The sequence below is a fragment of the Phascolarctos cinereus genome, unplaced genomic scaffold, assembly GCF_003287225.1.
Source record: "Phascolarctos cinereus isolate Bilbo 61053 unplaced genomic scaffold, phaCin_HiC Scaffold_726;HRSCAF=1367, whole genome shotgun sequence".
NCBI lineage: Eukaryota > Metazoa > Chordata > Mammalia > Diprotodontia > Phascolarctidae > Phascolarctos > Phascolarctos cinereus.
Window position 1 is genome coordinate 95,894,551 of NW_027556098.1, and position 144,179 is coordinate 96,038,729.

The 144,179-nt window shown below is 38.4% G+C and overlaps 1 long non-coding RNA gene across 1 annotated transcript; it reads left to right on the plus strand.

The window, feature by feature from the left end:
- The first annotated feature begins 11,096 nt into the window (after positions 1-11,096).
- On the plus strand, positions 11,097-77,035 carry LOC144454500 (uncharacterized). The gene is made up of 3 exons (XR_013482936.1): positions 11,097-11,180; positions 70,605-70,933; positions 76,806-77,035. It is a non-coding gene; the product is annotated as an uncharacterized LOC144454500 (long non-coding RNA).
- The last annotated feature ends 67,144 nt before the right edge of the window (positions 77,036-144,179 follow it).

Consider the following 144,179-nt stretch of genomic DNA (forward strand, 5'->3'; position numbering starts at 1 on the left):
AATATAGTTTGAAGGAATAAGACAAGTACACATCAAACTATAACATAATTTAGGATATCTTTCAACTCAAAGTAGTTGTTAACAGAGTAGCAGAGAGAATCAAGCACAGTGAGATTGCTTCTATGTGGAAAGCCAAGGAAGGCTTTATGAAGGTTAAACTTGTTTTGAGCCTTGAAGGAAGAGAAGGTCTTTGAATGTCAGGCAAAAGGAACGCACTGAAGGTTAAAAAGGTGAAGTAATATAGTGGTATTTATACAACAGAAAGATTATTTTGGAAATATGTAAATGATGAATTGGATAGAGAAGAATCTAAAGACTGGCATAATCACTCAGAGGCTTCTATGATAGTCTAGGGAAGAGATGTTGAGGCTCAAATTAGAACAATAGGAATGAAACTGGAAAGAATCTAAGATACACTGTGAAGGTATTCACACTAGATAAAATTACAAAATACAGTACAAAAAGGCTCATGGTATAGCAGAAAGAGTATTGGATTTGAAGTAAGAAGACAGTATTCAAATTTCATTTCTTGTTATTTCCTACTGGCTATGTGATCTTGGGCAAATCATTACAATATCATAACCATGGCTTCCTTGTCTGTAAAGTGAGGAACAGAGGGGCTAGACAAGATGATCTCTAAGTCCCCTTTCAGCTCTAAATCTAAGATCTTATAATTATTTTTATCATTATTAGTTATATCCTGTACAGACAATGATATGAAGTTAGGTCAGTTCATATACTTGGCCTATTAGTAATATATCTTAGACAGATCACAGAGATGAACAATGAAGTGGGCATAGCACTGAATAGAAGATTGCATTTAGGAGGATACACAGTGCTTTTTAATGACCCTACACTTCTTCCTGATGCAAAAATCCATCTTTTTAACACTAGTATTCATTCAGTGATGCTCTAAGGCTATGAATCATAGACTACCACAATTATTGAAAATTACAGTCACAGGTCACCCAAAGGGCAATGGAGAAGTACACAGTAGAAATGAATAGGTTGTAAGATATTACTAATGAAGAACTGGGCAGGAAAAGCAGTAGAAAGGGTATTATCAAAGAAATATATGATCAGAAAAAGAAGTGGGATGATCGTGTAAAGAGCACAGCATGTAGACTGAACATGATGTCCAGAGCCATAAAGGAGGGCTTCCAGGACACTGAATAGACACCCCTTGGAGAACATACATAAAGATGTGAATAAGAGGACACAGAATCAGAAGGTGTGCATGGGTTGTGAGATGCTTCATCAATGGGAATATCCCCATTGATGAGAACACCAGTCAACTAAAATTAAATTATTATTTAAATGGAATGGATCTATCAGCATTTCTGCGATTATTAGTAAAAGGAACAAAGAGAAGGGATACAGTGGAGGAAATGAAACCTCAGAGTAGAGGGGATCAGGATGAAAACAATGAGAGAATAGCAGAAATGCTTATCCCTAAAAATAAAAACGCCTACATTGTCTTAGCCATGATTAGGCAATCAGGGACAGAAATGAGAGGGAAGGTGCAATACGCTTCCATAGTTGCCTGCTCCGAGCAGTGATGGACAACAACTGCATAACTGTCACATTTAAAGTTCATCAAATTAGTGCTACACACTTTTCCTTTAAAAAAAAAAAAGCAAGAATAAAGTCATGAGAACATCATTCTGTGGATTCTGGAAAATGAAGTTTGGGATCCTGCAATTTATTTGCTTTGCACCTGGGTGGCTTTGCCACATGGCTTTTCCATAACCCCCAGAGGCATCACAATTAAAGTATACCAGAAAGGACTGGAGCTAAGATCAGCAATGGAAATTAGGTTAAGGAGGAAGAACATGGAGTACAATTCCATTGACCTCCTGGCCCTACAGATAGATATGCAAGTCATTAAATTGTGTAATGTTAGCAGACTCAGTGTTCACAATGTAAAATAATAATAATAATCTCTCCTCCCCCAAAAAAGACACTTTGCACCACTAAATATCTTTTTATTACTGCATTGAAATGATTCTGAGATTAGTGTTGAATACAACAGACCTATTTAATATCAGAGAATGTGTCAGTTTTCATCTTTTTGTTTCTCAAATTAAAATTTTTGTCCAATGAACAAATAAAGACAATACAGGAGGAACTGAACTACACCCAGAGAGTCATTCTTTCGATGTATAAAACTGAAGGACGAAGGATAAAGAAGGTTCAGGAACAGTTCACAGCTTCTCCAACTCCAATGGGTTGGTCTCATTAGACACCCACAGACATTATTTCAACTTGCAGTGCTCACCATGAACCAAAAAAGGCAACCACAAAAGTAACTGTGGCTTATGGACCAATGTCTATCATCTCAGTGGATGAAGAAGTAGAGAAATTCTACAAAGAACTACAAAGCAATCCTATAAAGTAAGTCAACCCGTATGTTGATATCCAGTAGACTTCACTGTGAAGTCAAGTAAAACAATGGTGAAAATCACAGTGAAATGTCAAGGAATGAAACAGGCTCAAAGCCTAATGCCCATGTATTACTACAAATACTTTCTTCAAGAAGAGGTTCAAAAAGCATTGAACCTGGAGTTGACTCTACCTTCTCTCTATACTCCCTTGATGACATCACCATAAGTCCTTTATCACAGGTCAGCAAACTGTGGCCTGACCCAAAGACACATATATATCTCTAGATAAATATATATAGGTGTATCAATACATAAGTGTGTAGGTGTATAATTATATTTTATATATATTTTTTCATGCATATATATTGTATATTTATAGATATAAAAAAATAAATTACCTGATGTTTGGGATTTTTTTTTGTTTTTGACTAGACCCCTGTGATTTCACTGATATAAGGAACTCCTGATGAGCAAATTCCTTCCACTAATGCAAATTAGCACATGCTTTGATACATGGCTCACCATTTCCATGTCTGTATCTCTACATAGGCATACTTTCATGCAGAGATAATGGCCACCAGGAGGTCTGAGACTTGTTAGTTTTTTGCTTGAAACCTATGTAAATTATATGTTTCAAAGCACATGCTGATCGTCATTGGAAGGAAGAATTTAATCACATACAGTTCCCTAGACCAGTGAAATTGGAGGAAGAGTATACTAAAGAATAAAGAAGCAAACTATATGTGTGTCTGTCTGTCTGTCTGTGTGAGATAATATATAAAGCCAATGGCTGAGAAGGAGCCAATATACTTGTCTGATGGTCTGGGACTGACTATGTTACATATATTTTTGTCTTTCTTTGTAGTATTGTCGAGTGGTTTTGTCATCCATTTTAAACTGGGTGGATTTCAAAGAAAATTATAATGTTATATAGAATTTTGTTTAATCAAAAAAACTACTAATTATATGTTAAAATAGCATATAACTACCTATGTATAAACTGTGCACATCCAGATTGCCTAACATTGGGGCCTTTTTGTCCCCTACCAGGTGGGTGGGGGTAGTCTCTTTTTATTGTCTGCCTGTCTTTAAAACTGGTGAGACTGAGCTGGTCACTCTTTGTCTTTTGGGCCTGTGTTCTTTCTCTACTGTTCTTTCTGCAACTCCCTTTTTCTCCCAGTTCACCCACAGTAACGATGTTATGTGACAGGGTAAGGTCTTTCCTTCCTCTCCTCCTTTCATTTACCCCAGTTCCAAGATTGTCTTCTGTGCTGTTTGTCCTCCTCACTTCCAGGTGTCAGAGCTGATCCTCATGAGCCTTGGGAGTCCATGACATGGAGGCCTTGGAGCCAGGATTGCACATAGGATGATGCAGCTAGCCAGCCCAGTATGGAAGTCCTGAGGAGCCAAGGTGTCAGGGCCTCAAACCTGAGTGGGGTTTTAGATTTGTAACTATGACTATGCTTCATGTAAACTTAAGTTAAGCTATGAACCTAATATCCCTCTCCTCCTCCTCGGAGACAAAGGTTATACAACAAGGGAGGAGAAGGAAGAGGCTTCCATGTTAGGCAATCTGGACATGTCCAGGTTACATTCCATATGAATGTTTTACATATATACATACATACACACATATACATATATACATATATTAATATATTATTATATTGATATATTAATATATTTTACTAATTATATATTAATATATTAATTAGATGGTTATAATATTGTACATTTATATATTTATATATATATAAATTGATCGATGCCATTATAATTCTGAATAACAGCTTGTGAATCTATGCCATGAATCAAGCACTTATGAGTATTTGAGAGTCTGTGCAAACATTCACTTATATGTACTTTGACAATATGACAATAGAGTTTCAATTTTTATGCAGCTGACACTTTTTTTAACTGATTATCTTAAAACATAATTTCTTATGAATAAAGTTACAGTTTGGGAATTTGAGGTACAATTTTATTTTGAAACTCTAAATGAGGTCATGAAGAGTGCAGCATGACTGAAATGAATGAACAATAACAACAAAAACATATTAAACATTTAAAATTATTATTCTTTCATTATAAAACTTTAGGGGCTAAATATATTTTACAAAAAAATTCAATGTATTCACATAGCCTACATAATATCTGATGTCCAAATTATTTAAAAGTTTTTAAAATAATATTTTGTGGGATAAAAAAATCTATCTTGTGAGAGGTTAATTTTACATCTGTGAATTATACTAGTGTTACAATTCGCAAAAAGTTGCCATTTGTAAGGTTGCATTTTGCAATATGAATTATTATGATGTGATACATGTGATTTGGGTTTGCTTTACGTGTTCCTTAAATTTTTACTCTTGTGTGTCTTTTAAGAATAAAGACTTTCTTTTCCTATTTCATGTTTTAGTTGTAAATCAAGCCAGAAACATTTGTTGTTGGGTGTTTTCTCCACATCAGTACAAATCTCTTACAAAAATTTCCCCCTCTCCATGTTCCTCCTCTTACCTCACTCTCCTTTTCCTCCTCTCCTATATCCTTTTCCTTGTGCTTCCCTCCCCTTTTCTTATTTCTCCTATTTCGCACCTTGCTGGGAAACATTTTCTACCAGAGCCTAAATCTATTTTCAGTAGTTATATATACATATACGCACATGTGTGCATATACACTCATTCATACACACAAACATATACGTGTATATATATATATATATGTATGTATGTATGTATGTGTGTGTGTGTGTGTATCTTGGGCAGTCACTGTTGATATATCTATGGCTTTATTGATATATATGTATATATGCGTGTGTGTATCTGAGGTGCCATCTATGACAGAGCGTGGAGGAAGAGAAAGGAAGAGAAAAGATAGAAAGTAATCTAAATATATATGTGCATATAATATGATCTGTGTGTATACAAAGATATACATATACATAAATGCCCATATTAAATGGATATATACACACATATGGGTAAACAGATCATACTACATATATGTGTGTGTGCATGTGTATACATACACATAATATAAAGGAAATGCTATGTGTATAAATATACATGGCATTCTGTGTGTATGTATCATATATATGTATGTATGTGTATACACCTTTCATGACAGTACATAGAGAGGTAGAGAGTTATTTATATATTATATTTATGTATATATATTATTATCTACCTATCCATGTGTACATATATGCACAATGTACATATCTGGATAGATTGGCATATATGCATGCAACATATAGATAATGATGTGTATATGTGTGCATATATGCATATATATACACATACACATGGCATTCTCTGTGTATATGTGCATGTATACTCTGACTTTACTAATTTAATTAATAGCAACATGCTCATAGCTATATCTGTAGTGCTAAGATTTTGAGATAGATACATAAACATGTTAGATAGATATACAGGTAAATATATAGATAAACATGACTGAAGTTGTATGTGATCCAAAGAGCAATGGAAAAACACATGGTGGTTGGAAGGGTTCTGCACTATAACTTTTACACAAGAAGTGGCCAAAAAAAAAAATTACCCTCATGGACATGTATAAACAAAAAAAAAAAGTAGTGAGCAGGTCAAGTAGTAAAGATGAGAGACAAGTAATCTAAGTACACTCAAGATATTATATGAACCTAAGGGAGATCTCTGGTGTGCTAAATGAGTCTTCTTTGGGATTTATAGAAACAATACATAAAAAGGATATAAATCCAGAATTGTATGAGAGAAAAAGAACAGGAAATTGCAATGCTCTGATGACCCAAAGATTCTCCATGAAGCAAAATTCCATCCTTTTAATACCTGAAATGCTCCAGTTATGTTACATGGTCGTTAATCAGGGAAGAATAAAATTTGCAACGTAACAAAATTTCAGGTCACCCAACGAGCAGTAGAAAGAAGCATGATGAGCATGAATAGGCAACCACAAGATACTGAAGATGCATTATGTACAGAGTACCGTAAGGAGAGTATCAAGATACATATAACTGGAAAAGGATGTGAGTTACTCTTAAAGTGGGAGTAAGGATGAACATTTCCATGGCCCACATGCTGCTCTTGTCTACACATAAATTCGAGGCCTTTAGGAAATGTCCAAACGTGTTCCCCTCCTCCCCGTGTCACATCCCCAACCCCCACCCCCAGAAATGCCATGATGTAAGGTGGGAGGTTAAACAGAATAAACATGTTAGGTTAGAATAAAAAGAATACCATATTTCACCGCATAATTGACACAGATTTTATGCCAAACATAAAAATCATTTATTACTAAATTGTCTTTGTTGCAAGATTAGGATGTACAGAATACTTGTGAATATACATTAAAATTGAATACTAACAATGCATGTGTGCTGAGAATTCTAGGCTTTCTGCTCACAATCTGCGAGAGATAAATGCGTATCCATATGCCACTGGTGAATATTTTGCTACTCTGTTTACCTTTTAAGCAATATGATGAACAGAATTATACCATTCAACAATTATTCAATAAAAGGTTATAAACCAATTTTTGGACTGAAAAAACAGGGTGAGATGATTATACGGTGGCAACAATTACGTGGTGAAATACCGTATACTATATAGAATAAAAAGGTATGGATGAGCTGCTGCCTGCACCAGTGGAGGGAATGCCCACAAAAGTGACATCACAGACTGATTGAAGCATTAAACTTTTTAAATTATTTTAACTGTTGATTTAAAATTTTTTCATGGTTTTTCCCTTTTGTTCTGATTCTTCTTTCACAACATGACTAATGTGGAAATATGTTTAACATGATTGTACTTGTATAGTCTATGTAAGATTTCTCCAGTGGGTTGGGGTGATAGGGAGTTTAAGAGGGATAGAAAATTAATGCTTAAAAAACTAATTTTTTAAAATAAGTTATTTTTAAGAGCCCTCAGAAACCATTTTGAACTAGTTATTCTCCTGTATTTCTTCCTTATCCTCTTTCTCCCATCTCCTTTGTTGCCCATGTTTTTCAGGGTTTCTTCAAAAATCTCCTGTATCTCTGCCCCTAAACGACTAACAATTGAAAAATATTGAACTGCTCCTCAATTCAATTCAATGAGGATTTATTAAGCACCTGCTATGTGTCAGGCACTGGGTTTAGGACCTGAAGTTGAAAAGACAAAAAGGGCCCAGCCTCTGACCTCAAGGAGCTTACAATCTACCAGGGAGAAACAATATTTACATGGATAAGTACATCAAATACCAAACACATACAAGCCATATGGTGGGGAAGGGTTCTGACAGCTGAGAATCAAAAAAGACCTCCTGAGGAAGGTGGCATTCACACTGAGCCTTTGAAGGGAGCTCAGAGCTCCAAGAGGTTAAGATGAGGAGTGAGCACATTTCAGACATGAAATGGTCAGTCTGACTGGAATGTGGAGTGTGTGAGGAGAAGGGATGACATGTGATCAGTCTAGAAAGAGATTGGAGCCAGACTGTGAAGGGTTTTACATGCTAAACAGAGTCCCAACTTCATTCTAAAGACAACGGGGAGCTTTTGAAAAAACGGCAAGGTCAGTCTAGTATTCTAAAAGTAGCAGTCTGAGGGGCAGCTAGGTGGTGCAGCGGATAGAACTGGAGTCAGGAGGACCTAAGTTCAAATCTGCCCACAGACACTTCCTAGCTGTGTGACCCTGGACAAGTCACTTAACCCTGACTGCCTAAAAAAATAAAATACAATAAGCAGTTTGGAAGCTGCTTAGAGGATGGACTGGAGAGAGATTAAGTGGTGATGATGTGATTGTCAAAAAGGGATTAAGTGTAAGAGATGTTGTGGAAGAAGAATTGACAAAATTTCTTTTGTCTGAAACAGGACATATCTGTCAACAGGCAATAATAACATCATGAGATGTATGTGAAAACCAGGTTTCTTACAAGAGAAATGAACATACATGTGGAACCCAAATGGTTCACTGTCCTTACAGAAGTTTGCATATTTATGACTGTACAACAAAAGGAGAAGAGAACAGGAAGAGGTGTGACATGGGAGGGGGAAAGGTGCAGTAACCCCTCCCAAAGCTGAGGAGACAGGTGATGGTAAAAGCCACATTCTTCCCCCCTCAGCAACTGACTATGAAGATAGGATGGTGCGCTTATCTGCAAAGGACCCTACTGCACAAGCATTTTTCCCAGCCAAGCATGAACTGGCGGTGCCTGTCTTGCCTCCCAAGCACACACAGGGAATCCAGCTTGGTATGCAAAAAACAAATTATGGCAGTGGGGGGGGGGGGGCTTAGTCCTTGACACAGGCCCTGGGTCCAGTGTTTCTGGAAAATACAGCAACTCAAAAAGAAAAGTTCAGGGGATCCCTTAACAGCCCTTAACATATCCCATCAATTTATTATTACCTATCTGCTATAATGGAAGCTTTTCTGAAATTTCAAAGGTTACACCTTCAGAAGAATGTCTTCATTTGTGGACTATCTTGGTACAGTGGATAGAGCACTGGGCTTGGAATCAGGAAGACTCATGTTCATCAGTTCAAATCACACCTCAGACACTTACTAGCTGTGACCGTGGACAAAGTCACTTCACACTACCCAATTTTGTCATCTGTAAAATGAGCTGGAGAAGGAAATGACAAACTATTCCAGCATCTTTGCCAAGAAAACCCCAAACAGGGTCACAAGGAGTCAGACACAAGTGATACAACCACACCACAACATTTATCATTATTAAAAAATATTCATTGAGTACATGAGACTACACTAGGTAACAATGAAGTTAAGGGAATATATTAAATACTCTAAAAGTCTAAGACAACAAATGCTTTCTAATATGAGTATGTAAGTAAATGTTTTCACCCACGACATGAGGGTATAATCTCTCAGCTATCAACCCCATTGGTACTTTTATGATTTTATACCAATGCATCTATGGGTGGAGGCATGGGTGTGTCTGTGTATGAATATGTATGTATTACACACTATATATATATATAATACAGATTCAATTATGTATTAAGTTACCTACTACCACCAAACTCTATGCTTGAGTGGGTGCTAAGGATAGAGAGACAAAAGTAAACAGCACTTCTCCAGAAGGAGCTTCTGCAACACAGAAGGGCAGTATAGTTACAGGGGTGGGGAACTTGAGGCCTAGAGATCACATGTGGCCTTGCAGGTCACTGGGTGTGGCCTTTTGACTGTGTCCAAGTTTTACATAACAAATCTTTTTATTAAGGGGACTTAGACTTGAGAACCTAGAGGGTCGGCCTTGAGACCTCAGGTTCTCCACCCCAGGACAAAGATGTCAAACCACCAGGCCCCAGGGAGAGTGGCACCAGATTAAAATTAATTAGGAAATATTTAACAAAACAAACAAGAATACAATAGAACACTGATAGTGTTAATATGTGGTTTTCTAAGCCAATATGTAGCCTCAGTTATCCTTATGTAAGATTTGGTGACCCTCATTTCCACTTGAGGTTGACACTGCTGGTCTAAGAGGCATTGACCTAGAGCCAGCAATTTTGGAGTCAAATGTCACCTCTTATACTTACTAGCTGTGTGACCATAGACAAGTCACTCAATCTCTCTGAATCTGTTTATCATCCATAAAATGAGGGTGTTGGCATCGATCCCATGAAACTTGAAAAGGGGAGATGGGTAATAAACATATGTGAGTGTGCATGTATGTATATTTGTGTGTGTGTATGTACATGAGTATGTATATGTGTGTATTTTAACTTTCTTTCTTTTTTTTCAGCGCTTAGAGTACTTGATCTGGCCTGAACTCAGGAAAACCCGAGTTCAAAGTTGGCCTTAGACACTTACTAGCTATGTGACCCTGGGCAAGCCACTCAACATACCTGTTCTTCAGTTTCCTCAATTGTAAAATGGGGACAATAACCTGCCTCCCAGGATTATTGTGAGGATCAAATGAGATATTTGGAAAGTGTTTTGCAAACTTTAAAGCACTATATAAATAAATGCTACCTATACAACCACTGTCCCAAACGTCTTAGAGCATTATAAAGCTTTAAGAACTTAAAACTTAGTTTTTAAAACTACTTAATGGCTTTAAAAGCTCTTAAGCTTAAAACTGCACTAAGACTGTGGGAACATATAAATGCTGGCTAAATCGTTACATGATTATTGATACAGATTTTATATATACATATATATCTACACAAAATAGATACAAGGTAACTGGGGAAAGGAAGCACTAACAGCTAGGTGAATCAAGAAAGGTTTTAACAGAGTATGTATGTGTGTACATACACGTTATAATTCATGCTTTTATACAAAACACAAATGCAGATTTAAGTTCACATAATACATGTATATACGGAAAACAATTATTCCTCTGCATGATCTCTCAAATTTGAGGGAGGGAGATAAAATCAAGCAATGACTCTGCAGACTCTAGCTGAGGTGGTCACAGATATGTCACTTAAACACTCTCAGCCTCAGCTCATCTCTACAATGGGAACAATAATAGCTCCCGACTTCACAGAGTTGTTATGAAAATCAAATGAGATATTTGTAAAGTGCTTTGGGAAACCTTAGAGAGCAATATAATCTTAGCAAGTTTTCTTGTGGTTTAGCCACAGAAAAGACATCTCACCTGAGTGGACCGAGGGCTAGGCTCTCAGGTGCCCGGAGGCGGCCCTCCCTCTCATGCCCGCCCATCCCGAAGGCAATGTCGCTGCTGGGGTTGTGGCTTCCTCCGCTCCGCTCCCGGGAAGCTTGCGCAGAGCCTGCAGCTGCCAGGTGTGGTCGGAAGCTCCAGCGCCCTCCATTTTCAGGGCTAGTAATGCAGCAGGTGAGTTGCTACACACCATTTAGCCCATTCAGGTTCCATGGCCAAGGTCCTCCATCTGTATGCACAGACCGACCCCCCCTTCAGGGGTCCGATGAGGGCGGACCCCGCAGCACTGGGTCCACCCAGCGCTGGGTTCGCCTTGCAATGGCTTCGCTAGCTCTGCTCAAAGGCGGCCCACTGGACACTCGCCTTCCGAGCCTGTAAGCTGGCTTCGTTCAAAGTTTGAGAATCAGTTGAAATCCTTTTGGGCCCAAGACGTCTAACAATTTGCTTTACACCATAAAACTGCTTAGCAGCGAGTGGGCCCCAGAGGAGAATGGGGCGCCAAGGGGGAGCGGGAGGCTGCAAGGGCAGTAAGGGAAAAGGAATTTACATTGCTGCCTGGGAACCAGGGACTGGCCTGGGAAGAGGGGGAGAAGCACTTGCGGGGGTTACATACCCCCGCGCGCCCCTCCCCCCCGCAATACCCAGCTCACCCCCTCACCCAGTAGTCCTTGGAACCATAGGCTGGCTGCGGACTGAACTGGGGCATCCGGGAACCGCCTGGAGCCCCTCCTCCTCCTCCTCCCTTCACTTAGCAGTAGCAGCAGCTAGCCTGAGGGAAACTTCAGAGGCAACCCTCTATTACGCGCTCTCAGTCTCTCTCCCATATACCCAGCTGGGACAACTATATGCAAGTCAGAACTACTTGAAAACTCCGCCAAGAATTGCCTAGGGCTTTGTTCAGCTCAGGCTTGGAGGCCTTGTAGTGTGGTGTGGTGAATAAGCACCAGAGTCTGGAACATCTGCGTTCAAATCCTTCCCCAGATATTCACTAGCTGTATGTGTGATGCTGGGCAAGTCCCTTAACCCTTTTTCAGCCTCCGTTTTCTGGGGCGGGGGGGAAATGGACTCAAAGATCATAGCCCAGATCTATGATTTGTTTAGTGCTTTGCATTTTCAGGTGCACTATTTTATTCCACCCTTATAAAAGCCCTATGACATAGTACAGGTATTATCACCATACTCTTTATATAAAGGAAAAACGTTTGTTAAGAAACTATTCATTAAAACATGCCTATAGAACATAGACTTTCAGGATGAAAGTGACCTTAGAGATAACTAAGTCCAACCCCTGCCCTCATTTTACAAGAGCCTCATTTTACAGGCCCAGATATGCAAAAGGATGTGCCAAGGTCATACAAGTGGTAGAAGTAGGTCCAAGATTTAAACCCAGGACCACTGATTCCAAATGCTACATGTTATCCACTGTGCCAGTTTTGCTTTCATCTGAGTTCTATTTGGCAAAGTGCTTCATCCACTTCATTTTATTAATTACTTTTCTCAAAACAGTATTTGTTCCCATTCAGATACATTCAGTATGTGTGTATGTGTGTGCCAGAACAAATAAAACAGACTAGCTAAATAGCTAAAGTCTTTTATTAGAAAGGATAAATGATAAATTAACCCAGAAGCACAGAATCCTAGTGTTGTCTGTATAGGATTCAAAGAAACTTAAGCATTTCTGGAGTTTACATGCGTTTCTGGAGTTTATATAATGTGAAGTTATTTTTATATAACTCTCCTAGATATAGTTCTTAAAATATGACAATAACAGTGCATGTTCATAAATAGATATTTGCATTAATCAAGAATATTCTGAAACAGAACAAGCCTGTCAGCATAAAAAAACCCTAAGCACAAGTCAAATTTTTGAGCCAAGGGGTGATAGTTTTCAGGTGAATTGTAGAAAATAATTTTCACTGTTAGATTAATTTTTGAAGTAGTGGATGTATTTTATTTGTTTGTGTGACCAGCACAAGGATTTTGTATTTCTTGGTATATTTTTTTCATTTATCCTTCCCACTTAATTATGTCAACATATACTCACATCTGTATGCATACATATATACATACATGTATTGTACATATGGATATATGTAACAGAGATCAACCAATTAAGTCAGTCCCTATGAGCATGGACAGAGTGTCACTGATTCAATACAGAGAAGAAGCTGGGGAGCCTGCTTCTGGGAGAGCTGTGATAAGCATCTAATAGTAATGTGTATGGGAGCCTTTTGGAGCACATGCAGGCATTCTGTACATGCTATGGTATGCTAATCATGTGGTAGACAGCAGCCTCGATGATTGTTCATAGTTGTGAAATCAGAAGGGGTGCCTTCAAAAGGCATAAGTTGTCAACCCTTTTCCCTGTTGGCTGGACTGCTTCCCTGGATGACATCTGGTCAGGGACAATGCTGTCCTCCCCACCAAGGCCAATTTGGGCCCCCAAATACAGGCCTTGGCTGGCTGACTTGATGTTTGTCATTTTGTTTTACATGAAGTTGGAGGCTACTAACTTGTTTCATTTTTTATTAAGTTTATTATTTTTATTTTTCAGGTAACAAGAATTTTTATTAATTTGTTCTTCCCACTACTAACTCCCCGCTGAGCAAATTGTAAAAATGAAAACAAAACAAAAAAAACCCAAATCCCTCAATACATACCTATTTTGCCTGGCAAAACAAATCCCCAATTAGCTATGTCTGAAAATGTATATCTCTTTCTTCATTTTAAGTTCATTACCCCTGTCAGGAGGTGGATGGTATGTTTCATTTCCATTCTTTTGGCCACATAATTTATATTACTGCTATTGATCAAACTTCTAATGTCTTTCAATGTTGTTATTATTATATAAATTGTTCCCCAAGGTCTGCTCATTTTTCATTCTGCATTAATTCATAAAAGTATTCCTAGTTTCCTCTGAAATTATCCCTGAATTCTTGGAGTAAACCTAACTTGGTCATAGCAAATAAACTTTCTAAAATATTGTTGTAGTCTGCTTGCTAATATTTCTTTCAAAATTTTTTCAATAGTGTTCCCTGGGGATATTGGTCTGTGGTTTTCTTTCTCTGCTTTTGACTCTCCTTGGTTAAAATTTCAAGACTGTATTTGTACCATAGAATTAATTTGTCTTTGGATTTTTGATAGTTAACTAGAGAATCCATCTGGTCTTGGAATTTTGTTTTGTAGCTTCTTTTAACTTGGGAGTTCATTTATGGATTGTTCGATTTCTTTTTCTGTTATTTTGTTACTTAGATATTCATTCTCTTGTTGATCTAGGTATTTTACATTTCACAAATAGTCATCTATTTCCTCTAAGTTATCATTTTGTTAGCATATAATTGGGCAATATAGTTTCTAATAATTTTTCTTTAATTTCCTCTGCAATTAATATAAGTTTTCCTTTTTTCACTTCTAATACAATTTGGTTTTACACTCTTTTTTTAATCTGATTATCTGTTTATCGAATTTATTAGGTTTTTTTCTTCTTGAAAAACCAGTTCCAGTTATTTATCAATTCAATGGTCTTCTTTATTTAAATTTCATGAATCTCATCGTTTTTAAGGCTTCTATTTTGTTATTTAGTTGGGGGTTTTATTTGTTGTTGATAAAGTTTTTTTCATATACACCCAATTCTTTGATTTGTTCTTTCTCCCTTTTGTTGATAAAAGCATTTAAAGATATACACTCCCCAGAAATGCTTTAGCTACAGTCAATAAATTTTGGTATATTGTCTCATTATTGTTATTATCTTTGATGAAATGTTCTATTGTTTCTATAATTTGTTTTTTGACCCACCAGTACTTTAGAATTATGATATTTGGTCTCCAGTTACTTTGATTCTTACTTTAAGAGCCCTTTATTGAAAATAATTTATTGCATTTAATCAATAAATGATATATTTAAAATATCTGCTTTTATATATTTTTCATTAGGTTTTTATACCGCAGTACATGGTCAGTTTTCACCAGTGCCATACATAGCTAAAAGTATGTAAAGTATTTTCTATTCCCATTCAATAATTGCCAAAGAACTATTATCATCTTTAATTTTTTCTAAAGTTCTAATCAGATTCTTAACTCATTTCTTATTGTCTTTGGATTAAATGTGTTTAGGTCTGAAATGGTTACATTTCCTTTTGGGGAAAGAAAGTACCACAATTCCTTCAGCTCCCCAACGCCTCCCTTCACTGCCTTTAAGGCTCACAATGAGGCCAAAACCCTAGGGAAGTTGATAATCAATCTGAACTCATTCCTCAATGATCAGCAGACTCCCACCTGGTTACACTTTCCCCATCCCAGTGATTTTGAACTCCTAGCTGCTATCATTCAAACCCCATTCTCTATCCCCACTATCTGTGGGGAACTTTCCACGTTAAACCTTCCTACCCCTTCCACTATTCTTTCTAGAATGTCTGCTCCTTAGGTAACAAAAGCACTTATCTTAAATCCTTTCCTTTCCCACTCCTTCCATTTTCAGGCTCTCACTGAGACCTGGCTTAGTTTTGATGACACAACCTACCTAGCCTCCTTTTCCAGCATTGCTTATACTTTGACTCATTCCTCCCTACTCTCTAGTGAAGGTAGGGGACATGAAATATTCATTGCTTCCCACTGCCACTTCCTGGCTCTCTTTCTATTAGTAACACTCAATAACCTTTCCTCCTTTGAGGTTCATGCAAACCATGTCTGCTACACAATCAATTCTGGGAGCTTCTATCTACCAACCTCTAGAACACTTCTCTGCCCAGTGCCACTTCCCAGTGCCCAGTTCACAGTCTTTCTTCCCCAACTCCTGCCCCCTTCATCCTAGAGGACTTCAACATACATATTGAAATTTTCTTAAATACCCTAATCTCACAATTCTTTAACTTACTCATTCACACATGACTCCTCCATCCCATCTTAGCTACACACAAAATGGTCATATCATTGATCTTGACATCATTCACAGATGGTCCTGAACTCTGAAATTCCCTTATCTTATCATAATCTGTTGTCATTCCACTTCTCCCTCTGCCTTACAAACCCTAACCCATTTTTCATCTTCACCATGACTTCCAGTCCTTCCACTCCTCACTTCTTTCCATTGTCATCACCCCTACGTTAGCCACACTCTCCTCTCTTCCTCATCTTGACCCTTTGTGAACCAGTTCAACTCTATACTGTCCTCTTCTCTCAAACCTGGCCTTCTTATCTTGTCCCTGATCTTCTAATGCCAAGACTGAGATCACTCCCACCTTCTGTCACCTTTGCTCCTACTTATGTGGTACTGAGTGAAGCTTCACAAAACTGTGCTGACTGGGTCCACTACAGATTTATATTAAATAATCTCAACAAATCTCTCATTGTGTTAAAGCATCTTTTTAACTTCTCCATAACTAACTCACTGTCTTACCACAAAGGTCCTATCTTTTCATCCCTGCTCAAACCTCCCACAGCTCCTCCTTCCCCCAACCTCTCCTTGCAGCTGAGATCCCTGCTTCATATTTCACTTTTTTAAAAAAGCCATTCATCAAGAACACTCTCTTCTTTACTCTTCCTCACCTCACATCATTAAGCTGTCTTCTGCCACTTTCTGCTCCTTCACCCCTATCTCACATGAAGAGGCGGGCCTTCTCCTTACTTGAGCAATCCCTTCTACATGCACAGCTTATCTATTTTGAGCTCTGTGCATGACTGACAGTGTTAGGAAAAAACGTTCTTGACAGCCATACTTAGCCACTTAGTGAGTGCATCATTATGAATAGAATGTTGGACTTGGACTCAATAAAATTTGGGTTTCAATACTACCTCAGACACTTCCTATTTGTGTGACCTTGGACAAATCACTTATTTTCTCTGGGCCTCAGCTTCTTCATCTGTAATATTCTCCTTCCTAAATGATGGCTGAATCACTTAGTTTCCTCATCAAGTCAACAAGCATTTATTAAGCTCCTTCTATGTGCCAGGAATTATGCTAAACACTAGGAATACACAAAAGGGGAGAACAGTCCCTGGCTTTAAGGGACTACAACAGTAGGTATCTCCAGTTCCTTTCTTCCCATGCCCTTCTTAATTCTGGAGTCTAGCTTCTGTCCTCATCATTCAACTGAAGCCATTCTCTCCAAAGGTACCCTTGGTAACTGCCAAAGCCAATGGCCATTTTTCAGTCCTCATCCTTTATGACCTCTCTGCAGGCTTTGGCACCGTTAATCACCTTCTCCTTGATACTATCCTCTTTCTAGGTTTCTGGACACTATTCTCTCTCCTCTCCTGCTACCTGTCTGATTGCCCCTTCTGGGACTCCTTTTCAGGGTCTTCCTCCAGACCCCTCTTAGTAAAGGTGGTTATTCTCTAGGGCTCTGTCCTGGGCCTTCTGCTCTTTTCTCTCTGCGCTATTAGTACATGTGCTATCATGTACAACATGTTTCCATATTAGTCATAGTTGTAAAAGAAGTAATAGATCACAAGGAAAGAAACCATGAAAAAGAATGAAATGAAAAAAGTATCCTTTGATCTGCATTCAGAGTCCATCAGTTCTTTATCTGTATAGGGATAGCATTTTCCTTCATGAGTGCTTGTCTTGGATCATTGTGTTGCTGAGAAGAGCTAAGTCATTCACAATTGATCATCACACAATGTTGCTGATACTGTGTATATTATTTTCTTTGTTCTACTCATTTCATTTTGCATTAGTTCATACAAATCTTTCTAAGTGTTTCTGAAATCTGCCTGTTCATTGTTTCTTATTGCACAATAGTATTCCATTACATTCATATACCACAGTTTGTTCAGCCATTCCCCAATTGATGGGCATCTTCCTAATTTCCAATATTTTGCCACCATGAAAGGGCTACTATCAATATTTTTGAAAATGTAGGTCCTTTCCCCTTTTTTATGACCTCTTTGGGATACAGACCTAGTAGTGGTATTGCTGGATCCAAGGGTATGCACAGTTTGGTTGCCCTTTGGACATACAGTTATAATGTTCCTTGGAATTTTTATTTTGGGATCTCTTTCCTGAAGTTATCAATGGATTCTTTTTTTGTTTTGTTTTGTTTTTGTGAGGCAATCAGGGTTAAGTGACTTGCCCAGGGTCACACAGCTAGTGTCTGAGGCCAGACTTGAACTCAAGTCCTCCTGACTCCAGGATCAGTATTCTATCCAATGTGCCACCTAACTGCCCCAAAATAATTTCAGTGGATTCTTTCATTGCCTATTTTGCCCCCTAGGTCCAGGATATCAGGGCAGTTTTCCTTGATAATTTCTTGAAAGATGCTGTAGGTCTTCCTTTTGATTATGGCTTTCAGGTAGTCCAGTGATTCTGATATTGTCTGTCCTGAATCTATTTTCCAGGTCAGTTGTTTTTCCCATGAGGTATTTTACATTTTCCTCTACTTTTTCATTCTTTGGAATTTGTTTGATTGATTTTTGTTGTCTTATAGAGTCATTAGCTTCCACTTGCCCAATTCTAACTTTTAAGGAATTGTTTTCTTCAGTTAGCTTTTATACTCGCTTTTATATTTTGCCAATTATACTTTTTAAGGAGTTGTTTTCTTCAGTGGATTTTTGTACCTCCTTTTTCATGTGGTCAAGTTTACTTTTTAAGCAATTGCTTTCTTTTTCCCAGCTGTTGACTTTTTTCATAATTCTCTTTATCACTATCATTTCTTTTCCCAATTTTTCTTCTCCCTCTCTTATATGATTTTAAGCTTCTTTTTAATCTGTTCCATGAGTTCTTTCTGGGCTTGAGACCACTTCCCATTTTTATTTGGGGCTTTCCCCATAGCTGTTTTGACATTGTTGTCCTCTTCTGAGTTTGTGTCTTGATCTTACCTGTCACCATAATAACTTTCTGTGGTCAGATTCTTTTTTTGTTGCTGTTTTCTACTTATCTTTTTTGCCTTTTTTCCTTTCTTTTAAATTTGAACCCTCCTCCCAGAGTAGAAGGGGCACTGTCTCAGGCTTCTTGTGCCAGGGCCCTGGCTGTTTACCTGGTGCTGCACTGATGTTGCCTTGAGGCCCATGGGGGATCTTTGTGTCTAGTGCCGCACTGAGGGAGTGCAGTGGGAAGTGGCTGGAATTGCTGGAGGCCATAGGGGTCTGACAGCATACCTAGTGCTAAGCCAGGGTCCTAGTGCTGGTGTCTGGTGTGTGCTGAGGAAGGTGGGGTATTTCTGCATTTCCTCAGGGCTACACTGAAGCATGTGGAGATCTGGCTGCTAAAGGCTGCCTGTTTGCCCAGGGCAATGCTGAAGCATAGAGGTTCTCAGGAGCTTGAGTCTGCCCATTCCCCTGGCTATGCTGAGGCACATGGCGGGTCCTGGTGTTGGCATTTGCCTGCTCCATTGCACTTGGGCTCAGAATCTCCCAATGGTTTGCTGAGGTGGGGTTTCCTAGGACGATTCTTGTCCTGGACTGTGCTCTGCTTTTACCCAAGTGAGAAAGACCTTTCTTGCTGATCTTCAAAGTTTCTTGGACCGAAAGATTGTTTTACCCCATTTTTGTTGCTGGTTCTTCTCTTCCAGGATTTGTTTTGGGGTGCTAGTTTGTGGTTGTTTGGAGGTGAATATGGGAGAGTTACAGCAATTTACTGCTTACTCTGCCAACTTGGCTCCTGAAAGTCTCAAGTCCTACCAATTTTACTTTACCAACAATTCTCATATATGCCTCTTTTTTTTCCTCTGAAACTGCCATCACCCTGGTGCAGGCCCCCGTCACCTTATGCCTCGACTACTGTAACAGCCTTTTGGTTGTTCATTGTGCCTCAAGTCTCTTCAAACTCCAGGCCATCTTCCACTCAGCTACCAAAATAATCTTCCAAAAGCACAGGTCTGACCATGTCACCCACACCTCCCCTCAACAAATTCTATTACCTACCAACAAATCCCTATTACCTTCAGAATCAAATATAAAATTCTCTGTTTTGTTTTCAAAGCCCTTAATAATCTGTTCCCTTTACTTTTCCAGTCTTCTAACACCTTATATATATAAAAACCCTTTCCACCCCCAGATATTCTGTGATCCTGTGACTCCATCCTTCTTTCTGTTCCTCATGACTTAGGGTATTTTCACTGGCTGTCCCTCATGCCTGAAATGCCTTCCCTCCTTATCTTTACCTACTGCCTTCCTTCAAGTTCCAACTAAAATTCATCTTCTATAGAAAGTATTTCTCTATCCACCTTAATTCTAGTGCTTTCCCTCTATTCACTATCTTCCAACTTATATTATATGAAGCTTGTTTGTATATAGTTTGTTTTCATATCATGTTCTCCATTAGACCATGAGGTCGCTGAAAACAGGGGTAATTTTTTTTTTGCTTTTCTTTTTATTCCTAGTGCTTAGCACAGTGATTGGCACATAGCAAGCACTTAATAAATGCTTATTGATTGATTGATTGATCCATTTTTCCCTCCAGTTAATTAACTTTTCCTTTTAGTATTTAGATATCGTGTTATTAGGTATTATCTTGTTTTTATCATGTATTGATATTGATTCATTAACTATAGTGCCTTTGAACATAGTGTAATTTCCCTATTTATCTTTTTTTTATTTAGGTATAGTCACTGTGGCCTTATCTGAAATTATGATTAGTATCACTGATTTTTTTTTAATTGAGTGGAAGCATAACATAGTTCCTCATTTCAACTTTTTGCAAACTTTTTGTTTCACATTTGTTTCTCTTAAATAACATAATCCAATTCTGCTTTCTAATGGGTGAGTTCATCCCATTAATATTTACATTTATGGTTATTAATTGTGTATTCTTCTACATCATGACCTCTTATACTTTTTCCTTCCTTGAAAATAGAAGAAAGGAAATTTGCCTGACTGCTTCCTCTCTGTTAAAGCTGTTTTATTCTCCTAATCCTTTTCCCCCTTTTCACAGGTTTTTAGTCTTTCTTCCTTTTCTTTTAATCATCCTTTCATATTCTTCCTTTTAACGTTTGAGTTTGCTTTATTTATGACTATTTCTTTACCTATTTTGACATCTTAGTTAGGCCCTCTCTATTTCTTTTTCCTGGTTTCCTCTTATTTTCCTTTTGAGTTTAATGTATTTCTATACCGAAATCAGTGTGTGTGTATGTGTGTGTGTGTGTGTGTGTGATTGTATTCGATCTTACTTTATCCAATTCAGATGAGAGGGAGATTCATGGTATGGCCCTTACCCCTCTCTCCATGGCTATATTCTCTTCATCTGTTATGCAATAGTGATTTCCCTCCCTTTTTTCCTCCTTTCCTGTCCAGGATAATTTCTTGTCTCTCCTACATTTATTTCCTCCTAAGACAATTAAAAAGGAACAAAACCACCCACAGATCTTTTGTTGTTTTAACATTTTTCTATGATCCTTAAAATTGTATTGGATTTGATCTAAGTAAAGTAAATCAATATTTAACAAAATATAAATTTCCCAAATTAACAGAAGAGGGAATAGAATATTTAAATAATCATATCTCAGAAAAAGAAATAGAAGAAGCTGTAAATGAGCTCCCTAAGAAAAAAAAATCCTCAAATGGGTTTACAAGTGAGCTCTACCAAACATTTAAGAAACAATTCCAATACTATATAAACTATTTGGAAAATAGGTAAAGAAGGAGTCCTAACAAATTCCTTCTATACACAAATATGGTTTTGATACTTAAACCAGGGAGAGAAAAGCAGAGAAAGAAAACTGTAAACCAATTTCCCTAATGAATATTAATGTAAAAATTTTAAATGAAATACTGGCAAGGAGACTACAGGAACATATCAGAAAGATCATACACTACAACCAGGCTGGATTTATATCAGGAATGTAGGCCTGGTTTATTATTAGGAAAACTGAAAGTATAATTGACCATATCAATAACAAAAACAACAAAAATTAAATAATTATATCAATAGATTCAGAAAAAGCTTTTGACAAAATACAGCTCCCATTCCTATTAAAAACACCAGAAGGCATAAGAATAAATGGAGCTTTTCTTAAAATGAAAAGTAGTATATATCTAAAACCAAGAGAAAACATTATCACTCTGGGGATAAATTAGAAATCTTCTCAATAAGATTAAGGTGAAGCATGGATATCCATTATTACCACTATTATTCAATATTTTATTAGAAACACTTGCTATACAGAACCAAGAGAACCTTGTACGCAATAACAGCCACGTTGTGAGATGACTAATATTGATAAACTTAACCCTTCTCAGCAATACAAGGATCTAAGACATCCCCAGAGGCCTCGTGATGGAAAATGCTATCCACATCCAAAGAAAGAACTATGGAAGTTGAATCGCTATCAATTTTTTTTCCTCTTCTGTTGAGTTTTATTTCCTCTTTGAATGCTTCCTCCTATTGGTTTTAATTTTTACTTACAACTTTACTAATGTGAAAATATGTTTAATAGGAATGTAAATGTATAGCCTATATGAGATTGTGTGCTGTCTTGGGGAGGGTGGGGGGGAGGAAGAGGGAGAAAAAATTTAAACTCAAAAGCATATGGAAGTGATTGTTGATAAATCAAAATTTAAAAAATACAAAAAAAAGAAACACTTACTAAAGCAGTAAGACAAGAAAAAGGAAATCGAAGGAATAAGAATAGGTAACAAAGGAATAAAACTATCACTTCTTTTTCAAATAATGTGATGGTATAATTAGAGAATCCTAGAGAATCAACTAAAAAATTAGTTGAAACAATTAACAACTTTAACAGAATTGCAGGATATAAAATAAACCCAAATGAATCTTCATCATTTCTCTATGTTACCCACAAAACCCAGCAGGAAGAAATAGAAAGAGAAATTTCCTTTAAAATAACTAGAGAAAGCATAAAATGCTTGGGAGTCTACCTGCCAAGACAGACCCAAGAACTATATGAATACAATTATAAAACACTACACAAATTAGGACAGATTTAAACAATAGGAGAAATATTAATTGCTTGTGGGTAGGCTCAGCCAATATAATAAAAATGACAATTCTATCTATATTAATTTACATATTTAGCACCGTACTAATCAAACTACCAAAGAATTATCTTATAGAGCTTGAAAAATTAATAACAAAATTCATCTGGAAGAACAAAGTCAAGGATATCATGGAAATCAGTGTAAAAAAAGTATGCAGGAAGGTGGTTTAGCAGTACCAGATTTCAAAATATATTATGAAGTAGTAATTATCAAAACAGTCTAGTACTAGCTAAAAAATAAGGGTGGTAAATCAATGGAATAGATTAGGTACACAATATAAGCAGTAAATGTCCATAATATTGTAGTGTTTGATAAACCTGAAAATCCAAGCTTTGGAGGCAAGAACTCACTATTTGACAAAAAATGCTGGGAAAACTAGAAAACATTTTTCCCAATTCAGATGAGAAGGAGATTCATTGCATGGCCCTTACCCCTCTCTCTGTGGCTATATTCTCTGTCTGAAGCTAGGTATAAACCAACATCTCAAACCATATACCAAGATAAGGTCAAAATGGATACATAAGTTAGACATAAAAGGTATTATCATAAGCCAATTGGGAGAGCGTGGAAACATTTACCTATCAGAACTGTAGGTAATAGAAGAGTTTATGACCAAACAAAAGATAGAGAAAATCACAGGAGGTAAAGTGGATAATTTTGATTATATGAAATTAAAAATATTTTTTGCACAAACAAAACCAATGCAGCCAAAATTAGAAGGCAAGCTGGAAACTTGAAAAAAAATTATGAAAGTTTTTCTTATAAAGGCCTCACTTCTCAAATGTGCAGGGAACTGAATCAGATTTATAAAAATAAGAGCCATTCCCCAATTGATAGTCAAAGAATATGAACAGAAAGTTTTCAGAAGAAGAAATCAAAACTACCAATGGTTATATGAAAAATATTCCAAATAAATAGTAATTAGACAAATGAAAATTTAACAAATTCTGAGGTACCACCTCTTACCTATCTGATTGGCTAACATGACAGAAAAGGAAAATGACAAGTGCTGGAGAGGATGTGGAAAAATAGGGACACTATGTGTTGAAACTATGCCCAAAAGGCTATAAAACTGTGCATACCCTTTGACCCAGCAATAGCGCTATTAAGTCTGTATCCCAAAGAGATCAAAGGAAAGGGTGAAGACCCTATATATACAAAATTATTTTTAAAAGTATCACTTTTTGTGATGTCAGTGAATTGGAAATTAAGGGAATGCCCATCAAGTACACAATGGCTGAACAAGTTGTGGTATGTGATTGTGATAGAATACTATTATGCTATAATAAATGATAAGGGAGATGGTTTCTGAAAAACCTGGGAATGCTTATATAAACTGAACTGATGCAAAGTGAAAATTTCAGGGTGAAAAATGCTGTTCACTTCCAGAGAGAAAACTGATTAACTCTAAGTGCAGATTAAACCATATTGTTTCCATTTTCTTACTTTTTTTTGCAACATAGTTAATATAGAAATATGTTTTGCATGATTTTACATGTGTAATTGATATCCTATTGCTTGCCTTCTCAATGGGTAGGGGAGGACCTAAAAGAAGAGAGAATTTGGAACTCAAAATTTTTAAATATGAATGTTAAAAATAAATAAATAAAATTAAAATTATTAGGGTTCTGAGGAGACATTTGTTTTTTATTTTATTAACACAAAAGTAACTTATTCATATGTATTCCCTTTTAATTATGCAACCATATGTACATTTCCATTTTTCTCTTGATGCCCTCTTTTTTATTTCCAAGTGTCTACCTATTGCTGGTATTTTCACAGGAATGCTTGCAAATCCACTTCCATTAAAGATTCCTTTTGTTTTTCTCCCATGGGATTATACTTACATTTTGCCAGATAGGTTATCATGTAATATCATATTCCAATTTCCTCTCTGTTTTAGTAGCAGCTGCTAAGTTTTGTGCAATCCTTAGTGTGTCTTCTTGATATCTGAACTCTTTCTTAGCTATTCGGAGTATTTTTTCTTTGACCTGAAAGCTCTGGATTTTGACTATGATATTCCTGAGTCTCCATTTGGGGGTCTTTCTAGAGGTGACCAGTGTATTCTATTTTCACTTTGCCTCGTGGTTCTGAGAGTTCTGGGCAGTTTAAGTTTATAAATCACTGAAATACGATATCTAGACTTTTTTCTAATCATAATTTTCAGATATGCTGATAATTCTTAAATTATCTCTCCTTGATCTGTTTCCACATCAGTTATTTATGATACCACATTTCCTAAATTTTCTTCTGTTTATATTTGGCTCTTTGATACTTCTTTAATATTTGGATTTGATATTTTGATGAATCTGGTTGTGATATTGTCATTTTTCTTTGTGGTCTATTCTAATTTCCAGGGCCTTTAGTTCTTGAGTGAGGTTTTCCATTGTCTGTCTGAAGGTGTCAATTTTCCCTGCAATTATTTCCTCCCTAACTTTCCCATTCATTCTCTCTCAATACTATTGAAGTTTCTACAGCTAAGGAACTTTTTTTCTCTGAGGCTTTACCTGGACTTGTTATATGATTACTATCTTCTTCAGAGTTTATCTTTTGAGTATCTCTCAAACCACAGTAGCTCCTCAAAACCTTCAAAGTTTCTTTGGTTTCCTTATGGAGGCAGAAGGATGGAGGGATAGTACCCTTGCTTGAATAATATTATCAGGGCTTGTCTGGTTCTGACTGTAGTGGTTCAGACCAAGTCCCTCCTTTAAGGGACTTTGTGGTGACTCTAGCTCTGTCATTTGCTTCGTAGATTCCTCTTGCTATAGGACTCTGGGGCCTCTCCCAGCTATAGGCTCTGCCTGGGGTCATTCCTCCTCTCCCTCTGGTCTTAGGGGTTATTCCTGTGCTGGGCTGCCACCATAGGCTTCAGGAAGTGCTCAGGCTTGGTTTTTCCCTAGGGTTTTTCTCCCATAGTATGACTCAGGCCATGGATGGCACCCTGGAACCTGTTTGGAATGCCTAGAGGCCCATGATGTAGCTAGGTTATGCAGTGGATAGGCCTAGACCTAAAGTCAGGAAGGCCTGAGTTCAAATATAGCCCCAGACACTTACTAGCTAAGAGGCAAATCACTTAAAATTCTGTCTTCCTCAGTTTCCTTGTCTATAATAGAGATAAATAATATTTACCTCATTGGATTATTTTTGAGGACCAAATGAGACATTTATAAATTGCTGTGCTAAGCACCTGGCACGGAGTAGGTGCTTAATAACTGTTTATTCCCTTATCTCTTTGCTAAACTAGGGCTAAATTCAGGCTTTAGGGATTGGGCCAGCCTCAGGTTCACTTTGCAGGCCTACTTTCCTGAACCTACTGGGATTGCCCTGAGGCTGCTCTCTCTAGTTTAAGCAGTCGAACAGCTGTTTGGAAAGACTCAGACCAGGCTCTGGCACTGCCTGGTTTGGACAGGGAATGCCAAATGCTGGACACACTCAGAACTCCACAAATCGCTGTCCTGCCACTCCAGCCTCAGGGAAGACTCAGGCTGGGCTTGGCATGGGCACTGTGGAGCTCAGGATGTCTTAGAACTGCCCTGAAGGCTTTGCGCATGCACGCACATGCACTCACACGCGCACACACACAACCTGTCCTGGTGGCCTACCTATGCCAGCATGTTCTACAGGACTTCAGGGGCCCCTCTGGGCATTCCTGGGCTGGGTGGGAGAGTTTTCTTTTGCTAAATAAAGTGCTACATCTGTAAGCCTTGATGGAGTGTTTTGGGGGAAACCCAGATCCTCTGGGCCCTAGCATGCTACCTTCTTTCCACCAACCATGTGAGTTTCAAAAGGTCAGGAAAATGAGCCATCTGGAAGTCCAGGAATGAAGTCCCTGTCAGATGTTGCAGCCAACCTAACGTCAATGCCTCCCCCTCACCCAGCCTAGTCCCAGACACTCCTCTAGCATCTGTTCTGCCTTTGAACGTGAACTTGATGAAACCAATGCTATATAGAGACTGTGACGAGTACTGGGTCTAAGCCTGCCCTCAGACCCAGGTGGTAGAGTGAAAAATGTGTCCACAAGGCAGGGAGGGAGGGATGTTTGTACTTTTATTCCTGCTGTACTTTTGAAGTAAATTTTCCTTTGTAAAACCCAATTTATGTTAAATGTTAAAATAGAACTAGGGCACTAATCAACCGCCTCTGACAAAAGGAGGGGCTGAAAGCAATGGCATAGAGAAGAGACAACTCAACTCCTCAGGGATAATCCTAAAACCTTGAGAGGACAGTAAACCAATTTAACTGTGGGCTAGTAAGCCCAGTGAATGTTCACTAAATGTGTGTGCCTGGGTCTGTGTGTCTGTCTTCTGAGACTGAACCTTTGATTTCATTTTTATAGCGAAATACCAAGTGAGGAAACCCTTCCTACTCCTTCCAGGTCTAACCATGTTATGTGCGTGATGTGTTTATGCATGAGTGCATGTGCAGTGTATATATTTATGTGTATATATGTACATATACGTATGTGTATTAGTCCTCGTGTTTGGTTCTTCCAGGTACTCCTGCTGTCTAGGACATGTGTGTATGTGGTGTGTATATGTGTATATAAACCCACATACATATATTGTTTATATATATGTATATGTTGTATGTGTGTATATACATACATATAAATGTGAATAAATAGATGTTGCAGTGAAGGCATCAACCTGGATTGATAGAAGGAGTTTCATCACCTGGGATTTCCTTATACTAATGAAATCAAAGGCCCAATGTCTATCTGTCTGTCTGTCTATCTATCTATCTATCTATCTATCTATCTATCTATCTGTCTGTCTGTCTGTCTCTATATACATATGTGTATGTATGCATATACATGTGTGTTGTGTTTATATATACACACACACATAATACACATCCATAGACATATATATATATATATATATATATATATATATATATATATGTATATTAGGGAACTTTTTGAATAGTAATGGATTCACTTCATTTCTTAAATCTAATAAAAAATAAATCTCCCAGTATACCTGAATCAATTGCTGATATATTACTCTTATAAAAGGACTGTTATATAAAAGTACACAAACCCAAGTGGTATTTTCTTTGATCCTGAAAAAGTCTACCCTGTGACTAAATTAATAACTAAATGTGAAACATTTATTTGCAATTTCTCAAGAGGGGATAGATGGGTAAAATATGTCACTAGACTGAAAAAAGTCCATTAATCTCTCACAGTGAAATTTGATCCCTCCCATTAGTGGAATTTAATGGTAAAGAAGGAAATATTTGTTGCGCTTCTCTGTACCAGTCAAGAAAATATGTCTCAGAACCTTCTCTTTATAATTACTAGAAAGCGGGGCGGGAAGGTGGAGGGGAAGGGTAGAGAGAAAAAAAACAGCAAGAAGACCAGATGAAACTTAGCCTAAGAACAGAAATATGATAAAACTCATTTAAAGGTTGTGTTTTAAGATATTTAAGGAAAATAACACGCTATTCATGTGTGATCCTTAAGCAGAATAGCATCAGCTGGAACTCTTGAGTTGCTTCTTTCTGTGGGATTTGCTTCTAGCTGTGCAGCTAATTTTTGGACTTGTTGTTTGAGAAGCATGCAGCTACCAATCCTACAATTCTTTGTGCCTGAACAGGGGGGTAGTCAGAGTACAAGATGACTAAGGACCTTCCAGAAGAGACTTTGGAAACTGCAGGGTGTTTCTACAGGAGGATTTATAATATAATGCATTAGTCATAGGGGGGGAAAAGGCTGTAACACAACAGGAAAAAGGTTAGAGGGAACTAAGTAGTGCTGTAGAATTCAGGGCTTCTTAAACTTTTTCCACTTGATCCCTTTCTGATGGGGTGCTTGGGTGCTTGTGTTTGGGTGCTTGTGCTTGGACCCCAATTTCTCCCTAGCCTCAGAAACGCTATCCCTGACAGTTTCTCCTCAGCCCGAGGACACTGTGCCTAGCAATTACTCATGAGTGGGCCCCCAAAAGACCCTTATCTCTTTCCTTGGTGCAGTTCCAAACAGCACCTGAAGGAATTATTAGTTTGAGCTGGCTTTGCACTGGGTCATAAAGACATACTACTACCCTACCTCATTATCTACATCCTGGGCTCCTCATTAACTGTATTCTAGACTTAAGACATATGTATACTCCCTACATCTATCTTGTCAAACAAGACATTGATTAGTGGCAGACTGGACAACTCTCAGTTACCCTGAACTCTAGTTAACTTAGTGACATAGCAGGCCTAAAACCACACCTCCACATGGCCCCCCTTGTGCGCTTTGGGCTTTTCCCAGTGAACTCTGGGTAAAACGCCTGAGCAGTAGGTACAAGAAGTGCATGTTCTTTTAAGAACTGACCACTCCTTAACCACTCCTTAATCCCACCCTGAATCACCTTATTAGCATATTTGGCACATGTTTTATTGTATTTTATCCTATATAAACTTTAACTATACCACTCTAAGATTGCAGGAATCCTTAACAATCCTTGCCCTCTGAAAAGCGTAACAATAAACTTTGCCACCTTGACTTCAAGAATGCTTGAGTCTGTGAATTCATTCCAGACAACCCATCCTGTACTTCAGTCTTTGAGGGGTCACAACCTCTCAACCTCTCATACCACAACATTTCCACATTTCAACAGCATTGGTTGGCGATGCATGGCCTGAGGGCATGAGCAGTGCAAAGTACGCATGCTTTGTGTTCTGAATGGAACAGTGAAGTTGAGTGATGCAACATGGGCCAGTGCTGCCAGAAACACCTCGGATTCCTTATGCATTTGATTTTTAATTAACTTTCAGTCGTTGCACAGTCAGAAACCTTTTACTGTTGCCAAATTTTTCACGACCCCATATGTGGTCTCAACCCACAGTCTAAGAAGTGCTGTGTGTATATCTCTGGGCCTGGAATCAGGAAGAACTGAGTTCAAATTCAGCCTTATATGTTTAATAGCCGTGTGACCCTGGTAAGTCAGTTAATGTCTATCTGCCTTGGATTCCTCATCTGTAAAATGGGTATATTACTAGCACATACATCCCCAGGGTTGTTGTGAGGACAAAAAGATAATATTTGTAAAATGTTTTGCATAGTGCCTGGCATGTAGCAAGCACTTAATAAATGCTTATTTCTTTAAGAAAGGGACTAATTGATGTGTGACATCCATACACACATATCATTTTTTTTGTCTGGCTATAAATAAAAATAATATAGAGTCATTGTGACATAATGAATAGAAAATTGGCCACAGAGTTAGGAAATCTTGAGGTTAAGTCTCACTTTTGATATATGCTGACTTTGTGACCTTGGGCAAGTCATTTATCCTCTCAGTGCCCTAGGCCACTCTTTAAGATTATAAATATCTGGAGAAGAAAAGGGTAGGAGGGTTGAGGGGGGAGGGGTAGAACTAGGCTTCCAAAAATTGTAAAGGAGTAATCAATTGGCAATAAAAGAAGCAAAAATAACAACAACAACAACAGGTAGAATAAATAGACGCAAAGAGTAGTCATTAATAGCTTGATGCCAATATGGAGGGTGGTCTCTAGGCAACTACGTGAGGAATCTGTCCCTCCCTAATGCTGTGGTGGTTAACATGTCAATCAATGATTTAGAAAGCATACAAAACCATACACTGATGAATCGTATCTGGAAGGGCTAACTAATCCATTGGATCATAGAGTTAGAATCCCAAAGTATCTCAGCTGGTACCATGGGCAATAATAACAAGTCAATAATAATAAGTAATAAAAGAGCATTTAATGTGGATGTCTTTGAGAAATAGGAACCACAATCATTTTGAGACAACTTGATGAACTAACAATGTAGAAATCCCTAAACATCTGGTGGCCTAATGGGGTCAAGTCCCCAAACCCCCCAAGGAATAATAAAATATAACAAGCCATGCAAGGATTTGGTGAAAGGAGATGGTCCCAGGCGCTGTTGTAAGAGCTATTTGTTGTCCTTGAACAAGAGACACAGGCAGCATTTTCTAAATGAACTCCTGTGAAGTACTTTGTCACCTTCTGTTTTCTCTTGCCTTTGAATGGGATGTTTCTCATTCTAATAACAAACCCCTTAAGCTGATTCTCCCTTCTACCCTTTCCTTTCCTGTAAAACACTTTACTTCTCTGTCCTAGTTACTGCAGAATGGTGCTGATTGGTTGACTGGTCTGAAAAGGTATAAAAAAAACCAAGATCTTTACCCCAGGTAGCTAAAGCAACCGTCAGTGAGCAGTCTTCCTTAGCCTGCTGCCAAATTTCTCTTCTTTCAGTTTGTCCTCCTATCTTTGACCCACAGTCATCATCAGATGCCCTCTGGCTGGGGGTCTACTTTGATTAAGAGATCCTTTTCCTCTCTGATTGAGTGATTTTCCCAACATCCTACATTTGGGTTAAAAAAAATTAATTAATGAGTACAGAATGGGGGAAGTATGGCTCAACATTAATTCATGTGTGAAAAAGATCTGAGGTTTTTTGTGGGTTGTGAGCTCAGTATGAATCAAGAGTATGGCAAAGATGCCCCCCATCCAAATAAATTTTATCTTTTTTCTTTTTTAAACAATATCTGTGTTTAAGGGGCAACCAGTAAGGAATTTCCTCTGCCAATTCAGATGAGGATCTGTCCTATTAGTTTTCTAAATCATAGAGAGTTGGCTAAGGGCACTAAAAGGTTAAGTGAGTTGTCCAGAGTCACACGGCCAGAAGCTACACACATTTGAAGGCAATTGTCTATTCACTTTGCTGTGCCTTCCAACGTGATATTAGGTAAGCATTAATAGAGACATAGAGGTCTGAAATACAGAAGTGATAATCCCACTGAACTTTGCCCCGGCCATCCTATTCTAGGTGCCATATTTTAGGAAAGGATTTGCCAAACCAAAAAACATGCAGAGAAGGGCAACTAGAATGGTAAGGAGACTGTAGTCCTTGTCCTGTAAAGATCAGTTGAAGGAACTGGAGTCAGTTAATCCAAATTGAAGAAAAAAAAAGAAGGCAGGGTAGTGGAAAGAGGAATCAGCCACAGGAAAAAGGGAAAGAGGATTCAGGGAAAATATTTGCTATGTGGGGTAGAATTTGTTATAGGAATTAGAAAACATTCCTTTCTTCCTTTCTTTTTTTCAAAGAGAGAACTTTAAGTTACTTCTACAAAAAATATTTTTCAGTAGATACACTGTACAGAAACAAAAGATAGATTCACAAACTTTTGGAGTTTTTTAAGAACTGTTTTTTAATGATAATGCTGTATATCACAAACTTTCATTAGTGGAATCACTTCTCCAGTCTCCAGAATTTTGTCATCTGGAAGGTGATTCCTAGAAGAAGCCTTAGGGCAAGTATTCATGAGCTTGTTTTTTAATATTACAATAGCCATATTTCAATATAATTGGTTTCCTTTGTAATCCTATTATTTTAGCTTGTGCATTTCAAAACATTATTCCCAGGAGTCTACAGGCTTCACCAGACTGTGAAAAGAGTCCATGACATACACAAAAATCAAAGTACCCTCACTAGGGAGTACATGATAGCTGTATTGAAGGACCCCTGACTTTGGGAGTGCATGAAACTATAGTTGAAGTACAGTCAAGTGGAAGAAAGCCTGGCCTGTCTGCGTGGCCACAGAGGGCAGAACTAGCAGCAATGGATAGAAGTTATAAATGAGGCAGGTTTAGCGTTGATGTGAAGAAAATCTTTCTAGCAATTAGAGTTGTCCAAAAATGGAGTGGTCCGCCTCAATGAGTCATGGCTTCCCCCTCACCAGAGGTTTTTGCTGTTGAGGAGATTCTTGGTCAGGTATAAATATGGCCCAATGGCCTCTGAGGTCACTTCCAACTCTGGGATTCTGAGATCAGTCAAGCCTCTAGTTTCTGAGGTCATACAAGGCCCTGGCAACTGATGATGAAAAAAGCTGCTTGCAGATTCATGGTGTGCTGCCAAAGTCAATGATCTAAGACACCATTAGCAAAAGAATGCTTAAAAATCAAGAGATTCCTGCTAGTACTGCAGTAGCTGATTCAAGCTTTTGTAATGACCCTAGATTGTCACCTGAACTAAATGGGGCCAAGTCATCAAAAAATTGTTCTACCTGGTGTTCTCACTTTTGAAGAAATGGAGAAGCTTGCATCATTGTTAAACTACAAATGTCTTCATGATGGCTAATACTTAAAACTAGTTGTCTTTCCTCCTAAATGCACCAAACTTTCCAGAACTTGACCTATGATCTTCAGCCTCTATGCTTCTGCACAGGCTATTTATTCCTCATTCCTGAAATTCACTTTTTTTTTGGCTCTACCTTTCAAAATCTTTCTCTTCCTTTCATACTACCTCCTCAAATAGCTCAAAGTATTCTCTCTCTCTCTTCTCTCTCTCTCTCTCTCTCTCTCTCTCTCTCTCTCTCTCCCCCCCCATCTTTCTCCCTCCCCCATCTCCCACCCCAGGTTATGTTACCTGATGTCTTCTTTGTCCCAATCACACATTACTTTACATTATGCTGCATGTAACATTTTCTCACCCACTTTACCTTCACTCATATTGTAAAATGTGACCTTTTTGGGGGGAGGCAGACTGTATCATTATTTTTGTAGCAATGTCTAGTACAGTGCTTTGCTTTGCACATAGTGATTTGTTCCCACACTAGTCCCTGCAAAGTAGGCAGTATTACTCCCCTTTTACAGATTGGGAAACTGAGACTCAGAAGTGAACCCCAAAGTCTTACAGCTTGTGTGTGAGCCATGCTTTGGCCCCAGTCCAGCTTGCTTTCTCCTGTACTACTATACCTCTCACTGTTCCTCTCTGTCTAGATGCAGAGAAGGAAGTACCATAGAGGTAGAGGGATAATCAGGAGAAGGATATGCCAATCAAATTAGCATGTCTCTCAAAAATATTCTACAAATAATTAATCTTCTCTTCTTTTCTCCATTCAGCCAATAACCCTGTGACAAAATGAGAGCCACAGGCAGGCCCCTACAGAAGACTTCCTAGGATTCAATTCTCTCTTCCTCAGTTGGCTCATTAAAGCTAGGTCCCAATTAGTGTAAATAATGAACTCATAAAAGTGGTCAAATGTATTTGAATTCTATTTGAAAGTAAAATATGGTATAATTATGTATAATGTGGTCATTAATTCCAGCCCAATAGAAATATGCCTTTGAATTGACCATGGTATTCATTGTTTGTACTAATCAGAAACTAGCTATTTTCTGCCACTAAACAGGAAATTGAGGGGTTTTTTTTATTGTGCTCCCAATACCATGCTTTAGGAATTTATGATCCTTCTCCATAAGTGTCCACCAAAGTTATCTCTTTATAACGCCCAAACTATTTCACTCCTGTAGAAGCTATGGCACTAAAGTCTCCATTAGATTATGAAAATTAAGAATTCATAAGTGTCCTTGGTCCAAACTTCTAAGTGTTGCTAGAATCAAAGACCTAATCAGTCTCTCTGGAATAGAAGGCTTAATCAATTTAGAGTGATCTTAATTCTCCAGAGATGGATAGATAACTAGATCAAAGGACAGTGTTTTCCATGAACATGTTTCTTCATTTGCCATTAGCTGCTCTGTTTAATTTCAACACCAAGATCATGCTCCCAGGATAAGCTCATCATCACATGATATCTCATCATCTTGGAGATTAAGCTCAATACATCTCGGCACCCTGAGGTGCCTCTCTTCTGATTGGAGAGCTGGACAGTGGGGCAATGGACATCTCCCAACAGCTTCAGTTTAGAGAGGGCTGGAACTTTTCCAGCTAACTAAATTTACCATTGTTTGCTTTGGGTGCCCTCCCTCTAGTTGCCCTCCTTTCCCCTCACCTCCCTTTTCAGATTCCTTTTGGTTCTTGTCTTCCCCCATTAGATTGTAAGCTCCTTGAGGTCAGAGATTGTCTTTCTCCCTCCCTATTTGTATCCCCAAGGGATATAGGCACAGTGCCTGCCACATAGTAGGTGCTTAATAAATTTTTACTGACTTTTACCAGGGTGTGGCCATTACACATGTTACAGCTTCTTGGAGCTGCAGGTGAGAGTTGGGTGAAGGTGGATACCAAAAATGGATAGGCAGCCCCACAAAAAGTTCAGTAAGCCCTCATACCAGAGGCAACAGGCCTCAAACCTATCAGTGAGTTAAGGGCATGTTTACCCCAAGCATGTGAAGACCTCTCCCAGCAGAATGGGTGGATGGGAGCATTTGTTCCAACAGCCATTAAGGCAGCTGAAGCAGGTGTTGACTTGGAGCTTGATCAGATACAGAAGATGGTCCCACTGCACCTGGGGCCATTGCAAGTCATCTTGACCTTTGTGTTGCCACTAGACTTTGATGAATATAAACGAGAGAGTGAGGCTGATGACTTTGTGCAACTGTACCTCACTTCAATTCAATTCATGTGCAAGTCAAGACATCACCCATGATGTCATTGGTCCTCTTTGAAAAGGAAGGACAAGCAACAATTGACCATTTACTTTTCCATGAATAAGTCAAGAAGGGGAATGTCCTTTTGTTAAGCAAATCAAGAGGAGAAGTGTACCTTGGTTTACTAGGAAGAGGTGTCCATACTGTTGTTGTTTTATTTGAAATCATAAACCCTAATCTTAAAATTATATATCTTTATTTTATGTTGCTGTTAAATTTCAGCTTTTCATTCCTAATTGCTATAACATGTGATTTGGAAACTGGTGGGAAGGCTTTTCTCACTTAGCAGAAGAAATAAAGTCAGATAGCTTTCCAAGTAGAATTCCTGCATGGTAATAAAAAATGTGTCTCCAGTAGATTTGGCTAAAATTGGGGTGAATTCAACAAAGAATTATTAAATTCCTACATCATTCTGGGTGCTAAGAACACATTGACAATAACATAACAACTCATGCTGTCACAAAGCTGATATTTTACTCAGTTACCCAAACCCTGAAACATAAATGAACCCTATGTACAAAATTTCCTTCTCTGTTCTAGAAACTCAGTCTTTTCTCTACTTCCCTTACTCGCCTATTCTTTTGAAGCCTCTTAATATCTTTTTCAACTAATTATCCATAATTTTCTACAACCTGCTTTTGTCATCCCAAATTTCCATTTTCTGAAGGACCAGGTTTTTTTACAAGCTTTGAGTTTCTTCTTCTCTCCTCCTCCTCCTCTTCCTCCTCCTCCTTCTTCTTCCTCTTCCTCTTCCCTGTCCTCCTCCTCCTCCTTCTTCTTCTTCATCATCACCATCCTGGAAGTTTACCATCTAGAGTTCCTACCAGGGGTAAGGAATTTGCAGTCTCAAAACCACATGTGGCCCCCTAGGCCCTCAAGTGCAGCCGTCTGACTGAATCCAAACTTCACAGAACAAATCCCCTTAATAAAAGGATTTGTTCTGTAAAACCTGGACTCAGTCAAAAGGCCATACCTGAGGACTTAGAAGGCCACAGATTCCCTGCCTCTGCCACTAACCATCCCTTCTTTCTGGATCTCATACTTCCCTTCAGAGAGTCAGTCACTAATCAGAGTACATATTATTTTTAAAGGCTTCATTTAGTTCCTGTGAATGTCCTGGTGTTATTCTCTTGTTGATAACATTAGGCTATCCAAACACTTATATGTACAGCCCTAGGTAGTCTGAAAACTCCACATATATGTGGAAAATGGTGCTTTGTTTTTGCTTTCTGTTGTAAGCCTCAAGGTATACATTATTATAATCATTATGTCTTTTACAGATGGGAAAAGTGATGGGGAAAACTCAGAGGAAGCAGAGACCTTAAGTGGATAAATTACTCAACTAGTTGTAAAAGGAGTGAGGATTATCACAGAGGTGCTTATACTCACCACTCATTGCTCTAACCAATTGACTATATTACCTCCTGTTCTTAATAGACTTATGCACAAAAAAGTATATTATATTACCCATGATCATTCAATAAAACCCTGAGCCTAAAAGGCTTAGAACCAATGTGGAAAAAACATCTTAGCTTTTGCCTACTTTCCTCAATTACAATTGTTAACAGTGTCTGGGAAAATAGAAATTTCTCCAAGATAGAAATTGCATTTAAAGGAGTCAACCCTCCTCTCAGAATGCAAGCACACAAACTTAGAGACAGAAAGAAAATTAGAGAGTTATCTACCTCCATACAAGTCAGAATTTGATGGTAGAAAAAAAGAACGAGGAACGTAGTCAACTGGGATAAAGCAAAGCATAACAATTACATAGGGAGCTACTCTGGACTTTATAAGTATGTTTTCATCCCATCTCAGGGTAGAATAAAGGGTGATCCTTCCTTCCCCCAGCGTCTTTTTTCCTTTTTTTTTTTTGGAAGTAGTAAGTAAATTGCTCAAACCAAAGTTTAGCATCAAACTGTCCCTTTAGAAAGATGAAGATGATATTGAAGAAATATCAACAGGAATTACATACACTGAGGAATATATTTATATACACTTTAACCAACAAAGTAATCAATAACAAGGATTACTAGGAGTTGTTGTCCTAACACTTGTACCAAACCATCTATATCCCTTAAATCATGTCTTACCCACAGGGAACACACAGTCTTGTGACCATTGTCACTTTAAAAGAGTAATCGATAAGCCATCTACTATCCTGACAATGTCAACCCACACAGACAAAATCACCCTAAATCACAGATCCTTGAAGTATTGAGGTCTTCATTCTATAGAGAATAAATCCTTTATCTAGGTCAAATAGACAAGCAAAGATCTCTCCTCTTCCTCACATCACATTCTCAGTTCCTGTGGTCAAGGTTTGAGATTCAAATTCCCAAATTCTCTCCAAGCCACCTCTACACAGCCAAAATTAATTAATTTAATTTCACTCAGGAGGAGTGAGAGGTAAGAGAGAGACCAAATCCATTCCCAGGGGAGGGAAGCGAAAATGAGAAGACACGTGAATCACTTAATGTATGTGCAGTGTGCACTTTATTTCCTCAATTCACTTCCCAAAAAAGAGATTATTTATCTGAAGAGCCACAAGAGGGAGTGCTATGACTTCTGTACTATTGTTCATCTTTGCCACTGAACAGAAACTGCAGCTGAGCTTCCCCGGAGACAGAAAGCCAGGTTCTCAAACATAATGAGAGGTCCTTTCCATGAATTCAACAGCTTACCTGTGCGTCTTTCACTGAATTACAGCAAGAAGTGTGACATTTGTGCTTTTCATGTCAGGATTTTATTTAGTTATGATTAATTAGAGAGAACACCGTATTTACAAGGTTGGCTGCCCTGGCTAGTTATTGGTATTGTGCTCATTACTTGGATTTTTGAGAAAGGGCTTGCTTTTTCCAGTTACGTTTAGCTCATTCAGGGATTAACACTGGTTCTAGAATGAGAACACCTGGGTTCAAATCCTGCCTTGGACAAGTCACTTGACCTACATGGGCCTAAGTTCTCTCATTTGTACAGAGAAGATGCTAAATTAGATCAGAGGTTCTTAACTGTTTTTGCGTCATGGACCCCTCTGACAGTCTGGCAAAGCATATGGATCCCTTCTCAGAATATTGTGCTTTTTCCCCCCTTAAATCACATTCGAAGGAAATGCTACATTTCAGTTTGAGATTAGAAAATGTACAGATGTATTTTTTTCCCATTCAGGTTCACAGACAGCAGGCCCAAAACCATTCACAAACCCACTGTCGAATCCAAGTTAGGAACCTGTAAACTAGATGAACTCAAATCCCTTGATGTGTCTATATTGCAGTAACTAAAAGCATATGCTAGGGCAGACACATATAAGGGGAAATGATGCGATCCCACTCCCAGCCCAGTTGATATAGTCACAGGAAGCCCAAAATATATTCACAATGTATGAGGTGTAAAACTAACTCTAAAGTTGGGTCTATTTTGTTTCCTTTATGAATTGCGAATACTTCTCTGAGTCAAGAAGGGAGCAACACCATTGGCTAAATAAACAAATTATCCACACTTGTAGGGGTTTTAGATAGCTGTTGTTTATCCTTCATTTTTGAAGAGAATGGATGACATCACAGGGGATATCTTGACTTGTGGGTGAGTTGGACTTAAGTGAGACAAAGTTGCACAACATCAGTCTCACTCTCTCTGCCAGTCATGGAAGTCCAGTGTCAAGATAAAAGTCAAGACAACTGGGGATGGCCCAGGATCAGTGGATGACCTTGGCATCTTCAATGTCTGACCATACTCTAAGTGCTCTACAGCACCTGCTTCAGCCGCCTTCATGGCTGTTGGAAGAGTTGTTCTCATCCCCCCATTCTGCCAGAGAAAGTCTTCACATGCTTGAGCTAGACATTCCCCTTTTTGGATAGCTAAGCCACAGATGAATTTCAGAGTTTGAGACTGGGAAAGTGTTCCATAAGAATGGGAACTTCATGAAGACTCTATGAAGGAAGGAAAGGTTTCTAAGCACCTCAGTCCCAGGAGCTGTGAGTTACCTTTGCCACATATTTGTGACTTATCACCATTGTACTCCAAGTTTGATCTCACTCTTCTCATGGATACTGTGTGTGTTTGTGGAGAAGTGCACCCCAAGTTTATGGGGAAAATGTCTTATAACCTCTGTTCTTGCTGTGCCATCTAAGTAAATACCTAAGAATTAATTGATCCACTGGCTGATTGATCCCACATTGGTGGGATGCTCATAACAACAACAACAATAATAGTTAATATTTATATAGCCTTACTATGAGCAAGCACTTTGCTAAGGTTTAAAATTATCTCATTTGAACCTCAAGACAGCCCTAAAAGGTAGGTGCTATCATTATTATTATTATTATTTACCAATGAGGAAACTGAAGCATACAGATTAATTGACTTGCCCAGGGTTACTCAGCTAGTAAACATCTGAGGCTGGATTTTAACTCAGGTTTTCAAGACTCCAGACTTGTCACTCTACCCACTGTGCTCCCTAGCTATCTCTATGAATTAGAGTAGTAGCAGTGGGTACCAACAAAGTTATCCCTACTGTGAGGTAGTAGCCATCCAATGGGGACCCAATTTTCTTATGTGTGTACAAGTTTCAAGAATAACCCAGACTAACAGACAATAAATAATGCCCTGCATTATAAAAGAGTAAAATAGAAGCAACAAGATGATTTGACTCTTATCTAAGGTCACACAAAGATGCAAAATATAATCTCAGCTCCCCAATGATTCTTAAACAATATAGTAAAAATGTCATTATTACTATTGAGACAACATGGCATACTGGATGGAGAGTTGGTCTCAATTCAAAAAGACATGGGTTATAGACACATCAATCAATAAGCTTTCATTACTGACAGTGCTTTTTAATGAATATATTATGTATATGTGTGTGTGTGTGTGTGTGTGTGTGTATGTGTGTATAATATTTAGTACATATGGTGTAAGGCACCAAGGACACAAAGATGAAAATCAAACACTCCTTGACCTCAAGGGACTTGTATTATATTAAGATGATATATACTTAAGTACATAAAAATTAAATACAAGTTAAATTTTTGTGGGGAGTGAGGAGAGGGAATCAGGAAAGACTTCATGTAGAAAATGAACTGAATTGGAAAGAAAGGGTTCTAAGAGTCAGAGGAGATGAGGAAGGGCATTCCAGGGAGGAAGCACAGCCACTGCAAAGGTAGGGAGATGAGAGATGGAGGGTTAAGTGGGAGGAGCAGCAAGAAGGTTAATTTGGTTGGATTGTAGGGTGTGGGAATACAGAATGAGGTTGAGACCACGTTATAAAGAACTTTAAAAGCCGCCAAATAAAGGAGCTTATGTTTGATGCCAGGGGCCATAAGGAGTCACTGAATTTCATTGGGTAGAGGAGTAACATGTTCAGACCTTTAAGAAACATGTTCAGGGCTTTAGGAAAATCACTTTGGCAGCTCTGGAAAGGATCAATCAAAGTAGTCAGATTCAAAGCAGGAGACCGATTAAAAGGCTATTGCAATATGAGAGATAATTGGGCATAAATTAAGATGGTGGGCATGCAATTAGTTAGAAAGGGATGGATGCAAAGAAAAGAATAAGCATTTATTAATCATTCCCTATATGCCAGACACTGCATTAAGTACTGATGATACAAAAAGAAAGACAGTCCTGGCCCTCCAAGGGCATACCTTCTAAAGGAGGAAGGTGACAGACAAAAGGTAGCTGAAAACCAGTGGTCAAGAGGGGAGGAAGGGGAATAGAGGTACCAGGGCAAGTTTGATTTTGAAGTCCAGAAAGTCAGGAACAGGGCCAGGAGGAGAATGAAGACAGGCTGGCTTGGGCCCCTTCACAACATGGAGGCTAGAGGAGGAATTCACCAGTGGGAGAAAAGGAGAATGATCTTACAGATGAATATTCCACCTTGAGCAGGTCACAGGGGTAGTGAAATGTTCTAGGTCCCTGGCATTAAGGGAAGTTGCAGGATGAGATAGAAGAAGAGGCATGATTTTGAAGTCTAGAAGATCATGGACAGGGCCAGCAGGGCAAAAATATAGAGATAAAAATGGCAAATTTTAGCAACCAATTTAATTTGATGTCAAGGAGATTGAGGTGTCAAGGCTTCTTTGTAGTTAAGGCAAAATGCAGTTTGTTGGAAACATTTGGGCAACGAAACAAAAACAGCAGATTATATTATTATGTCTATGGAGAGACAAGCATTGGGAAGGGAAGTTGGAGAAAAATCTGATCTTTTCAAACTTTTTGTAGGACTTCCATCAGCTGGGATGCTTCTTTCCAAGATGCCACAGAGCCAAGAATTCTCCTTGTGTCTCACCTCTCTGCCATAGCTCATTCTTCTCTTTGCTCCAGGCTTGCTCCAACCTCTCTCAACTTCATAGGCTCAGAAACTCTTCCTGGTTCTGAGTTAGACTCCTCTCTTTTATACAAGTTACTTAGAGCATGACCAAAGTCTCTCACAAAATAGCATTCATTAATTGATTCAAGGAGGTGTAAAGAAAGGTTCACATTAGTTCACATGAATACATATATACCTGTGTCTACATACACATGTGTATATGTGTACATACCTATATACATACATACATGTGTATGTATGTGTATATGTGTGTGTATACACACACACACACACACTCATATATGTATGTGTATATATATATATATATATATAAAACATCATTTCTTCCAGCACAAGTGAACAGTGAATAGGAGTTGTAGACTTATACGCTCTGGGTATATGATGGAGGGGGAGTGGTTGGGAACGGGAAGGACATCCCTTAAGTCCCACAGAAAATGCTTACAGTCACCATTGCTGGTTCTGGTCAATAACTTGGAAGCTTTGAAGGGCCTGGTGCCAGCCGCATGTAACTCATCATTTCTGGGTTTGCACTGAGAGATGGTACAGAGTTCTCTAACTGGCTGCAGAACCAGAAGAGCTAATGACTAAAAAGATGTCCCAAAGGTTGTGCACCTCACCTATCTCTTCCTTTCCAGCTATGATGGACTATTTTAAGCTGCTTCCTAAGAGCTGGGTAGGAGAGCAGCCCCTGCCCCCATAACCTCACCCTGGCCAACATGGAGTTGTGAATATAGATTATCTGGAGTACATGTCCTGCACTGAGGCAAAACTAAATCTGGGTTTGGGTTGTGTCCTTTTGTTTCTCATCTTTCCTGATTGTAAGCAAATGAGTATCCTATGGGGCATATCTCCATACTCCAGGTAATGTTTTGAGTTTCAGAGGAGAGGGAAGGGAATAAGCATTTATATAGCATCTACTATGTGATAGGCACTAGTTTAATGTGATATTTGTAATGTTTTTATAATTATTATTCTCATTTAATCCTTACAACAACTCTTTGAGGTGGCTACTATTATCATCCTCACTTTACAGTTGAGAAAACTGAGGCAAATAGAGGTTAAGTGACTTGTCCAAGGTCACACAGCTAGTGAGTATCTGAATCCAGGTTTTAATTCAGGTCCTCCTGACTCCATACCCCATGCTTTATCAACTATATCACCTGTTACCAGAGGTTAGGTTGGACAGGTTCAGTGAAAAGAGCAGTTAGTTGTGGAAGCCCTAGGGGTGTGAGGGAAGCAAGGAAAACTTCTGCATCAGAGAAGATGAGAAAATGGCCACTAACAAGAGGATGGGCCCACACCTGGTGATTTTAAGAACAGATGTGCTCTGGGAGTTGTTTGGACTGTGCCAAGCCAAAGTGAAATGTAAAATGCCTGATCAGAAGTCCTGCAAACTACTTTATATTCTGATGCAGCTAGGATCTGATGTGGATCCCAGCAGCTCATGAGAGCTGCTGTAAGTTGTTACTGAAGTCTGTTTTAAGGTTATCTGAGGGTTTTGCCTGTTTGGGGCTCTGTGGGGAGTTTTTGTTGTTATTTGTCGTCAAATAGGTGCTTTTGAGTATCCTTTGTCACATTCCTTTTGTGTGTAGGAATAAATTACCTGCCCCATATGTGACTCATACTGAATATTGAGTACTTTTTTTGTTTTCTTTTGTGGGAAACTCTAAAAGCTAAGACATATGCTCACTATGACTAAATTTGTCTTCTGGGCAATGGGGTGGGGTGCTTAATTAACTGAAGAGTGTGAGAACAGAAAAACTAACCCCTTTCACTTGAATGGGGGGGAGGGGGTAATAGATCTTAACTTGGAGTCCACAGACTCTCAAGGGATCCATTATTAGACTTCAGGGGGTACATAAGCCTGGATTAGAAAAATATAATATATATACATGTTTTTCACTTTATTTTCACTAACCACCAACTGAAATTTATTATTCCCTTCAAGTATTTTAAAACATTATTCTGAAAAGTTATCCACAGGGTCTACCAAACTACCAAAGGAATTCATAATACAAAAAAAGTTGAGAACCTTTGCATTAGACACAAACTGAACCTATTCCAAACCACATTTGTGGGTAAGGAACAGGAAGTGGACACAGTAACCCAAACCCCACTGGTGACCCAGTGGCATTTCCTCAAGATTAAAGGAGTGATTTAAGGTTTCATCTGGCAAGGTGTAAACATGGATAGGCTAGCAGAGACAAGGAATTTGAGAGTAGAGGACAGTGTAGAGTTGAACTAGATATCTTGACCTCATGGTCAAGAAGTTAAAGCAAGGATGATGGCCTGTGAGAGTATTGAGGGATAGAGGAATTAGAAGTCCTGATGAGGACAAAGAATAAATTTAGGAAGGAAAAAAACATAGGGGAAGGTAGAATGAAAGGAAATTATGATCTGAATCAATCTTTGAAATGGAGCACTTTGAGTGATGGAGACATCCAGGATGAGATCCATTACTATATATGATGGAATTGCTTTTCCTACATGTGGCAAAGGTAGCTGGGTGGTACAGTGGACAAAGCATTGGACCTGGAGTCAGGAAGACCTGAGTTCAAATGTACTTCAGATACTAATTGTATGACACTGAGCAAGTCACTTAGCCTCTCTTTGCCTCACTTTGCTTGTCTGTAAAATGGGGATAAAAATAACGCCTACCTTCTAGGGTTGTTGTGAAGGTAAAATGAGATATTTGTAAAGTACCTTATATAAATGTACTCTTAAGTCACTATATAAATGTTAACTATTATTTTTTACTATGATTATTATTAATTGAGGTGAAGGGGTAGGTCATGGGAGTTGAGTAGTAAGGAATTGAGAGGGTAGAGTGTTTGAGGGGGCATCAACATATATCGACATCCCCTAATATAAGGGCAGGAGTTGAAGTAGAGAGGAAGACAGTGAGCCAGGTACTGAGCTCTTTGAGAAAAGTGGAATAATGACCTGAGGACCAGTAGATAATAGGACACCAAGATCTGTATTTGGTGATAAATCTGGATGGAATGAACTTTATACACATCACGTGACACTGGAGCTTACATTCTAATATAGAAAGAGTATATTTAGAGGAGTGGTGGCTGGGGGAGGGGGGGTTGGGAAGTCACAGGGATTGAGTAGAGCCACTGAGAAATTGCCTAACATGTCCTTTCTGTTCATTAGAGTGTTGATTTGATTTGTGTACTCAGAGCTAGAGGTGGAAACTGGGAGTGAGAAAAGGAAACTTTTTGGGATCTGGATAGGACTAGATTTGGAAAATTCTCACTAAATGAATGAGCGTTAATAAGAATCAGCTATATTCAAAGCTCTGGATTACGTGCTGTAGTTATAAAAGTGAACTGGTTCCTATGATTGAGAGGCTTCCTTTTTAATGTGAGGAGACACTAATATAAAAGAATAACGACTTGGGGGGGGTAGCTTTTGCATAGGTATAGGGATGGTGAATAAAACCATAGAGCAGAAGACTGTCACCTCCTTTTCAGTAGTAATGGCAGTATTGATTGGATAACATTGGAAAGGAGTGGCGGGGGGGGATTGGCAGAGGCTACCCATAGGAAAGCAGATGGCTGGGATGTAAAGGAAAGCATGGCTAAATCTGAATAGATCAGGGGTGGGGAACCTGCAGACTCGAGGCCACATGTAGCCCTCTAGGTCCTCAAGTGCAGCCCTTTGACGGAATCCAAATTTCTCAGAAAAAAAAAATTCCCTTAATAAAAGGATTTGTTCTGTAAAGAACTCAGTCAAAAGGCTGCACCCCAGGATTGAGAAGGCCACATATGGCCTCAAGGCGGTTGGTTCCCCACCCCTGGACTAGATGGAATGAGATGTGAACTGCACCTACCAATCAGAATAGCCCAGAATGGGAATTCCAGAGCTAAAAGGCATAAACCTCTCAGGGCATGGCCTCTGATCCAGAGAGTATGGTGGCAAATTAGGTGGATGGTGAGAAGGCAGCTGGCTGATTTAGGAGCTCCAAAAAAGCACTAGGAATTAGGATTTGAGCCAAATGTCACAGAACTGGCTAGTGACTTAGTCACGGTGACCAGTGAAACAGAAATTTAAACAATTTGAAGGTTAGGGTTAGAGATGGGGACTGATTCCTGGTTTTTCTCCAAACGCTAATGATCTGCCCTTTAAGCTGTTCTGTATCTAACATTCACAGAATTTTATAAACATAAAATGGTAGAACTGAAAAGGGCTTTAGAGATCATTTAGTCCAACTACCTTCAAATAAAGGAATTGAGACTCATCTGTAAAAGGAGGTGATGGGCTTATGCTGATTTTTGTATACAGCAAGTACATGGTTAGTAAATGTCAACTGAGGCATTTCCACTTCTAGTCAATTGACACTTTGCTAAACTAGGCAGAGAATTTTCTTACTGGAACATCTAATGAAAACATATACTCTTCCATTTAATTTTTTAACTGAATGATTAAAATAAGACAAAGCTCTGAGATGGTGGTGTTTGAAACAGGTGGCTAAGCATTTAATTATCACCCTTATTGAAACTGAGAGAGAGGAAAACACTTTGGCTGAGCCCTAACTTTCTGGATATAATCATAGCTAACATTCACATAGTGCTTTAAAACAGTAGAGCACTTTCCACATATTATTTCATCTGACCTTCAGAATACCCCTGCAAAGGGCACCCATTCTGATTATCCCCATTTTACAGATGAAGAAACTGAAGCAGGCAGAGATTAAGTCATTTTTTCCAGGGTCACACAACTAGTAAATATCTGAGTAAGCATTATAACTCAGGCCTTCTTGATTCCAAATTCAGTATTCTAGCTGTTCTATCATCTAGCTGTCTCTACACTCCCATTTATCCTGAAAAAAATCAAATAATTGAAAAGTTCTACTATATTTTTATGGTAAAGCAACAGATGGCAAGTAAACAAGCTGACACCACCAAGGATTTTTCTTTAAAGCAAATTCTAGAATATGATGGAAAGGTCAGTACAAATTCAGTCCAATCTGTTCCAACTTCTACATGTAGAGTACTGTCCAATTCAATAAGGATTGATTAAGCAACTGCTGTATTGCACTTTCAGGTTGATATGGTACTTTCCTCAGAACAATTCATACTATTGATATCCTGAAGATCTTCAAATTCCTCCTGAATCATCTAAGAAAGTTTTAAATTGTAATATATTGAATCCTCTGAAATATGGTGGTCCAAATGGCAATGCTCAATTAAGTAGAATATTTGGTTACCCAGAATACTTCATTTCCCTTAGCAATTTTACATAAATAATAGTTTACAGTATTTGTTTTTAAAGTAAAAAAAAAAGGATGGTAAATGAAATCATAGGATAATAAAGATTATTTCTTTTTTTATTCTTTATTCCTGATTATCAAGATTAATCAAGGTACAACCACATCTTTCCATCCATCAGCTAGGTACAATGGATACAGTGCTGGTCCTGGATAGAGTCAAGAAGACCTGAGTTCAACCCCAGACAGCTGTATGACCTTGGGCAAATCACTTAGCCTATGTCTGACTCAGTTTCCTCATGTTAAATAGGAATATCAATAGGACCTACATCCCAGGGTTGTTGCAAGGATCAAATGAAATAATGTTTGTAAATCCCGTAGCACAGTACCTGGCACATTAGTAGTTACTATATAAATGCCAGCTATTTATGATTATTATTATTATTGCTGTTGTTGTTGTTATCTCTACTGCGCCCTCGTATACGCCAGAGTTTCTCTTCTAACCTAGAGCTTTCAGAGTATAATTTACAATATTTTGCCCCACTCCTGTGTGCCAGTGTAGAAGCTTCTTTGCCTGACTCTGATCACCAAATATCCCAAATCTGAGATCCTGTGAGAGTCTGGTCAGTTTAAATACTACCCATATTACCTTTCTATCCAAGCCCCATTAAGCCCTCAGCCATACCAGGGCAAATCAAAGCCATCCCAAAGACCCATGAGATCTTTAAGAAACTGGTTTGCAAAAACACATATAAATCAAATCAATACAACTGTATCCTCAAGCTCTAGATTAATATTTAATACTTGGCTCTTAATTGATGGGGGTGGAATGAGGAATTAAAGTTATGTCCAGAGAAAGCTGGGCTTCCTGGAAAAATCAGAAGCACAAATTAAATTGACACTAATTCTTGAAAAGTATGAGTTCATTTCTTTGCTATCATAGAACTCTTTATTCAGCCTAAGAGTTTTTCATCTTTATCATCGAACCTGGACCTTGGTTGCCACAAATGTGTGGATCCCTCCCTCCTCAAAGTTTGACCAGTACACAGAGAAATCAGCTAATTTTTGGCATGGCTGAATTTCTACTTTAAAGGGTCCATGAACTTGAACCAGAACAAAACTCTCTCTGCCGTAATAAGGGAAAATGTCATATATAGGAGGCTCTGTGCTAAGCACTCTACAAACATCATCTCACTAGACTCACCCAACAACCCTTTGATGTAGGTGCTAATATTATCCCAATTTTATAATTCTGAGGCAAGAGGAGAGTAAGTGACTTGCCGAAGGTCACGTGGCTAGTAAGTAGCTGAGATAATATTTGAACTTGAGTCTTCCTGACTTAAGGCCTAGAGTCCTATCCACTGTGCCACCCACTTCTTAGTAAGGAATCTCAACATGAGCCACTGTAATGGAATGTGACCTGATAAATCAAGATTTAGCCAAATGGAAGATAAAACTCTTGTAGGTGCTCTGAGAGTTTCCTATCCTTTGGGAATAGAAGTAGGTGTAACAACTGTATTCACAGGATCATACTCTCTTACAGCGAAAAGAGAACTAAACTCAATTAGATCATAGAGCATTTAGCCCAACCCTGTCTTCCTTTTATGGATAAAGATGAGGTTCCCAGCAGAGTATAAGCTACTTGAGGACAAGGACTGTTTGGGGTTTTGTCTTTATATCTCCAATACCTAGCACAGTACCTAGCATGTAATAGGCAGTTAATAATTTATAATTATATTTAATTAATATAATTCATTAATTATTAATAATTTAATGAATTAATGAAGAAGCCCAAGGGGGAAGTGATTTACCCAAAGTCATGCAGAAAGTTAAGGGCAGAGCTGTGATAATGACCTTGGCCTCTTAACTCCTAGTCTTCTAGCAAAATGCCTAATATACAGTGGGAGCTTCATAAATGCTTATGGATTGATGATTGATAGACCCTCCGTGGGCTTAACAACCTTTATGTTGTATTGACCTATATTTTTGACATCTTATCCCTTACTCACTGAAGAAAGTCTCAGGAATTGAGACTGAATGATCCTGTCATCTCTTGATGGTGATGGAAGAGAATGATGTGAGTGAAGCATATGCTGGCACTACCAGGGTTACTTATAATTGGTGGCCTAATCAGAAACATTAGTCTTTAACATCGTCAATCTAGTATCTTCCACAAGCACTAGAAATTGGGGAAATTCAAAAGGCCAGGAATAAGTCACACATGCTTTGTTCAGCTGCTGTTAAGGATTTTTTAAAGGTTGTTATTGCCATTTAAAAACAAAGTACCTAATGTTTTAAAAAATTATTCTGGATGATTTGGAAAAGGTAATGCTCATCTTATATTATGTGCTACCCACGTGTACTTCTTAGGCTGTGATTCATTTGAACAGCATTTTATAGTGAAAGAACATTTTATTCTAGAATGGAAAAAAAAATGCTGAGAATGCCCTCCGGCACTGTGGGTTTGCCATTGCTAGGGAATGACAGACAGCTTAATCGAAACCAAAATAAACTCTGTCATAATCTTACAGTATATCAAGGCTGCTGAGTGAATTCTCATGTACAGTATTTTGGTTTTCATGACCATCATTTCCAGTGAAGTCACATGATCATGAGTCATGTTGCTGGGGCTCTCTGGTAACCAAGATGTGTGTGTATATGTGTGTGTGAAAAGACATTAGAGTTGGCTTTACTATTCTCTTGGAAGGAAGCCCTACTTACTGTCTTCGTGCTCACAGCCTGTTGCCAGAAACTGTACCCTTTGGTATGTTACTTAGCTTCCAAAATTATAAGAGGAAGGTTTGAAACTTTGGGGAAGGAGAGTTAGGAAGGTCCAGATCTGTGATTTCATTGTTGTGGAGAATTCTTGGTGTGGTAATTCCATCCTCCAAAACATATCAGCAGTTTGTTTGTAACAGGGATTCTTCACCTAGGTTCTACAAACAAAACTTTTTAGTTTTTAATATTTTGGTAGCTCTTAATTTCAATGCAATTGACTTCCTTAGTAGTCTTATTTTTTTTTAAATTTTATGAGTTTAAAAACATTATTCTGAGAAGGGGTCCATGGGCTTTTCCCTACAGCCTAAGGGGTCCATGACACAAAGAAAGGTGAAAAATCTCTGATCTATGATTTAATCCAGAGAATTGCCTGGGGGTCAGTGAGAGGTAAAGTAACTCGCCCAGCCAGTATGTGTCAGAAGTGGGACTTGAACCAAGGTCTATCTTACTCCAAGTCTGGGTCTTTATCCTTCATCATAGGTTGCCTCTCAAACACAAATTAGAGTGTTAAATGTAAAATCACTTAACAAATAATTGATTAAAAAGCAAGATGAATCTAAAAGAAAGACTTCTTAGCAGTAGCAGCAATGCATTTGTGTCTTCCTTATCCTGGGGAGACACAGCATCAAATAATATTTATTCCTTGTCCTTGATAGTAGCTCCTGCCTTGCACATAGAAAGTAATAGGAATAGCTTCATCCCTTCCCAAGTTGTCTACCTCAATCAGCCAGGGGGGACAGATCTAGCTAAAAAGAATTATAGCCATAGTTGGGCAGAGAACATGAAATCTTAGAAATTTAGTGTTAGAAGGGGAGTTAGAATTTATCTAATCCACAGGTTCTTAGCTGGGGATTCATAGATAGATTGCAGAGGGTGTATGAATTTGGAAGGGGAAAAAAAGTCACATTTTTATCTTATTATCATTGGTTTCCTTTGTCATTTCCTGTTTTATGCATTGAAGAACAAATTACTCTATCCACAGGCTTCAGCAGACTGCCAAAGAGGTCTATGACTCAGAAAAGTTGAAGAATTTCAGCCTAATTTGATCCTTTCATCTCACAGTTAAGTAAACTGGCTCAGAGATGTTTAAGGTGACACAATGAGTTAGTGGTAGAATTAGGACAGTTTTCCTTCTCATACATCAACATGCTCTCTATTACATGCATGTTAATAATTTGTCTTTTTTCTTTCTTTTTTTTTTTGGGGGGGGGTTAGGCAATAGGGTTAAGTGACTTGCCAGGGTCACACAGCTAGTAAGTGTGATGTGTCTGAGGCCGGATTTGCACTCAGCTCCTCGAATCTAGAGCCGGTGCTCTATCCACTGCGCCACCTAGCTGCCCCTATGTTAATAATTTGAAAGAGAGTGAGTCTGTACCCTAATACAGTTTATATTCTGAGAAAAGATAATGTGGAGAAGCACAGCAGATGGTATTAACCTCATCGTAGTACCTATGAGATGGAAGGGGACTTAAAGATAGTGTAGTCCAAAGTCTTACCCAAAGCAGATATCCCTCTCTATAACGTACAGGATAAAACCACCCCATTCCCCCTTGAGAATGGTACTCCACCACTGAAGCTCCCTGGGCTTTGACAGGCTACCTTGGGCCATATATTGTTCCATTCCAGACCTCTGCCCATACTTCCTGAATGTCATACCTTCAATTCTGCATTTGGATCAGAACTTGGTGGGACCAATGCTATGCAGGAATTAAGCTAAATCTGAGCTCATCTTCCCCAGAGACAAAGGTGTGATAGGGAAGAACATAACTCGAGGTGCTGGAGAGAAATGTTTGCACTTTTACTCTTCTGTATCTTCAAAGTAAACATGCCTTTAAAAATATTTTTTTGTTGATGTTTTCTGTTTCTTACATCTCCATCATAGCCCATGTATCGCTCCTTCCCCCTCCGAAAGAGCTATCCCATATGATACACGTACCTTCCTTTCCTTTCCACCTCCCTTTTCAGACTTAGATGAGTTGTCTTCTTCCATTAGAATGTATGTGAACTCTGCTATGAATTGATCTGAACATTCTGGAACTATGCCCACCCCCCAAAGCAGTAAACTGTGCATACTCTTTGATGGAAGGATACCGCTACAAGTCATGTACCCCAAAGAGATTAAAGAGGAAAAGGTCCCATGTGTACAAAAATATTTATAGCCTCTCTTTCCATAGTATCCTCAAACTAGAAACTAAGAGGATACCTACCTGTTGGAGAATGACTAGCAAATTATGGTATAAATATAATGGAATATTATTGTACCATAAGAAATGATCAAATGGACAGTTTCCAAGGAAACTGGGAGGCCCTCAGTTACAGGCTTGTGCAGAGTACATCAGTGAGCTCAGCTGGTGCAAATTTCCTATGTAGAAGAGCCTGGTAAGCCTGCTTCCAGGAGAATTGTAATGACTTAAAGAGATGTAAATATTCTGTGGTTCTGGTTGGCTAACTGTGGTGAATAGGAGGCTGATGGGCTTCCAAGAGATTCAGAAAGGACTAGCTGACCTAAAGCCTTGTTCATTTTGCTCTTTGGCTTCTCACTTTTGGTTTGGCTCCTTCCCTAATGGCATCCAGTGAGAGACAGTGCTGTAAGGGAAGAGGTGCTGGGCTGAGACTGGCATGTGGCCCCATAGAAACAGGGTCCATTCCTTTTGCCTTCCTTCCCATTTGTTCTTTTCATTCTGGATAAAGGAGATTGAAAACTAAGACCTTGTGATTTTTGAAAGGTCAGGAGTGTGGGAGTCCTGGTGTCTGGTCATTCCTGTGTCATGCCATCCTAATGTCCTTGCACCCACGTTTTGTAGCCAGCCCAGCATTGATGCCCCAAGGATTAAGAAGTCACCTTCAAGAACAACCTTAGGACTCATCCCAGCAATAGCTGAAATGAGGACTCATAACCCTTAATTTCTGCATTTGGATATGAACTTGGTGGGACCATTGAGCTAAATCTGAGCCCATTTTCCCCAGTGACAAAGGTGGAAAAGGGAAGAACATGACCCAAGGTTCTGGGGGGAAATGTTTGTACTTTTATTCTTTTATATCTTCAAAATAAATATGCCTTTTAAAATGTTTTGTTGATATTTTCTATTTCTTACATCTCCATAGTATCCCTTCCCCCTCACACAGAGCCATCCCATATGACAAATAGTATTTTTTTGTAGAGGGAAAAGTGGGGAGGGAGGTCAGCACAACAGAGCAATACCTTGAAAAAGTTCAAAAATGTGTGAAATGTGTACAACTTACAGACCTCCCACCACCATGAAGGGTAAGTTGGGGGTGTCTTCTATCTTTTCATTTGAGTCCCACTTATCTTTATAATTTTCATATGTTTACTTTTGATTTTTTGTTGTGTCACTGTAGTTACTGTGTATGTTTTTTCTTGTCTCTGCTATGTCATTCTACATTTGTTCGTAAAGACCTTCTCATGCTTCTCTGTATTCATCACACTCATTATGATAATATCCCATTACATTCATGTACCACAATTTGTTTAGCCATTTCCCCAGCTGTCAGACATCTACTTTGTTTCCAATTTTTAGCTATCACAAAAAGTGCTGCTATAAATGTTTTAGAGTACATAGAGATTTTTTTTTCTAATCGATGGATTCTTTGAGGTATAAACTCAGTAATGAGTCCCTAGTTCAAAGATTATGGGCATTTTAGTCACTCTATATGCATAATTCCAAATTGCTTTCCAAAATGGGTTGTACCATTTCACAGTTCCACCAACAATGTACCAGTGTGCCTATCCTTCCACAACCCCATCACTACTGAGCGGTGCCATTTTTTGGTCATCTTTGCCAATTTGCTGGGTGTGAAGTGAAGACTCCAGGTTGTTTTGGGGAATGCCTATTGGTTAAATATATAAAGTAAAGCAACTGAAGGAGCTCTATAGACACACACACAGAGTCCCTACAGTTAAGTGTAGCTATTGATATATATGTGGAGATATAGGTAACTACATCTATCTAGACACACACACATGTATATGTCTTTGATACCAATAGAAATTTGATGCAGATTTTTTTACTGTTTGACCACTTCCCTTCTTTTCTTAGATGCATTAATATTGTTTGTGAAGAAACTTTTCAGTTTCAAGTTCCCTCTTCTATTATAAACACAGTATTATATTCCTTCAGTTGCTTTACTGTCTTCGTGTTTTAAGGTGGCCCTGTTCCCACTGGCTTTCCTCCCCTCTCCCCTGATCCCTTCTTGCTTGATAATCCCTTTTCCTCTCTTCCCCAGTCCTGTTTCCCAGTTTTTAAATTTCAGGGTTTGAGGGGGTTTTTTGCTCTTTCCAAAAAGGATTTTCTTCACTGTCTTCATGATACCTCTTCTTTCTGTGAATCAGTCTCTGATTCGTGACTCCTACAATCATCTGATCCTTCTCTTTTCTCTGTATTCTTCATGCTATCAAAGCTTCCAAGGTACCCACTCTAGGATCTCTTCTCTAGGTGCTTTCCGCCAGTGCCCTATAAGCTCACTCACCCCAAGGATTTACCTTTTTCATTATGCCTTATTTACAGAACAATGCCAAATAATAATAATAATAACAACAACAGCTAGTATTTATATAGTGCTTACTATGTGTGTTAAGCACGTTACTGCATTAAGCACTTCACAATTATTATCTCACTAAATCCTTATAACAACCTTAAGAGATAGGTGCTATTTTTATCTCCATTCTACAGACAAGGAAACTGAAGCAAACAGGTACATTGAGCTAGCTAGGCTCTCACAGCTAGTAAGTGTGTGAGCCTGGATTTGACCTGTGGGCTTCTTGACTCCAGGCCTGGCACTCTGTTCACTGTACCACCTAGAGCTGCCCTATAGTAGGATTCCCTCCCCCACTAAATCCCTGATTATGCAGCCCACAACTGATCTATACCCTCTCTTACTGACCTTTTTTCCCCCCTACATTTGCTAAAAATGTCTTTCCTGTGACCATGCTTTCCCACTTCTCTAGGTGCCAGTTGGTGCCAGAGTCTCCAACCTTCTTCCCCCAGGACAAGTAGACTTTTCAAGCACACAGTCCTCCAGAACTCATCTGGTTTAAGGTCCTCATCTCCCTTCACTTCTCACCTCTGTTCACTCTTAGGAACATTCATCAGTGGAACCCCCTCCCACCTCCAAAGTAAGGCCTCATTCCTTTCCTCCTCCTTTTCAGTCTTTCCCCTCTCCTCATTCACTCCCCTGTAGGCTCTTCTCTTTCTGAGCCCACAAAGGTCACCTTCCCTTCATTGCTAGCCCTTGATCTGACCCTGGTACATCACTCCTCTGTATTCCCCTACTCCTGTCTCCCCTTTTTATGTAACTTTCCATATTGTAATGTAGTCCCACAAAAGATGCATTCACTTGTAGGTAGGGTATTGCCAGGTTCTGTCCATACTACTTCCTGTCTGTCTCTTCGCTGTTAGCTCTACTAGATTCTTACTCCTGCCTCTGTGTATACATTTAAAAAGAAATCTCTTACTGTTCTCTATTGTCACTGTCCTTGCCTACTACATTTATTATCTCCTCCTGAGTTTCTGTTGTTTGGAGTGTTCAAGAGATAAATAATCTCTTCTTTCTAAAATATTTCACATTCTTTATTACTGAATATCCATCTTTTGTCCTGTATGGTTAAGCTTAGATTTGCAGGATAGGTTACCCTGGGCTGCAGCCTGAGCTCCAGTATTCTTTGGAACATATTATTCCATTCCTGTCTCTTTTTCTCATAAGTACAGAATAGTCTTACATTATTATTCAACTGTCCTTTCCTTTGTATTTGAAGGTCTTTCTCCTGATGACTTTTAAAACTTATTGTTTCTGAATTTAATTGGTCAATTTAACCACTGTGTGTCTTGGAGTTTGCAGCCTTGGGTTTTTTCTGGAAGTGATCTGTGAATTCTTTCTGCTGGAATTTCATTTTCTATCTTCAGAAATTCTGGACAGATCTCTTCTATTATTTCCTTCATTGTGGCTTTAAGATTTTTTTGTCCTGATACATTCTGAGAGAATTAGATCAGCAAGTGGAAGTGAGAACTGAGTGAACCACACTGACTCTGTCTTGTGACTGAATTCTAAATCTAGCTCAGTTCCCTTTCTATTCAATTATGGGTCTGGTCCAATTTCTGTCTTGTGAGAAAATTTTATTCAGTTGTGGGAATTGTGAGAAAACTTTATTGCATTGTTTGAACCTAACCCTGTGTGGCTAGAAAACTGGACCATCTCCACCTGCTGCTTAGAGACCACCTCTCAAGTTAGGACCTAGTCCTAAAACTTAGGACTTACCCAAGAGCCTAGGTTTTGTGGACCAGAAACTCAGTCCAAGCCAAAGACTGATGCACTGAGTTTTCTTATATTTCTACATCTTAAGCAACTCATATGTCTTATCTGAAAACTGTCCCTGTATTGATCAATCAGTTATTATTTCCATAGTCCTTTAATCGAATACAGGCACTTGGAAGGAATGGGAAACCTCTTTGTTTATTTCAGGGACTTCCACATGTTTGCTCTCCCCCTCCCAACTTGGAAAGTCCCTAATCTTTCCTCCAATTAAAAATCAGATAACCTAATTTTGTATCCTGGTTAATTGTTTTCTTTTAATTAACTGGTCTTATTTGATTGTTTTTAATGTGTAAAAATCTGTCTGCCCCTTTATTCAGAGTCCAGTGCTAAAGCTATTTGTTAGGCAACCGGAATGCATTGCTTAATAAATTGATAATACTTAGAAACTTGAACCTTTGCTTCCTCAGTCATTTCATCTTTTGCCAGCAACAATTCTTTTGGGAGACCTATGATCCTTAGATTGTCTCTGTGCACCATGTCCTTGAGATTTATGTGTTTTGCTTGCATAGTGCATGTATTTTCTTTTAATGTTATTGTTTTTTGCTTCTCTTCTCGGTTGTCTTTCACTTCTGTGTATTTGCACTCCCAATTTATTGTTGTCTCTTTTGTTTCTTTGGTGAGGTTTGCCATTGCAGATTCAAGTTTTTCTATTATGCTCATTATTTTTGACGTTCAGGACATAAACTCTACGCTCAAATTCTCATTTCTCTTTAAATCACTCAGGGACAGCATGTTGTATTTCCATGTTTTCCTCAAATTCCACAGAGTCCTTTGTCTCATTAAGTGTTGAATCATTTTTCTTTATTTTAAAGGATTCAGTCATAGACACCTGAACTCATTTACTAGATCTAGACACTATATTTCCTTCTGTTGTTACTGTTTTTCTTGTTTATCTGTTTATGTTCAAAGTTTTTGAGTTTTCTTCTTCCTGAAATCTTTGGTACTTTCCACCTCCCCCTTCCCTTATTTTCCTTATCACTTACTTCTCCCTTCTGATTGTACTTTTCTTGGGGGTTGGATCTCAAAGTGTACCAGCTTCCTCCCACACTGGACAATTCACAGATTATCAGCCTAGGTTTCTGCCTCAGACCACTCAGACTTTTGAGTGGTCAGAACTAGTCCCAGCTAGATGCTGTGCTTTTTTCCCTAAGGCTTGGTAGAGTGCTACACAGCATCCCACGTGCCTGGTGTCCTGTTCTGGTGACTTGTCCCACTCCCTATATTCCTCAGACCTCTGTCCCAGCACTAGCACTTCAGAGCCTGCTTTACCTAGCACCAACAAAGCCAGCATTGGTGCTTCCGGGCTGCAGCACTCACAAGTTTTTGTTCACAAAGGGCTGTGGCCAAGCTGACTGTCAAGGCCCAAGAAAATTAAAAACCTGGAGCCCAGGGATAGCTCTGGAAAAATAAGGGAGTCTGAAAGCAGGTTTTGATGTAACCTTATATTGTGTCCTTGAACCTGCTAGTTTTACTTCCCTGCCAATACAGTGGGTGGGGTGTTGAGTAAGTTCAGAGTCAGTGAGCATCATTCTAGGATTTGAGGGGATTGTTGTTAATCTTCTTTTGGATTCTGAAAGTCCTAGACCTCAGAGATGGCAGAAGTTGCTTTATCTTTGGTGCAAACTTTCTGTTTTGGAAAGGTTTAAGAGGTTGTAGTGATAGAGGAAAGATCTCTAGTCTGCCATCATGTTGCTCACATGACTCAGAAGTCGCCCCTGCATCATAAATATGCCTTTTTAAAAGACAGTTGATTTTAAGCACGCAAATATGAAGTCTAGTGTCAGCCACTGGCTTCTAATATTAAGAGGAGCACTTCACCTAATGGTGGGAGCTTTGGCAAGACACAGTAGAAACCTTTTAGAACCCTGAGCAGGGAAATCTATAATATAATCTATAATAAACCAGAGCATTACTTGCTGCACCTCTATAAAATGATGTAAAATAAAGCAAGAAGAACTGGGAAAGTCATTTACTACAATGACAACTTCATAAGCAAAATTAGTTTTGAAAGACCTGATCAACACAATGACAAACCACAGTTCCAGAGACCAAAGATGAAGTAAACTACCTACCTCCAATGAGAGAAGTAATGGACTTAAGATACAGAATAAGATAATCATTTTTTGATATGGCCAGGGTAGAAATTTGTTTTGCTTCACTACGTATATTTGTTATGAGGGTTTTTCTTTTTTCTTTTTTTTTTGTATTTGCCTATTAGTAAAAGAAAGTAAATGCTTTCTAATTGGGAAAAACAAAAGTTTAAAACAAAACAAAAAGAATGAAAATTTCTTTTTTAAGAAATCAGCTTTATTTTACCTTCAGGTCCACATTGTGTCCTTCCTACTCCCCTCAACGTTGAATTCCTGATAAGGGCTAGCTCTCAGCAGACTTGTGAAATATGCAGCGCACCATGGTTGAAAGGGTATTTGTCCTTGATTCAGGAAACCTGGAATGGAATATGGTCTCAAATGGCCACAACCTCAATTTCTTTATTCATAAAATGTAAAAATACTCACAGTACTTACCTCATGGGTCATTGTGAAGAATGTATCCTTGGATCACTATTATAAATGTGAATTAGTATTTATTATTCCTAGGAATCCCTAATCTGCACCATTTCCTATTCCCAGGAGTAATCTTCCCCACCTTCACCCAGTGTCCTTAAAATTGTGCTTTCAGAAATTATTGATAGTAATTCATTTACATACAGTTTATCTCCCAAGGATAATTGTGCTATAGGGCTTCCTTGTAATTATGAAATGAAAGACTTTGTCCTCTGTTTAAAGACATTTCCAATATAGTTGCTCAGGTTTGGGGTAATTTGAGATGAGGTCAAATGACAGTCTTTCTCTGGACACCTGAGGTCAGGTCATGGAGACAAGCCCTTATATGTGTTTAAAATGGGGCCTGCTATTTATCCCTAACTTTTTTAAACATATATAACATTATCCCTTTACTTATAAACCTCTTGTGTTGGGTAATATGAAAAGACTGTTTTACGTTTTAAAGATTTCACAATTTTATTGGTTAGAACCCCACCCAAAGTTGGGGGAAATATTTCCACAGGACAGTCTCAAACTAACTCCCTTACTCACAAGCACTCTGGCCAAAAAATCATTTTCATAATCACAAAATGGTAGAGCTGGAGAAACCATACAGATCTGGTCACCAAGAAGAAACACATATTCTTATAAAGTTTTATTGATGCATATTGTTTTTATACTAGTCATTTCCAGGTGAATCCCTCCTCAGTAAACTCTGACCCAGTGAAAACCCTTGCAACAAAGAAAAACAGGCAATCCAAACCAAATAATCCATGATGATTTCTGCCTGTGAAGAGACATTTATTAAGTGCCTTTCTATGTGTCAGGCACTATGCTAAGTGTTGAAGATACAAATATGAAAAATAAAGACAATCTTTGCCCTCAAGAAGCTTACAGTCTATAATAGAGAAAGACAACACATAAAAGTTAGATGAAAAGGGGTATAGTGAAATATTTGTCTTTCCTCATTAGCCATTTCCATTTTTGTCTTCTTTGCTACTTTGTTAAGCATTAGGTGAAAATTCAATTGTTTTAATTTGTATTTCTCTCACTATTAATGATTTGGAACAATGGTTCATTTGGTTGTTAATAGTTTACAATTATTTTGAAAACTGCACATTGTATTTGATCATTATCTACTAAGTAATGACTCTTAGTCATATATTTTTCTTACTGTAATTCTTTATATATCCTGGATTTCAGACTTGTATAAAAAAATAAAAAGAAATAATTATTTTAGAAAAGAAAACCAAGAACTATTACATGAAATTCAGCCAGCAATTCACAGTAGTTCAAAACTCCAAAATGCCTTCCCTTTCCCGTGCCTCCATGAGTATTCTTTAGTGTTATCAAGTTTGGGTCAGGACTCATCCCCAGGGGAGTGCCTTCCTAGTTGTTTAGAGACAGGCCCTCCTCACTTTTCTCCAATTAACTCACACTAGGCAGTAGGCCAATAAACACAGATTACCCCCAGATTTTCAGAGAAAATAAAAGGGAGAGATCCAGCATCCTCCTTCTTTCTCAGGCACAGTTCAATCTTAAGCACATCCCCACATCTCAAAGCCCTAAAAAGCTTGCACTAAACCTGTGGGTATTTCATATATCTAAGCTCAGAATTCTGCTCCGGCTAAAGAAGGATTGATTACCCTTGATTATATAATGAACACAAGTTAGTATATAGCATTTTGCTAACTATGCTAATATATAAGTTGATATGAACATTATAGGGAAGTATATATTAAAGATAATTTTTAAACGTATTTTTAAAATTATGGTGATGACAAAAATAATGACAATGATGAATGTGATATTCTAGATGAAATAAAAACAAAACAGTTTGATGAAGAGGATGGTGTTACAAAACAAATGGTGGTGATATCATGTTTTTAATTAAGGGAAGGGGCAGCATGGCATAGTGGACAGGGCTCTCAATTTGGAGTTGAGACTTGGACTTACATCCTACCTAAAACATTAGCATAGCCGTGGGTTAGTTGCTTAATCTCACTCACTTTCAATTTTCTCATATGTAAAATGGGAATTATGATAACTGTAGCATTATACTAGTTTCTCAGGACTTCACTGTTGTCTTACTTTAAGGAATCAAGGTAGGTCAGTAAGGCTAAGACAAATTAATCCAAATTTAATTCACACGAGGGAACATTTATGGACTAAAATGAACACTAGGTGCAGACTCAGGGGAACAGGGATAACAAGGGAAGGGGTGCCGCAGCTAGGTGGTGCAGTGGATAGAGCTCTGGCCTTGGAGTCAAGAGGACCTGAGTTCAAATCTGGCCTCAGACACTTGACACTTACTAGCTGTGTGACCCTGGGCAAGTCACTTAACCCCAACTGCCTCACCAAAAAGCAAAAACAAAAAAAGAAAAACAAGAACAAAAACAAGCAAACAAGGGAAGAGGGGAGACCGGTGAATAGTTCTCAGTCATCAAGGGAAGGTAAAACTTGGTGTCACTCATTGGTCAAAAGAAGATGCATCAAGGTGCTAGTCTTTAGGCCACAAAAGAAGACAGAAATTGGGAGTGGGATGGATGGTGATGGTATGGAAAAGCCCCTTTGGACATGGTACATCTACTTTCACCAAGCCCTCCATTACTCCTTTTAATCAATGTCATCAGCCTCCACTACAGGGGAATTCATTGCTCTATACTTGCAATCGTTTTTATAGAGTTGGGGAAGCATTTCCTAGCTCCTGTTTCAGATGCCACAAAAAGGGAGGAACTAACGAGAGGCCAAAAGATATCCAGTCCCTTTCTTCCATTCATGAACAAAGAACATTTTCTAATTGGGATGATCCAAATTGCTAAATGGGAAGCTGTCAAAAGATTATGGCTTATAAGTCACTTACATAAGGTTGAGGAACTGAATTGGGAAAGGAGAATTCTTTTCAAAAGGGTACTCATTCCCTTGCAATATTCTGTCACCAAAGAACCAGTGTCTAACTTGTAAGGCTGTTGTGAGGAACTCACTTTGCAAACCTTCAAGCCCTATATAAATGTGATCATTTGACTTTACAATTTAAACAACATTGATTTGTAGTCAAGCTCAATGACAGTTTTAGATATCTGAAGGTGACTCATACTGGAACCATTTCAACTTCTGACTTCAATTCTAGACAGTGCAATTGTCTTTATTAAATATGGGGTAACACGTAATGAAAAAACTACTTTCAACCACAGAAATAATAACTTCTGCTTATAATCTACACTAGGATGATTGGGGAAAAAAACCTGAATATTAGCAAACAGCAAAAAATGTTGTTTGCCTTTATGTATTTTGCATAGTTGACAGATATCTGGAGCACAGATTCGTAGATGGGATTAGTTTGTTTCATTTTGAATTGGCATGTGTTCCTTATGTTCAATATAGCAATATGCTTTTTATTGTATAGCTGTATTCCCATGTAACCAATGTTTAAATCAGATAAAGTAAATATTTTCTTGGTGTTGAGATTTTGGACTTTGTGCAATTGTGGGAACATTTAAGAAATGGAAGGGGTGGCATTTCAGTTTCCTTTTTCATCAGTTGCCTTTTTTTCAGTCCATATGTAATGCTGAAATCCACGGTACGAAGTGTTGAGAAAAAATTGTCTCAGACTCGTGCATATGTTTATGGTGTCTTAAGTGTGTTTTACAAACCTGTGGTTGAAATCAGAAACAGGCATCTGTCGGCTGAGAGACAGATGAAACTTAGTATTAATGAGAACTAGGTGCAAAACCGGAAAATTTATGCTGTGTCTATCCATACACTGTGTATGAATCCCTTCATTACATAACCATGCCAATCATTTCAGCCATTTTGGCAATCAAAACTTCCAAATACGGATAAATTGATCATTCAACAATCCACAACAGTGACTGTGATAGCTAAATGAATACAATATCAATGTCACAGGTCATTCATTTCATGTGTTAGAAGTTGTCTCAACTTCAGCAGGTTAAAAAAAAAAGGCTTTGGGATTTGAAATGCCTTTGGGTGCCTTCTTTCCTGAACTTGCCTGCAATGATCCATTAATAATGTTCACTATGATGTGTCAGTTATTCAGTCAATAAGCATTTATTAAGGGCTTTCTATGTGTTAGGCACTATGCTAAGAGATGGGGATACAAGGAAAGGCAAAAACAGTCCCTGCCCTCAAGAAGCTCACATTCTAATGAGAGGGACAGCATGTAAACAGACAGGTACATACGAGATCTATGCAGGGTAGAGGGAAGGTATTCTCAGAGGAAAGGTACTAGCAGCTGGCAGGATGCGGATGGGAAGGGGGAAGGCCTCCACTAGAAGATGGGATTTCAGAAAATAGAAGAATGGGTCTTGAAAGAAGCTGGAGAAGCTAAGAGGCAGAGGTGAAAAGGGAGAGCATCCGAGGTATGAGAGATAGGCAATGAAAAGGAAGAGCTGGGAGATGGAGCGTAGTGTTCTAGGAACAGCAAACAGACCAGTAGAGTTGGATTGTAAGGGTTGTAGAAGACAGTAAAAGGTAAAAAGACTGGAAAGGTAGCAGAGGGCCAGGTTGTGAAGGGCTTCAAATGACTAATATAAACATTATATTTGATCCTAGAGGTATTGGGAATCCCTAGAGTTTACTGAATAGGGTGACATGACCCGATCTACAACTTAGGAATCCTCATTGAGAAACAATTGGAGTGGAGAGTGATTAAGTCTGGGAGATCAGTCAGATGATTGATGATTATTGCAATAGTCTAGAAAAGATATGATCTGAACCTATACTAGGATGATGGCTATGGGGCTGGAAAGGTGAGATATATGAGATGTTGTGAAGGAAGAAATAACAATATTTCACAAAAGATTGGATATGTTGAGTGAGTCTGAGTAAAGAGTTAAGGATGATACCCATGATTATGGGTCTGGGTGCCTGAGAGGAATATGGTGACTTCTGTAGTAATAACAAAGTTGGGAAGAGGGGAAAGTTCGCAGTATGGATCACGGGAGACGCAATATAGTTTATAAATATGATTTATGTGTACTCTGAATCCCTAGATTATTTATGCTTATAAACATAAGTGTATACACAAATGTATAACCTTTCAATGCATCCTACAGACTGCTCTCAGATTCACCTTTCTAAAATGCTGCTTTGGTCATGCCACTGCCATTTCAAAGGTTGCCCATTGCCTACCATAGGCTTATAAGAGCGTAGATTTTGATCTGCAAACAAATGGGGAGAGGACCCACATGTACAAAAATATTCACAGCAGCTCTTTTTGTGGTGGCAAAGAATTGGAAATTGAGAGGATGCCCATCAATTGGGGAATGGCTGAGCAAGTTGTGGTATATGAACGTAATGGAATACTATTGTGCTGTAAGAAATGATGAACAGGCTGACTCCAGAAAAGCCTGGAAAGACTTATATGGTCTGATGCTGAGTGAAGTAAGCAGAACCAAGAGAACTTTGTACACAATAACAGCCACATTATACAATGACTAATATTGTTAAACTGAACCCTTCTCAGCATTACAAGGATCTAAGACACCTCCAGAGGCCTCGGGATGGAAAATGCTGTCCACATCCAAAGAAAGAACTATGGAAGTCGAATCGTTATCACTTATTTTTACCTTTTGTTGAGTTTTGTTTCATCTTTGGAATGGTTCCTTCTATTGGTTTTAATTTTTACTTACAACTTCACTAATGTGAAAATATGTTTAATGGGTATGTAAATGTAAAGCCTATATCAGATTGTGCTCCATCTTGGGGGGGGGGAAGGGGGAGAAAAATTTTCAACTCAAAAGCATATGGAAGTGATTGTTAATAAATAAAAATAAAATTATATGGCATCTAAAAAAATAAAAATAAAAAAAATAAAGATCGTAGATTTTGATCTGGAAGGGACCTTGGAGATCATTCTACAGAGGAAGAAAGTGATGCTAAGAGAGGTTAAACTGTACAGGGTCACAGAGGCAAGATTTTAACTCAGGTCCTCTGATTTTATCTAGTCACATGCTAGATAAAATATCATTTTTCCTGATGTTCAAAGCCCTTATTAGTCTGTCCCCAACCTGCCATTCCTGTCTTACGTGCTACTACTCTTCTATACAAGCTTCTCACTATAGTCACGGTGGTCTCATCTTCACAACAGACTTAGAAATTTCATATCTCCACACTTTTGCTCACCCATTTTCTCCTATCTGAAATACTTTCCCTTAATAATTCTCCTTCCAAGTCTCATACATTCTTCATGTCCCAGCTTAAAGCTCACTTCTTTATCTCTAAAGCCTTCTCTGACCACCCCCACATGGAATAAACTCTTAACTCCTGTGGCAAGTATTTGCTATATATTTAATTCACTAATTAAACACCATCTGGTGGTGTATCTTCTATTTTTTTTAACTGTTATTTAAATATTTGGCTGTCAATTAACATTTCATATGTCTATGCCTTATCTCCTTAAGATCAGGGACCATATCTTCTGTTTTCTGCAGGACATGAAAATTCACAGTACACAATCGATGCTAGATAAGTGTTTCTTAAACTGAATTCCTACATGTCTCTTGTACTGATTGTACTGATTGTAGTCAGTTTCATTTCAATGATAATAGCTTTCCACTCCATGACTTGTACATTCCTGATTCTGTCTTCTTGTTTTATGAATTCATCATCATCATAAATGAAATTCCTTGACAAACAGGATTCATGTAGATAAGGGTGTCTGGGAAATTTTTTTTAATTTGATCTCAAAAAAATGGCACACTAACTTTAAAGGAACCCTAAAATGGTCTAGTGTTAAGGGGTAATCAGCTAGGGAAAGGAAGTTAGTGTGATAATGGATAGAGGGCTGGACTCAAAATCAGCCCAACTTGAGTCAAGTCCCACATATAATGACTCTGTGTGATCTAGTATTCAGTCTTTCAGTGAGTGCCCTCAGAATTCTCTAAGATCCTAAGTTGATGATGTCCCTTAATAGAGGGATTTTCCTCATTGAAATTCTCAATATCAATTAAATCAAATGTCTAGATGAAATCAGAGATCATTTATTAAGATATGTAAGACACTAAACTGAATACTTTTTGAGCACCCCCAAGTTTACTGAATGCATGTGACATGGTATCCTTCAACATTCATGTTACCTTCCTTATCTGTTGTCTCAAATCTGTGCCTCACTCTTCTCATCTGTCAAATAGGAACAATGACATTTGTACCACCAACCCCAAAAGTTTGTTTTGAGGATAGCACTTCATAAAACTTAAATGCTACATAAAAATGGGCTTGCTTTCATCAATAATAATGCATAACAAGTATAGCAATATTAATAATAACATTGATTTCTAAAACAAATGTAGGGGAAGAAGGACTTGGAAGTTTAGCAAGAGACAAGTGACCCTTGAAAGCGGTCCAAAAATGAGCATTCTTCATTATGAAAAGCAAAATGGATAATTTTGATTACATTAAATTGAAAAGGTTTTGCACAAACAAAGCCAATGCAACTAAGATTAGAAGGAAGGTAGAAAATTGGGAAAGAATTTTTACAACCAGTCTCTCTGATAAAGGCCTCATTTCTAAAATATATAGAGAATTAAGGCAAATTTATAAGAACGCAAGCCATTCCCCAAAACTGAGCGTTCTTTATGTTGAAGAGCATCGTGTTCTGTCCAGTCTTGAGGCAGGTGAGTCATGAGACCTAGAGTGGCAAGTAATCAGAAATCTAGATGTGAACAGTATCTATATTAATAATCCTCCATTAAACTTCGTCTTCTGGGAGCTTCCTCCACCAACTTGTCCCCAGAGTGCAACTGCCATGGATTCAAAAGTACTCTGTGAGTCTACACTCCTAATGTCATAGTTCACCAGTCTCCACTGATCAGCTGAGGAGTACGGGGTGCTCAGGAGGATTGGCACCTCTAGACTAGCCCTTTCCAGGGCTGCTCATCCACCTTTGGTGTCCACCTGATTCACCCAACTCTTACCTGTGGCTCAAAGAAGCTGTAGCATGCACAGCCACACTGTGGTAAAAATGTCTCAGCAGATGAGCTGAACCAAGTTGATGGTGAATGACAGGCCTCAAACCTGTAGGTGAGTTAGAGCGATTTCTACTCCAATCATGTGAAGACTTCCCCCAGCAGAATAGGGGGATGGGAACAATTTGTTCCAAAGGCCACGCAGGTGGCTAACTCAGGCACTGTGGGACACTTAGAGCTTGGTCAGACATCAAAGACCCCAAAGACTGCATCATCGCCAGTTGTCTTGACTTTTGTTCTGCCGCTGAACTTCGATGACTCTAGAAGAGAGAGTGAGGCTGACAACTTAGTGTAACTCTGCCTCAATTGAATCCAATTCACACACAAGTCAAGATATCAGCCTGTGATGTCATTTGTCCTCTTCAAAAACCAACAAGAAACAACAACTAATCAGCCAGTAGAAAAAATTAACTTAAGGCAAATTAGCTCGTGGCATCATACGAGCAATGTAATAAAACATGCCCTCCATAAACTTAGGGTACACTCTCTTTCAACTATACATAGTGTCAGTGACAAGAGCAGGCATACACTGAAAGAACATTATTAGTGAAGCATGTGTGTAGGGAACACATGTGGCCATGACAATTCATGCCTCTAGCATTATAGAGACCCAAGATCCTTCCTCTTCTCCTGGTTTGCTCACTGATCCTCCTTGGGCATGGTGTCTCTCACTGCTAAGACTAATCTCCTGAATCCATACTTGTGGTCTCTTCTCTGCTGCCAGAGGTCACCCTCTTTGGAGTCACCTCCACTGACTCTCTCTGCCTCTCCTTGCTGGGTGCAGTATAAGTAGCTTCACTGACAGATGCCTTGGCTAATGGAAGAAAGAAGGAAAATCACCACCACCTCCAGGTGAGAAATGATTCCTTCTCAAGAGCTGAGTTCTTCTTCCATAACTAGTTTTCCTCCTGTCTATGAAGGGTCACCTTCATGTAACCCTCCTACCTTGGCTGTGTCCAAGAGCTGGCCAGTTTGCTTTTGACTGGCCACTAAGGGCTTCACATCTTGCCAATGGCAGGTATCCTCAAATTCCATCACAGAAAACTTCTTGCATTTCTCTTATTTTCTATTTAGTATTTTATTTTTCCCCAGTTACATGTAAAAACAATTTTTAATATTTGTTTTTAAAACTTTGAGTTCCAAATTCTCTCCCCTCCCAATCTGATATAGGTTACACATGTGTAGTCCTGCAAAACATACCCATAATAGCAATGTTAAAGAAAACATACTTCTTGCATTTCTTAAAGGGGTAACAGGCTCTAACAACCTTGGCACTATTACTTCTATGATTTAATCAACTCCACCCATTTGTATGCTGTTAAATGCTTAACAACCTTAATTAAGCCATGCTTTTTGGTTTAATCTGCATAAGTAACATTCTCTCCCATCACTTTCTTAAATCTAGACAATCAATACCAAATAAGACCTGATTTTTAACATTTGCCATTGCCAGCTGAAATGCTCAGACCGAAATTTTAGCCATCTGCTGGGATCTCTGAGCCCCCTGACTCCACACCATTTCACCTGCATTCCACAAATGAAACATTTATTAGGCACCAACTACCCTAGTCACTGCACTAGCTGCTGTACATACAAAGACAAAAAATTAAAACAGCCCCTGTCATCAAGGAGCTGACATTTTAGAGAGGCCTCATTACATTTATGTATTGCTTTCTTAGATTATTATTTCATTCATATCCATATTTAACCATGTAGTCTTTCTATCATTCAGTTTGCCAAGTATAGTGTTTTTAATAAATGTGTGTGGGTTACTTAAAGGATTAACAAGATGCTGAGGGGATGGGTTTTGTTTTTGTTTTGGTAGCCTGCTGATGTTCCCATACCAAGAGCAAAGGAGGAACCAACATTTATGGAGCAGCAAACTAATTATTTGTACATTTAAGACAATGCCACACATGGAAATAGTTTAAATACAGACACTTATATCCTTTTAATCTACTGACTTTGGGAGCAAAAGAAGGAGAAAAAATGAAAGAAAATATTGGTCAAATTAACATTGTAAAGACCTCACAGATGCCAAAAATTATTTACCAATATGGCTTAAATCATCTTAAAGGAAAACATCCATTTGGGGTTGTTGTTTTCAAAGAAAAGAAATAAGGAGATTATTTCACAACTCCACCAACAATGCATTAGTGTTCCAATTTTCCCACATCTTCTCCAACATTTATCATTGTCCTGTTTTGTTTTATTTCTTCATTCTTGTGGTTCCTCCCATTAGTTCTAATTGTTCTTTACATCATGACTAATAGGAATGTATAAGTATAGCCTATATCAGATTGCACGCTGCCTTGGACGGAGGAGAGGAGGGGAGAAAATTGAAAACCCAAAATCTTATGGAAGTGAATGTTGAAAACTAAAAATAAATAAATTAGTTATCAAGAAAAAAAAGAAATAAGGAGAAAAAAATTCAGCATCTCAAAGAAAACCACAGCCACACACACACACACACACACACACACACACATACATACACACAAAATAGAGATTTTGTTTTGTTATTCTTATTAACTTAGGTCATTTGTATAAATGTTTATTCAATAATTTTCCCTTCTTCCTCATCATAAATATATTTCTGCTACCTGTCAAAGAATAAAATGCTATTTTTATTATGACTATCATCATTTGGGATTGCATAAGAAAACTACTGGTAAAATTAGGGACTCCATATGCCTTCAAAAGGAAAATGGGATATGAAGGTTGGGCTAGATCTTAAGAAAATGCATTTGGCAGGATATTAAAATTAACAATGTAATAGTAATAAGTTAATAATAATATATTCTTTCAATATCACCTTTCCTCTAGGGATCTCAAAGCATCTAAGGACACATTCTTAGGCCATACTGATTCTGTGTCAAAAGTACTCTACTTTTATGATTAATCCATCTTGCATTCTTTCTTATCTTTCTCACGATTCAGTGGTTCACTTGGAATTTTCATAAGACTTTTCTATGTTTTAATCTTGGGACACTATATAAACTCTGCTTCTTGCTTCTACAAAGGGAACACACTTGAGTTTCGCCCTCACAACTGTGTTGTGCAGGTGCCTGCCTAGAAGCCAGAGCCAGAAGCAGGAAGTGGTGGGGGAGCATTAGTGATGGCTCAATGGATGTATAGGGAGAGAACTCGGCTTTTAGCATTCATATTTCTCTGCCTTTCTACATTTACTTGTCCCAAATAATATCATGTAAGCCCAGCTGCAGTACATAAAAGTTGGAGCCAGGAGCAGGAGTCAGGGATAGTTACATGATGGATTAAAAGTGGGATGTTTTTATTCACTGGGGCCTGTGTCTTTCTAAAGCATAATGCTGATGATCAGAAGGTTGGGTTGGAAGGTCACCCAGGATGCTCCAATACCAGAACACAGCAGTCTAAAAAGTTCGGGCTGAAAGAGCTTTGCCACTAGCTAGCCATGCAATCTTCATTCAGTTCAGTTCGACAAAAATTATTATCCACCTACACTATGCAAGGAGATGTGTGACCCTGGCTGGGTAAAGCACTTAACCCCTCAGTGCTCGGGGAAACTCTTCAAGACTATTAGTTGCAGAAAATGTGTTAAGCTGCACTGGTTGAGGGAATTCCCTTATTAAGGAGCTCCCTACACCTATGACATCACAGGTCCAGTCCCCATCCCTATTCCAACATGCAAGGCAGCTTTGTATAGTGGATGGAGACCAGTGCATCACGCAGGGCAAGAAGAAAGGAAGGAAACAAGCATTTATTAAGCACCTACTTTGTGCCAGGCACTGTGCTAAGTGGTTTAAAATCATTATCTCATTTGATCGTCACAACAAGGCTAGGAGGTAGGTATTATTATCTCCATTTTACAGGTAAGGAAATTGAAACAAACTGGTTAAGTGACTTGCCCAGGGTCATATACCTAGGTACTTATCTCCTAAGTAGCTAAGTCTAGATCTAAACTCAAGTCTTAGGGATTTCAGGCCCAGCAATCTATCCATTGCCCCACTTAGCTGCCTCAGACAAAGTCTGAAGACCTGCCTTCAAATCTAGCCTTTGGCACTTTAGGATATAGAGAGCAAAGATTTAGAGTTGGAAAGAACCTTAAAAATGAGCTGATCCATTTCCCTTTATTTTACAGATGAGGAAGCCGAAGCCCTGAGAAATTGTTGTTTGTGTTTTGTTTTCAAAGAGAACCAACGACATCGTGAGTGGGATGTCATGAGTCCTGCGTGAATTAGATTTAAGTGAGGCAGAGCTGTGCAAAGTCATCAGCCTCACTCTCTCCTCCAGAGTCACTGAAGTCCAGCGGCAAGACAAAAGCGAGAGCAACTGCTCATGGCCAGGGATGCAGTGGATGACCTTGGTGTCTTCAGTGTCTGACCAAGCTCTAAGCTCTTCACATTGCCTGCTTCAGCTACCTTCTTAGCCTTTGGAACAAATTGTTCTCATCTGCCCATTCTTCTGGGGGTAAGTCTTCTCATGCTTGGGGTAGACACCTCCCTAACTCACCTGAGTTGAGACCTGTTGGTTGCCCTCAACCTGAAAAGGTTAAGTGACTTGCCCTACCACAAAAGTAGCAAGTGGCAAGGCTGGGATTCAATCCAGGGCTGAGATTTGAACGAAGGGCTTCCAAGCCTTCATTCATTCCCCTGTATTGTACTAGCTGCATGACCTTTGAGCCTTGATCAGTCACTTAAATCTCTCTTGCACATAGGGAGCTAGTTAAAGCTTATCTATAAGCCATAGACTTTGGAGCTCTGCATCTGCATAGGTAAATGGAGTCTCTACACCTGGAGTTCCCTACAATGACAAAATCACATATCCTTCCCCTATTCAAGTATGTTCAAGGTACCAATAACTTTCCCTCTCTGGGCTGCTGTTTCTTCATCCCTCAAACAGCATTTGGCCAAGAAAATTTTAAACGTGTTCCAGTTCTTATGTTGTATTAGATGAGGCTGTTTCGTTTCCCACTTTCCACCTGTTAGAACACTTTGCTCAGACTACAAAGTAATGAAGTGTCATTTGCATGACTCCAATTTGATCTTATTCCTCAGAGCAGGTGGAGCTTTCCTTCCTGGCAAAGCTCTGAAGGTGATTGCTTCTGACATGCATTTCGTTGAAGGCTGCATTTTAACTGAGCCTTCCATTCTTTCCTCTCTCATACCCACTTAAGGACCAGTATTTACACACAGCTATGTAATTACCTTCTAAGCAAGAGAAAAAAAGCACAGCAACTCAAGTGTTGTGGAAAAGACAGTGAGTGTACAGTAGTTTGATGAAAGTATTCTTGATGTTGACAGGTGAGGAAGGCCTACACATAAGAATGGGCCTCGAAAGACATTGGGAGGCCTGAGCTTTTCTGCTAAAGCCCTTTCAGGGAGGCACCCCAGCTTAAAAGCCTTAGCCCTGGTGACCTTAAAGCCTCCTAACTGCTTAACAATCATCCTTCAAAATTATAAATTCTGTGTCATTCTGGGAAGGGAGTTTGTGTTCAGTATGGAAATGTTGATATGTTAGGCAGCTAGGCAGTGCAGTGAGTAGAGCGCTGGGCCTGGAGTCAGACAGAATCATCTTCCAGAATTCAACTCTGGCCTCAGACACTTACTAGCTGTGTGATCCTGGACAAATCACTTAACCCTGTTTGTCTCAGTTTCCTCATTTGTAAAATGAGTTGGAGAAGGAAATGGCAAACCACTCCACTATCTTTGCCCAAAAAAAAACCCCAAATGGGGTCACAGAGAGTTGGACATGACTCAACAATCACCGCATGGAGATGTGTTAGTTTGATTCATCGGTGACCCACGATTTGAGCTCTTTCCTGTTTGTTTTACATTGAGGTGTTTAGAAAATTTAAGGTGGGAAATGTCAGCACTTAGGATGGAATAGATTCAGCTTCTGTTTAAACAAATAATTATAGCTGGTAAGACTTTCCATGACACTTGTTATCTTTGGGGGGGGAATTATTTGGTGAACTCTTTCAAAACAAAATTAAAGGCTCCACAACTCCAAGAAACGTCCACTAAAAAAATCACAGTTGGCCGTGCTGTTTATAGATACTGCTCTGTGAGTTTGTGCTGAGAATGAATTGAGCCCTTTAATTCTGTTTGATTAAACAAACACTTTGTAAGTGTCCCTGGGACAGCCTGATTCTAATCTTGGTTTAGTGACAGGAAGATCTAGAATCAAATCCTGCCTTAGATAGTTACTGTAAGATTATGGGCAAGTCGCGGAACCTCTCTGAAACGCCAGTAATTCTTTTAGAACTTTAAATTCGAATGGGTTTACAATCTTTCCAGCCACCCAGAAGGAAACCAGAGTTTAACGGGGCATCTCGGCATCTGTCCTATGACTGCTTCTCCTCACTTGGAACACCTGCTCTCTGGTTCTGCCCTTCAGAGGCCACTCCCTCTTCCACCTCCTGCCCTCACCTTCCCTTCAGTTTATGGACTCCACAGCAGATATCTGCCCTAGAACTGAGATGCCCTGAGTAGTGGCTGAGTACAAACCCACCTAATCTAAATCCTATCTAGCCACCCCAGACCATGCCTGAGTGCAGTCATCTACCAGGAAATCTGGGCCTATCTGGGCCTCATGCCATCTGCCCTGATACCACGCCATACAAATTTATCCCCATCCTCCCTTTTTTACTTCTCATTCTGAAAACTGTCATCAATTGTTACTGCCGTTATTACTAGAAAAGACATAACAATCCACATTATCCAATGACTCCACTCACAATCCCTGTGATTCCTCAGATCAAAACTTCCTTCCCTGGCCACAACTCTATGTGTTTTCTCCCCCTATTAGAAGATAAGCTCTTTGAAGGTATGAATTCTTTTCACTTTTGTATTTCTCTACCCAGTGGCTACCATAGTACCTGGCACTTAGTAACTACTTGATAAATGTTTATCCATTCAGTTATTCATTCATTTATGTATTCATTGCTTGTCCGAAGTAGTTCTCACATGGAGAGTTTCCATACAAAAGAAACTGTAAGTGCCTGATTTATTAATGCAAAGTTTCTACTATGTGCAAGGCATTGTGCTCAGCTGCTTTTAAAGATGAAAATGTGGCACTTTCTGTTCTCAAAGAACTTGTGAGAAACTGGCCAATATAATACAAGGTGGAGTGTGATGGAGAAAAAGAACTCCAGACAATGCATTCTAGAAAACCAGAAGAATAGCATATACAATGACTACAATAATATAAATAAATATAACTGAAAGTCAATTAATTCATGTTAAACAAAATGGTGGATGCTGCTTCCAGACAACTAACACTAAAATACACATTCCCTTTTTTGAAATTATAAATTTGAAAGCTTTTTTTTTTACTGTCCTAAGAATATCTGAGGACAGAGAGAACACTTAGAAGGGGAGGGCATCAGGGAAGGCTTAACAAAGGAGATTGCATCTGAGTTGAGACCTGGAGAATGAGAACACAAATGCAAGGAGGTAGGAAAAGGTATGCCATATTTGGGAAATACCTAGTGATCCACATTTGCTGAAATTAAGAGTATATTAAAGGAGCTGATGGGAAACGAAACGGCAAAGTAGGTTGGATTCAGATTGTGGAGAAATTTAAAATCCAGGCTAAATGATTTGTACTTTATTGTTTTTAAAAATTTTTTTAATTTTATTTCCAATTTATGGGATAAATAAGCATTTCCATAACATAGCATAATAAAAAAAATTGCACATGAAATTGCAAATCTATTATGTACGGCTTGCTATTCCTTTTAAATGTATATAAAGTTATCGTGTAAATTTTTTTCTTTATTTCTTCCCTCCCTCCCACCCTACAGATGGCCACCATTAGATACAAATATGTATGTGTGTATATATATATGTATATGTATATGTATATATATATGTATATATATATGTAAAATCATTCTATACATACTTCTATTTATCAGTTCAGTTCTTTCTCTGGGTGCAGATAGCTTCTTCCTTCATATGTCCTTTGTAGTTAATTTGAATATAATAGTTAAAATGATTTATTCACTCGAAGTTGTTCTTAAAACAATATTGCTGTTTCTATATACAGTGCTCTCTTGGTTCTGCTCATTTCATTCATTATTTTGTGCAAGTCTTTCCATATTTTTCTAAAATTATTGAGCTCATCATTTCTTGTAGCATAGTAGTATTCCATCATAATCATATACCACAATTTTTTCAGTCATTCCCTAATTGATGGGCATCCCTGCAATTTCCAGTTCTTTGCCACCACAAAGAGCTGCTATAAACATTTTAGAACATATAGGGTTTTTTTTTCCCCCCTAATCATCTTTGGAAACAGACCAAGTAGTGGTATTGCTGGGTTAAAGGGTATTTTATACTGCAGACAATGAGTCATTGAGTAGGGCAGAGTGCACTAGAAAATTAACTGGGCAGCTGTGTGAAGTATTGGAAAGGAGGAGAGACTGGAGTCATATCTAACTAAAATTTTCACTTGGTAAATTATTGACAAGTAGATACATTCATATCCCTTGCCACCCTGGAGGGTTCTGGAGGATTAAAGTGAGGCTGGTGACTTTGCACAGTCCTCCTCACTCAAATCAAAGTCAACTGCAAGTTATGTCATCATCTTCCAGATGTCTTGGTCCTCTTCGAGGACAAAGGACAAACAGAACCTGTGAGTAGCCCCAGGTGCATGAATGCCTCTCCCTCTCCCTTCCCCTCCCTCCCCCCTTCGGTGTTCTGCCTAAAGGAAGGTAAATTTTCATGGCCAAAACCTACCTAGTTAAGTTGGGGTTTACTGGCTGGATTTCTCTCTCAAACACCAAGCCTTAAACCCAATTCACTCCGGATCTCATTGATTGGACAGCAATAGGTCCTCGTCCAAGCACCGCTTGATGGTTATTTTTTGGGCGCTCCGGGCTCAGAGTGAAGGTAAATAGTAACTGTTTCTCTTTTGGCCAGCAATCCTGAGGGTCTTCTCCTCCCGGTTTGATTTTTTTTTTTTTTAAAGAGGCCGTCCCTTGACTGACTTCTTAAAGAGGCCTACTCACTGAGTGGGAGTTGCCTCACTCAATGTGAGAACTTGAAAGGACTTTAGCTTAAAAGAGCCAAGGTTTCCCACTATATCCTGGGCCATCTCCAGTCTTCCGGATGAATATCTGGCCACTGAACCCAGATGGCTTTGGAGGAGAAAGTCAGGCTCGAGATCTTGCACAGCCCTCCCTCACTCAAATCAAAGTCAATTGTAAGTCATGTCATCATCTCCCTGATGACCTAGTAAGGACAAACATAATAACAAAAAGCCACCCAGGAGAAGCCCCTGTGCTAATTGGTAACTTTCTCCCTGGGAACACTATTTAAGGAAGGACCCCAGCCATATTTCACCCCACCCCACCCACATCTGGATTCACTCTCTGAATGCCTTTGCTCTGTCCCCACGGTGCCCTTCCCTCCCTCCCCACTCCTTTTGGGGTGTCCTATGTGTATCATCTTACCCTAATTAGGATGTAAGCTCTTTGAGCATAGGGAATGTTTCGGGGGTTTTTTGTATTTCTATCTCCAGGGCTTAGCACAGTACCTGGCAAATAATGAGAGATCAATAAGTGTTCTTTCATCTGTCCTCTGTCTGTCTACCTAAAAAAGTCAATACAACATCATTTGGTGTATTATGTCCAACTTTCTCATTTCAGAGTAACCTCATTGGCAGAGCTTGTTCAACTGTTAACCATATATATAATTTAGTAATAAAATAAATCAACATTTGTTCCAAGTTGAATTCTTTTTATCTTTTGTAATAGGGGTTTTTTTTTTAATTTCAAAATGCTGTTACAGTCAAGTTTCTAGGCATCTGCTTCAGTTGACATAACTGAAAATGAGTTTGGCCTATTTTGGGTCATTTGGCTGTTTAATTCATCCTGTATTATCTAACTTAGAAAGAGAATATTGGCCTGAAGCCTTAGGAATAGGAAGTATTAGATCAGTGTTTTTTAAACATCCATCAATTTCACTGGCCAAAAGGGACTTGTCTTGTAGGTTAAATTACTAAACACAATAGAGTTTTAATGTAAAAATCTGTAGGCTATTGAAGATTGTTAGGACAACTGTGGTTGTGTTACTTTGGGCAAATTCCATAATGCTCTGTATGCAGTAGGCATAAAATAAATGTTTGCCAAGTTTGTTGGGTAGTAAGGGAGACTCAATTTTTGCTACAAAAAGTACACTCTCTTTTCATGTCATCAATCTATTTTCTTAACTCACACTTTTCACTTATTTTTAAAAGGTTTATACATATTTTAAATTGAGCATTTCTTTTGAAAATTTGTAAAGATTGATCTTGTAGGAATCCTAATGCTGGTTTCTGTGTTCTTTTTTTTAAGGAAAGGGACTGGATCTATTATTTCATTGATTAAAGAGAACTCCCAGATAAGAAAACTTTTGCTACCGATACAGATCAGCTTCTTCTCTTCAATTTAATAGAGTTGTCTCAGCCCAAGAATTGTTCATCTTTTTTTTCTTCCTATAGACAATCAAGTGAAGCCTATGGACCCCCTTCTCAGAATAATGTTTTTAAATGTATTAAATAAAATACATAGAATTGCAAAAGAAACCAATTATGTTGAAATGAAATTGTATATATAAACATATACACACATATATCTGTACATATATACATACACACACATTTAAAAGCAAGCTTACAGACCACAGGTTAAGAGTCCCTGCCTTAGAGAGTTGGGTCTAGAGCAATGAGAGATTAAATGATTTGTCCAGGATTATAGAGCCAATATGCAAAAGAGCATGACATGAGCCCAGGTTTTCTTGACACTGAGGCCAGCACACTACCCACTACACCATGCTGACTCTCATATTCTCTTAACTGGTTAAAAATTATTGAACCCATGGATATGAACCTTCTGGGCACTTTGGGCATGTTTTATCTATTTTACTAGAACAATAAGTACCACTAAAACAAAAGACATTTAAATCATTTCGCTTTTACAAAATCAAGCATTTGTTGCTTAAAATTTGGCTTTTGGAATACTTAAATTTTGAAAATTAAAAAAATACCTTTAAAAACTTTTTCATCCAGGTAAGCATGAAAAATATTAAAATATCAGAGCTCCTTCATAATATTTTTTTTAACTGAATTGAGCTCACTCTTCACTTTTTCTCTTCCAATTTCTTAGTAAGCCAGAGGGGGAAAAAGATGGATTTTCCTGATTTTTCAGATCTCAAAGGACTTTTAAATTCATAATGAATAATTGAAGAAAAAAAGATATATTATTTCTAGATGCTCTTAAAAGAGATACACATTTTGGCACCCTTTTTTTTGTTTGTTTTTGTCAATGGGGTTAAGTGACTTGTCCAGGGTCCCGTAGCTAGTAAGCGTTATGTGTATGAGGTCGGATTTGAACTCAGGTCCTCCTTAATGCAGGGCACTCTATCCACTGCACCACCTAGCTGCCCCAAGAGATACACATTTTAATAAGGCATGGAATTTTATCAATTAGTAGGATGGATGTGGACCAATAGGGATATGGATGCATACGTATGTAGTGTATGTATATTTGTATGTATATATACTCATATGTATGCATGTATTATGTGCGTGTGCATGTGCGTTATATATGTATGTATATGACATACCCAGATAACTATATCACAAACTAAGGAGATTATACCTACACTCTCTCAGGGTTCTTGGGAGAAATGTGTTTTGTGAACACTTAAACATTTTGTGTAAATGTGAACTATTATTATTAGAGAAGTGCAAAGCAAAATGTCACATGAGGTCTCCAAAAAGGAACTCATTATCTTTCCCCCTAAGTCTCCCTCCCCTAATAAGTCCCCCATCCCCCTACCTTACCCCCACTCTTACCTTCCCTATTTCTATAGAGGACAACACCATCCTCCTAGTCCCTCAGGCTTATAATCTAGGTGTCATCCTGGATTCCTCACTATCTTTCACCCAGCATATCCAAGCTATTGCCAAGGCTTGGTGATTTCATTGTTGCACCATCTCTCCTATAGGTCCCCCTTGTCTTCTCTGACACTGATATCACTCTAATACAGGCCCTCATCACCTTAGATATGGACTATTACAATAACCTGGTGAGTCAGCCTGCCTCAAGTCTCTCTCCACTCCTTTCAGCCACCAAGGTGATTTTCCTAAAGCTTAGGTCTGACCATGTCACCTCCCCCACAGCCCATTTAAATAACTCCAGAGGCTTCCTATTGCATCCAGAATCAAATGCAAATTTCTCTGTTTGATGCTTAAAGCTCTTCAAAACCTAGTCCCCTCCTACCTTTCCAGTCTTTACACCTTACTCCCTATGGCCAACTCTTGTATCCAGTGACTGCCAGCCTCTTCATTTCCACCTACTGGCACCCTGGTTTCCTTTTAATCACAACTAAAATCCCATTTTATTCAGGAAGTCTTCCCTCTTAATTCTAGTGCCTTCCTCACTAATGCATTGTTGATGGAGCTGTGAAATGATCCAACCATTTTGGAGAGCAATTTGGAACTATGCCCAAAGGGCTATAAAAATGTGCATACCCTTTGACCCAGCAATAGCACTTCTAGGGCTGTATCCCAAAGAGATTCTACAAATGGGAAAAGGACCCACATGTACAAAAATATTCATAGCAGCTCTTTTTTGTGGTGGCAAAGAATTGGAAATTGAGAGGATGCCCATCAGTTGGGGAATGGCCGAGCAAGTGGTGGTATAAAAATGTAATGGAATATTATTGTGCTGCAAGAAATGATGAACAGGCTGACTTCAGAAAAACCTGGAAAGACTTGTATGGTCTGATGCTGAGTGAAGTGAGCAGAACCAAGAGAACGTTGTACACAATGACAGCCACGTTGTGCGATGACTAATATTGATAAACTTAACCCTTCCCAGCAATACAAAGCTCTGAAACATCTCCAAAGGCCTCATGATGGAAAATGCTATCCACATCCAAAGAAAGAACTATGGAATTTGAATGCAGATCGAAGCATACTGTTTGCTTTTTTTCTCTCTCATCTGTTGAGTTTTGTTTGCTCTTTCTGGTGGTTCCTCCTGTTGGTTCTAATTTTTACTTACAACATCATTAATGTGAAAATATGTTTAATAGGAATGTATATGTAAAGCCTGTATCAGATTGTGAGCTGTCTTGGGGAGGGTTGTGGGGAGGAAGGGAGAGAAAAATTTTAAACTCAAAAGCATATGGAAGTGATTGTTGATAAATCAAAATAAATTAATTAAAAAAAATAAAATGAAATGAAGCTTACTACTGAAAAAAATTTCTAGTGCCTTCCTTCTCTTACTGATTTCCTATTTATTGTGTATTAAGCTTGTTTGTGCATATGTGTTTGTTTGCATAGTGTCTCCCTCATTAAATCGTAAGCTCCTTGAGGGCAGGGACTGTCTTTTGCCTCTTCTTGTATCCGCAGCACTTAGCACAGTGCCTGGCACTTAGTAGGCATTTAATAAATATTTATTGATTGACTGATTCCAAGTTGGAGCAGAGGAGGATCATTATTACTGTTGAAGGGATCAGGGAAGGCTTCCTGGAGGAAGTGACATTTGCATTGGGCTTTAAATAATGGGTAAGAAATGTAATGGAAAAGAGAGGGAGGAAAGCTATCTTGGCAGAAGGAACAGTATAAGCGATAGCATAGAAGTGAGAAAGTACATAGTGTTTTCAGGGGAATGGGAGAAGGGAGTTGGCCAGAGCACAGAGAACGTGCTGGAGAGTTACGTGATGTCATTTTGGATCGGTAGGGTTCTACCAGATTGTGGGGGGCCTTGAGTGCTTCCATGAAGCTTTATTGTTCAGTCATTTCAGTTGTGTCTGACTCTTTATGACCCCATTTGGGATTTCCTTGGCAGAGATACTGGAGTGGTTTGCCATTTCCTTCTGTAGCTCATTTTACAGATGAGGAAACTGAGGCAAACAGGGTTAAATGTCTTGCCCAGGGTTGCACAGCTAGTAAGAGTCTGAGGCCAGATTTGAACTCAGTAGAATGAGCTTTCCTGACTCCAGGCTCAGTACTCTGTGCACTATGGCGCCACCTAGCTGCCTGTCTGTTTTCTATTCATTTCCAGAATAAGAGGACTTGTCAGAGTTTGTGCTTTGCTGGCATAGCTTTAAAAAAAAAACCCAAGGTCAAATCCATGCCCACAAAAATGAAGCAGTGGAGTAAGAGTTTAATGTGCAGATTCCACATTTAAAAAAAAAAGGTAAAGAAAAAAACAAACAAGGCCCATTAGCTCTTCTCAGTTTACTCATCTGGGAAATGGATAGAATGATATTATTTCTACATCTCCTATGCATGATGTGAAGCTAGTCCACTGACGTAAGTAAAATACATTGTGCACTTTTTACACAAACACCAGTGGCACGTATGGCAATACTCTCAGCTTTTGGCAATGAGACTGACATGTTTCAGTCAAAAATGTATGCATGTGCAAATGTTATTTTCAAATACAACAAGTCCAGAAAAGATCATTGCTACAATCCAGTACTGTGTTACTCATGGTGACCAACTGCTGTGCCTGAGAAACCGTTGCCTTTTTAATTGATGATTCAATATGAAGTTATACATAGGAACATCGAAGGAAGGGAATAAAGGTGTTGTAGCATTGTCTGACAAAATCTGCAAGTGGTGCCCAGGTGTAGAAACAGGTTTCTGCATGTTTCAGGGGTTGAATTATTTCACTGTTTATTATATTTGTTAAAGTTAGAACCCAATTAGATTTTTGACAAAGTATGACAATGTTATTTTTCTCAACAGCAACCCAATAAGCAAATAATTAAATTAATTTTTATGGCATGTTTCTTTCATAGGGCTCAGTGCCTTCATGTACAGGCATGCCTTGTTTTATTGCCCTTCATTTTAGTGTACTTTGCAGATATTGCATTTTTTCACAAATTGAAGATTTGTGGCAACACTGTGTTAAGCAAGCGTATCGGCACCATTTTTCTAACAGCATGTGCTCATATCATTTCTCTGTATCACATTTTGGTAATTTTCACAATACTTCAAACTTTTTCATTATTATTATATCTGTTATAGTGATCTATGATCAGTGATCTGTGATGTTACAATTGTAATTGTTTTGGGGCACCGTGAATCACACCCATAGAAGATGGTGAACTTAATCGATAAATGTAGTGTGTGTTCTGACTGCTCCTCCTACCAGCTGTTCCCCCTCTTTCTTCCTCTCCTTGGGCCTCCCTATTCCCTGAGATAAAACAATATTGAAGAATATTACATAAACTTTGTTGATAAAACAGGAGCAGGGTTTGAAAAGACTGACTCCGATTCTGAAAGACGTTCTATTGTGGGTAAAATGCTATCAAACAACATCCCACACTACAGAGAAATATTTCATGAAAGGAAGAGTCAATCAATATGGCAGACTTCACTGTTGTCTTATTTTAAGAAATCTCCAGTCACCCCGGCCTTCAGCAACCACCACCCTGATCAGTCAGCAGCCATCAACATCAAGGCAAGACCCTCCACCAGCAAAAAGAATATGACTTGCTGAGGGGCAGCTAGGTGGGCGAAGTAGGGGCAGCTAGGTGGCGAAGTGGATAGAGCGCCTGCCCCGAAGTCAGGAGTACCTGAGTTCCAATCTGGCTTCAGACCAAACACTTGACACTTACTACCTGTGTGACCCTGGGCAAGTCACTTAACCCCAATTGCCCCCCAAAAAAAAAGACTTGCTGAAGGCTCAGATGATGGTTAGCAGTTTTTAGCAATAAAGTATTTTTAATTAAGGTATATTATTTTTAGACATAATACTAATGCACACTTAATAGATACAGAAAAGTGTAAATGTAACTTTTATATTCACTGGGAAACCGAAACATTTGTGTGACTATTGCAATGTTCTCTTTAATGTGGTGGTCCGGAATCAAACTCACTCACAGCATCTCCAAAGTATGCCTATATATATATATATTTGCTGATTCTCTCATAATAAAGATGAGGAGGATGGAGCAGGGAGGGAAAGAATGTGAAAGCAGAGAGGATGTTGCATGTTCTTTTATCTAGACAAATAAACACCTATGGCACATAGGAAGAGCTACATCTGAGTCTGGATTCTGACAACTCTACTAGCTGTGTGACTTTGGTCAAGTCACCTCGTCTCCTCTGGCCTCATTTTCCTTATCTATAAAATTAGAAGTTTTCACTAGATAATCTCTGTGGTCCCTTCTAGCTTTAGTTATCTTACATGCTTTATCTTGATTGTCCAAGAACTAGCATTGCTAAGTTTGGAGAGATATAGCACCAGGAGGCTGACCATGAGGTAATGAATTACTTTGTCCACAGAAACTCATGAAACTATCTACTACGCGTGGACTGGGTTGCAGCCTGTATCAATGCGGGGAATACCCACAGAGGTGATATTATAGGTCTTTGAATACTGGAGATTTGGATGAAATAATAAAACTACACCCAAAGGGTGTTGCAAAGGCTTACATTTAATATAAGTGGGCTACAAGATATTGTTAACAACTGCTTGTAAACTATAATTTGTATTAGGGACATCATTGAGAGCACAGAAGACACAGAAAAGGGGATGGATTCAACACCAAGCAAGAATGAGAAACGATAGATAGCAGAAATGTTAGATTGGTATAATAGACATATAAAAAGAAAATGAGGAAGGCACCAAGTGCGTTGGACATATCCTCTATGAAGAATTCATGGAAATAAATGGACAAAAATGGCACAGATCTATAGAAGTGGAAAGAGTACGATGCCAACAAAATCACAGGTCCTTCAAAGCACTAAATTATGTTTTTCTGAATTAGTAAATTTTAGCCATTGAGGACACAAGAGCTATTATTCGTGACCCCCATCTCTGATTTAAAAACATTCTATTCCTAGTATGCCCGTATTAGGTATGACTTTGGGTAAGCCTCTACTTCTCTGTGCCTCAATTTCCCCATCTTTAAATTAAAAAAAAGATTAACCAGACCTCCGCTGCTGTCTTATAATGGAACCTTCCTCAAAGTCTAGGGCCTTTTCCCCCTAGAACATCCAACCACTTCCATGCAGCCTTCTAAAACTGGAATATCCCACCCACGTGACCCGCTCCCCTACCTCTCCCATGGGTGAGTTCTCCTGAGTCTCTATTTTTTGGTGGACCCAACCCAGCCTCAGTTCCCATCCCTGCCCTGTTCCTAACTTCTGGAACTCAAAATTATGCCCTGCTCCAGGTGTCTGCATCCCTGTTGCCATCTCCTTTATAGATCCTTTTTGTGTGTTATCTATCTTCATTAGAATTTAAGCTCATGCAGGGCAGGGACTTTTTGCTTATCCTCAGCACATAGCACAGAGCCTGGCACATAGTAAGTCTTTAATAAATGCCATTTCCTTCCCTCCTTCCTTCCTCCCTTCCTTCCTCCCTTCCTTCTCCCTTCCTTCTTTCCTCCCTTCCTCCCTTCCTCCCTTCCTTCCTTCCTTCCTTCCCTCCTTCCTTCCTCCCTCCTCCTTCCTTCCTTCCTTCCTTCCTTCCTTCCTTCCTTCCTTCCCTCCTTCCTTCCTTCCTTCTTTCCTTCCTTAAGGTACTATGCAGATACATGAGATAATACTCTCATGGAAACATTTTAAATCTCTCTTTTAAAACTTTATTAACATTTCTTTTTAATATTTTGTTTGAGAAACTTACTATTAGGGACATAAGCTCTTATTGACATTAGTTCTGAGGAACTCTCTGAAATTTTAGCACTGAAGAGTAAATTAATTCTTAACAATGGACTCCTTACCAACCCTCTAAATTGTCCAACCTAGAATGTGCACCCATCTAGGAAGCTGAGCAGTCTGAATCAGACTTAACACTGAAGTGACAATGGACTTCCTAGGGCCCTCTGTAAGAATTCAGTACCTCTGGCTCAACTCACATAAGAATAAACTTCCTTAATGTTCACAGGTAAGAAAAGCAAGTCACTGACATTCACCTTCCAGATGAAAAGCTCCATTTTGGATGTTCCATTATCGCCCATCAACTTAATAAAGAAATATAATACATATTTCAAAAAAACTGAAGCAATGCTTGCCAGCTTTCTTTTTATAACTACATTTTAATTTTTTTTTTGGTTTTATGTCACCTAAACTTCTCCCTTTATCTCTTCCCATCCTCTCCCTTCCACGACAGCTATCCTTATGACAAAAATGAAAAAGAGAAAAAATTAGAGAAAACTATTAATGTACAAAAATCTAACATTATATTCACTGTTCCACATGCATGGACTCCCTACCCCTGCAAAGGGGTAGGGACAAATATCTTCTCCTATCCTTCTTTGGACCAAGCTTGTTCTTTGTAATTTTGCAGCATTCTTTTTTTATTGTTTTGTGGCTGTTCTTTTCATTTACATTGTTGTAGTCACTGTGAATACTGTTTTCTTGAATCTGCTTGCTTCATTCTGCATCAGTTCATGTAAGCCTGTGTTCCCCTGTGTTTATCATAGTCATCAGATTTTTCTTTAACAACTGACATAATTAATTATTGGAATCGTCTGCCTTGGATAAAGAAAAAGTGTTTTTATCCCATTTCATTTTAAAGACATTGAACCTCAGAAAGCTGGATATGTACACTAAATGAAAAGCAGAAATGAGGGTGGAATTGTCTTCATGTCTCATCTAACAAACAGAGTTCATCTAAGTTCATTGTGTGTGGTTTTAAGAAGTTAGAAGTACATGATTAGAGTAATTATTGTGCTTTGTTTCTTCAGAGACCTGATTTTGGGGAAAGCCAAACTTTCCTTAGCTGGACTTTTAAAACTTGTAGACTGAATAAACAAATTCTTGTTTAAGTATAAATACATATGTATTTGTGTATGTATGTATGCATACACACATATACATACATAAATTATGTACAATGTGTGTTTGTATGTGTATAATACTGACATCTCATGGCTGGTTCTTCGGCTCCCATGGCAAGTCTACAAGCTGCTTGAAAAGGATTGTCTTTACAGTGTCTTCTTTTATAGAGGCCAAAAACTGGACTCAGCTCATTCCACTCTGCACCTGCTGCCCTGTCTGGTGTCAGCTCCACAGAGCAAGAAGTCCCTCCCAGGATAAGCTCATCACTTCTAAACTCACTACCAGGCTGCTAACTCAGGCCTTGATTGACACCTCCTCCCTCAGCTTCTTCTCCCCTCTGATTGGGGGGAATGGAAGACGGAGTACCAATTCCTCCCAATGCCTTTGTAGAGGGCAGAAACTGGACTCAGCTCTCACCATTTTGCATCCACTGTTTTGCCTGGTTTTAACTCCACAGAACAAGGTGCCTCCGTGGGCATCCACCCTCTGGTGTTCCTTCTCCCCACCTCCCCACCTCCCCAGCCTTCTTATCTCGTTTGATGTGTTGAATTCCCTTTTAGATTATAAGCTCCTTAAGGGCAGGAATAGTCATTCTTTTATTAATTGTATCCCCAGCCCTTAGTATGATAATAGGCACTTAATAAATATTTGTTGGATTGGATTGGATTTTGCCTTTCTGTGTATCCCTAGTGCTTACTTAGCACAGTGTATAACACAAGTTAGGCACTTCAGAAATGCTATTTGACTGACTGATTTCTAAAGTGTTAGACCTCCTAGTCTGGACTGAAGTTCTTGGATCAGTCAGGAATGCACTGGAGATTTTCTGTCTGTCTGTCTATCTATCTATCTTTCTGAGGAGCTAACAAATCTCTCTCTCTCAATTCTTACATAGAATTTCTTAATGTAAGGAACTCCATTTGTAGAAATTCCCTCCACCTGAACAGATAGGTGGCAACTCGTCTGTAATTTAGGGACTTAAAGTGCTGTCTGAGGAGCTGAGAGGTTAAGTGACCTGTCCATAGTCAAACCACTGTCTGTGTTACAAGTAGGATGTGGACCAAGGTCTTCCTGACTCCAAGGCCAGGCTATTCACTAGACCCCACTGTTTGTTTTTCTTTTTGCCTCTTTCTCTGACTTTCTGACTCTGACCCTTTCTCTGACTCAGGCTCTCTATCTCTGTCTGCCCCTGCTCTCTCTCTCTCTCTCTCTCTCTCTCTCTCTCTCTCTCTCTCTCTCTCTCTCTCTCTCTCTCTCTCTCTCTCACACACACACACACACACACACACACACACACACGTACATCCCTGTATTGGGTTAATGAGATATATTAAAAACATATCCAATATTATAGAAAATAGCAGCATTAAACTGTTACTTTAGATACCTCTTACTCTTGACCATGATCTTCTTTCAGCCGTCCTCTACAGAGAATAGGGAAATATTTAATCTTTATTTCTAGGTTACTATCACTATCATCTAGTAACTATTTTAGTTCTCAATTGAGTTTATCATTATTCCAGATATATTTGTCCCAAAGGTGACATTATCATTTAAAACTCATCTTAAGGACTTAATTTAGTGTGATTAAGAGCTCTGACTCTTCTTTCAAAGTTTCTGCTAGACTAATATTTGAAAACTTCATGATTTTGCTCTTCTACTGCAATTAGTGTTCAATACCATTAAAACACCTCTCAACTGATTTTTTTTATTCAACTATTTCACTTATACTAATCAACCAAGATAGTCTTAAGGTAGTGAGATTATTATTGTTGTTGATATCAATAATAACAATAACAGATGTTACAGTTTTCAAAGTCCCTTTATATGCATAATTTTAAATATAAATAGTCTCATTTACTCTCATTCAAGAAAGTAAATGTTTAAGTTTGGGGCACTCACCCCAAAGTGGAAGAGTAAAGTTGTTGGGTTTTTTGTTTTTAATGGCTTTAAAGTTCTTACAAACTCTATGAAGTTCATTTTTTTAGAATAGAGAAGGAATATGAAAAACAGGCGCAGAAGGCAAGGCCTTCTCAGTGCTACTTTAGGGTTTAGAAAATTAGATCAAGTTAAGTGGATTATGAAACTTCAAGTTTTTAAAACTATTAAGGAATAATATTGGATAAACTTGTCTCACTTAATTGGGCACAGCCCATGGTGAAACCATATTTCAGGCAGAGGTTTTGACCTGATGTAATTATAGGCTGTCACATAATCTTAGCTCAAAAAGTAGTAAAAAAGGCTTAATTATATACACTTGAGCTTTTGAATAGAATAATCTTGCCTGCCTGGACCAAGCCTCATACAGATATGCCTCTTCCTAACACAAATCAGCATAACAGTGGAATTTTGGTTCATTTGGAGAATATGCAGATTTGACCCAAGAATTGCTAAAGCCAAGTAATTAAACTGCAGTCTCCCAGGGCAGGTGGAAGACAAGGGTGCAGGCTGTGCAATACCATAAGGGAAATTGGGATCAGTGCTTTATTCTCTCTCTGTACGTGTTGAGATGCTCTTACAATGCATCGTGATTACAAAGTGTACTTATCTTTTTACATACTCAAGATCTGTGGTTTTATTTTATTTATTCTAACACTAAATTAAGCACACAATATCTTAAATTTTTCAGTCTTCATGATACAATTGAAAGAACACTGGATTTGAAGTCAGAGAACTGGGCTTTGAATAATAACTCTGTCTCACTCACTACTCCATGACCTTGGCTAAGTCACAACCTCTTTTGGCCTCAGTTTCCTCATTTAGGCAGCTAGGTGGCACAATGGATAGAGTGCCAAGACTGGAGTAAGGAAAACTTGAGTTCAAATACTAACTCTGTGACTGAGCAAATCACTTAACCTCTGTTTTCCTCAGTTTCCTCAACTGTTAAATGGGTTAATAATAGCACCTACCTCCCAGGGTTGTTGTGAAGATCAAATGAAATAATGACTATGAAGTGCATAGCACAGTGCCTGACACATAGTTGGTATTACATAAATGTTAGCTATTGTTATAATTATTATGATCATGAAGGGGGTGGATCTTTTAGTTCCACGTTTTAGTTGTTTCTAGAAATAATTCTATGATACTATAATGCCTTCAGTCTCCCATTAATATTCTTTATTTGCCCAATGAATCACATTCATTTTTCCTCTTGTATGGTTTCAGGATGTACTCTTTTCTTCTGGTTCTGCTTTTTTCCCTTTGCATTTTTTTCTAAAGGTCTTTCCAGATTTTTGTGTATTACTCATACAAGTAGATTTTAATGGCATTATTATATTCTATTGCATTAATGCAACACAGTTCATTTAACCATTGATCTATTTGGGGGGCATCTATGTTGCTTCAAATATTTTTATAGATGGAAAATACATGATAGATAGATAGATAGGAAGGAAGATGATAGACAGATAGAAGGATAAATAGATTATAGATTTATTGTTGTCCTTGGTTCTCGAAGAAGACTAAAATGACGTCACTATGTTGGAGTCAAAGTACAATGTGCCCAACTGTGACTGATCAAACTAATACAAGCTTGGAATGCTCTAGCACATGTTGGGCACAAATAGTCCATATGAACTTTTGGAGTGGAGATTTCTCTAAATTTATGCATCTCACATTTCCTTTTTGCTCCTGTAATTCTGTTTCACTCATAAAGCACACTGCCTTCTTGGATTCAGGCCTGCCATGCTGGGTAGTCCTTTGCCAGCATCTTCCATGTCATATAATCAGTTCCACAGAAACCCTGAGCATGTCCTTGTATTGCTTCTTCTGATCACCATGTGTGCATCTTCCTTGCTTGAGTTCTCTGTATAATACTCTTTTAGGCAAATATACATTTGGCATCTGAACAACGTGGCCAGCCCATCAGAGTTACACTCTCTGCAGTAGCGTTTGAATGCCTGGTAGGTCAGTTCAAGAGAGGACCTCAGCGTCTGGTACCTTATCTTGCCAGATGATCTTCAGAATCTTTCTAAGACAATTCAAATGTAAGTAATTCAGTTTGCTGACAAGGTTCTGGTATACTGTCCAGGTTTCACAGGCATACAGCAATGAGATGAGCACAACAGCTCTGTAGACTTTCAATTTGGTAGGTAACCTAATACCTTTTCTCTCCCACACTCTCCTTAGGAGCCTCCCAAACACTGAGCTAGCTCTGGCAATGTGTCTGTCAACCTCTTTGTCAATGTGTACGTCCCTAGAAAGTATACAGCCAAAGTAAGTGAACTTATCTACAGTATTCAAAATTTCTCCATTTGCCATAGCCAAGGTAATAGGCAGACAGAATATATAGGGAGTATTTACAATGTAAAAAATTTTTTGATTCTCATATAATGATAGAAGAATATTTGAGTAGCTCTTTTTGTTTGTTTTTTATAATACCTCCAGGGTATAGTCCCACAATGAATTATCAGGTCAAAGAGCATTATTATTTATAATGCTTACTGTATACTGGCAGATTGGTGTCCAAAAAGAGTCAATAAGTTTGCAATCCCACCACAAATTGTTATTTTATTTCATGAAGGAACAAGACATGATCAAATTCATGGGTAGCTAGGGTGCCTGTTAAGGATGGGTTTGATGCCATACCAGGTTCAATATTGGGAAGAAATGAGGCATTTTTAGGTCATTGCACAGTTACAAAGTGAGGTTTGTTTACTTAAAGCATAGAAAGGTTATCAGTAAGAATATGGTAGCACTTAGTTCTGGTAGATGTGTCCCACCTTGACTCTTTATAGAAGCCCATCTGGTCAGCAGAATAGAGTATCTCCAGTGATCTAGAAGCATCCACCAAGTTTATGTGGGACAAACCCACATGGGTGGACCATTTTATGCCTTCAGGTGACAAGGAAGCCAAGGCTACTAGAAGGTTGAGTCAAGGGAGGCACAGCTTGAGCCTTGCCCCATCCCAAGGCCCATGAAGTGTGGGCTTTGTTTCCTTCTATGGAAAATCTATCCTGACTCATGGGGTTGGGATATTTGATAAATATTGGCCTTATCACAGGGCTGCCGCATAAAGGTGGGTAGCTGATCCAAAATGCTTCTGATTCTCATGAAGCAGGTAAATTTTCATGGTCAATACGATTCCTTCTTATTGTTTTTTCAACTTGTCTTACATTCTTCTAAGTGTTGAGTGAGAGCAATTACTCTCAATTACTACTTTATCTTAGACTAATTTGGAATTCTCTGTCACATATCTACATATGTAAACATGTCTTTAAGTCAGTACTGTTTCAATCTCAAAGATTAAAAAATTTCAGAATGAAAGATTTGCTTCAGGAAGGATTGAAAATGGGAAATTAGAATACAGAACTGAGTCAAATTTATAGAATACAAGCCAGTCCCCAAATGATAAATGGTCAAAGGATATGAACAGGCAGTTTTTAGATGAAGAAATCAAAGCTATCTATAGATACATGAAGAAATGCTCTAAATCACTTTTGATTAGAGAAATGCAAATTAAAATAATTCTGAAGCACCACCTCACATCTACCAGATTGGCTAATATGACAAAAAAAGGAAAACAATCTTAGAGAGGATGTGGGAAAATTGGGACACTAATGCACTGTTGGTGGAGCTGTAAACTCATCCAACCATTCTGGAGAGCACTTTGGAACTATGCCCAAAGGGCAACCAAACTGTGAATACTCTTTGATCCAGCAATAAATACCACCACTAGGTCAATATCCCAAAGAGATCATACAAATGGGAAAAGGACCCACATGTGCAAAAATATTCATAGCAACTCTTTTTGTTGGTGGCAAAGAATTTGAAATTGAGGGGATGCCCATCAATTGAGGAATGGCATATGAATGTAATGGAATACTATGTGCAATAAAAAATGATGAACAGGAACATTTCAGAAAAACCTGGAAAGACTTGTATGAACTGATGCAAAGTGAAATGAGCAGAACCAGGAAAACATTGTACACAGTATCAGCAATATTGTGTGATGACTCAGCTCTTCTCAGCAACACAATGATCCAAGACAAGTACAAAGGACTCACTAAGGAAAATGCTATCCATATCCAGATAAAGAACTGATGGACTCCGGATGCAGACTGAAGCATGGTTTTCTCACCTACTTTATTCTTGTGTGTGTGTGTGTGTGTGTGTGTGTGTGTGTGTGTGTGTGTGTTTCCTTTTGATCTGCTTCTTCTTTTATAACTGTGGAAATATGGAAATATGTTTTAGATGATAGCACATGTATAACCTATATCAAATTGCCTACCATTTTAGAAAGAGGGGAGGAGAGAGAGGGAGGGGAAAAAAATTTGTAACTCAAAAGCTTGTAAAAATGAATGCTAAAAACTGTCTTGACATGTAATTGGGAAAGAAATGCTATTTTTAAAAAAGAAAATGGGAAATTAGACATTGGGAGGTGACAAGGTACAGGAATGTTCAAAACAGGATAAAACAGACATATCTATGATTTGCCATTATATTTATTATCTATAGTACACATTTTGACACTCGCTGAATTGCTGTCTTGTATTGTTAACTGATACACAGACTCAATGAATTATCAACAGGAATTGGAAGCTGAATATGTCCTTTTTCAGAGAAACAGCATGGAGTGGTGGAAAGAATGCTAGACTTGGAGTTGGGTGACCAGATTTGAATCCCACATGTACTTTGTGTCCATATGTGAATCACTTAGACTCTGAAGTCATTCTCCTCATCTGCAAAATGGGAATAAAAACACTTCTACTATTTATGTCTTGGAGTTGTAAAAAAAAGAAAGGTACTTTGTAACCTGTAAAGTATTATAGAAATATGATCTCATTTTTGAAACCTGTAATCTGAAATTGTCTCCCTGAGAGCCCACAAGTTTAAGGTCAAAGAGAATGTCTTATACTGCTTCTACTATAATTCTCTCTCTCTCTCTCTCTCTCTCTCTCTCTCTCTCTCTCTCTCTCTCTCTCTCTGGCTCTCTGTCTCTCTCTCTCTCTCTCACATACACACACACATGCACGATAGGCATATAGGAAATAATAAATATTTGTAGAAATGAATATGAAATTCAGGCCATATCTAAGGTAACTCAGTTACTGAAACAATTAGGAAGAACAGTGTTATAATATGGACTCATTATAACATAGCTATTCTGTGTAAAAGAGCTTAGAGTTAACAATACACACATATGATATGATATGATATATTATTATATGATATGATATTATATCATATCATATCATATTATATGATATGTGTGTGGATATATATAATTATACATACACGTACTCACATGCACAAAATGTCTAAGCATCTCAGACTTGGTGGATTTCTGAAGCCCACAGGCCTTCACCTTACTCTGTCCTGCCATCTAGAGGCTTTGTATATAGAGGCGATGGGGTCTGTATGCAGAGAAGCTAAGAGTCACTGAATCCCTGGTGCACAGTCTTACTGTGTTAAGACAAAGTAAACCTCCATATGCTAAATATTCAATGATTTTTCTAGTGTTTTATTTCATCCCAAAATTGAACCTGAACTTAAAGGGTGCTAGCATTAGAGCAGCATCCCTGACATGTATACACTCTTATGCACATACTATACATAAAATCCATATACACATACTAACAAATATAGATATAAATATAAATATACCATGAGAGCTTTGGAGCGTGCCTAGATCACCTAACATGGAGGCACTCTACATCCTTATGTTCCCTAACATGTGAGTGAATGTAGTCTGCTTTTATTGGCTGTATTGCCAGAAAAGGCTACATCTTTAAAACTAGTCCCACTGAAACCATCTCTCTCTTCCCACCGTGTGCATAGGTTGAAGATGATACAAAGTGGACACATGGACATCATGAACTAAACTAGCATTTTCCTAGCAGGGAGGATACTTCCCATCCCATCCTCCCCGTCCCCCTTTCTTGTATTCCAACTCTAAAAAATTCTTCTGGAGGCGTTTGTTTCTGTTTTGTTTGTCCTCGTTTTCAGGCGCCCAGCACAGACCCATCCACCCACTAGACTACGTAGAATTCAATCATGACAACCTCAGAGCCAGGATTCTAGAAGGGGGATATCGTAGCCAACTCAGCAGGAAAGCCCAAAGAAGCCAGGGTGCCTGACACTCAAGGCCAAGGCAAGTTTAGGACTTGGAAATAGGGTTGCATTTTATAGAAACTGAGCTAACCTTTGAACCTAATCCCCTTTGCCTTCCCAGAGGCTGGGGCGGGGGGCAGGGGGTGGAGGGTAGCATTATAATTCTCACATGTTGGAAGGATAATTTTGTATGTTTGTGATTAACCTTTTGAAGTAAATATTCTTTTGTAAAAACTACTTTGATTGTGAAATGATTAAATAAAACTAGGATGCAAAGGACCTACCCCTACAACTGATGGAATACCATCGGAATGAGCTAGAGCGAATAGCTGAGAGCCTGACACCTCCAAACCCCTTTAAGGGTTTGGGTTTTGGGATATCAGACAACCCCAGGATGGGGTGAAATATAACACACCTGACCCTCAGGCAAGAGCAGCAGCCAGGACACTCAGAATGCTTTTACTTTTCTTGTTCTACCTTGCAGACTCCCTAGCTTTCTTCAAAACACAATTCAAGAGCCTCATTAGAGAAATTCTTTCTTTATCTTCCCAGTTGTTTGTGTTCCCTTCAAAAATTCCCTTGTATTTATGTGATTTATGATTTACATATACTTTTATAAGTTATTTCAGCCTAAGCCTGGGACAGTTTTTCTCAAGACTGCACTTTTGTGCAGCATTTGTTGTTATTCAGTCATTTTTCAGTCACATCCAACTCTTCGTGACCCCATTTGGGATTATCTTGGCAAAGATACTGCAGTGATTCGCCATTTCCTTCTCCAGCTCATTTTACAGATAAAAAAAAATTGAAGCAGAGAGGGTTAAGTGACTTGCCCAGGATCACATAGCTAATAAGTATCTGAGGCTAAATCCGCATGCAGATCTTCCTGACTCCAGGCCCACTCTATCCACCATGCCACCAGATTCAGACCATGCACTCAAAGAGAGATATGGCTCCTGACTGGTTGAAAGTCTTCTGCATATGCAATGCCATGTACTGGCATAGCTTGAAAAGAGGCTTCTTTGGATTCAAGAATACCACTGGGAGAAGTAGAGAGGAAATTCAAGAGAGAAGTCAAGCTTTTAAGAGGTCAACAGGGGATCTCCCTGAAGCCACAGACATAAGAGGAAGATAGTTCCCACCAGGTCCCTTGACTTCTGGCCTCTGTAACTTAAGAGACTGCCAAGAAGAGATTCTACTTTGGTGAGGGCTTTCCTGCTGCCTTTCACTTACTCTTGGATATTCGTCATCTACTCTAATCTATATAAAGCCTCCAATTTCTGCTTACTATTTAATTTAACAAACAAATGGACCAGCTATTTATGATTATCTTTTGTCTAACCAAGAAGGGCAGCTAGGTGGTGCAGTAGGTAGTATTGGGCCTGAAGTCAAGAAGACTCATCTTCCTGAGTTCAAGTCTGGCCTCAGGCATTTATTAGCTGTGTGATCCTGGGCAAGTCACTTAACACTGTTTACCTCAGTTACTAATCTATGAAATGAACTGGAGAAGGAAATGACAAACCACTCCGGTATTTTTGCCAAGAAAACCCCAAATGGGGCCACGAAGAGTCAGATACAACTGAAAAACAATGGAACACATTTGTCCAACCAGCATTTGATGGAAGGAAGCTAAGCTAAGTGTTACCCTCTCCTTAAGAGCAACTGGGGAAAACACATTTTATTCTAAACCTCTAAAACAGAGTATCACATCCATAGACTACAGACATTTGATGCATGGAAAAGGAGTGATCACCTAGCCACGGTTTGAATAGATCCTGCCTGCCTCTCCTATTCTCTACAAAGTGGGAAATAGTAGGGGTGTTCAGATCCCAGATAAGATTATTTATCCACCCATCCATCCATCCATCCATCCATCCATGCCATATGAGGGCCAGTCATACATCATGCTAGATATAGCAATATTACATTTGGATTTAGAGAATAAGTTCTAAGGTCGACGCTTACTGTGTATATGTTGTTGTGGGGGAGAAGGGGGTTTCCTCCCAGTAGAGTGTAAGCTCCTTGAGGGTAGTCTTTTTTTTTATCCTTAGCACAATGCCAACCACATAGTAAATAATCCATAAATATGGACTGAATTGAATGAAATTGCCATAGAACCCAGTTGCTCTACAAATCTAGATTTCCTTCTACCACACTGTGCTGCTTTTAGATGTACTGTGTGAGAAAAACAAATTGTTCCCAGCTTCTCGCTTCAGTGAATCCCAGAATGTTTTTAGATGTTTTCTAGGTGATAAAGAAACCTCTACAGAGGACATGTTTACTAAGCTTCAGGGCCTAACATTAAAATATGCCAAGAAGGAATCCAGGAGATAGTTAAGACAACTATTTGTCTGGAAGTTTAAGCTGGGGCTCATGGTCTCTAAAGAAAGGTTGGCAACAATATAGACATCCCAATGCCCCTATTCATCAAGTGAGTTGCCAGGGCAATTGACTCAACATCAACAGGAGTTTTCACTGGGTATATCGTGGAAGTGAAAGCATTTAGGCTTTAAACTCAGGTTCCAGGAAGAAGGATGATTTTTTTTCCTCTGCAGTTATACTGAAAACTGGTAGGGTACTTTTTATTTGTTTCTCTTTGGAATGAAAAATGTCCCTAGGATTGGGCTATGCTAGAAGGAACTAGGAAGAACAAGCCTACAAAATCTCCGGTGGTCTCTTCAAGTCTCAGCTGATCTTGCTTTCCCAGCCCTCACTTATCCCTCAGTTTTTAATCAACGAGTAGCATTTGCATGCAGTAAAAGTGAAATTAGTGATCTCTTCCTCCCTTCCTCCTTCTCTGGCTTGGCACAAAGAAAACATGCTTTTGAGAGTTGACCCATCTTCACCCAGGCATGCTGGCCACTCAGCAGTAAGATCCTAGAACTGCAAAGGATCTTAGAAGCCATCTAGTCTAGCTTCTTCATTTTACAGATGAGGAAACTAAGGCACAGAGAAATGAGGTGACTAACCCAAGGTCAGAGAGTGTTAGAACTGGGGTTTGAACCTAAGTCCCTGGACTCCCACCTGACAAAGAAGGCAACATACTAATTAGCCTGTCCCATTGCCCTAGCTGAACAAAGTCTGAATAGTCAACAAAAGAAAATGAAAAATAAATGAAGTTTTTAAAAAAAGCTTTTTTAAAAGATTATCTATGGTATTTTCAGCAAAGCAACTACAAAATTTGTTTTTAAAAATACCCAACTTTTAACCTGACAGTATAGGGGTTGAAAAATTAATTTGTAATGCCAGAGGAAATAGGTGATGAGTTTGGAAAGGAAAAGAGAAAAACTTCCAAGAAGCCACTAAATGCTTTGGGGGATGAGATGGGGAGGGGAGGGAGGTACAACATGAAAAGTAGGTCTCAGAGAAATTAGTGTAGCAGAATTAGTTGAACTTCTAAAGATATGAACTTCAAAATCATGAAAATCTCTTAAAGATGAGCTGTATGAAATAATACAGGGCAGAGGTTCCTCAAAACTCTCTGGCAGGGCCCGCAGATTGACCAAGGGTACCAACTACCTCTCCTAATAAAATTGCATCCTAGGGACATACATTGAAATGGGATTGTAATACTTTCTTGTAAGTCAGGGGCTTATTCTGTCACCCAAAATGGCACTATTTCTTGGATTTAATAAAAACCTAAAAAGAAGAGAAATGTTGGTACATGAAGAACAATATGAACATTTCACAAATTCAGAGAGGAAGAGCATTATAAAGGACCTCCAAAGATCATTGAGTATGAGTGGGCATTCAGGCCTACTACACAATCCAGTCTATGGGCATTTGTCCATTTAGCCAGTTGTTATAGATCACCAGGTAACCCCTTTTGGGGCTCAACAGTTATCACTATCAGGACATTCTTTATTTCTTACCTAAATTCCTCTAAGCATTAATGCCCTTGATATTTCGTCAAAAGAGATGAAATCTACCTGCCATTCATTATCCTTGAGACAATTTATTCAGCCAAACCATTTAAGCAAACATTTATTCAGTTCCTCCTACTCTGTGTCCAGCACTGTGCTAAGCACCTTAGTGGACATTAAGAAAGATAAGAGAAAATCTAGGACCTTGGGAACTTTAAAATAAAGTTGGAGAGATGATGTATGATCACATATCATATTATTTAGAGCAGAAAAGAAGAGAAAGCCCCTCATTTTTATAGATACATACACATGAAGGATTATTAAGGATGTAATCAAAGGGTGTATGACAGCGGGAAAAAAGATGGTTTAATCATTCAAAGACAGCCAATAAACAGCCCACTCACTACATTGGTAACCATGAAATTTCTACTTATTTTGAAGATTTATTTATTTTTATTCTGAACTTAACAAGTACCAAGTAAAATGGACATTTCCATACCAAAGTAGAACAGAAAAAAAGATGATTGTACATGAAAGTGAACGTGAAACTTTCAAAACTTTCAAAACTGTCCTGCTAGTCTGTGTTTCCTTGTAGCCTTCCTTCTGTTCATACCTGTGCATTTTAAAATGTCTCAGTAATTCTCTTTCTCTTTCTTTTCTTTTCCTTTCTTTTTGGGGGAGGGAAGGCTCCCTATCACTAGTCTTCCCTTCTTCCTCCCTGTCCCACTGAAAAAATAAAATAAAATCAAAGCCTTGCAACAAATACGCATAGTCATGTAAAACAAATTTCCTTATTGACCATGTTCAAAAGTGTACACCTCATTCTACACTCAGAGTTCATCGCCTTTCTGTCAGGAGGCTGGTGTCATGCTTCAACATTGGTCCTTTGGAATTATGGGTTGTCATATAACCATACAATCTCACTAGAAGACAGAAGGCTTCCAACACATTGGGTGGACACAGGTAAGCATTAAGCAATATGGATTATGATTTGAATGCACATCAATGGATTTATAAATCTATGACAGTATTGGAAACAATGTGAAAAGTCAGACAATACTAGAATTAAATCACTATTCAAGAGAGCAATACAAAGAATATCCTATGGTATCTCATACCATGGAGGAGTAAATACAGATGGTTAAGAATACGAATTTAGCACAGTGGATAGAGCACTGGCCCTGAAGTCAGGAGGACCTGAGTTCAAATCCAGCCTCAGACCAAACACTTGACACTTATTAGCTGTGTGACCCTGGGCAAGTCACTTAACCCTAATTGCCTGGAAAAAAAAATGAATTCAGAATAAGAGTCCAACCCTATGGAGTGCAGTGAATAGATCTGGAAGAGGTAGTACTTAATCTGCTTCGCACATAACTTTATATTTACTAAAAATATTAAGTTCATTTTACTCAGAAGGAATAATCTTTTTCTTTATTATAAATTTTATCACCCAACCCATTAATCATTTTTGTTGATTCTCTTCAGGTTCTCCACTGCCATCTATCTCTCAAGAAGGAAGGGCAACCAACCTGTCCATCAGCAAGGCAATAGCCATCACCAGTCATTCCAGGGGAGGGACCATCCTATCTTCCACTGGAGGACCGTGTAGGTAACAGATAAAAATAGAAGAGCCAGGTCTCTTGGCAGTGTGAGAGCTGATCTCTCAGAAGTGAAGCCTCCTCAAAGGGTCAATAGTTCTTGTTAATAGTTCTTGTATCGTTTTCAAAACTCTCCCCCGCTCAGACCCTGGTTTTGTAGCAAAAAGAATAGCTCTACCCCAACCTGAACTGCTTGCCCTTGCAAAACTTCCTGCCTTTTCTTGTCTCTGGGCAAACTTGTATCTCTGTGAATAGACTGTGCCCTCCTGAAAGCCCAGCCAATGGGATAAGGGGAAGGGGGTTAGGGAGGAGGAGCTCAAATTAGGGTATAAAATAAGGCTTCCTTTCTGTGACCAACTCGTACTCTCCTGGCTGGCAATGGTGACCAGGGGAGGTCCCCTTTCTCATGAGAAAGCAATAAACTCCTTTCTACTTGGCAAGGTATCTAAGTCTTTGTTTTTATTTTTGAGTAAGTGGTCTCCGTCCCACACAGCAGGTATTTCTATTGGTCAGTTGCATGGGATGGTCATAGATTTTAGAGCTGGAAGGGATCTCAGAGGCCATCTAGTCTGACTTGCTCATTTTATAGATGAGGAAACTGAGGCTCAGCCAGGTGGTTACTTGTCTAGAATAACACAGCTATTAAGCATGAGATGAAGAATTTGTTCTTCCTGACTCAAGGTCTAGTCATCTATCTACTATTACTATGCTAGAGACCTTTTTTATTAGAAAATGTTACTCTGGTAACTCCAATTCTCTGAGTGGCTTTCCTGGTGTTCCTGAGTTTCCACCATTTTGTGTTGTTACGTTGCTAAAGGTCACAAGAGTATAGATTGGGACCTAGAAAGTACATTAGAGGTCAGCTAGTCCAACACCCTCATCTTATAAGTGAGGGTCCTGAGAAAAGTTATAAGACTTGTTCAAGGTCACAGATGAACACGTCTGATGCAGGTTCTAGGAATGCAAATTCAGTACATTTTCTGCTGAAACATGCCACATCTTTTTGGAACAGAATATACTCAATATCTGAGGACTGATGGCTCTGTATCAAAAAATTAGTGATAGTAGCTACTTTGACAACACCCTCTGATGCCTTCTCCAACCTCCTGGCATGGACCTTCCTGTGTCAGAATCCAGGAAACATTTGGCACATAGTTAGAACTTGATAAATGGTTTTATTTTATTCATTCATCAGCATAGAGATGATAATTAAATCCATATGAGTTGATGGAGTTACTAAAAGTGATTGTTGAGGGAGAATAGAAGAGGATATAGGATGGAAATCTGGAAGAGGAAGAGCAAAGGAGACTAAGGAATGATCACACAGGTAAGAGGAGAACCAAGAAAAGAGTATCTCAAAAACCCAGACAGGAGAGAATAACCTAGAGGGAATGGTGAGCAACAGTGTTAAATGCTGTAGAGAGAGGGGCAGCTAGGTGGAGCAATGGATAGATTACTAGCCCAGGACTCAAGAGTGCCTGAGTTCAAATCTAACCTCAGACTCTTGTGCGCTGTGTGATCTTGGGCAAAGCCATTTAACCTGGATTGCCTCAAAGAAACAACCAAAAGAAGAGGTGATAGCAAATGCTATAGATATGTTGAAGAAGGTGAAGATTGAGAAAAGCCCACTTGTTTTGGTTATGAAGAGAAATGACTTTGGAGAGAGCAGTTTCTTTTAGAATGGGGGGGTGGCTTGGATGTCTCTGTTTTGTCATTTAAGTTTGAGGTAAGGAAAATCAAGAAGGAATGGGACTAGGATGAGGGTACAAGTAGGGTTGGCCTTAGCAAGGAGTGACTGACTGACATCAGACTTTGGTGTAGAGGAGAGAATGGAAATAAAAGCAAAGCAAAATTTCCCAAATGCAACCCAGCTGATTCACTCTCCTATTTAATTCTAAGCAATAGCAATAGTTGGTTATCTTCCTCTCTTTGAAAATAATTTGTTGGCTCTGATTCTTATTATCTACCCAATAGCTCACTAACATTCAGACTCTTTAAGAGTCTGCCCAATATGACGGATGTTCTAATGAACCTTGTCTTTGGCTGAAAAAAAAAAGGAAAAAAAAAAAGAAAATAATTTGTTAAATAATTGCTAAATGTCTTCAGAATTGTGATCAAAAACAACATAACACACACACACACACACACACACACACACACACACACACACACACACAGAATACAAACTCCAAGAATTAAGGATTAAGCAAGCCAAGAAATCACAATAACCCTTGAAGGACAGCCCACTGATTCTATTAACTTAAGGAAAAACTAGAAAAAGTTGACGCCATGCCTATTAAAGATACATAATGCATAGTATTTACATATAATACCTCCCCGCAGGCAGAGAGACTACCAAGGACTCTGGAAGTTGCAGAGAATATGGATGTAGTTCCAATTAAAGCATTTAAATAAACTCTGATTTCCCAAACTGAAATTATATATTAAGGTATTTTTATATGAAATGTTCCTAAAACACAGGCTTGACCATGTCACCCCATACTCAGTTAATTTCAGTGACTTCCTGTCACCTCTAAAATAAAATCTAAACCCCTCTGTTTGGTATTTAAAGCTCTTCACAATCTTCCCTCTTTCTTCTTGTCTTTCCACTTTTTTACTCATTTCTCCTTTCCTCATAGTCCACAGTTCAGCCACACTAGCCTAATTCACAGGTACTTCATTTAATGGACTTTGCTCTGGATGCTTTCAGTGCTCTCCTTGGTATCTCCAGGTCTTCAAGGCAGTGAATAGAACTCTGGTCTTAAGAATGAGAAAGAACTGGATTCAAATCCTGCCTGCAATACTTACTGGTTGGGTGGACTTGAACAAGCTGATTAACCTCGATGGGACTCAATTTACTCATCCTAAAAGTGAGGTTAATAATAGCATCTTTTTCAGAAGATTGTGAGGATCAAATAAATGACATGTGTAAAGCACTTTACAAACCTTAAGGTGCTCAGGGTTCTGTCCTGTTCTCTTCTGCCTTTCTACTATTCACTTGGCAATCTCATCAGCTTTCATGGACTTAATTACCATCCCTACGTTGATGATTCACAAATCTACCTATCCTTTCCTCTCTCTACTGACCTTCATTCTTACATGTCCAACTACCTTTTGGTCATCTCAAACTGGAGACATCTTAAACTCAATGTGTCCGAAACAGAACTCATAATCTTTCTCCTTAAACCTTCTCCCTACTTTTACCTTCCCCGGTACTGTAGAGGTCAACACCATCCTCCCAGTCCATCAGGTTTGCAACCTAGGAGTCATCTTGAACTCCTCACTATCTCCCACCCCACTATATTCAATCTCTTGCCAAGGCCTATTGATTTCACCTTTGTAACATCTCTAGAATATATCCACTTCTCTCTTCTTGGTATAGGCTCTCATAATGTTATGTCTGGACTATTGCAATAGGCTGCCAGTGGGTCTGCTTGCCTCAAGTGTTTCCCCACTCCAATCCATCCTCCATTCAGCCACTAAAGTGATTTTCCTATATCACATGTCACCCTTACCCTCCTCCTGCTACCCCCACCCCACACACATACTCTCAATAAACTCCAGTGGCTCCTTATCTCCTCCAAGATCAAATACAAAATCCTCTACTTAGTATTCAAAACCCTTCATAACCTAGTCCTCTTTTACCTTTCTAGTCTTCTTACACCTTACTGTCTGCCATATACTCTTAGATCCAGTGACACTAGCCTCCTAGCTGTTCCATGAACATCTCTGGGCTCGAGACATTTTCTCTGGCTGTCCCCCCCCATGCCTGGAACGCTTTCCCTCTGCCTATTCCCTTCCCTGGCTCTCTTTAAGTCGCAACTAAATTTCCACCTGTGAGAGATGATCTCTCAGAAGTGAAGCCTCCTCAGGGAATCAATGGCTCTTGTTAATATTTCTTGATGCTTTCAAAACCCTCCCCTACTCAGACCCTGTTTTTTTTAAATGCTTAGCAGAAATAATAAGCCCTGCCCCCAACCTAAACTGTTTGCCCTTGCACAAACTTCCCTGTCATTTCTTGTCTGTGGGCAAACTTGTGTAACTACCTTTGCTCTAGATTTCCCAGAAAAGATTGTGCCCCCCCAAAGCCCAGCCAATGGGATAAGGGGAAGAGGGTTAGGAAGGAGGAGTTCACTTTAGGGTATAAATAAGCCTTTACTTCTGTAAGGAACTGGTACTCTCCTGGACTGAAATGGCGACTAAGTGAGTACCCTTTCTCATGAGAAAGCAATAAATTCCTTTCTACTTTCAAGGTATCTAAGTCTTTGTTTTTATTTTTGAATAAGTGGTCTCTGTCCCACACACACCTTCTACAGGAAATCTTCCCCAACCCTACCTTATTCCAGTGCCTTCTCTCTCAATTATGTCCTATTTGTCCTGTATACAGTTTTCTTTATACATATTTGTTTTCATGTTGTGTTCCCCCAGTGGATTATAAGCTCTTTATGAGCACTGCTCTTTTGCCCTTTTTTGTATCCTCAGCACTTAGTATAATGCCAGGCATACCACAGGCACTTAGTAAATGTTTATTGACTAATTAATCATTGCCCCCAGAAACCTTTCTAAAACTAAGATGCAGAAAAGGTGTCCCATCTGCATTAGGAGGGGAAGTCCCTCAGCTGGAGTTCCACATACCATTGAAAATACAAGTACTCTCAAATAAGGAAGAAAAAAGACACACATGCAAATAATTATAATATGATTATGATATAATCTGATATGTGATATAATCTGATAAATATAATATGAAATTGCATAACAAGTTCATTAGAATGTTACAAAACAAAATGCTTTGGAAGATAGTAGAAGGAAATCTTAATACTAAAACTAGTTCATAAAAACTGCAACATTAGGAGAGAGCCATAGCCTATACAGCTCAGAATTCTCATCTTATATTATTATGCTAAATAAGTTAAGTAGCGGAAAAGTAAGTGTGCACTGTCATACAGATATGAGCTGCCCCAGAATGGGGCCTCCACTACGGTGGTGACATTGGAAAAAGAAAGGAAATCACCAATTTAGGGATATTTTCAGGTGGGGGGGGAGGAAGCAACAACAATAAAGCTTTGTGATTATACATAGGGAATGAAAAGGAGAAATGAATATAAAAGGATTGAGGGAAATAAAATTAATTTCCATACACTATGTGCTGAGAAGGATACCTAGGTGGCAAAGTACATAGAGTACCAAACTTGGAGCTAGGAGGACATCTTCCTGAGTTCAAATCTGGCCTCAGATACTTAGTAGCTGTGTGGCCCTGGACAAGTCACTTAATTCTGTTTACCTGTAAAAATGAGCTGAAGAAGGAAATGGTAAATCGTTAGGGGGTCATGAAGAATCGGAAAAGACTGAAAATGACTGAACAACAATAAAAATATGCTGAGAAGCAGCATGGTGAACAAAGAGCTGGCTTCAAAGTAAGAAAGATCTGGGTTCAAATGTGCCCTTTGACACAGACTGGTCTTCACATTGGTGGAAGCTGATTGCACCAGGGATGTGCCTGAGCCAGCACCTCCTGGATTGCTAGCTGATTGTTGAATTTTCAGTGTGAACCTTTACCCTTCTCAAATCAACAAATGCTACATATCAGGGTTTGATTTATAATTTTATTGATTGTCTAGACTTAAGCAAGTGAGGGGAAACAGTCAATAATGTAGATTAAAATATATCCAGAATACTTTATTTTTTCCCTAAGAGCTGATTGTTAAACAATACATGTGCCTTTTAAACTTTTTTTTAACAACCCATAAACTTTTTTAAACAAAAGCGCATCTCTACTGTTATTCTAAAGCGACCATAGAATCAAATAGAATCCACAGCAATGATCAGCCATCCTCAGGGCATCCAGCCTGACAGACTGGGTGGGACCTGGGAAAGTGAGTCCAGAAGGGAGGCTACACATAAATTGATTCATTCTCACAAAAGTTAATTATTAAGTACCTCCTGAATACAAGACTTTGTTAGTACAGGAGATAAAAAGACAAAAAAGTAATAGTCTCTGCCCTCAAGAAGTTTACAATCTACGGTAAAACAGTAGAACGGTATGGGAGCATAGCATGTAAGTACGTTGGTAAAACACTCTCTATCTATATATGATAAATACAATGTAATTTTTTTAAGGGGAGAAGAATTGTAATAACAGGGGCAACCAAGGAAAGCCTCATGTAGCAGGTGGTATCTGAGATAAGCCTTAAAAGGAGGCAGAGGAGGAAACATAAGTGAGGAAAAAGAGAGACGGCTGCCTGCGCAGAACGGCTTGTTCAAAAGCAGGAGAGTAGGAGAATGGAAAGTCCAACTGGATGAAAAAAGTTTATGCAGTAAAATGATCGAAATACCTTCTGTGGAAAAACACAAATTCTTGCATCTAAGGGCAGCACCAGTATATTAACTAGGCCACAAAAGAAAATTTATATGTATGGGGAAAAATGTATGCATCTGCGAACCAGCTACTAGGTCTAATACCATTGGTGATCAAAGAAAGAGAAAATGAACCCATATGTACAAAAATATTTATAGTAGGTCTCTGTATTAGCCCCAAACTGGGAACCAAGGGGATGACAATTGTGGAGGAGTTAGACTGTGAGTTTTTTTTTTAAAGGCAGTTGGGGTTAAGTGACTTGCCCAGGGTCACACAGCTAGTAGACTGAGTTTTAGGGAAATATCTTCTCCCTAGAAAAAGCAATTTTAGAAATCAAAGAAATAGAGCTATTTGTTGTTGTTGTTTGGTTGTTTTAGTCAGATCCACTCTTAGTGATTCCATTTGGGGTTTTCTTAGCATAAATAGTGGCCTGGTTTGACATTTCCTTCTCCAGCTCATTTTACAGATGAGGAAACTGAGGCAAAAAGAGTTAGGTGTCACTTGGCCAGTGAGTGGCTCCAGCTTACTCAAGAAGATGAGTTTTCCTAACTCCATGCCCAGTACTCCATCCACTATGGCACCTCACTGCCCTTTAAAATTACTAAAAAAAAAATTTTAGAACTCAAGGAAACAGCTATAGAGTTATATAAATAGTGACCCACTGGCTGGCAAGGATGGGATTGGCCTGACCGATTTCTGTCTTGGAGGACTCTATTATTCTAGAGATTTCCTAGCAGGATATCTGATAAGATTAACTACAGAAAACACATTCCACTGGAACAGACCTCATTGTTGGCAACTCCTGAAACCCCCCAAAGTCAACATCCTGTTCCTATTTCTCAGTCTCCCAAATAAGGAAAATGGCTGTGCAACTCACCTGATAGTCTCTTTTTTGCCACATGTAATGTCACCTTTAGACCGTGTAAAACTAACTCTAACTCTTTCTCTCTCTCTCTCCCCCCCTCATATGTGTATGTATAGTGAGTGTATGTGTGTGTATAGTGAATGTGTACATGTGTGTATATATATATATAAAACATACACATACATGTACATATTTTTATGTGTGTGTATATATGTGTGTATCTCCCTTTGTTCTCCATGTTTCTATCTACCTGGCAACTTCCCATCAGCTGATGCTAATTAAACTTTTTATCTTCTAGCCTTACTTCCTGATTTATTGACCTCAAGTCTAATATACCAAGAAGGGATGAATTCTATTCTGGAATATATTAGGACCTCAGAGCTGAGAAATTCTCCAATACCACCCATTAAGGGAATGGCTAAACAAATTGTGGTATATGAACAAAATGGCATATTATTATGCCTTAAGAAATGGCAAAATGGGTAGTTTCAAAGGAAACTAGGAAGATCTCTATTATATGAGGCAAAGTAAAGTGAGCAGAAGAACTAAGAGAATGATTTACACAGTAACAGCAACAATATAGAGGGGGAAAAAACAATCTTGAAAGATGTTAGATCTCTAATAAATGGAATCATGAGTCCAGAGGACTGAAAATGAAGCACACTGCCCATCTCCTGCCAGAGAAGTAATGGACTTGAAATCTAGAATGAGATACACATTTTTGGACATGGCCACTATGGGAATTTATTTTGCCGGACTATGCGTGTTTGTGGTTAAAATTTTGTTTGTTTGTTGTTTATTAAATTTACTTTTATTGTTCAGTTAGGGAGAGGGGACAATGAGAAGGAAGGATAATAAAAGTTTAAGAAGGGAGGGGAAAAAGCAGAAGACAAAGGAGGAGTGAAGGGAAAAGAAAAAGAAGGAAAGAAAGAGGGAAGAGAAAGAAAGAAAGGAGGGAACAGAGAAGGAAAGAAAGAAAGAGAGAGAAGGAAAGAAAGAGAGAAAAAGAAAGAAAGAAAGAAAGAAAGAAAGAGAAAGAAAGAAAGAAAGAAAGAAAGGAAGAAAGAAAGAAAGAAAGAAAGAGAGAGAGAGAGAGAGAAAGAAAGGAAGGAAGGAAGGAAGGAAGGAAAGAAGGAAGGAAGGAAGGAAAGAAGGAAGGAAGGAAGGAAGAAGGAAGGAAAGAAGGAAGGAAGGAAGGAAGGAAGGAAAGGAAGGAAGGAGGAAGGAAGAAGGAAGGAAGAAAAAGAAAGGAAGAAAAGAAGGAAGGAAGAAAGAGGAGCAAGGAGAGAAGGGAAGAAAGAAAGGAGGGAAGAGAGAAGGGAAGAAAGAGAAAGGGAAAGAAAGAAAAGGAGCAAAGAGAATGGAAGAAAGAAAAGAGGGAAGAAAGAAGAGAAGAAAGAAAAGGAGAGAGGAAGAAAGGAATTGTAAATGTACTTAAAAGAGACAGCAGATTCTCTAACTTTCTTTAAGACACCTTGGGGTGTTTTAAGTCACTTCCTCTTCCTTTTTTCCTTAGTTTTCTTATTTGTTTAATGAAGGGGTAGAACTAGATAAAATTCTAGCTCTGGCATGGTGTATCTGTGATCATATAGCTCAGTGTTTGTTAGTGCTATATCCTCATTCAAGTTGTGAATGATTTGAGAATTCCATGAAAAACTTGGTGTGGGATAGGGTACAAAGCAGAGACTGGAAAACTGGTGAGGCCACAGGTATTGCTATATGATTTTCAGCATTATAAGTTATGTGGCAATTTTAGCTGTGAATTTAACCAGTGGAAAGTGCCAAGTTGCTCAGCTGTATATATTTCCCAGGTTTTAATCCTGCAGAATTATAACCTCTCCCCCCCCCAAACTCAAGATACAAAGGCTCTGTATATACCAACATTTTCATAGCTTCATTTTTATGGTAGAAAAAAGGGGAGGGATCAACAAAATGGTTGTCTATCCATGGGGGAATGACTAAAGCAGATTAAGCCATGTGAATATAATGGAATGGTTCTTCACAAATGATAAATATGAGGAATTTGAATAAACTAGAAAGACTTATAAAACATGATGTAGGATGAAATGAGCAGAACCAGGAGACAACATATACAATGATCACAATTATATAAATGCCACCCTTCACCTCCCCCCAAAAAAACCCATAAAACATGAAAGGAAGCCAAATTCAGGTTAATTGCGATGACCAATCATGGTTCTAGAGGTGATGAAATACACCCCCCTCCTCTCAGTAGAGAGACTAGGGTTACAGATGCACAATGTTGCATATATACCCTTTTCCTCCAACCTTTTTTTGGCTGCTCACTAAGGCTGTCTCCACTGGGGTCTTAATGGAGGTGAGGATTAGCCCCTATTTCTAGTAGCAGGAGGAAAACTCCATTGGAAAAGGCAACCCAGAGGAAAATCTTCCACCATCACTGGTGGGATCTGGCTTCTAAAAATCTAATTAGAGTGGTGTTATGACCCCTGGATATGCAATTTAGAGAGTGACAGGTCTTGAGATGAATGTAAAGCCCAGGAGACATAGTTTCTGGGTAATTGATAATCAATTTATTAATTATGGCTGGCAGATAAGCAATAAATTGAAGTCAGTGGTTTCTCTTGTAACCAAAGACGAACTAAAGGCTGCTAAATGTTTAAATACCCTGGAAAAAGGTTTTGTCCCTGATGGGTGGCAACCAACTTTGATTGATTGATTAATTATAATTAATTATAATAATTATGAGAGAATTAATATTATAATGAGAGGTGGGTTTATTGTGATGAGGGGCTAGTGGGGGGGGGAGACACATGACTTTGATCTTGTCAGTTTTGGACAAAAAGACTCATCTCTACCCAGACCAGCCTGCCTCAGCAATCTAGACAAGAATCTATTTATTCTCCCAGCCCTGACTGAGTAGAATGCAAAGGGCCAGAATTCTTTACCCTTTAATCAGAAATAAGCTTTCCTAGTTGGGTGGGGTTGGGCCCAAGACTGAGGAGAAAGTCTCATTATCAGCCCAGTTCTTCACAAAGACTAGGCTTTGAATGAGGAAATAGAAAGGGACAAAAACCCTGGATTCCCCCCAACCCCATATTAGTAATTGGTTATCATTCTCTCAGTCTCTAGGAAGTTGCAGCGACCAGGTTCACAACCTGGACGGCCAGGCATCCCATATTCAGCTACCTGGGGTCAAAGAATGATCATTACTATAGTAGAAACCTAAAGAGGCTATTTGTTCACCCTATCTTTCTGTAAAGTGTCTTGCAATTTCCATACTTCCTATAACATTTAATGTGTATTTGTTTATTCATTCCTTCGTTTATTGTGTATATATATTACCACACTAATATATTATGCACATTATAAACCTATACAAACTAGATGTGAAAAAGGATAAGATAAAGATGAAATGAATAAAATTTTAAATACTTTATGACTGGCATAAAATCTCTTTCCTCTCACTCAAAATATTAATAATAATATTTCTTAGTAACAGTAATGTGATTGAATAGGTTTTGTAATCCTGGAGTAACACATTTTGATGCAAATATTAAAAGGTCTGCTTCTAAGTTCTGTTTGCTTCCACACTTGGTTTTAGTGGCTGTCATTGCTGAAAAGGATGCCTAGAAACAAAGACACATAGACCCAAGTGGAACGAGTGCATCAATGGCTACACTTAATACATCATGACACTTATTTTTCAATCTCATCCAAACCAGTCTCTCCAAAAAATTCCCATCAGTTATGCAGAGGTTTTTGTTGAAATAGAGCTAGTAAATTTCCATCTTCGCTGACATCAACCAGTTGCTCTTAATAATAGCTAGCACCTACTACGTGGTGCTAGCCAGGCACTTTATAAACACGATCTCATTTGATCCTCACAATGACTCTGAGAGGTAGATGCTATTTTTATCCCCATTTTACAGTTGAGGAAATTGAGGTTAAATGACTTACCTAAGTATCTGAGGCAGGATTTGAACTCTGGCCTTCCTGACTTGAAACTCAAGCACTCCATCCACTGTGCCACCTCACTGCCTCTAGGTTCAAGGGACCAGTCCAGGACTGAAGATCAGAATTTACTTTGGAGGATGGCCATGAATATAAATATGCTGCTTCCTTACAGTTTGTAATGACAGAATAACAAGCATTTCCTGGCTTTCACCCAGACCCGAAAAAGGAGATTGTACCAGATTAACTTGTCGGGAAAGTCATGTGTGAGGACAATAATCAGTAGCTAGGTGGTACAGTAGTTAAGAGAGCTAGACTTGAAACAGGGAAGATGAGTTCCAATCTCACTCACTAGCCTGGCAAGTCATTTCCCCTCTCTTAGCCTGTTTCCCCATCTGGAAAATGGTAATAATAAATAAATGGAGTACCTATATCAGAGAGTTATTGGAAGACGAAATGAAATAAGAGGTGCATAGTGCTTTGCAAACCTTAAAACACGATATAGATGCTAGCTACTGTAGCTAATTCTTAGAGGAGATCTTTTTCTTGGTATCTGACATATTTGGGGTTGATTCAGCTTTTCATTTGGAAAAGCCTTTAAGTGGGGTTTTAGTGTATCTAATGGAGTAGTAGAGAGTACAAACAGCTTTAAGAAATTAAGTACCATTTTCTATTTTGTTAGAATGTTAAATTATTTATCACCACACTTTGACAGACGGTGTGCAATAATGGATAGAGGGCCAGTCTTCAACTCAGGAAGATGTGAGTTCAGATCTTGCCTTTCCATGTGCTTGGCTGTATGATGGTAGTCAAGTCACTTACCCTCATAGTGTCCTAAGAAACTCTCTAGGACTCCAAGTTCTACTGGAATCGCTTTTATGCACTGGCGGAGGAAAACTCCACATCTTGAAATTGGAGCTGACTAGCAGCAGTTGTGGGGACTGTAGCATTTTTTAGAGGAGGAGATGACCACTTAGAGGAGAATAAGTTCAAACCTTGGCCTGGATTGCTGTATGGTATAGGAAGACATCGAGGAGGTGGTTTGGACAATGCAGAGCCAAGCTGAAGTGAAATCGTTGTTTTGCGGTCCTATAAAATGTCTTATGTTTTGATGTTTCAAATATCAATCTCCTAGGAGAATGTAACAGGAGTTACTGCTTCGTGTTTTGAGTTGTCAAGGTGCACTGGTGAATTTTTGTTTGTTTTAGCATTTCTTGTGTGTGGAAAACATTAATTAATTAATTAAACATTTATTAATCACCTACTATGTGCCAGGCACTGCACCAAGAAATGGGGACATAAAGGCACAAAAAACTTTGCCAGCCCTCAAGGAGCTCACTTTCCAATGGGGGAAAAAAATAAATAATGAAACAAGTACAAACAAGCTATATGCAGGATAAGTAGGATAAGTCGAGAGGAAAGGGACTAGAATCAATCTTGGAGAAGATGGGATTTTATTTAGGAGTTAAAGGAAGGCTGGGAAGGAAATAGGTGGAGATGAGGAGAGCATTACAAGTTTGGGGAACAGCCAGAGAAAATGTGTCTAGCAGAGAGACAGCATCTCATTCGTGGAATAGCAATGAGGCCAGTGTCACTGCATTGAAGAGTATATTTCAGGGAGTAAGGTTTAAGAAGACCGGAAAAGTAAAAGGGGGTTAGGTTAGGAAGGGCTTTGAATGTCAAGCATAGGATTTTGTTGTTCATTGTTGTTCATCCTTCGTCTCAAAGAGGACCAATGACATCAGGAGGGTGATGTCTTGACTTGCAAGTGAATTGGATTTAAGTGAGGCAGAGCTGGGCAGTCATCAGAGTCCAGTGGCAGGACATAGGTCAGGATGACTGGGGTGGCCCAGGATGCATTGGGAGACCTCGGCCTTTTTAAGCTAAAGTGTTTCCCAGGTCTCAGTTTATCTGAAGCAACACCCATTCAGTGATTAAGACTAGGCAACAACTGAACCAAAAGATGGCCTCGTTGGCCTTCGCAGAAGAATCTCTCTAGGAGGGGAGGACCCTCAGAGTTTCTGACCAGAAAAGAAGCGATTGCTATTTACCCTCACTCTGAGCCAATCAGAACCCAAACAATGAGCAAGTGAGGCTTGAGCTGGGACTTACTGTTAGCCAATCAGTGAGAGACAGAGTGATCTGAGGCATAGTCAAGTAGCTCCATTTGAATCCCAGTGGGCTTTAACAAAGCCTGGTTTTCGGAGCTGTATTTCAAGAAATCATAAATAAAAACTACATGAGACGAAAGAGTTAATTGTCCCAGTTTAAAAAAAAACTGATAGAATAAATAAGTAGGGAAGAAAAAAATCTAGCCCCCAAACCCAACATACTTTGCAAAGTATAAACAATCAAAATTCATATTCCTTTGGACAGAGCACCCACATGTAAGGGTATGACTCACCAGGTGGACAGAGGGAGGAAAGGGGAGGAGGAGCAGGAGGAGGAGGAGGTGGTGATGATCGGTACTCACTGGAGTTATTGAGAGGGAAAGGGGAGGGTGTGATATAGTCAGACACATGCTACAGGAAAATCACTTTAGTTGCTGAATGGAGCATAGATTGAAGTGGGGAGAGACTTAAGGAAGGCATGTCCACCAGCAGGCTATTGAGATAATACAGGTGTGAGGTGATGAGGGCCTGCACTAGACTGGTAGCAGTGTCAGAGGAGAGAAAGGGGGGCGTGTGAGAGGTGTTGCAAAGGTGAAATCAACAAGGCCCAGCAGATTGGATATAAATTACTACCCTAATCTGTTTTATATTATACACTAAGTATCTTTCCAGTCTCTTTTGGGAAGATGCTAGGCTTGAGCCAAACCTAAACTTATAATGATTTTCCCTGAAGTTCCATCCAGGGTAGGAATAATATAAGATCCAGGGACAATGAAAAAATGAGACCTACTCCCACCTTGAGAGGGTCAGGTCCTACTGGAGCCCGGGCTCCTTAGTGGGAAAGAGTTCCTTGGGGCACCCCACCAGCACCACGCACAGAGCAGCAGCTATATTATTACACTAAAAAGAAGTGCTTGTTTTCATCTCACATCCTAATGGATCTTCTTGCATACTGCTTGGAGTGCCCACACTCCCAGTATGGTGACCACTGATGCATACTATCACACAAGGTCACTGGGGGAGTTTTTTGTTACAACAGAGGGCTCAGGGGTGGTGGATATATACATTCAGGCCCTCATTACTTCTATTATTGGACTATTGTGATAACCTCCTAACTGGTCTCCTGGGGTTTGATCTCTCCAGCCTCCAGTCTCTTCACAGACTGCTATATCAAGAAATAATTGTAGTGTGAAAACAAAAGGCATCAGTAAAAGCTAAAAGTAACTCAAGTCTCTAATAGCTTACAGATTTGAAGGGCTATATATGATCTAGTCATCTTTGAGGATCAGCTTGACTCTAAACATAGCAAAAAAATAATGGGCCATTCCCCAATTAATAAATAGTCTTTGGATACAGACAGACAGTTCTCAAGGGAAGAAATCCAGGCTATCTGTAGCCATATGAAAAAAAAATGCTCTAAATTACTATTAATTAAAGAAATATGAATTAAAGCAATTCTAAGATTTCACCTCACATCTATCAGATTGACAAAGACGACAAAAATGGTAAATGATAAACGTTGGAGGAGCTGTGGCAAAATAAGCACATTGATGTCCTATTGTTGGACCTGTAAATGGATATGACTATTCAGGAAAGCAATTTGGAATTATGCACAAAGTTACTAAACAAGGAATGCTTTTTGACCCAGCTTTACCACTGCAAGTCCTGTCACACCCACCCCCAAAGGATCAAAGAAATAGGAAAAATTCCTATATGTACACATATATGTGTGTGTGTACATAGAAAAGCTTTTTTTGTGCTGACAAAAAACCAAGGGGATATCAATTAATTGAGAAATAACTGAATAAGTTGTGGATGTATAAATACAGACATATACACATATACATATATATAGTGTGTGTGTGTGTGTGTGTGTGGTGGAAAACTATTGTGCCCAAAAATGGGGAAACAGATGATTTCAAAGAGTCATAGAAAAACATATATGAACTAATAGAGCAAAGTGAGCAGAATCTGAAAAACAATTTATGCTATGACATCAATATTATAAAAATGAGTAGTTTGGAAGACTTTCAGAAACGGATGAAGAATGAAATGAACAGAACCAGGAGAATAATTTATATAATAATAATAATAATACTATAAACAATTTTGAAAGCTTTAAGAATTATGATCAATACAATGATCATCCATCCGTGATTCTAGAAGACGAGTGATGAAACATACTACCTATCTCCTGACAGAGAAGTGATAGATGTAGAGTGCTGAGAGACAGACAGACAGACAGACATTATACACACATACGCATTTGTATGTATGTATGTGATATATACCATATATATTTTTGGAGCTGCATATCTACATATATATATATAGGTGTATATATACATATGTATGTACATTTATATAAAGCCAATGAAAGAATTCGTTTGCTTGACTATGCCGATCTGTTACAAGGAACCTATTTTTCTTTTTTTTTTAATGGAGAAGAAGGAAAGAAAATAGATTTCTATTAATTAAAAAAATTTATTTTAAATGAAGAAAAGGGAATGCTAAAGATGTGAAATGCCCTGTCAGAAAAGGTCACAATATTGTTAGTTTTACTTAATTGTTTACTTTGTTATAAGAGACTTCTCATGAGTAGTTATACTGCATAAATGTCTGTAATGCAAAATTTTAAATATAAAAAATATATTATTTATATATTCCATATATAATACATATTATGTATTATACAAATAATGTACATTATATATAAAATAATAAATTTTAAATAGAATAAAAAATAAAGCTTTTAAAAAATAGACCAATGCAATTTGTAAGCATTGGAGGTCAACATTTCTATTATAGCAAATATTGATACCCATCTTACTTCAAGAGAAACTATGAGAAGTGCCTTGCTCATTGTGAGAGATGATCTCTCAGAAGTGAAGCTTCCTCAAAGGGTCATTAGTTCTTGTTAATAGTTCTTGTATTGTTTCCAAAACCCTCCCTTGCTCAGACCCTGTTTTAAAGCACATAGCAAAAAAGAATAGCCCTACCCCCAACCTGAACTGCTTGCCCTTGCAAAACTTCCTGCCTTTTCTTGTCTCTGGGCAAACTTGTGTCTCCATGAATAGACTGTACCCCTGAAAGCCCAGCCAATGGTTTAAGGGGGAAGAAGGTTAGGGAGGAGGAGCTTGCATTAGGGTATAAATAAGCCTTGATTTCTGTGACCAACCCCTACTCTCCTGGCAGGCAACGGGGACTAGGAGCGGTATCCTTTTTCTCATGAGAAAGCAATAAACTCCTTTCTACTTTCAAGGTATCTAAGTCTTTGTTTTTATTTTGAGTAAGTGGGCTGTGTCCCACACACTCAAGATCATATTAAGAATTTTTTATAGAACCTAGTAATAGAATTTATGAGATGTGACTCCTAATCCTAGAATCTAACTTTCCAGATTCAACTCCCCATGAGGGGTAAGGGGTAAAAGTGTTGGAGTCAGGAAATGAAAGAAGAAAAAAGGGGGGAGAAGAAAGACGGAGAGGAAGGAGGGGAGAGAGACAGAGAGAGAGAGACAGAGACAGAGAAACAGAGAGAGACAGAGAGAGGAAGAGAGAGGGAGGGAGGGGGGAGAGGGGGAGGGAAAGTGAGACGAGAGTACATTTTCTCTTATTTTATTAATCATCTCTCGCCTCCTTATTTTCATTCACTCTCTGAACCTAGTTACCTAGTTCAGATGGAAGGAGACAAAAGATGTGAGAGTTAATCATTATCCTTTTGACTCCCCTCTATCTATGTTTGAGTACATTAGAATTTTAGTTCAAGAAGTTAGTCATCTAATCCAATCTTTCCCTCATCTTTTCTTCCCTCCCCAGCTCTAATCTACTGGATGCACATGTTCTCTAGCTGCATTGGTTGAAATGAAATGAATCAGCATTGGAGTACAGTGACTCAGCACATGGCATCCCATTGTTTCACAGAAAATAGGAGATGAGTAATTGGATCCTGAGTCATTCTTAGGCATGCTTTCTCTCCACCCCCATGCAGCTCCTTCTCTTTAATACAAATTCAATTTATGTGTCAATGTACCTATTCATATGTATCTTTATGGAAGGTACACACACTAGAGTAATAATACCAGTAAGCATTAAGATTTTCTCTACCCTCATTCCAGCAGCCCTGTCTGTATGTTGTAGATAAACCAGAATGTGGCCCAGATGATACATTCAATTCGCTTCATGACACATTCTGATTTGTTAAAGATAAATTGGTTCTCTGGTTACCTGTATCAAGCATTGAGGTGTTCAAAATGAACAAGCTTTAACAGGTCTTACCAAGCTGGAAAGGTTTTGAACAACAGTTTAGGTAAATCTTGAGTGTCGGCCTCTGACTGTGGAGAGGAAACAAGACTTCCACCTCTCCATTTTCTTGTAGTAGTCAACAATGTATGTGTATACACATATACATATACACATACACACACATATATATGTGTGTGTATGTATATATATTTTACTTACACACATATTTATATATACATACATTCACAGATGTGTGAATGTCTGTAAATACATACATACATATATATATCAGGGATGGCTGATGCTTCTCTTGATTGGGTACAGTACTAGAAAGGATACTTATGAACAATGGTGTGCTAGTAAATGTTTAACAACCAACTCTATAAAATATGTATGTATGCTAACATACTTTTAAGTTGAACCTGTATTATTACCATTTTCTCTATCACTTTAAGTCTAGACAATTAACAAAACAATCAAGCTCCGATTTGTATTTGCAGATTTTCAAAGTATAAATACACTAAAAATTTAACAATGAGCTCTCAGAATACTGTTTAAGCTGTTTCCAAACCACCACCATTTGTAACCCATCACTGTGCTCTATGGTAAAGAGCTAAGAGTGTTGCACGGTAAACACAGCCTTTCTGCAACCTATGATTGCAGGAGGAGAGGAATCGCTTCATTCCTGTCAAGGAGAGGAAACACTTCATTCCTGTCTGTTCCTTCCGTGTATTTTGTTGGAGGTCTGTACTCTGCAAAGTGGTCTCTGGTAGGATGGTGTAGTGGAAAGAGTATTGCCTGGGGTGAGATTAGCTTCTAATCTAGGCTCTGTTATTAAATGTAAAAATGATGTGAATATCAATAAGTCACTTAACCTCTCCCCTGCTTTGGTTTCCTCCTCTGTAAAAAAGAGAAGATAAGGGGCAGCTAGGTAGTGCAGTGGATAGAGCATTGGCCCTGACCTCAGGCAGACCTGAGTTCAAATTCGGCCTCAGACCAAACACTTGGCACTTACTAGCTGTGTGATCCTGAGCAAGTCTCTTAACCCCAATTGCCTAGAAGAAAAAAGAGAAGATAGCATGAAAAAATTCTTTAAGGTTATTTCAGCTCCAATAGTTTACATACGACTTTAAGATTTGCAAAGTTTTACATATCCCATCTGAGCCTCACAACAACCTTATGAGGTGGGTGCTGTTATCTTTTTCTTTATATTTATTTTTATTACTCTCTTTTTAAATTTTGAGTTCCAAGTTTTCTTCTTCCCTCTGCCCCCTCTCCCCACCCATTAAGAAGGCAAGCAATATATCAATTATACATGTAAGGTCATACAAAACATTTCCATTAAAAAAAAGCAAGAAAAACAAGAAACATAAAAGGGGTGTGTGTGTGGGCAGGGGTGGGGGGGAGTATGTTTCAATCAGCACTCAGAGTTCATCAGTTCTCTCTCTGGAGGTGGATAGCAATTTTCATCATGAATCCTTCAGAATTGTCTTGGATCATTGTATTGATCAGAGTAGCTAAGTCTTTCACAGTTGGCTGTCATGACAATATTGTCGTTACTGTGTACAATGTCCTCCTTGTTCTGTTCTCTTCACTTTGTATCAGTTCATATGAGTCTTTCCCGGTTTTTCTGAAACCATCCTGCTCATAATTTCTCATAGCACAATAGCATTCCGTCACAAAGCAGGGATCTAATTGGCACAGTGGATAGATTGTTGGGTTTGGAGTCAGGAAGACATATAGTACCTAGCACATAATAAGCACTATATAAATGTTAGTTATTGTTATCATTAGTATGGCCCAGGGCAAGTCACCCTCTGTTTCAGTTTACTCAACTGTAAAAAGAGTTGTTGTGAGGATAAAATGAGGACATATTTGTAAAAGAAAAAAAAACTTAGCACAGAGCTTGACACATAGTAGGTGCTATATAAATGTTTATTCCTTTTCCTGTTTAACAACTAAGGATAGGGGCAGCTAGGTGGTACAGTGGATGGAGCACTATCCTTGGAGTCAGGAGGATTCATCAGAAGCTCAAATCCAGCCTCAAACACTTACTAGCTGTGTGACCCTGGGCAAGCCACTTAACCCCTACCGTCTCCAAAACAAAACAAAACAACTAAAGGTGGGGAGGAAGTCAGGAAAAGTTTCCCGTTGGACCTGAGTCTTAAAAGGAGATAAGGATTGCTGGAGGTACCAGGGAGGAGATAGTGGATTTAAGAGATGAGGGGGGTTGTTCAGGCAAAGGTATGGAGAAGGGAGGTAGAATATCATTTAATGAAAATAATGAAGAAGTCGGTATGATTGAAATAAAGGGGAAGGGGTGTGTGTGACAGATTGATGTAAAATCAACCTGGAAAAGTGGATTGGAGGCAACAACGGATTTGGCATCGTATGGAATACCTGGGTTTGATTCCTGGCTTAGGGTAGTGGTTACATGACATTGGGCAAGTCCCTTAACCAACTATATCTCAGTTTTCTTATCTGTAAAATGATATGATACTACCTACCTTACCTTCCTCGTGGAGCTGTTCTGAGATTCAAAAGAGATAATGTATGTAAAGCCCTTTTTGTAAACCATAAAGTGCTAACTGAAGGTAGCAGTTATTAGGATGATTCTATGATTGATGAGTCACAAGCCCAGACTCATTAATTCTTAGATACCTCCATTTCAAAAATAGGCTCCCAATTGTAGTAAATGTTAATTATTCTGTTATACACAAAGTTCTTAGTGTAAACACATTGTGTTAAATGATAATTAAGCCTTGAGCATTTAAACAGTCCATTTGATTGTTATCTGATGTTTGTCATTAGCAGTTTAAATTAAATATTTCCCTAAGTAATTGAGAACTAGTATGTAGGGAAAAAAGTTAGAGCTTTTTGTGAAGTCTGTTATAATCCTCAAAAAAAAAAGATAACAATTAACTGTTTTGGGGAAAATTCCAAGGTCATATAAGACATACACTTATTCTCTCTCAGATGAACTAGAGTTCAGAGTTTATATTATAAACAATCCATAGCTCTGGTGACTCCCATTCTTCCTCTTGCCTTCCCTTAACATGGACATTCTCCAAGTCTCTGTCCTTGCTTGTCTTTTGTTTGTTTGTTTGTTATTTTTTATTATGAATTTAAGAAATATTAACAAGCAGGAATAATTTAATAAACAATGAAAAAAAACAGGATCACACATGAGATGTAACTTCTGTTATGTACTATTTTTTTTAAAGTATCTACTAAATAGTGATGGATAGAGATGATCTTGGAGTCAGTTAAGTTCTACATTTGACACATGCTGGCTGTGTGACCTTTGGCAAGTCACAGCACCTCTCTGTGCTCTAGACAGCTCTCTAAGACTAGAGGTTTCAGAGGAATTTTACGTTAAGTTTATGGTTAACTTATAGGTTATGGTTCCTCATCCAGCAATTCCCTATAGCAATGAACTCACAGGTACAATCTGCATTCCTTAACCCTTTATTAAATCTAACACAACTCCCTTGCTTTTTTGTGTTCCCTTCTATATTTCCTTCTGTCCTCTTACATGCATTTTTTGATGCTCAACTAATAGTTTTTCTTTCTTTTATTCCTCCTCCTCCTCCTCCTCTTCTTCTTCTTCTTCTTCTTCTTCTTCTTCTTCTTCTTCTTCTTCTTCTTCTTCTTCTTCTTCTTCTTCTTCTTCTTCTTCTTCTTCTTCTTCTTCTTTTCTTCTTCTTCTCCTTCTGCATCCCTCTCATTACCTTCACCTCACCACTCTTCTACCACTAAGTATAAGCCCACTCATCAACAACATAGTCAAGCAAAATACACCAGCACATTGCTTGGCCATCTTCTTATGTCTCTTCACTCCCTCCATCCTACAACTTCAACATTTCTAGCCCCAAACCATAGGGAATTCAAGACTTTCACCTCCTACTGTGCTAGTACAAACTTAGGAAAGTTCAAAATAATGATAATCCAGTAAGGGAAACATGGAGCACAACAAAACAGTAAAGAAAGTCAGCTTTATTGAAGAGACATACTTAAAATATGAAGGGCAATCAGGTAATATGGAGAAACAGGCTGGGCCCAGGAAGGGATAGGGCACTCTCCCAACCAGTAATGTCTCATGAATTTTTATAAGGTTCTTATCTAGGTCAAGCAATACCAGGCATTTGGGAGAAGGGTAGAAGGAGCCTGGATTTGGGAATTGGTGCTAAATCATAAGGGCAGCTAGGTGGCACAGTGGATAGATTGCTGGGCCTGGAGTCAGAAAGACCTGAGTTCAAATGTAGCCTCAGACACTTCCTAGCTCTGTAACCCTGGACAAGTCTCAACCCTGTTTGCCTCAGTTTCCTCATCTGTAAAGTGAGCTGGAAAAGGAAATGGCAAACCACTCCAGTATCTCTGCCAAGAAAACCCCAAACGGGGTAACAAAAAGCCAGACATGACTGAACAAGTGAACAACCACAAACAAAGCTAAATCATGCTGTTGGGTTGGGAAACAGGAAATTGGTAGCTAATTTCACATGCCCTGCCAGTGGGAAAGGGACCTTGGGCCATTGCTGCTGGTCTTACTCTGAGAGGGTGACAGGGATTTTGAGGTGGTTGGGTGGTCATCTTTCAGCGTTTCTCCAAGACACATGGAATGTATGGGGTGTTCAGGGAGGACTAGCATCTCGTTGTGAGGGCTTACTGAGCCCCTTTCATCGATGCTCATCCCACCTTCACCCAATTATCACCTGTGGCATGTGCAGTAGTCACAATCCTGTAAACAAACTCAGCAGAGAAGCTAAAACAGCTTGAGGGTAACTGATAGTCTTCAAACCCACTGGTGAGTAAGGGGGATATCTACCCTAAGCATGTGAAGACTTCTCCCTGTAGAATGGGCAGATGAGAACAGTTTGTTCCAACAGCCATGAAGGTGACTAAAGCAGGTGCTGTGGAGCTTGGTCAGACATCTAAGATGCCAAGGTCATCCACAGCATCCCAGGCCGTTGCCAATCATCTTGACTTTTGTCCTGACACTGGACTTCGATGACTCTGGAAGAGAGAGTGAGGCTGATGACTTTGTGCAACTCTGCCTCACTTAAATCCACCTCACACACAAGTCAAGACATTACCCCATGATGCCATCATTCCTCTTCAAAAAATGAGGGGTGAAGAGCAACAAGAGATATTTAAGTGCATATGAAGCACTAGGCAGGACTCAGAGGCAGAAGTGGGTCTTATTCATGGGGAGTGATCAGAGGCCATGGTAACCAACTAGTTATGTTGGGAAATGTGAGGGGGAGAGACACAAGAAAGGGTTTGCCCAAACAGGCTCAAGATAAACATGGGCAGAGGGAGACTTTAATAGATGCTATTTCATAAGTTGTTGCTGCCCTGGTCCTGATGTGGATGTAGTGACAGTGAAAACTGTTGTCACCTCTGCATTTCTCCACTTTATGAAGCATGGGGTAGCAAGGGGTATAAAAGAACTAGTAATAAGGAAGGTTCTTTATATCAGGACAAGAAGTGACGTAGCTGCTTCCACTCTGGGGGACTGTCATCATCTAATGGGAGTATTCACCAATAGAGGAGTGGTTGGAATCAAAGTCAGGCTAGGGAAAAAGTCCTGGTCTAGGGAGGCTGTGATTTAGCAAGCTCAGTACTCAGTGAAGTAAAACCTATCAGCAAGAGGCTGGGTGAGAAGGGAGAGGAGGTTGCCATGAGGGCCCAGGTAGCTAGAGAAAAGAGTAGAAGGGACTAGCTAAGCAATATGAGTGGTTGTGGGGGTTGGGCTATCAGTAGGAGTGGTGGTGGTTACAATGAAAGGAATGATGGGAGAAATGGGGGACTTGATAATGGTGTTTCCTCATGCAGTTGGAGGCTTCCTGTTTCAACCCATGCCATGTAGGAGGTCAATATAGCTTGCTAGCTCCATTGGCTCCAATAGGTAATTAGGGCAATGATGCAGTTTGTCAAACATCTGATGGTGGTTTCCACAGCAAACTCAGCTTTGATGTGCCAATTAATGGAGGACTGCCTCAGTGCAGTCAGAAAACAGAGGTTTTCCATAGCAGAGCATTCTCTTGCCTCCTCCCTGATCCTTCCCCCAATCCCTGTTTCATTAACAAATCAAATTCAGCATGTCCAAACAAAACATTATCTTTCCACTCTGCTCCTTTTCCCTATATTTTGTGTTTTGATTAACACCTTTGCTTTTCCTCCAGTCACAGTTGTTTGAAAGCTACCCCTGCCAGACAATGTCACCTTGTTCTACTGATTCTATGCCTTGAATACCTATCACAACTGGTTCTTCCTTTCTATTCCTACTACTGTAACACCCAGCTCAAAGTCCCTTTACATAAGGCTCTTCTCATGGTTCAAGGCTCCATGTCTGCATAAGGGTCAGAACAGAGCTTTAAAAAAGGAAGATTCTGGTCTTCTTGTTATAGCTTCAAGAGAGATGTGGTTTTAGATTCTCTTTGGAGAGAGGTCCCAAAGGGGAAAAAAGATTTTGGGAAGATGATATATAGAGGAACCAGCATATCATTCATGCCCCTATTTCCACCTTATTATACTAGAGACTTTGGGGAATTTCCCCCTTGGAGTGAGATCTAAGACTCCTCCTCATTGAGCTAAGATATGTCGCTTTCAATGGGAAAGCTCATTCATTCCACATCATGTCTGGTATTTTTTCATCAGTATTCCTTCTCTGACTTCTGTTTGCAATCACGTTGGACTGATAGGTTTATTTGCTATTCATTACATGTACTTTTTGTGGAATTGGCATTTGGTGGGAAAGATATCAACACGGCCAACTGAGTTACCTCACTCTCAATGGAGACCCCTTCAATCTCTGTTACATGGTATATATTCTCAAATGTATACTTTCTCTGATTTTTGTTTTGCTAATGATTTGGATAAATACATTTCTTTGGAACTGGCATCTGGTGGGAAAGGGGTTAAGAGCTTGAGACGCTCTTTTCATGATGAAATATGCTATCTACCTCCAGAGAAAAAGTAATATTGTCTGAATACAGACTGAAGCATACTGCTTTTCTTTTTCTTTCTTTCTTTTTCTTTCTTTCTTTCTTTCTTTCTTTCTTTCTTTCTTTCTTTCTTTCTTTCTTTCTTTCTTTCTTTCTTTCTTTCTTTCTTTCTTTCTTTTCTTCTCTTTTTTCTTTTTCTTTCTCTCTCTTTCTCTCTCTCTCTCTCTCTCTTCCTTTCTTTCTTTCTTTCGTCTTTGTGTACAAGATGACTAATATGGAAATGTTTTACATGATTGCACACAAATAACCCATATCAGATTGCTTACCATACAAGTATGTTGTAGAAATAATTCTTGTTCAGGTATGAATTGGACCAAATGGTTTCTGAAGTCTCTTTTAACTCTGAAATTCTATAATAAATGTTTACTTTTCATTGTTTTTGTGAACCCATGATAGGGGTATTTGCTCCACCAATGCAAAGTACAACTCATCCATGATTTTCTGTCATGTGTAATTTGTACCCATGTTGTCTTATGCGTGTTATCTCCCTCTGTGACTTTTTTTTAATACTTCCTGGGTACTGTTTGAATAGATGGGCCATCTATCTGTTATTTCTTCTCCCTCTCTCTCTTTTTTTTTTAAATGTGAGACAGCTGGTGTTAAGTGACTTGCCCAGAGTCACACAGTTAGTGAGTATTATGTATCTCAGGCTGGATTTGAACTCAGGTCCTCCTGACTCTAGGGCCAGTGATCTATCCACTGCGCCACCAAGCTGCCCCTATTTCTTTCTCTTACCAAATGACTGGTCTACCACATTTTCTTATCATGTATTTCCACACTGATATACTTTACATGGCTTCTCAAACACTGATCATCACTGGAAGCCTGCTGTGGCCTACTTTTATTCTCCAAGTTTTTCTCCATTGTCTCTCAGGAAACATGCAACTTTGATTTCTTGATTCCTAGTAGTCTAAGATTCACAACCATACAGAATGACTAGAAAAAACCATCTATACTAAAAAAAATGGGTTTTTGCACAGGTAGCATCTTGAAAGAGTTTGAAACACTGAAATTTTTCCAAATGTAGTCTAGTTGATTCTTCTCCTCCCATTCAATTTTGGAGTCAACTCATGGTCCATTTGCAGTACCTACCCCCGTTTTACAAGTTGTTGTTCAGTTGTTCAGTCATGTCCAATTCTTTATCACCCCATGGACCATATCATACCAGGCCCTTCTGTCCTTCACTGTCTTCCAAAGTCTGTCTAAGCTCATATTCATTGCTTCTATGACATTATCTATCCATTTCACACTCATTTTCACCCTCCCTTCTCTTTTTGCTTTCAATATTTCCCAACATCAGGGTCTTTTCCAATGAGTCCTGTCTTCCCATTATGTGGCCAAAGTATTTAAACTTCATCTTCAGTATTTGACCTGCCAGTAAATAGTCTGAGTTAATTTCTTTATATATACTAACCCATCAATTTGATGGACTGGTCACTAATCCATATAGCCATTTTAACTTCTAATGAGAGTAACGTTTCCCTGATTTAATAATTTGAAATATACAAATGACATTCAAGCATTATTGATAGTATTTGTTGGATAGTTTATAGTTCAGTAAAGGTTTTCAATAGGAAAATACTAGTCTATATCTTTAGTTGAAGGAGTTTAGTCTTCAATTGATTCTAAGTGAAAATATTTCAATATTTATTATTGCATGTAATCTTCTCTTCTGAAAGATAAATAACTCTAGTGGTTTGATTTCAATAAAATATAATGGGCATATCCTCTCATGACTCCTACATATTGCAATCCTATTTACGCATCCCATTGTTATGTCTTCTTGTTAAGTTAATGGTGGTGGACTGTCATCTAATGACTAGCTTAATCATATCAAAACTCATTGCTAAAAAGCTGATCGGCAGGTGATAAATATTTTGGTGACAACACATGAAGTTATCTACTAACATACAGAAGCACAGTAAAGAATAGACATAGCAGTGAAATCACAAATTGTTTGATATGTTAAAGTTGTATTTCTAACATATCCAGCTTATTATTCAATGAGTCATAAAATGTGGCGCCAAAAAATATTCTTTAAGGATCACCCTCACATTTTATATATGAAAAACCTGAGACTCAAATAAATTTCAATAAATAACTTTCTTAAGACTTAAAGGAGTATATAGCAAATCCAGCATTTTTTTTTTTGCTTTTCTGATTTAATAACAATGATATTTATGTGTCCTTTTAAGATTTGGGTCCTCATATATGCCAAAATATTTATAGCAGCATTCTTTGTGGTAGCAAAGAACTGGAAACAAAGTAGATGCCCATCAGTTAAGGAATGGCTAAACAAATTGTAGTACAATGTAATGAAATATCACTGTGTTTTAAGAAATGGCAAATATGATCACCATAGAGATGTACAGAAAGACTTATATGAATGGAAACAAAGTCAAATAAGCAGAGCCAAGAAAACAATATACACAGTGATTACGACGAAAAGAACACAATGTAAAAAACAATAACCACAGGGCAATCAAAAGTGAATGTTGCAAAGAACAAGCATGGCCTCAAAGACTATATGAGAAGATACCTTAGCTCACTTCTTTGCAAGAGGTGGGAGGTCTGTCTGCCAGAACAGAGCTTTATACATATATATGTGTGTATGTATATACAGATAAATTCACATATATATGTATATATGCATATAATGCATGTGTGTATATATGTTCAGACTTTTAAAATACCTTGATAAACTTTGCTGATTTTTTTTCACTTATTCCTCTTCTTTCCTCTTTAAAAAAAAAAAGTCTTTGTTATATGGAATGGCTCTCTGAGGGGGGGGAAGGGGAAGGGATACTGGGAAAATGGCAACGTAAAAGCAAAAGATATCAATAAAAATTTATTTGTAAAAAATGTTGAGGGAGAGGAGAGGAAGATTTGCAAAGTGTTTACATATGTTATCTGTTTGGATCCTCACAGCAAACTTATGAGGGAGGAGCTATTATCATCCCCATTTTACTGATGAGGAAATTGGAGCTGAGAGAGATTAAGGGACTTGCCTAGGGTCATACAACAACCAAGTGTCTGAATCTCAGTTCAAACTCAGGTCTTCCTAACTCTGTCCAGTGATAACATGACCTGGGTATAGCTACAGAAATGTAGGAGAAAGGTTGCCAGCTCCACTTGGTCCCTTCAGTGTTGCTAAGTGAAGCTCCAGAGTTTAACAAGTCTAGCCCTGGCACTAACTGCTGAGGGCATGATGGAATTTGAAAGTCTGAGGGTTTGGGGGTTCAAATCTGAGATTTTTTTGGTGCAGGGAATTCCCTGTGAAGCAGCTAGCTGATGCAGTAGATAAATGTTAGGTGTGATGCCAGAAAATTCTGAGTTCCTATTCTCCCTCAGAGATTTACTAGTTCTATGATGATAGAGAAATCACTTAATCACTCTCAGTCTCAGTTTCTTCTTCTGTAAAATGGGGATAATAATAGCATCTACCTTGCAGGACTATTGTGAGGATCATATGAGGATCAAATTGTGAGGATCAAACATATATATATATGTAAATGTTAGCTATTATTATCTACCAAGTAAGATAAATAACTGTTTATCATATCACGATATCACATCATATCACGGCCGCCACTGGAGGAATGTAATCACTGTAAACTAAATATCAAGTGAGCCTGGGTACATTTCCTCTCAGGGGATACAAGCCCATCAAAAAGAAAGGCTTGGATCTGAAGGGTTCCCTTGTGGTGCTTTGCAGACTTCTAAACTTGTAACAAAAGAGTAGGAAATGTGGAGGTTAGCCTTGTTATGAGGGCTATCCCCTCACATGTAACTCGGGGATGTCACTCTGTGGCTCAAAGGGAGACACAGTGGACATCTCTAGCTTCTTCTTCCCCAGCCCTTCTCCAAGAGACACTTTCATTCTTGTCAGGAAGGGAAGAAGGAAGTGGAGAAGAAAAGCTTAGTCACTCTGCTCTCTTTAGAGAGACAGGCCAGAATTATATCTGTTTGCTACCTTAAACATTACTACTCCAGATGATGTAGTGTTTCAGGTTCAATATAACCTTTTATCACTGTTTCATCTATAGTAGGGGGGACAAGACCCCAAGAAACAGAAGAGAACTCAAGAGAACTGAAGAGACTGGAACACTGCCCCTCTAATAACTCTGCCCTGCATCTCAGGCTAGCACGGGGTGTTCATCTCCACCAATAAGGAAAGAGTCCCATTCCAATGGGCTTTGGGAATCAGGTTACAGCCTGAAGCAAGTTTTGGCTTGCTTTGCACAGAAGAGCAATAACAAACAGTTTAGCTGAGAAAGAAAAATCCCCAGCAGTTGAACACATCTCCTGCAGATGGCAGAAACTCAGCAGAGAAGGCCAGCAATAGATGGCAGTAGAATTTCTGCAGAGGAGCGACCGGGGGCAGCTTGGCCCACGGAAGCTGGCAATGGAGGTGGAACGGGGCAGCAGTGAGGCACCGTAATGCTGTGAGAGGCACTTCGGCCTGGATATAACGCTAGGAGCACAAGTTGATTGGGGAGTGTACCCTCTCCCACTGGCAGCACGGAAATCTGTGGAAGATCAAACTGTTCTTTAAACCTAGAGGGATCTTCCTGTTATTTATCTTGGTTTTATGTTAAATTAAATATATTTTGCTTTGAACTAATAATGTCATTTGAAAAGAGATTCAACAGAAAATGGGGTGGGGGTTGGAACTGATGAACCAAACAGTACCCCAAACTTGAGAAGCAGTAAGGGATCTCATAGTTATATGGGGAACTAAGGGGGCCTATGATTCTAGATTGCTTACTGCTGTAAAAAGCAATCTCTATATCTATTACATCAGTTTAAGGCAGTAAGATGGCCCGGTAGGTAGAATGATGGGTCTGGAGTGCAGAAGATCTGAGTCCAAATGTGGCCTCACAGACATTTACTAGCTGTGTGACTCTGTATAAGTCACAAACACTATCTACTTCAGTTTCTTCAACTGTAAAAATGGGGATAATAACAGCACCTACCTCCCAGGGTTATTGTAAGGATTAAATGAGATAACATTTGTCACATTCTTGATTCATAGAAGATATTCAATAAATATTTTTTCCTTCCTTCAGATATTTTCCTAATGATGCTAAATGACTGTGAATCACAGGACATTATTATTTCAAAAGAATCATAGAACTGCTCGCATTCCTATATGGGAAGCTGATAACACGCAATTCCTAAGAACTTTATCATCCTTAGGGCAATCAAAAGAAATCTATTTACACAGAGGGTATGGGCGTGAGTCAATTATGTTGGGAAGATCTCAAAAGAAGAATGGAAGAGAAATGTACTGGGAGAAGGGGAAAGGAAGAGGAAAAACATGGAAAATTATCTCACATAAAAGAAGCATGTAAGGAAGAGTTTTTACAATGGAGGGCAAAGGAGCCAGGGAGTTGTGCAGGCAACACTTGAAACTTACTCTCATCCAAACTAGTTCAAGAAGGGACAAATATACACACACATACATTCATGCATTCATTCATACATACATACATATATATATGTATATATATACATATATATACATATATATATGTATATATATACATATATATACATATATATATATACATACACATACAACTGAGTATAGAAATTCATTTTACCCAATAAGGAAATAGTAGCAGAAGGGGCTAGACAAGGGTGGGGAATCTGTGGCCTTGAAGCCACATGTGGCCTTCTAGGTCCTTGGGTGCAGCTTTTTGACTGAGTCCAAGTTTTACAGAACAAATCCTTTTATTAAGGGGATTTGTTCTGTGAAGTTTAGATTCAAAGGGCAGCACTTGAGCACCTATATGACCTTGAGGTTGCAGTTTCTTCACCCCTGGAAGAGAAAGGGGAGAAGGTGATAAGAGGGAGGGTAGATTAAGTGAGGCTATGGCCAAAAGCAAAACAGACTTTTGAGGAGGGAACAAGGTAAAAAAAGAGAATTAATAGAGGAGAATAGGATGGAAGGCAATACACAGACAGCAATCATAACTGTGATGTGAAGATAAAGTCACGCATAAAATGGAAGAGGATAGCAGAATGAATAAGAAACCAAAATCCAACAATATGTTGTTTATAAGAAACACAACACACACAGAGTTAAAATAGGGGGTTAGAGCAGAATCTATTATATTTCAGTTGAAGTAAAAACAGTAGAAGTAGCCATTATGATCTCAGGCAAAGCAAAAGCAAAAACAGACCTATTTAAAAGACATAATCATGGAAACTACGTTTTGCTAAAAGGCACCATAGATACTGGTTTGATTTCAAAATTGAACATATGTGCACTAAATTGCATAGCAACCAAATTCTTGAATGAAAAGACAAAGGAGTTTTAGAAGGAAATAGATAGTAAAATGATACTAGTGGGGGACATCAATTTACTCCTCTCAGATCTAGATAAATAGAACAATAAAATAAATAAGAAAGAAGTTAAGGAGATTAATAGAATCTAACTTTTCTAAGTCAGGTATGATAGACTTCTGTTGAATAGTGAATGGGAATCAAAAGTCATCTCAACTCTGCATGGCAATTTCACAAAAATTTACCATGTATTAGTGCAAAAAACCTCAAAAACAAATGCAGAAAATCAGAAATATTAAATGTACCCCTTTCATACAATAATGCAATAAAAATTGAATTCAATAAAAGGCTTTGGAAGCATATATTAAAAAAATGGAAACTAGTCTAGTCCTAAAGAATGAATCGTCAAAGAACAGTTCATAGAAGGGGCGCTAGGTGGCGCAGTGGATAGAATACTGGCCCTGAAGTCAGGAGGACCTGAGTTCAAATGCAGACTCAGACCAAACACTTGACACTAGCTGTGTGACCCTGGGCAAGTCACTTAACCCCAATCACCTTAAATAAATATACAAATAAATTCTATTACTATATTAACTATTTGAAAAATTAGACAAAGGAGGAGTCCTAACAAATTCCTCATGTGACTCAAAAATAATTTCAATATTTAAATGAGAGCAAAAGCAGAGGAAGGAAACTAGAGACAAATTTCCTTAATAAGCATAGATGCAAAAATGTTAAATAAAATACTAGCAAGGAAATTATAGCACTCTATCACAAAGATCATACATTATGACAAGGCTGGATGTATGCCAGTAATTCAGAGCTGGTTCAATATTAGGAAAACTAGAATAATTGAAAAAAAATAACAAAATAATAAAAATCATATTATTATGTCAAAAGTTGCAGAAAAGGCTTTTGACAAAAAAGTAAAATATTAGTATTAATATTACCTAATATTAAAAAATATTAGAAAGCATATGAACAAATATGGCTTTTCTTAAAATGATAAATAGTATTTATTTAAAACCAAAAGCAAGTATTACCTGTAATAGGGATAAATTAGAAGCCTTTCTGATAAGATCAGGGGTTAAGCAAGGATGTCAATTATCACCATTATTATTCAATGTTGTACTAAAAATGCTAGCTATAGCAACAAAACAAGAAAGAATTAAAGGAATAAGTATAGGCAATGAGGGGGAGAAACTATCATTTCTCCAGATGATATGATGGTATTTTTAGAAAATCCTAGTAATTCAACTAAAAAACTATTCAAAACAGTTAGCAACTTCAGCAAAAGTTGCAGGATATAAAATAAACCTACATAAATCATCATCACTTCTATACATTACCAACAAAACCCATCAGAAAGGGATAAAAAGAGAAATCCATTTAAAAATAGCAGCAGACAGTATAAAGTCCTTGGAACTCTACTGGCCAAGACACAAGCAAGAAGTATATGAGCATGATTTCAAAACATTCTTCACACAAATAAAGACAGATCAAAATAATTGGAGAAATATTCATTGCTCATGGGTAGGCTGAGCCTACTATATACATAATAAAAAATGACAATGCTAACTAAATTAATTTATTCAGTGCCATATCAATCAAACTACCAAAGAATTAATTTATTAAGCTAGTAAAAATAAGAACAAAATTCATTTGGAGGCACAAAAGGTCAAGAATATAAAGGGAATCAATGAGGGGAAAAAAGTGCAGGAAGGAGGAGTAGTAGTACTAGGTCTTGAACTATACTCAAAAATGGCAATCATTAAATCAGTTTGGTACTGGATAAGAAATAGAGTGGTTGGTAAATAGAATGGATTAACTTGCTTAAAATAAAGAAGCAAATGATCATAGTAACCTAGTTTTTGATAAGGTCCAAATCCCGACTACTGGGGCAAGAGCTAACTATATGACAATAACCTCTAAAAAAACCTAAAAGCCATCTAGCAGAAATTAGGCATAAACTAGCATCTCATATACCATATACCAAGTAAGTTCAAAATGGGTACATGATTTACATATAAAGGATGATATCATAATCAAATTAAGGGAGCATGAAAAAAATTACTGTCAGATTTTTGGAGAAGGGAAGATTTCATGACCAAGAAAGAGACAGATAGGTTCACAGAAGGTAAAATGATAATTTTGATTACATTAAATTAAAAACATTTTGCACAAACAAAATCAATGCAGCCAAAATGAGAAGGAAATTGGGAAATGGAGGAAAACTTGCAGTAAATTTCTCTGATAAAAGTCTCATTTCTCAAATATACTGCTATCTGAGCCAAATTTATTTTAAAAAATAAAAGATCCATTCCCGAATTGATAAATGATCAAAGGATATGAACAGCCAGTTTTCAGAAGAAGCAAAAAATATATCAAGACTCACATGAAAAATGCTTTAAATTACTAATAATTAAAGAAATGCAAAGTAAAACAATTCTGAAGTACGATTTCATAACCATCTGATTTGCTAACATGACAGGAAAAGGAAAATCATAAATGCTAGAGGATGTGGGAAAACAGGTAGACTAATGCACTGTTGGTACAGCATAAACTAGTCTAGCCATTCTGGAGAACAATTTGGAACTATGCCTAAAGGGCTATAAAACTATGCAGTTTTATTTGACCCAGCAGTACCACTGAAATTAAAAGGAAAAGGACTCATATGTATGAAAAAATGTTTAGCAGCACTTTATGATTACAAATAATTAGAAACTGAAAAGATGCTCATCAATTGGGGAATGGCTGAATGAGTTTTGATATATTATTGTGATGGAATATTATTGTGCTATAAGAAATGATGAAGGAGTGGTTTCAGAAAAATCTGGGAAGACTTTTATGAACTGATGAAAAGCAAAGTAAGCAAAACTAGGAGAACATTGTACACAATAAGAGCAATACTGTAATGATAATCAGTTGTGAAAAACTTAGCTAAATGCTATCCACCTCCACAGAGAGAACTGATAAACTCTGGGTGCAGATTTAAGCATATTTTTTCTCTTTCTTTATTTTTCTTGTATTTCCCCTCCCTCCTGCATTGTGACTAATGTGGATTTCCATATTACATACTTCATCTGTATAATGGGTATCATATTTCTTGCTTTTTCAATGGGTGAGGGAGGGGATGGAGGGAGAAAGAGAATTTAGAACTGAAAATAAAAATTAAAAATTAAATTAAAAAAAGTACATAGCATGAGAATACATGGATGGCTTGCAGTCTGTAATGTACCTACATTGATCACATTGATGAGATCATAGATCCCATTAAGTACCTAATTAATGAAGTATAGAATTTTTGAATTGATCTTTATTAAACTTCTTTTTATTAGATTTTCTTTTTTTCTAGTCCATTGAGATTGGGGTGGGGTAAGGTGTCATACTGATTCTGTCATCCAATATGCTAGTTATCCCTTCCAATCAGTTAATTAACAAGCATTTCTTAGGCATCTACTATGTGCTAGTAGGGTATGCTAGCTAGAAATGAATAGAAAAGCAAAACAAACAAACAAACAAAAAAAAACCATAGTCCTGCTCTCAAGGAGCTCACAGTCTGACAAGGGAGACAACTTGTAAATAGCTGTATACAGGATAAATGGGAAATAAGCAACAGACAGAAGGAACCAGCATTAAGAGGGATCAGAAAAGGCTTCTTGTAGAAGGAGGGATTTTAGCTGGCATTTGAAGAAAGCCAGGAGAGTCAGGAAATGGGGTTGAGCAGGTCACCAGTTTCTGGTTAGCCACTTATCTGAATACCAGACTATCACGGCATTATCCAAACTACTGATAAAAAATGGTGAATGGATGGAGTCAGGAGGACTTGAGTTTAAATCTGGCCTCAGACACTTGACACTTACTAGCTGTGTGACCCTGGGCAAGTCACTTAACCCCAATTGCCTCACCAAAAAGCAAAAAAATGAAAATGGGAATGGGGCCAATGATAGATTCCTGGGGTGCTCCACTAGAGATTTACCTCCCAGTTAATGCCAGCACATTAATTTTAACAAAATTACATTATTAAAAAAATCCAATGACACAGTTTTGGGGGTTTTTTTGGTTTTTTTTTTAGAAAGGAAATATATTTGAATTTATATGTAAGGAGACATGTAGCTAGAGTACTCCACTTGGAATTAGGAAATTTGGGTTCAAATCCCACCCTTGACACTTACTAGCAGCGTAGCTTGTGGACATGAGTCATTACGTCTCTGAGCCTGAGTTTCCTCATCTGTAAAATGGGGATAGTTATATCTGCATCAGAATTATTGTGAAGCTCAAATGAGACAACATATGTCAAACTCTTTGTAAACTTTAAAGTGGTACATGTTCAATTTTATTACAAATAGCTAAAAAGCTATCAAATTAGTTTTGGTATACATTCAAATAGGAATACTAGAGGTGAAATATACTAGTATATATAGCACTGCAAGAAATATGACCCTGGGTACTTAAAACAAACCCATGGTAATTGATTCTCACAAATTTCCATGAGATCTATGAATGTTTCCATGGACCACATCTCTCTATGCCTTCAAGTTAAATAGAAAATATGTGAAAGCCAAGATGATATTTCATCTGGTTGCCTTGTTATATTGAGTTCCTTTAGTTTGTCTCACATTATTTTGTATCCACCAACATGAGAAAGCAAGCTTCCTTCCACAAAGCAAAGAAAAAGATTAGAAGAATAAAAGTTAGATACATAGATAGATACATACATACAAATATGTGTGTATGTATGTATATTCAGAGGCAGGTAGGAGGCACAGTGGATAAAGCACCAGGTCTGGAGTTAGGAAGACTCCTCTTCCTAAGTTCAGATCTGACCTCAGCCACTAGCTAGCTGTGTGACCTTGGGCAAGTCACTTAACTCTGTTTCCCTCAGTTTCTTCATCTAAAATGAGCTGTAGAAGGAAATGGCAAAACACTCCAGTACCTTCACCAAGATAACCCCAAATGAGGTCACAAAGAGTCAGACATGATTGAAAATGACTGAATAGCACATATATACATCATAAACATACACACACATACATAACACACATACATATGCACACACAAACAAGCAAGCTGGATTGACATTTAAACATTCGCAAATACTTTTTCAAATACTCCTTCTATGGCATTCTGCAAGCTGGAAACACCTGCAGCAGCAATGTACTTTTTTTAAAAAAATGAGCCTGAGATTAAAATATTTAAAACAATGAATAAGCATTTTGGATTTTTTAGTTCATCGCTCTCAAAGCCTAGGTAGAGAGAAAACCTCATTTTAAAAAGTTGCCTCTCGGCATTTTCTTTTTTGTATGTATGCAAAGTATGTGGGGAGAAGGAATATATTTGGAAAGTTAAATGAGATCTTTGTAATCTAAACCCTTACAGGAGAAATGAAGCTTGCAGTGGGCTTTAAGCAGAGAAATGAAATGATTCTAAAATCAAAGAACAGGCACTGAGGAAACAGTATATAATAATACTAGTTTGAAATCCTTCAGTGAGAGGTCCTCTTTGAATTTCTATTGAACAGGCATTCACATTAACCCTTGCCTGTGCTTTCAAGCATGGAACAACATGGGGCAGCATGGGACAGTCCTCCTTCCACAGATAGAGTGCAAGGGAAGAGATATTCTCCAAGAAAGACAGAAGCAAATGTAAAAATGGAACCAAGTGAATAATACATATTTACCTGGCAGGAACTCTATCTGGTGAAAATTTACTTGGAAATATAAAGATCCTAATAATAACAAAAATAATAATAATTAATATGCCATTCAAGGTAACCGTTCTTTAAAAAAATTCAATGCAGTATTTTAATTTGAATTCTTTATAGCTTTCTGCAACTTTCACCGAGAAAACAACTCCTAAAAGACAGATAACGACTGCTATATCTAAAATATATAAATATATAAAGCAACATGCTATATATAAAGTATATAAATATATAAAGCAACAAGACTGAAAAATTCAAACTCCAGGACTACATAGATATGCATGCGTGCGCGCACACACTTACACACACACACACACACACACACACACACACACATTTAAAGCTAAAGGTATCCTAGCAATACTAACATGCTCAAGTGAGCATAATTATGTAGGTTAGATTGCCTCTTACAGCTTCAGGGCTTATATAATAAATCTCCATGTGCTGATAACTTTCACTAGCCTGATTTATACCTATTAGTGGGCCAAAGTTGAAGGAGGAAAGGTGAAATATCAAAGGACCTTAAAGATTTGAAGATGAATAGAGACAAGAGAGGGCTATGACAAAAAGAATGAAGACAAAGAGTAGGCCTGGTCAGGGGGCAGTGATGAGTAGCCATGGCAATGAGTAGAGCAGGATTAGGAGCCAATGGGAGTAGAATGGTATCTGGAATCGTAAGGAGAATCCCTATGACAAGGTAAACTAAATTAGGTGGTAGAATAAATTTAAAGTTCAGTGAATGAGAATTTATGCTGACCATCTTGGCTTCTTGTACTTACCTATTCTGATGAAACATGTATTCTAATTTTCCAAGGAGCCTTGAGTAATTAAGAAATTCTGCGGACAGAGAGGATGATTTTTCTCAGAGTAGGACAAGGCCAAATGAACCATAATCTAATTGAATAATCCATGAAAACCTTTAAACTAACAAGAGTTAGGTGACATCATACCCAAAGTACAGAAACTAAAGGGAGAGGATGCCCATCAATTGGGGAATGGCTGAGCAAGTTGTGGTATATGAATGAAATGGAATACTATTGTGCTATAAGAAATGATAAACAGGCTGACTTCAGAAAAACCTGGAAAGACTTATGTGGTCTGTGCTGAGTGAAGTGAGCAGAACCAAGAGGACTTTGTACACAATAACAGCCATGTTATGCAATGAGTAAGATTGTTAAACTGAACCGTTCTCAGCATTACGAGGATCTAAGACATCTCCAGAGGCCTCGGGATGGAAAATGCTGTTCACATCCAAAGAAAGAATTATGGAAGTCGAATCAATATCACTTATTTTTACCTTCTGTTGAGTTTTGTTTCATCTTTCTGATGGTTCCTCCTGTTGGTTTTAATTTTTACTTACAACTTCACTAATGTGAAAATATGTTTAATGGGTATGTAAATGTAAAGCCTATATCAGATTGTGCTCCATCTTGGGGAGGGTTGGGGGGGGGAAAGGGGAGAAAAATTTTCAACTCAAAAGCATATGGAAGTGATTGCTGATAAATAAAAATAAATTAATAAAAAAATTTGATTGCCATATTCCAAAGATTTTAATTTCCATAGTTCCTTAAATAGTATTATGAACAGTTCTAAAGAAATATTGCCCCATGCCACCTTTGAAAAGTCAGTATTAAATGATTTCTAAAAGAGATAGGTTAAGTAGTATCAATGCAGTAAAAACAAGGTGTTTAAATAGACTAACAAATAGAATAAACTCACCACTTTGATGAAAAGCAATAGATGAAGATCTAAACAAAAACACTCCTCATATTATTTCTTTCCCTTTCCAGTAATTGACTTTTACAGATACAACATTGTTCCCATTAAGTCTTATAAAGACTTTATAAAGAGTGTCAATCATAAAATAAATGGAACCTAGTCTAGAGGATTTGGAAGCAAGATTTTAAAGGGGAAGCCTGAAGATGACATTCAGTATCACAGAGGCTATAAGTGGGAGACTTCCCAGGCACCTGGAAAAGAATGGAGGGACAGGAAGTAGAGGTTAGAATCATGGGTTCACAGAGTAAAACTTAGGGCTGGAAAGGACCTTTGATCTCTTTCTGCTCTAACCGTCTCATTTTACAGAAGAGGAAAGAAGAATCAGAGATGACATGACTTACCCAGGTCATAGAGTAAAAATCTCCAGGGTCTTGAAACCAAATAGCAGGAAGAGTGAGCCAGATAAGGTAATTTGAGCTATTGTAAATTTGGAATTAGGTCCAGTAATAATATGACTAAGGAGATAAGTAGCTGTTTACCAGCAGCTCATGTGCCCCTAGAGGTCTAGAGAAAACACCAATTACTTGTGTGTAGTCCCCTGGAGACCTGCAAGAGTTAATATAGCTCCAAAGGTGGACCACCTACTGTATGCCCCACTCCTCTGCAGGTCTCAGCTTATCACCTCTGTATGAATTCATCACTTGCTCTGGTACTTAGCTTTATTGGGATGTAAATTCCTTATTCACTATTCTATATGGATCTAATTCCAAATTTATATTGCAGTCCACTCTATCTTATCTCCAATTTACCCATCAGACCTAGGGAATTCTCTCAGGTCACTGGGGATATGCTTAGTAAAATCACTACATAAGAATTATTAAATGACCCAGGAGGCTGGAAAAGTTACCATAATTTTCTTTTACAAGATGAGCAGTTTCTTCCCTAGCTATTTCTAATAGGACCAAGTCCTGCAGATTTAAAGGTACATATTATAGACCCAATATTTTCTCTATCACATCCTTTCAGTAACTAAGATCCATGATAAGTTCTTTTTCATTTGATTCTTCCATAATCTGTGAGATTTTATTTATTTTTTAAATAAAATTATTTATTTATTTTAGCAGTCATTTAATTTTTTTATTTCCAAATTTTCTCCCTACCTCTGGCCTCTCCCTCAGTCATTGAGAAGGCAAGCAATATGATCTCAATTATACATATGAAATCATGCAAACCATATTTCCCTATCATCTATGTTGCAAAAAAAAAAAGCAAGAAAAGTGAAATGAAAAAAATACTTTGATCTGCACTCAGACTTCATCAGTTCTCTTTCTGGAGGTGGATAGCATTTTTCATCATGCATCCTTTGGAGTTGTCTTGAATCATTGTATTGATCAGAGTAGTTAAGTCTTTCACAGCTGATCATCGTTAAAATATCACTTTTACTATGTACAATATTCTTCTGGTTCTGCTCATTTCACTTTGCATCAGTTCATGTAAGTCTTTGCAGGCTTTCCTGAATGCATTCTGCTCATCATTTCTTATAGCACTATAGTATTCCATCACACTCATATAACACAACTTGTTCACCATTCCTCAATTGATGCTCACCCCCTCAATTTCCAATTCTTTGCCACTACAAAAAAGACACTATAAATATTTTTATACATATAGGTCTTTTTCTCTTTTCTTTGATATTTTTGGGATACAGATCTAGTTGTGGGTATTACTGGGTCAAAGGGTATGCACAACTTTATAGCACTTTGGGCATAGTTCCAAATTGCTCTCTAGAATGGTTGGACCAATTTCTAACTTCACCAACAGTATATTAGTGTCCCCTTTTTTTCCACATCCCTTCCAGCATTGTCATTTTCCTTTTCTATGATCTTAACCAATCTGATAGGTGTGAGGTGCTACCTCAGAGTTGTAAATTTGCATTTCTCCATTCAATAGTGGGGCAGCTAGGTGGCACAGTGGGTAGAACACCAGGCCTGGAGTCAGGAAGAGCTGAATTGAAATCTGGCCTCAGATACTTACTATCTGTGTGTCCCTAAGTAAGTCACTTACCCTCATTTGCCTCCGTTTTCTCATCTATAAAATGAACTGGAGAAAGAAATGGCAAACCCCTCCAGTGCCTTTGCCAAGAAAACCCCAAATGGGGTCACAAAAAGTTGTACATAACTGAAAGAACTGAACAACTACAAAAATCAATAGTGATTTAGAGCATTTTTCATAAGATCCATGGTAAGTTCTGAGAGTTTAAAATCTTTATCTCTTTAAGAAATCTTCAGAATGGATTCCTCAGCACCATCAAAACTCTGCCCAGAATAGACTTCTTTGCATTCTTAGCATAATTTAATTCTGTTCTTGGCTATGTTTTCTTTAGTGACATTTCTACTTCCACATGGGCACTGTGATGTTAAAGTCCACATGCGCTGTTTCCACTGTCATTGGAGAAAAAAAGTTTGTTGTAGAAATCTTGACAGAACTTCTCTATTTATCCTCTTTTTGTTGTTCTCCTTCCTATTTTATGTTCATGGTATAGTAATAGTGTGGTATGGTGAGCAGGACTGCTCAATCATTGTTATTTGTTGCACTCACCCTAGTACTGATTCATTACCTAGATGAGTTTCTTTCTTTAACCCAGGAAATAGTAATGAAAAGATCTATAATTGCATATATACATATATGTGTGTGTGTATTATGTATGTGTATGTATGTATGTATGTATGTATGTATGTATGTGTGTGTGTGTGTGAGTATGTGTATATACGTATGTGTAAGTATCATTTTTGAGCCTTCAGACAATAACAGCGTTCTGGCAAAACACCTAAATATAAAATCTATCATTCTCTTCTAGGGATGCTCTACTTCACCTCCACCCCTAATTGCTTCCTCACAACTACAAGATCACTAAGTATACCAATACTAGAATATAATTGTGGTTAATGCTGTTTATAAAGAAAAGCAAATATTTAAAACAAAAAAAAAAGTAAATAGATTGGAGGGAGTGCTTCCCTCAAATAACCATGAGGTGGCTCAAGGTGGAATTACCACCTTGGAGTCTGTGGCGGTGGGAGAAAGGAGGAGGTCAGCACCACAGCATCTGTCCTGGTGCTTTTTGTGCAAAATCAACCTTCACATCCTTGCTCCTGGAGTCCTAGTCCTGGGCCTTGTGGCTGCTCCTTTTGTCTACCCCTTCTTTATGCCTCCTCCTACTTCCATACAGATCCTCAAAGCCTCACTTCTCCTTGTGTTTTCTACCTGTCCAATTAGGGGTTGGGCTCCTCTTTGAGTCTGACTTCTTATACTGTCTGAACTGAATTGAATTCTAAAGGTCTCTTAGAGCTGTGGCCTATTGTCCTGTGTTGTTTCTCCCTTTCTAACTGACACAAGGGACCTGTTTGTACCTCATAAAGGGTCCCACTTTTAAAGTACTAACAAGTAAGTTATTGATTATAGATAATTCAAAAACCATGGGGGATGATTTAATGCCCTTTGATCCCCTTTTCTGATACTCTTGTTAACAGAAGGGGGAGAAAAGTTACTTTAGAGCTAATTTATTTTGATCACTTTATTTTATAGATGTGGATGCTGAGGCCCAGAGGGCTAAATGATTTACTAGGTCACATAGGAGGAGTGTATCAAATTTAAAATCAAGTTCTATGACTATATATACAGAGCACTTATTATAATCTCATAGCTATCACCATTTAAAACATAGATGTCATTGGAGGTGATATGTTTTAGCCACCTTATGTCTATCATTAGTCTTTCCATTGTTTTTTTCCATTTGGATTATGATTATTTTATTTATTTGTTTATTCATCCATCTATTTATTTATTTCCAGTTCCAAATCCTTTCTTTCCTTCCTCACCCATTGAGAAGGTAAGAAATATGATACCCATTGTACACATGAAGTCATGCAAAAATATTTCCACATTAGACATGGGAGGGAAAAGCAAGAAAAATATAGGAAGGAAAAAAATATGCTTAACTCTACACCAGAGGTCATTAGTTTTCTTTCTGGAGGTGGATAGCATTCTATATCATGAGTATGTTGGAATTGTAGCGGATCATTGTATTGCTCAGAGTTACCAAGTCTTTCACAGTTGATTATATTTACTATATTGCTCTTACTGTATATAATGTTATCCTAATTCTGCTCACTTCACTTTAGATCAAAGCAGGTCTTCCAGGGTTTTCTGAAATGATAGCCTTCATCATTTCTTACAGCACAATAGTATTCCATCACATTCATAATCCATAACTTGTTCAGCCATTCCCCGATCTCAGTTTCCAATTCTTTGTCACCACAAAAGCAGCTGTTATAAATATTTCTGCACATACAAGTCCTTTTCCCTTTTCCAGTGATCTCCTTAGAGTTACTAGTAGTGTTGCTGGGCCAATGGGTAAGCATAGCTTTACAGCCCTTTGGGCATAGTTTCAAATTCTTTTCAAGAATGGTTGGATTGATTCACAGTTCTACCAATGTACATTAGCACACCTATTTTCCCACAACCCCTCTAGCATTTGTCAATTTCCTTTTCTGTCATCTTAGCTAAACTGATGGCTATGAGGTGGTAACTCTGAGTGGTTTTAATTTGCATTTCTCTAATTATTAGTGATATAGAGGCTATTTATATCTTTTGACCATTTATCAATTGGGGAATGCCTCTTCTTTTTATAAATTTGGCTCAGTTCTCCATATATTTGGGAAATTAGACCTTTATCAGAGAAATGTGCTGCAAAATGTTTCCCAGTTTCCTGGTTTCCTTCTAATTTTTGCTGCATTGGTTTAGTTTGTGCAAAATCTTTTTAATTTAATGCCATCAAAATTATCCATTTTACCTCCAGTGAACCTCTCCATGTTTTGTTTGGTCATGAATTCTTCCCCTATCCATGGATCTGACAGGTAATTTCTTCCATGCTCCCCTAATTTGATTATAATATCCTTGCTGTCTAAATCATGTACCTATTTTGAGCTTATATTGGTATAGTGTGAGATGTTGGTCCATGCCTAGTTTATGCCAGACTGTTTTCCAATTTTCCCAGCAGATTTTGTCAAACAATGAGTTCTTGCTCCAGTAGCTAGTAACTTTGGGTTTATTAAACCATACTCATTGAGTCACTGTGCTCATTTGCTTCAGTATATTGTGAACCTAATCTATTCCATTAATCAGCCACTCTATTTCTTATACAGTACCAGATTGTTTTGATGGTTCCGCTTCAAAATATATTTTGAAATCTAGTAGTACTAGGTCCCTTTCCTTCACATTTTTTCCCATTGATTCCATTGATATTCTTGACCTTTTGTTTCTCCAAATGAATTTTTTTATTTTTTCTAGCTCTATAAAGTGATTTTTTTTATTGGTATGGCACTAAATAAATTAATTTAGGTAATATCATCATTTGATTGTTACTTGCCTTTTTTTTTTTAACTTCAGCTTAAGCATAACAGATTCTGTTCCAGGTTCTCATTTTACTCTGGGTATGTTATCTGCTATCTTCTTCTGTTTTATGGGTGAGTTCATTCCATTCATATTCACAATTATGTCTGTTTATTATGTATTTCACTCCATCCTATTTTCTACTATTTATCTTTCTCTTTTTTAACCCTGTCCTCTCTTCAAATGTCTCTTTTGCTTCTGACCCTTGCCTCCCCCCTCTTAATCTGTGCCCCTTCATCACTCAATTCCTTTTTCCTAAACCCCTTTAACCTTGCTGTATTCTTTATGATTTCTCACTCATGTTTGCCTTTTTATGCTTCTCTTGAGTCTTGTGTTCCTTCCACGAATACTCCTGAGGATGTCCACCTTATGTTTTAGGTATCTTCCTCTTTAGTCACTGTATAAATACTGTCCTACATTTGAAAAATCAGGTGTGTTAACAGAAGATAGAGAAATGTAGCCAGATAACACCCCAAGTGAAAACAAAGAATGACTTGGAGGTTTCAGTGTAATTTCAGCTCAATATAAAACAAAAATATGACAGTAGCCACCAACATTAATGTGATCTGAGGTTGGTAGAAATCCCATTTTCAATTTTCATGTCCTTGGGATAAAAGAGCTAATGTCAGGCTTCTCTCTATTAAAAGTCATAATAATTATGATAAATCTCATTTATAAAGTAAAAAGTTGTTTTACAGATATTATCTAGTTTGATAGAGGCATTGGGGCAAAGTGGATAGACAGCTGGCCTTAAAACCTAAAAAAAAAAAAGAAGACCTGAGTTCAAATCCTGTCTCTAACACATTCTGGTTATGTGACCCTAGGTAAGTCACTCAGCTCTCAGTACTTTGGGCCACTCTTTAGCTTCTTGTGAAGAGGGTGCCAACCTGCATTGGTAGAGAAAGTTTTCTTATCTCAGAATTCTCTATACCAATGAAATACCATTCATTCCCTATGTATGTAGTTTAATCCATATAACAGCCCCATTCGTCAAATATTCTCATTCTGTGATTGAAAAATGGAGGCTGAGGGTTTAAATCACTTGACTAAACAAAACTAACTAATGGAGGAACCAAGGCTTAACAACAAGAATTATTCCTACAATGTCCTGCTCGTAGTCAAAACTTAAATATTTGTCTCCTTGAATATTTTCTTGAACGTGAAAATGGACTTATCAAAGCAAGGAGAAAGATAGCTTATAGATGCTATCTTCATCTACTTCCTCTTCCTTTTGGGTGATATTTTATTTAGATATATCATTAAGGATGATCATTGGGCGGGCTTTGCTTTGGTAGGTAATGTATATCTAACACCAGAGGGGTAAAGAAGGAGGTTCATTGATACTTGGTAACAGGACAAAAGAATTGAGGGGAATAGCTCTCAGAAAAAAAAAATCATCTGGCACTTTCAGTCCATGGGGCTATTGACGGACAGAGGTCAGAGGAAACACTTGCATAAGATTATTCTCTAGATGATGATTCCTTATAACCACATAATTAAAATTCAATTCAATTCAACAGACATTTGTCAGATGACTCTCTATAGCACTGTGTTGGATACTGAGCTGGGAATTAGCAGGAAACAGCATATTATTCCCTCCCCATAACCTCATTCTACAATGTCATTGAAGACACCAAAGAGTTAAGTATAAGATGACAATATATGAATCCATGACAAAAAATTGTACAGTGATATACAAACCTGGTCCATATATCATTATAGGTGGAGACATCACA